At 41.9% G+C, this 138,739-nt stretch overlaps 1 protein-coding gene across 6 annotated transcripts; it reads left to right on the top strand.

The window, feature by feature from the left end:
- Positions 1-25,233: 25,233 nt before the first annotated feature.
- Positions 25,234-71,728, top strand: SLC18A1 (solute carrier family 18 member A1). 6 transcript variants are annotated; one of them, XM_027549784.1, is made up of 16 exons: positions 25,239-25,520; positions 27,595-27,809; positions 30,498-30,645; positions 31,244-31,302; positions 36,647-36,730; positions 37,593-37,685; positions 39,967-40,056; positions 40,292-40,335; positions 46,526-46,586; positions 46,668-46,763; positions 64,906-64,984; positions 65,938-65,989; positions 68,773-68,836; positions 69,121-69,240; positions 69,464-69,597; positions 70,868-71,728. In XM_027549784.1, the coding sequence occupies exons 2-16, from the start codon at positions 27,686-27,688 to the stop codon at positions 70,979-70,981; spliced, it is 1,362 nt and encodes a 453-aa protein (XP_027405585.1). In that variant the 5' UTR covers positions 25,239-25,520; positions 27,595-27,685; the 3' UTR covers positions 70,982-71,728. The 6 variants fall into 6 exon arrangements, with proteins under 6 accessions (XP_027405584.1, XP_027405585.1, XP_027405586.1 ...); XM_027549780.1 differs by having other exon boundaries at positions 25,242-25,520; positions 30,285-30,645; XM_027549781.1 differs by having other exon boundaries at positions 25,243-25,520; positions 27,619-27,809; positions 30,285-30,645.
- Positions 71,729-138,739: the final 67,011 nt, after the last annotated feature.

Here is a 138,739-nt window from a genome sequence, read left to right as displayed (position 1 = left end):
TATAATCAATCTGATTTAGGTGTTGACCATCTGGTGATGTCCATGTGTAGAGTCTTCTATTGTGTTGTTGGAAGAGGGTGTTTGTTATGACCAGTGCATTTTCTTGGCAAAACTCTATTAGTCTTTGCCCTGCTTCATTCTGTATTCCAAGGCCAAATATGCCTGTTACTCCAGGTGTTTCTTGACTTCCTACTTTTGCATTCCAGTCCCCTATAATGAAAAGGACATCTTTTTTGGGTGTTAGTTCTAAAAGGTCTTGTAGGTCTTCATAGAACCGTTCAACTTCAGCTTCTTCAGCATTACTGGTTGGGGCATAGGCTTGCATCACTGTGATATTGAATGGTTTGCCTTGGAAATGAACAGAGATCATTCTGTCGTTTTTGAGATTGCATCCAAGTACTGCATTTCGGACTCTTTTGTTGACCATGATGGCTACTCCATTTCTTCTGAGGGATTCCTGCCTGTAGTAGTAGATATAATGGTCATCTGAGTTAAATTCACCCATTCCAGTCCATTTCAGTTCGCTGATTCCTAGAATGTCAACATTCACTCTTGCCATCTCTTGTTTGACCACTTCCAATTTGCCTTGATTCATGGACCTGACATTCCATGTTCCTATGCAATATTGCTCTTTACAGCATCAGACCTTGCTTCTATCACTAGTCACATCCATAGCTGGGAATTTTTTTTGCTTTGGCTCCATCCCTTCATTCTTTCCGGAGTTATTTCTCCACTGATCTCCAGTAGCATATTGGGCACCTACTGACCTGGGGAGTTTCTCTTTCAGTAGCCTATCATTTTGCCTTTTCATACCGTTCATGGGGTCCTCAAGGCAAGAATACTGAAGTGGTTTGCCATTCCCTTCTCCAGTGGACCACATTCTGTCAGATCTCTCCACCATGACCCCCCCATCTTGGGTTGCCCCATGGGCATGGCTTAGTTTCATTGAGTTAGACAAGGCTGTGGTCCTAGTGTGATTAGATTGACTAGTTTTCTGTGAGTATGGTTTCAGTGTGTTTGCCCTCTGATGCCCTCTTGCAACACCTACCATCTTACGTGGGTTTCTCTTACCTTGGGCGTGGGGCAATGGGCGCACTAAAGCGCAGGCGGCTGCAATTAGATGGTTATTTTGAGGTGCTAGCCTGCTATCTTCTTGGTCTGCCACCTTCCCAGTTAAAGCCTCTTCCTTTCTCAACATTTCGTCTGTTGGATTCATTGGCCTATCAGATGGGCGAGCAGAGCAAGCTTGGGTTTGGTAGTTCAGTTCAGTCGCTCAGTCATGTCTGACTCTTTGCAACCCCATGAATCGCAGCACGCCAGGCCTCCCTGTCCATCACCAACTCCCAGAGTTCACTCAGACTCACGTCCATCGAGTCAGTGATGCCATCCAGCCATCTCATCCTCTGTCGTCCCCTTCTCCTCCTGCCCCCAATCCCTCCCAGCATCAGGGTCTTTTCCAATGAGTCAACTCTTCGCATGAGGTGGCCAAAGTACTGGAGTTTCAGCTTTAGCATCACTCCTTCCAAAGAACACCCAGGGCTGATCTCCTTTAGAATGGACTGGTTGGATCTCTTTGCAGTCCAAGGGACTCTCAAGAGTCTTCTCCAACACCACAGTTCAAAAGCATCAATTCTTTGGCTCTCAGCTTTCTTCACAGTCCAACTCTCACATCCATACATGACCACAGGAAAAACCATAGCCTTGACTAGATGGGCCTTTGTTGGAAAAGTAATGTCTCTGCTTTTGAATATGCTATCTAGGTTGGTCATAACTTTTCTTCCAAGGAGTAAGTGTCTTAATTTCATGGCTGCAGTGATTTAATTTCACCATCTGCAGTGATTTTGGAGCCCCCCAAAATAAAGTCTGTCACTGTTTCCACTGTTTCCCCATCTATTTCCCATGAAGTGATGGGACTGGATGCCATGATCTTCGTTTTCTGAATGTTGAGCTTTAAGCCAACTTTTTCACTCTCTTTCACTTTCATCAAGAGGCTTTTTAGTTCCTCTTCACTTTCTGCCATAAGGGTGGTGTCATCTGAGCTCTTAGAGACAAGCAGACTCTTAGCTGTAGCATGGGAAACCTAGTCCCCTGACCAGGGATTGAACCCAGGACCCCTGCCTTGGGAACATGGAATCTTAGACACTGAACCATCAGGGAAGTGCTTAGTGTAGCCTTAAGTGTTGAAACCTTAAAAATCCTCCAAGATAAATTTAGCATTTTTTAAAGAAATTGAAAAATGGTATATAGATTAATTTGTATACATTTAAAAATATATATATATGTGAGTCTGTGTGTGTGTGTGTGTGTGTGTGTGTGTGTGTGTGTGTATGAAGGCTTCCCGGGTGGCACTAGTGGTAAAGAACCCACTTGCCAGTGCAGGAGATGTAAGAGATGTGGGTTGCATCACTGGGTCAGGAAGATCACCTGGAAGAGATTATGGCAACTCATTCCAGTATTCTTGCCTAGAGAATCCCTTGGACACAGGAGACTGGCGGGCAACAGTCCATAGGGTCACAAAGAGTTGGACAGGACTAAAGCAACTTGGTGCACACATGGATATTTGAATATGAATAGGAGAGAATTCTACTTTTAATTAAATAAACTTTCTATGTAGTTTCAACCCTTTAATATGTGTTTACACTGAATTTTTTCAAATACAGTGTATGACAGCTTTATTATTTATTAGTTTTTAATTAGAGTATAATTACTTCGCAATATTGTGATGGCTTTTGCCATACATCAACATGAATCAGCCATAGGCATACATGTGTCTCCTCCCTCTTGAACCCCCGTCCCGTATCCCTCCCTACCACATCCCTTTTGGTGGTGACAGTGCACCGGCTTTGGGTTTCCTGTGTCATACATCAAACTCCCACTGGCTATCTGTTTTACATTTGGTAATGTATATGTTTTAATGCTATTCTCTCAAATCATCCCACCCTCTCCTTCCCCACTGTGTCCAAAGTCTATTCTTTATATCTGTGTCTCCTTTGCTGCCCTGCATATAGAATAGTCAGTACCATCTTTCTAGATTCCATATATATGCATTAATATACGATATTTGTCTTTCTTTTTCTGACTGACTTCACTATGTATAATAGGCTTTAGGTTCATCCATCTCATTAGAACTGAAATGCATTCCTTTTTATAGACAGATTTATTTTTTATAAAAATTACAAATCTGATCTTCTCATGATAATTTTTCACAATAGTAGGTACATTTAAGATAGGAATACTAGACTGCTATCATTACACCTTTTATCCTTTTATAGTAGTTGAAGATTTTTAACTTTTAAAAAGTTTTAACTTTTTACTCTGTAAACAGAAAATAGTTATGATCTGTAGTGCATAAGCAAAGTATGAGTCCCAACATTTATTTAATAAATATTGGAACAATTTATTATGGGTACTGGGCAGACACTGTTAGGTACAGTTACACCAGTACCTAAACAAAGTCCCTGTACTCATGGCATTTATGAATGGAAAAATCAGAAACCAAACCACATATTAATAAAGTGCCCAGTGATGACAAGCATGATGAAAAATTATGAAACAGAGTAAACAGTAAAAGAATGATCAGATTGGAGAGGAGATTTTATTTTAGTTTTTAAAAATATTTCTTTCTTTCTTTATTTGGCTGTTCCAGGTCTTAGTTGCTGCATGTGGGATCTAGTTCCTTGATCAGGAGTCCAACCTGCAGCCCCTGCATTGGAAATGTGCATTCTTGACCACTGGACCACCAGGGAAGTCCTGACAGAAGATTTTAGACAGTGTGTTCAGGGAATGCACCTCTCAGCCACCTGAGATCTAAATGAAGAGAGAAAGAAAGTCATGGAAGCTCCAGGAGATGTGTGATTCAGGTAGGGAAAGAAGTGCAAAAGTCCTTAGGTGAAAGCGAAGTGGTGCTAGGATGGATTCAACTTAGCAGAGAGTAGTAAGAGAGAGGACTGGGTCAGATGAAGTAGAGCCTTGGAAGCTATGGATAAGGGTTTGAATTTTGTTCTTAGTGTGATTAGAGAGTTTTACAAAGGGATAATGTGATCTGGTTAGGCTTTAAGAAGACATTTTGTTCTAGTAAGCAAAAAGTGAATTGGGGCAAAAGGCAAAGGAGAAATCAAGACCAGTTAGGAAGCTATTGAAATTGTCTGGGGTGAGCAGTGGTGAGTCAAACTAGACTGATGGCTGTCTTTCAGCACACCTCCACTGCACGCTGGCCTTACCTCCATTACAGAACTCATGGCTGTCATGACAGCATTAAGGCTGGTGTCCACTGCTGTTCCTTTCTGTAACCCCAGATACAAACCAGGGGGATCGGCAATGGGATATAGTGAAGAGGGTAGTTAGGAGAAACATTTTGAAGGAAAAAAATTACACAAATAATACTGCTGAAACAGGAATCATTAACTGGGGACCCATGGAAATCTATGAGACCTTGGGCAAAATGTATGCATATGGGTATCTTTCATGGAGATGACCCATAGGTTTTTGTCAGAATCTCAAAGAATCCTGAAACTCTTAAAGAAAACAAAATAGCTAAGTGTCATTAATTGAAAAAGTGGTAATTCCATTTATAGAATCATATTTCTGAATGGTAGTATCAGATATCTGGTATTACTTGGCACCATCTCCAAATTTTAAATTTTATTTTAAAATAAAATAAATGATTTTAAATAAAATAAAAAACAATAAGTATTTATTTATTTATTTGGCTGCACTGGGTCTTTAGTTGTGGCATGTGGGATCTAGTTCCCTGACCAGGGATCAAAGTTGCACTGGGAGCATGGAGTCTTCCCTACTGGGCCACCAGGGAAGTCCCATCTCCAACTTTTAAACAATTACAATTATTTTTATTTTGCAATTTCTTAGAGTCTTATGATGATATCTGTGTAGTACAAGTAATTAAAAAATCTTAGTTAAGTGAATTGAATATGAGAATTTCCCAGTTATTAGAGCATTAATATTTGAACACTGTTCCTCATTTTTTAAAAGTATTTCCTTAACATATAAGAAAGAGAAAGTGAAACAAATATTGTACACATAGAAAAATATAGATAGGAAATCATGAGGGAAATCCTAGCTTTCTTAATAATGAAGAAACTCAAGCTGGAATATCATGAGGTTCTATCGTATTTGTTAAATTAGCAAAACTAACCCAGTGATTCTTTTTTAAGCACTGGCAGGATTAGGGAATAAGAAGGGCACTAACACATCATTCCTGGCTTTATAAATTGGCCAGTCCTTCTGGAGAGCAACCTGATATGGGTTGGGGATCATAAAACTGTTCATAGTGTTTGATCCAATCATTTGTTTTAGCAATCTCTATAATGGGATTATTAACCAAAAGAATATGTTTATAGCTTGTTATGCCAAAATGAGTACTCATAGAGAAAATGAAGTAGTAACCTAAATAGCAATAGTGATCTAGACAAGGATTCTATATTTAGTGGCATGCATATAATGTATAAGCTGGTAGAATTTAAGTATATGGAACTATTTATATAAAATAATAGTGAGCTAAACACAGATATTGACCAATTGCAATAGTATAAACACTTTTGTACACTGCTAAAAGTCAGAAGACATAGTGCAGTGATATAAATAATTGAAAATTACAGAGGTCTATTTTTCTGTTCTAAAATGAATGTTAAATGTTCAAAGTCACATACACTCACACACAGAGCATCACCTGGGGAAGGGGTGGAATCCAGTGTTATGTTTAACAGGTTCTGGACCCAGACAGCTTAGCTGAAGTCCAAGTTTCCTTAGTTCTGTGATCTTGAACAAAATTTCATTTGCTTATTTATTGTCTCTAGGTCTCATTTGCAAACTGATGATCACTATGCTACCATCTTCATAAACTTGTTGTAAGCCTTAAAAGAGATTGCTGCAAAGTGTTTGGCAAGTAGCAAGTGCTAAATATGTTTTAAGTAGCATTATTATTGTATACTTTGATCAATCACGTGCATATTAATTACTTTGCCTCAGACTCTTTTCTCACAACTTGATAAATGGCCCATCTCCCTGACTAGTTTGTATTAAGCAGGGACTATGTCTTTTTTTTTTTTTTTTTTTTTATTTTTAGACTCCACATAATCGTATCAGTTCTGCCAAACATCAAAACGAATCCACCACAGGTATACATGCGTTCCCCATCCTGAACCCTCCTCCCTCCTCCCTCCCCATACCATCCCTCTGGGTCGTCCCAGTGCATTAGCCCCAAGCATCCAGTATCGTGCATCGAACCTGGACTGGCAACTCGTTTCTTACATGATATTTTACATGTTACAATGTCATTCTCCCAAATCTTCCCACCCTCTCCCTCTCCCACAGAGTCCATAAGACTGTTCTATACATCAGTGTCTCTTTTGCTGTCTCGTACACAGGGTTATTGTTACCATCTTTCTAAATTCCATATATATGCGTTAGAATACTGTATTTATGTTTTTCCTTCTGGCTTACTTCACTCTGTATAATAGGCTCCAGTTTCATCCACCTCATTAGAACTGATTCAAATGTATTCTTTTTAATGGCTGAGTAATACTCCATTGTGTATATGTACCACAGCTTTCTTATCCATTCATCTGCTGATGGACATCTAGGTTGCTTCCATGTCTTGGCTATTATAAACAGTGCTGCGATGAACATTGGGGTACACGTGTCTCTTTCCCTTCTGGTTTCCTCAGTGTGTATGCCCAGCAGTGGGGTTGCTGGATCATAAGGCAGTTCTATTTCCAGTTTTTTAAGGAATCTCCACACTGTTCTCCATAGTGGCTGTATTAGTTTGCATTCCCACCAACAGTGTAAGAGGGTTCCCTTTTCTCCACACCCTCTCCAGCATTTATTATTTGTAGACTTTTGGATCGCAGCCATTCTGACTGGTGTGAAATGGTACCTCATAGTGGTTTTGATTTGCATTTCTCTGATAATGAGTGATGTTGAGAGTCCACCAGAAAATTACTAGAAATAATCAATGACTACAGTAAAGTTGCAGGATATAAAATCAACACACAGAAATCCCTTGCATTCCTATACACTAATAATGAGAAAACAGAAAGAGAAATTAAGGAAACAATTCCATTCACCATTGCAACAGAAAGAATAAAATACTTAGGAATATATCTACCTAAAGAAACTAAAGACCTATATATAGAAAACTATAAAACACTGGTGAAAGAAATCAAAGAGGACACTAATAGATGGAGAAATATACCATGTTCATGGATTGGAAGAATCAATATAGTGAAAATGAGTATACTACCCAAAGCAATTTATAGATTCAACGCAATCCCTATCAAGCTACCAACAGTATTCTTCACAGAGCTAGAACAAATAATTTCACAATTTGTATGGAAATACAAAAAACCTCGAATAGCCAAAGCGATCTTGAGAAAGAAGAATGGAACTGGAGGAATCAACCTACCTGACTTCAGGCTCTACTACAAAGCCACAGTTATCAAGACAGTATGGTACTGGCACAAAGACAGAAATATTGATCAATGGAATAAAATAGAAAGCCCAGAGATAAATCCACGCACATATGGACACCTTATCTTCGACAAAGGAGGCAAGAATATACAATGGATTAAAGACAATCTCTTTAACAAGTGGTGCTGGGAAATCTGGTCAACCACTTGTAAAAGAATGAAACTGGACCACTTTCTAACACCATACACAAAAATAAACTCAAAATGGATTAAAGATCTAAACGTAAGACCAGAAACTATAAAACTCCTAGAGGAGAACATAGGCAAAACACTCTCTGACATACATCACAGCAGGATCCTCTATGACCCACCTCCCAGAATATTGGAAATAAAAACAAAAATAAACAAATGGGACCTAATTAACCTTAAAAGCTTCTGCACATCAAAGGAAACTATTAGCAAGGTGAAAAGACAGCCTTCAGAATGGGAGAAAATAATAGCAAATGAAGAAACCGACAAACAACTAATCTCAAAAATATACAAGCAACTCCTACAGCTCAACTCCAGAAAAATAAACGACCCAATCAAAAAATGGGCCAAAGAACTAAATAGACATTTCTCCAAAAAAGACATACAGATGGGACTATGTCTTATAATTGGGCTTCCCAGGTGGCACTAGTGATAAAGAACCTGTTTGCCAATGCAGGAGACTTAAGAGATGTGGGTTCAGTCCCTAGGTTGGGAAGATCCCTTGGAGGAGGGCATGCCTACTAACTCCAGTATTCTTGCCTGCAGAATCCCATTGACAGAGGAGCCTGGTGGATTACAATCCATAGGGCTGCAAAGGGTCAGACACAACTGAAGTGGTTTAGCACGCACGCACGCAGTCGCACACACACACACATCTTATAAATAGCTCGTGTATTCTATCTGTAGTACCTAGATATCTGTAGGCATTATCTGTAGTAGTTATCTGTGGTACCTAGTGCAAGGCAACTTGCACATAAACATAATAATTATCTAGTGCGTGCATGCTACATTGTTTCAGTCATGTCTGACTCTTTGCAACTCTTTGGACCATAGCCCACCAGGCTTCTCTGTCCATGGGATTACCCTTGGAGAGAATAATGGAGTGGGTTGCCATTTCCTTCTCCAAAATATCTAGTAGATGAATGCAAGTGAGTTTCTCCTTTCCTAAGGATGAACAGTTCTCCACTAACATTATACTGCTAAATGAAGGGTTTTTCCTAAGGAACACTCACCCTGTCAGACTGTACGCTGGTTACTATCCTCTTGTTTGTTGAAATCTATCCTTATTTTACCCCAAGGAAGGCAAGACCAGTGGATCTAAGCAGCAGGGAATGTGGTTGGAACATGGGACTCAGAGTCACCAGCTCCCGTCTCAGTGTTGACTGTCCCCTTGTGAACAGTGTGACCCTGGATCAGTCCTCAATTCCTTTTGTCTCTGAGTCTCCTTATATCAGTTGGGAAGATTTCATGTCATTGTCTTCAAGGATTTAAAAGAAGACTTCCAGAAATCAACATTGCAAGCAGAAATGTAAATTTACTGTAAATGTAAATGTAACTTACTCTTTTCCACAAACAATTAAAAGGAAGAAAATTATATTAATAGAAGGGCAGGGGAAGAAAAGCTCATGCCAGTGACCTAATTTTCCCCATATAACGTGTGTCTCCCTTTGCTGGAAAATCCGGGTCAAGGAAAACGTTATGAAGACAAATCACAGCAAATCAAATCACTAGGTCTATACATTTCCATGTAACAAGGCATAAACAAGAGTAAGATCATCAATATGAAATTTTCAGCCTGAGATGGGCAAAGAAGCTAATTAATATATATTTACATATATCTATGTATTTTTATATATATTCATGGCAAATGGATGAGGAAACAGTGGAAACAGTGACAGACTTTATTTTTGGGGGCTCCAAAATCACTGCAGATGGTGACTGCAGCCATGAAATTAAAAGACACTTGCTCCTTGGAAGAAAAGTTATGACCAACCTAGATAGCATGTTAAAAAGCAGAGGCATTACTTTGCCAACAAAAGTCCATCTAGTCAAAGCTTCTGGTTTTCCAGTAGTCATGTATGGATGTGAGAGTTGGACTATAAAGAAAGCTGAGCACCGAAGAACTGATGCTTTTGAACTGTGGTGTTGGAGAAGACACTTGAGAGTTCCTTGGACTGCAAGGAGATCCAACCAGTCCATCCTAAAGGAAATCAGTCCTGAATATTCATTGGAAGGACTGATGCTGAAGCTGAAGCTCCAATGCTTTGCCCACCTGATGGGAAGAACCGACTTATATGAAATGACCCTGATGTTGGGAAATATTGAAGGTGGGAAGAGAAGGGGACGACAGAGGATGAGATGGTTGGGTGGCATCACTGACGTGATGGACATGAGCTTGAGCTGGCTCCAGGAGTTGTTGATGGACAGGGAGGCCTGGCGTGCTGCAGTCTATGGGGTCACAAAGAGTTGGACATGACTGAGTGGCTGAACTGAACTGATAGATATTTATATATATGTGTGTGTGTTTTCTTTCTGTGTTGGGTATTTTCTAATTCTGACTATCAGATGCAGAGTGAGCTTTATAGGCTTGAAACTGTACTTTGGCCTTCTGAAAACTGAGATCTCTGGTTCTGCTTCATGTTACTTTCATTGTCACTAGGGTCACTGTTGTGTTGTGGAAAGGATGGAGACAGCAGAGGGCCCCCTACGATAAGAACATGACTACTTAAGAGTGAGCAGTGTTTAAACATATTGCACCAATGTTTATGCAATAAGATGTTGGCCTTATCATAATATGGTCATGGGAAAAAGTGTCCTTGACACTCTAGGTGCCCTGTGTCAAAGACTTCCTTTTATTGCTAGATCAAAGACAACTGTTTCTCACCCCAAATGTTTCAAACAAAATGAATCATTTCTGTAAATGCTGATGCATCTATTTGATGAAATATTATCCAGACTCTTGGACAGACAGAAAAATATCTTAAATATGGGAAAATTCTTCACAATACAGTGTTAAGTAGAAAGTCTATAGGAAATGTCACACAGTAAAATCTCTATTATCTATAGATGTACATGCACCCTTTGAGAAAATATTGGAAATATATATATATATATGTATATATGTTAACAGTGACTATCCCAGAGTTATGGGATATTTGCATTCTTTATAATTGTCATTTTATTGATATAATCGTACATTATACTCTTTAATCAGAAATAAAATTAGGAATATTAAGATACACCTGTTTAGAATATTATGGTTTTCATTTTAATAGGCAGCAGTTTCAACTCATGGTAAAATAAGCATGTAATCAGGCAAATTAAAAGTTCTGTATTGCAGAGATCTGGAAGGAATTTGGGACAGAGAAAGTGGTGAAGGAAAACATAGACTCAGCATTTGATGGGAACTTGTTGTTTTACCTCTGAGACTAGTTTGATTGTTAAAACTGTAGACCTTGTGTGTGTGTGTGTGTTTAGTTGTTCAATCATGTCTGATTCTTTGTGGCCCCATGGACTGTAGCCCACCAGTCTCCTCTGCTCATGGAATTTTCCAGGCAAGAATATTGGAGTGGGTACAATTTCCTGCTGCAGGGGATCTTCCTGACCCAGGGATCAAACCCATGTCTCTTGCATCTCCTGCTTGGGGATCAACTAGACCTAACCTCTCCAATTTACAAATGAGGAAACTGAAGTTCAGGGAAGTAAGGTGATTTCCCAAGTTCCAAAAGGAAGGTAGTGGCCAGGCTAGGAAGACAATCTAACTTTCCTAGATTTTATTTTTAATTTTTTATTATTTTATTTACTTATGGTTGCGCTGGGTCTTTGTTGATGTGTGCGGGCTTCCTCTAGTTTCAAAGAGCGGGGGCTACTCTTCATTGTGGTACTCAGGCTTTTCATTGCAGTGGCTTCTCTTGTTTTGGAGCACAGGCTCTAGGGTGCATGGACTTAAATAGTTGCAGCACAAGGGCTCAATAATTGAAGCACATAGGCTTAGACACTCTACAGTATGTGGGATCTTCCGGGACCAGGATTGAACCCATGTACCCTGCATTGGCAGGCAGACTGTTAACCACTGGACCACCAGGGAAGTCCTAACCTTCCTAGACTTTAGACCATGCTTTTTTTTGCTCTATAGCACCCATAGCTGCCCAGTTCTGGCTCTGTCCCCTAGTATGCTTTTGGATAAATCTGGAAGATTCCCTCTGATGCAGGCTAATTCTAGATGAGCTGCTCTTATCTCCATGTAGGGGAACTTTGGAAGACCGTATTATTTCTAAGACAGGTGGGTGCTCCTGATGATCTGAAATGAGGATTCCAGACCAAGCTCTGACCTTGTGTCTGTCTGAAGCCCCTTCTTTGCTTGCAAAGATGACCTGGGGACAAGCTAGACTTGGAACATCTGGGATTCTCAGGAAAAATTCTAGGGGTTTATTCTAATTTGGATCATTTCCACTTTTCCATCAGTTGTCATGGCAATGTGCACGTACGTCTCAACATCAGAGTCTGACCATTGCCAGAAAAAGGCCTTATTTCCTGGCTTACTTATGATATGATGGGAGGTACAGTGAAAGCTTGAGTGACATTTTTTTTTTCTTTAGCTAAGACAGCACAAGAGATGATTTATTGTACACAGTTTACACTCAGCCACAACTGAGAAGAGAACTAGTCGATAATATCACAGGTCCAGGGCAAAGGACCAAAAGGGACCGCTTTGATATGAGCAAGGTGGGTCTCTCAAAGGTGGTTGAGGTGATCAGAATGGCCATAGATATTCCAGTTCCACTGAGACAAGTTCTAGATTGTAGGCATGCAGTCCAACAATTAGTACCAGTGTCCCTGGCCTCTGGCTTCCCTTGTTTCTGTTGCTTCCTTGGGTGTACAAGTTCACTTGGACCTCTGCTCATGTTTCTTCTTTTGTGCTTCAGCCTGCACATTCGATTCTTCCTCCACTTTACTCTCATATCACTGAGGTTTCTCAAAAGATGGCGTTAAGGCTGAGAGCTTGAGTGACATTTTTTAGCAAGCAATGCATATCGAATGAGGCTTCCCAAGTGTCTCAGTGTGTAAAGAACCTGCCGGCAATGCTGGAGATGTAGGAGATGCAGGTTCAATCCCTGGGTTGAGAAGATCCCCTGGAGGAGGGCGTGGCAACCCACCCCAGTATTCTTGCCTGGAAAATTCCATGCACAGAGGAGCCTGGTGGGCTACAGTCCATAGGGTTGCATAGAGTTTGACACACTGAAGTGACTGAGCATGCGTGCGTGCATATTGAGTGAGCACTGATAATGCACTCAGTGTTATGCTAGGCACTGGAAAGCCTCTGAGGAACTAGAGAACACTGGGCTAAGCTCTGTAACCTCAGGCAGACAGATTCTCTGACCCTGTGTCACGTCTTTTTTTTAAATTGAGGTGTAATTGCTTCACAATGTTACATTAGTTTCTGCTGCACACTGTGCACATCTTTAAAGTGAAGGTAACCTTACTATGGGGCTTTCCTGATGGCTCAGTGGTAAAGAATCTGCTTGCCAGTACAGGAGACCTGGGTTCAATCTCTGGGTTGGGAAGATCCCTTGGAGGAAGAAATGGCAACTCACTCCAGTATTCTTGCTTGGGAAATCTCATGGACAGAGGAGCCTGGCAGGCTACCGTCCACGGGATCACAAAGAGTCAGACACGACTTAGCGATTAAACAATAACAAACCTTACTATAAAGAATGTTTCTAAGGAAGTCAAGTGAAAGTTGCTCAGTCGTGTCCGACTCTTTGTGAACCCAAGGACTATACAGTCCATGGAATTCTCCAGACCAGAATACTGGAGTGGGTAGCCTTTCCCTTCTCCAGGGGATCTTCCCAACCCAGGGATTGAACCCAGGTCTTCTGCATTGCAAGCGGATTCTTAACCAGCTGAGCCACAAGGGAAGCCTTGTTTCTAAGGAGCTAAAGGCTAAATTGTAGAGACAAGATTAACATGTACGATTTGACAGTGAGAACATGTAAAAGAACATGGGATGACTTGCTGGAATGCTTAAGTGGCAACAGAAAGGTCATCTAGGACTTAGTGAGGTCAAGTTAGTCTCCACAGAAAGGCAGATCTTTTTGATTAGACAGAATTTGGAGCTAACTTGAATTAGGGAGCAATATTGCGTGTCCCATGTGATTGTTGAGTAAGGTTGCATAGATTCTCATGGTTAGCAAGACGTAATAGCTCTGAAGCAGTTCATGGTGGGTAGTATGGCACCCCACTCCAGTACTTTTGCCTGGAAAATTCCATGGACGGAGGAGCCTGGTAGCTGCAGTCCATGGGGTCGCTAAGAGTCGGACACGACTGAGCAACTTCACTTTCACTTTTCACTTTCATGCATTGTAGAAGGAAATGGCAACCCACTCCAGTGTTCTTTCCTGGAGAAGCCCAGGGATGGGGGAGCCTGGTGGGCTGTCATCTCTGGGGTCACACAGAGTCGGATGTGACCGAAGTGACTTAGCAGCAGCAGTGCATTTTGAAGAGGAATTGATTTTAGGGAACTTAAGAGTTTGGAAATTCCCCCAACAAATAGAGGAATTCAGTCAGAGCAGAGTCAATGTGTTATTATTTTTCTGATAAGTGCATAGGATCTAATATGTACCTTCCATGTGCCGGCTGTATTTCTAAGTGCTTGCTGTTAATTTACTCACTGAATCTTCACAGGAACTCAATAAATTAACAAAGCACTATAAATCAGCAAAGTTACCAAAAACTCTCTGAGGCACAGAAAAATTAGATAGTTTCTCCAAAGTCTCACAGCAAATAAATGGCAGAAGTAAGACCCAAACTCTGCTAATCTAGGTGCTTTGTCTCTGTTTCCTGGTATTTGTGGAAAGATATTTATAGAAAGCATGGCTTTTGTTCCTATGAGAAATTACATTTGGCCTTTCATACACACGCTGAAGTTTGGACATTTCCACAGGCCCTCTGATCGATGGTTTGTAGGATGGTAGCTCTTCCAACTCTGGTCTATGAATTAAAGTTAATAAGAAGGGACTTCCCTGGTGGTCCAGTGGTTAAGACTCTGTGCTTCCAAAGCAGGGGGTATGGGTTCGATTTCTGGTTGGGGAACTAAGATTCCACGTACCTTGCAGTGAGGTTGAAAAAAAAAATTTTTTTTTTTAAATAAAGTTAATAAGGGGCCATGACTGAGGCTCTAATTCTAAGGGTTAGCAGTGGATTTTAAAACCCTCAGTCCTGGTTGTGGAATTCTGCTCACATTCTCAAGGATGGGTACATTTGGTAGCTGAATTCTGAATGGAAGGTTGAATTTCCTTATTTTCATTCTTAAGCAATAGGTTCTGGGAAACAACAAAACTCCTTCGGGGCTTCCAATATCCCAGCCAGTATTATGCTCAGAGAGGCAAGAATGTTTATAGATATTGTGGACAATAGTAATAAATAGTTACAGAGCATCTCTACCGGGCAAGATTTCAGGTGCTGTGTGGAATACAAAGTTGACTAAGATTAAAAAGAAAAGAAACTGTGCTTAAGTAGTTTATAGTCTAGAAACAGATAACTTATTTCAAGGAAAAATGTCACAAATGTTATATTATATCTCTGCATCTGGCTTTTGGTCAGCCTTATTCTTTTTTGTTTGTTTGTTTTGTTTGGAGGGTTTTTTTACATTTTATTTTTATTTATTGGAAGAAATATTAAAAAAAAATTTTTTTTAAATTTTGGTTCTGCTGAGTCTTTACTGTGGCCTTTGGGTTCTTCACTGCATGCTTTCAGTTCAGTTCAGTTGCTCCGTCGTGTCTGACTCTTTGTGACCCCATGAATCGCAGCACGCCAAGCCTCCCTGTCCATCACCAACTCCGGAGTTCACCCAAACTCATGTCCATCGAGTCGGTAATGCCATCCAGGCACCTCATCCTCTGTCGTCCCCTTCTCCTCTTGCCTCCAATCTCTCCCAGCATCAGAGTCTTTTCCAATGAGTCAACTCTGCATGAGGTGGCTAAAGTATTGGAGTTTCAGCTTTAGCATCAGCCCTTCCATTGAACACCCAGGACTGATGTCCTTTAGAATGAACTGGTTGGATCTTCTTGCAGTCCAAGGGACTCTCAAGAGTCTTCTCCAACACCACAGTTCAAAAGCATCAATTCTTGGGCTCTCAGCTTTCCTCACAGTCCAACTTTCACATCCATACATGACCACTGGAAAAACCATAGCCTTGACTAGATGGACCTTTGTTGGCAAAGTAATGTCTCTACTTTTGAATATGCTATTTAAGTTGGTCATAACTTTCCTTCCAAGGAGTAAGCATCTTTTAATTTCATGGCTGCAGTCACTATCTGCAGTGATTTTGGAGCCCAGAAAAATAAAGTCTGACACTGTTTCCGTGGTTTCCCCATCTATTTCCCATGAAGTGATGGGACCAGATGCCATGATCTTCGTTTTCTGAATGTTGAGCTTTAAGCCAACTTTTTCACTCTCCTCTTTCACTTTCATCAAGAGGCTTTTTAGTTCCTCTTCACTTTCTGCCATAAGGGTGGTGTTATCTGCATATCTGAGGTTACTGATATTTCTCCAAGCAATTTTGATTCCAGCTTGTGCTTCTTCCAGCCCAGCGTTTCTCATGATGCACTCTGCATATAAGTTAAATAAGCAGGGTGACAATATACAGCCTTGACGAACTCCTTTTCCTATTTGGAACCAGTCTGTTGTTCCATGGCCACTTCTAACTGTTGCTTCCTGATCTGCATACAAGTTTCTCAGGAGGCAGGTCAGGAGGTCTGGTATTCCCATCTCTTTCAGAATTTTCCACAGTTTATTGTGATCCACACAGTCAAAGGCTTTGGCATAGTCAATAAAGCAGAAATAGATGTTTTTCTGGAACTCTTGCTTTTTCAATGACCCAGCAGATGTTGGCAATTTGATCTCTGGTTCCTCTGCCTTTTCTAAAACTAGCTTGAACATCTGGAAGTTCACGGTTCACGTATTGCTGAAGTCTGGCTTGGAGAATTTTGAGCATTACTTTACTAGCGTGTGAGATGAGTGCAGTTGTGCGGTAGTTTAAGCATTCTTTGGCATTGCCTTTCTTTGGGATTGGAATGAAAACTGACCTTTTCCAGTCCTGTGGCCACTGCTGAGTTTTCCAAATTTGCTGGCATATTGAGTGCTCCATGGGCTTCTCTTGTTGTGGGGCACAGTTTCTAGAGCACACGAGATCCGTAGTTGTGGTGCACAGGCTCTCTAGCTGTGGCGTGCAAGCTTAGGGCATGTGGGTTCTTAGTTTCCTCATCAGAGATCGAACCTACTTCCTCTATATTGTAAAGTGGACTCTTTACCACTGGGCCACCAGTGAAGTCTCAGGTTATTTAAATTCTATTGTTGTTGTTCAGTAGCTAAGTCATGTCCAACTCTTTACAATCCTGTGGAATGCAGCATGCCAGGATTTCCTGTCCTTCACAATCTTCCAGAGTTTGCTCAAACTCATGTCCATCAAGTCAGTGATATCATCCAACCATCTCATCCTCTGTCATCCCCTTCTCCTTTTGCCTTCAATCTTTCCCAGCAACAGGGTCTTTTCTAATGAGTTAGCTCTTTACATCAGGTGGCCAAAGTATTGGAGCTTCAATTTCAGCATTAGTCCTACCAAAAAATATTCAGGGTTGATTTCCTTTAGGATTCACTGGCTTAATCTCCTTGCTGTCCAAGGGACTCCCAAGAGTCTTCTCCAGCACTGCAGTTCAAAAGCATCAATTCTATGGCTCTCAGCTTTCTTTAGGGTTCAACTTTCACATCTGTACATGACTACTGGAAAAACCATAGCTTTGACTATCCCAACCTTTGTCATCAAAGTGATTTCTGGTTTTTAATATGCTGTCTAGTTTTGTCATAGCTTTTCTTCCAAGGAGCAAGTGTCTTTTAATCTCACAGCTGCAGTCACTGTCCGTGGTGATTTTGGAGCCCAAGAAAATAAAATAATTAAAATTCTATAGTGCTTTACAATTTTGGGGATAGCTTCCCTGATGGCTCAGAGGGTAAAGTGTCTACCTGCAATATGGGAGACCCAGGTTCGATCTCTGGGTCAGGAAGATCCCCTGGAGGAGGAAATGGCAACCCACTCCAGTATTCTTGCCTAGAAAATCCCATGGACGGAGAAGCCTGGTGCAGGCTACAGTCCATAGGGTTGCAAAGAGTTGTACACAACTGAGAACTTCACTTTCTTTCTTTCTTACAATTTTTAAAAGTTGCACACAGATAATTTCATGTGATCTCATAATAATCCTTCCCCCTCCCTATATTGGCCAGTTTTGTTCTTAACCAACTCCTGCATAGATACAATGGATACTAAAGGAAAGGAGGTGGGAACACTGACTGGTAAGATGTAGCTGGGGCTGTGTGTCCTGAGCAGAGCAGACTTGAGTCAAATTAGGCAGAGCTGGTACCCCCTGGTCATCAGGGGGAAATGCCAGGTTAAGGGAGGACTTTGAAATGACATAACGAGAGGCAGTAAAAAATTAGAAAGGAGGGCCCTGACCAGAGAGGAGAAGATGAAGTGGTGTTGATAGTAGGTAGAGAGTTCCAGATAGCCAAGCGTACAGACATGAGGCTTAGGACTGTATTGAAGAATCAAAGGAAAAAGAGTGAGATAGCCAACTCATTGGAAAAGACCCCAGTGCTGGGAAAGATTGAGGGCAGGAGAAGAAGGGGGTGACAGAGGATGAGATGGTCGGATGGCATCATCGACTCAAGGGACATGAGTCTGAGTAACCTCTGGGAGATGGTGATGGACAAGGAAGCATGGAGTCGCATAGAGTCGGACACGACTTAGTGACTGGGCAACAGCAACAAGAAGATGAGAAGCAACAGGCAGAAGCACCCATCACGGACAAGTCACACCAGGGCACTCTCCTACCATGTTCTGCACTGTAAAAGGACAGCTGCAGGCTCCCCTGGGTGGCACTGGCCAAAGGAAATTCAGACTGAGTCTGGAGGGACCTGGCTGCAGGGATAAGGGAGCTAATTTCTGAGTCTGCTGCCTTCATAGGCAAGGCTTTCTCCTTAAGAGGACTGAGGGAGAAAGGAAGCTAGTGGGCATGTGGGGAGGTGGTTGAATGTCCCCATCCTCAGTCTACTTATTTATTGCTGTTTATTACTTATTTATTGGTGTTTTAAACGTATCTTTTCCATTTATCTGAAACAGGCTCTTTCCCCGGTTTACAAGACAAAGACATTCCTATGGGGACACAGATCCCATTTGCAGGGCCCAGAGATGGCTCAGTGGTAAAGAATCTGCCTGTCAATGCAGGAGAAGCAGGAGACACAGGTTTGATCCCTGAATCAGGAAGATCCCCAGGAGGAAGAAATAGCAACCCATTCCAGTATGCTTGCCTGGAAAATTGCATGGACAGAGGAGCCTGATGGCCAGCTGGTTCGGTCAAAAAGAGTTGGACATGACTGAGCGACTGAGCATGCACACACAATGCCATGTAGATCACAGCCATTAATGCAACAATCCCCTGGCTGCCTTTTTAGAAGCCTCTGACAAGAACCAAACCTCTCCAGTCTGAGGCTGGAATGCTGACCTATACTTGATATAAGAGGAAGTTGGGACTGATTGTTAAATATCTGAAAGCAAGAGAAAGAGGAAGCAATGAGAAACAAAAGCACCCTCTGTGTCCCAGTCACAGGACCATTTACTCTGGCAGGCCACGTGGACCACAGCCAAATATAAGTGTAATTGGGTTATATATGTTCTTTGGTCTGGAGAAAAAGGCTGTCTGTCTGATGATGCTGTGTTCCAGCCACTTTAACTGGAGTGATAACAGAACCACTGTCAAAGAGCCTCTAAGTTCTATTTCAGTTCCAGATTATTCTCAACAGGCTGATCTGGCTAGAAATGGATTACTCCTGGGGACTCAGCATCTACAAGTCTAATGACACACAGACTGAGCTCTTACTTTTACTGGTGACTTTTTATTTTTAAATCTTTTCAAAATAATTTGCATAATAAAGAAATCTATAGTTTTTGCCATTTAGCATCAGTCAGTTCAGTTCAGTCGCTCGGTCGTGTCCAACTCTTTGTGACCCCATGGACTGTAGCATGCCAGGCTTCCCTGTCCATCACCAACTCCTGGAGCTTACTCAAACTCATGTCCCTTGAGTCAGTGATGCCATCCAACCATCTCATCCTCTGTTGACCCCTTCTCCTCCTGCCTTCAATCTTTCTCAGCATCAGGGTCTTTTCCAATGAGTCAGTTCTTCCCATTCAGCTTCAGCATCAGTCCTTCCAATGAATATTCAAGACTGATTTCCTTTAGGATGGACTGATTGGATCTCCTTGAGTCCAAGGGACTCTCAAGAGTTTTCTCCAACACCACAGTTCAAAAGCATCAATTCTTCGGTGCTCAGCTTTCTTTATAGTCCGACTCTCACATCCATACTTGCCTACTGGAAAAACAATAGCTTTGACTAAGTGGACCTTTGTAGGTAAAGTAATGTCTCTGCTTTGTAATATGCTGTTTACTTTTCTTCCAAGGAGCAAGCGTCTTTTAATTTCATGGCTGCAGTCAGCATCTGCAGTGATTTTGGAGCCCCCCAAAATAAAGTCTGTCACTGTTTCCACTGTTTCCCCATCTATTTGCCATGAAGTGATGGGACCGGATTCCATTTAGCAATTAGATGATGGGACTGTTATGCCATTTAGCATAACCACTAATATAACTTAGGTATATTTGTCTTATGTTGGAGAAGGGCGTGGCAACCAACTCCAGTATTCTTGCCTGGAGAATCCCATGAACAGAGGATCCTGGTGGGCTACAGGCTATGGGGTTGCACACGACTGAAGCAACTGAGCACGCACGCACGCATTTGTCTTATGCATATGAAATTTTTATAGATTAAAAAATTGCAACGCACATAATATTTAAAATTAATTATAATAAAATTCACATAATAAAAAAATTATCATCTTAGCCATTTTAAAGTGAAAGTTCAGTAGCATTAAGTATATTCATATTGTTGTGCAACCAGCCAAACTCTGGAAGTTTCTTAGCTTGCAAAGCAAAAACTTACTTCCTCCTCCCTCCAGATCCCTGAAACCTTTTTACTTTCTGATTCTATGAATTCCACTACTCTAGTTAGCTCAAATAAGTGAAATCAAACAGCATTTGTCTTCTTGTGACTGGCTTATTAAACTTAGCCTAATGTCCTGAAGGTTTATCCATGTGGCATGTGTCAGAATGTCCTTCATATTTAAGGCTGAAAAATATTCCACTGTGTACAAATATCACATTTGTTTATCTGTTCATTCATCAGTGAACACTTGGCTTACTTTCCCCTTTCGACAATTGTGCACAATACTACTGTGAATTTACATGAAGTTTTATACTCTACTTTCTTACTTCCCAATGTAATATTTCAGTTCAGTCACTCAGTCGTGTCCAATTCTTTGCGACCCCATGAAGCACAGCACGCCAGGCCTCACTGTCCATCACCAGCTCCCGGAGTTCACTCAGACTCATATCCATCGAGTCAGTGATGCCATCCAGCCATCTCATCCTCTGTTGTCCCCTTCTCCTTCTGCCTCTAATCCCTCCCAGCATCAGAGTCTTTTCCAATGAGTCAACTCTTCGCATGAGGTGGCCAAAGTACTGGAGTTTCAGCTTTAGCATCATTCCTTCCAAAGAAATCCCAGGGCTGATCTCCTTCAGAATGGACTGGTTGGATCTCCTTGCAGTCCAAGGGACTCTCAAGAGTCTTCTCCAGCACTACAGTTCAAAAGCATCAATTCTTCGGCACTCAGCTTTCTTCACAGTCCAAGTCTCACATCCATACATGACCACAGGAAAAACCATAGCCTTGACTAGACGGACCTTTGTTGGCAAAGTAATGTCTCTGCTTTTGAATATGCTATCTAGGTTGGTCATAACTTTCCTTCCAAGGAGTAAGCGTCTCTTAATTTCATGGCTGCAATCACCAAACGCAGTGATTTTGGAGCCCCAAAAAATAAAGTCTGACACTGTTTCTACTGTTTCCCCATCTATTTCTCATGAAGTGATGGGACCGGATGCCATGATCTTTGTTTTCTGAATGTTGAGCTTTAAGCCAACTTTGTCACTCTCCACTTTCACTTTCATCAAGAGGCTTTTTAGTTCCTCTTCACTTTCTGCCATAAGGGTGGTGTCATCTGCATATCTGAGGTTATTGATATTTCTCCCGGCAATCTTGATTCCAGCTTGTGCTTCTTCCAGCGCAGCGTTTCTTGTGATGTACTCTGCATAGAAGTTAAATAAGCAGGGTGACAATATACAGCCTTGACGAACTCCTTTTCCTATTTGGAACCAGTCTGTTGTTCCATGTCCACTTCTAACTGTTGCTTCCTGACCTGCATACAGGTTTCTCAAGAGGCAGGTCAGGTGGTCTGGTATTCCCATCTCTTTCAGAATTTCCTACAGTTTCTTGTGATCCACACAGTCAAAGGCTTTGGCATAGCCAATAAAGCAGAAATAGATATTTTTCTGGAATTCTCTTACTTTTTCAATGATCCAGCAGATGTTGGCAATTTGATCTCTGGTTCCTCTGCCTTTTCTAAAACCAGCTTGAAGATCTGGAAGTTCACGGTTCATGTATTGCTGAAGCCTGGCTTGGAGAATTTTGAGCATTACTTTACTAGCGTGTGAGATGAGTGCAATTGTGCAGTAGTTTGAGCATTATTTGGCATTGCCTTTCTTGGGGTTGGAATGAAAACGGACCTTTTCCAGTCCTGTGGCCACTGCTGAGTTTTCCAAATTTGCTGGCATATTGAGTGAAGCACTTTCACAGCATCATCTTTCAGGATTTGAAATAGCTCAACTGGAATTCCATCACCTCCACTAGCTTTGTTCATAGTGATGCTTTCTAAGGCCCACTTGACTTCACATTCCAGGATGTCTCGCTCTGGGTGAGTGATCACACCAACGTGATTATCTTGTCATGAAGATCTTTTTTGTACAGTTCTTCTGTGTATTCTTGCCACCTCTTCTTAATATCTTCTGCTTCTGTTAGGTCCATACCATTTCTGTCATTTATGGAGCCCATCTTTGCATGAAATGTTCCTTTGGTATCTCTAATTTTCATGAAGAGATCTCTAGTCTTTCCCATTCTGTTGCTTTCCTCTATTTCTTTGCATTGGTCGCTGAGGAAGGCTTTCTTATCTCTTCTTGCTATTCTTTGGAACTCTGCATTCAGATGCTTATATCTTTCCTTTTCTCCTTTGCTTTTTGCTTCTCTCCTTTTCACAATAGGTCCTTACTGTTTACCTAGTTTTTTATATATATACCTGACTTTTATATACAGTAGTATATTTTTTATATGCTTTATATAAGTAGTATATATTTTATATACAGTAGTATGCATATGGAGAAGGCAATGGCACCCCACTCCAGTACTCTTGCCTGGAAAATCCCCTGGATGGAGGAGCCTGGTAGGCTGCAGTCCATGGGGTCGCTAAGAGTCAGGCACGACTGAGTGACTTCACTTTCACTTTTCACTCTCATGCATTGGAGAAGGAAATGGCAACCCACTCCAGTGTTCTTGCCTAGAGAATCCCAGGGATGGGGGAGCCTGGTGGGCTGCCATCTATGGGGTTGCACAGAGTCGGACACGACTGAAGCGACTTAGCATTATGTATATATTAATCCCAAAGTCCTAATTTATCTCCCCCATCTCTTGTCTTTCAAATTATAAAATATCCATATCTTTTAAGGCAGTAATTGCACTTTTAAAGAATCTATTCTAAGAAAATAAGCTAAAATATAGGGGAAATATCACAGGTAATATAAATGTAATATTTAGGTATAAACATGTATATTTTTTCCAGTTTGACACATAGCCTTCATAATAAACCTTTTTTCCTTGTTTTAGCATCAACATGTCAGTCCTTAAAATCCATACACTTAAATCTTTTTCTACAGTTGGACATTGAGATGTTTCTAACTTTTCCCTCGCTGCTGATAAAAATTTTGTACCTGTGATATTTCCCGTATATTTTAGCTTATTTTCTTAGAATAGATTCTTAAAAAGTGCAATTACTACCTTAAAAGATATGGATATTTTATGATTTGAAAGACAAGAGATGGGGGAGATAGGAGTTTGGGATTAATATATACATACTACTGTATATAAAATAGGTAAATAGTAAGGACCTATTGTATGACACAGGGAACTGTACTCAAAAATAACCTATAATGGAAAAGAGTCTGAAAAAATTTATACATACATATTAATATATAACTGAGTCATTCAAAACTTGGAACTAACACAACATTGTAAATTAACTGTTCGTCAATTTAAAAAATTATCCCAAAGCAGAAAATGAAAAAAGATGAGATAGAAAGCCAAATTGCTCATTAAAGAATTGTATCTATTTGCACACTAATAGTGTATTTGAATTTATATTTCCCTTTATTCATAGTGAGCTTCCCACGTGGCTCAGTGGTAAAGAATCCTCCTGCAATGCAGGAGTCAAGGGTTTGATCCCTGGATTAGGAAGATCCCCTGGAGTAGGAAATGGCAACCCACTCCAGCATTCTTGCCTGGGAAATTCCATGGACAGAGGAATCTGGCAGGCTACAGTCCATGGGGTCTCAAAGAGTTGGACACAACTGAGCATATACTCACACCAGCTTTTCCCCCGCTAACTTTAGAAATTTAAACAGGAGGAAGATAAGAACTCACCTCTGTTTGATAGACAACACTCTGATTATTAACAATGATGAGCATTTATGAGAACACTCCAAACTTGGCTAGTCTGTAAGTAGTAGTATGGCTACAGTTAACTGAAAATATATAATTGTAGCCTTGCCAACTTCTTGAGTTTTAGCCCAGTAAGACCTGTATTGGAATTCTGACCTCAAGAACTCTAAGATAATATGTTTGTGTTGTTATAAGCCATTAAGTGTGTGGTAATTTGTTATATCAGCAATAGCAAGCTCATATACTCACCTCCTCCTGTTTCTGTTGTTTCCTTCCTATTTCTTTTTCCAGTTTTCTTTAAATCTCTCTATTTTTTTTAAGCCCTAAGTTGAAAATTCCCTAGTTAATTTAGACAATTAGGAGGGGCTACAACTTGCACAGTTAGGGAAAGTCTGCTGCTACTCTGCTCAAAAGTTGTATTTGCTCTTTTATAAATTATTTATGTTCTTTGCATGAGCTTCCCAGGTGGTGCTAATGGTAAAGAACCTGCCTGTTAAAGCAAGAGTCACAAAAGTTAGATCCCTGGGTCAGGAAGATCCCCTGGAGTAAGAAATGGCAATCCACTCTAGTATTCTTGCCTAGAGAATCCCATGGACAGAGGAATCTGGCGGGCTACAATCTGTGGGGTTGAATAGAGTTGGACATGACTGAAGTGACTTAGCATTCATGTTCTTTGCCCTAATGATGACTCTTCAATGTCATAAAAGTATAGGGCCACTCCAAGCTTCCATAATGAGCCATACTCTCTCATGTAACCCATCCATCCAGTCATCAACACAAGAAATATTTACTGGAGGCTGCTATGTGCTAGGCATTGAGCTAGCATTGGGACATAAAAATGGAAGTGCACAATCGATGCCTCCAAAGAGGCCACGGGAGTTGGATTTTTATACTTGAGAATTGCAGTGTTTTTTTTTTGTCTTTTTTTAATTGGTCCTGTGGGTGTTCTAATATTTGTTTATTTCCAGAAAGCAACTGGATATGTGGAGCTCTTTGACTAAGTAACAAGGGACAAGATCTGTACCCTGGTTCCGTTGTATCTTCCAATTTGTATTCAGACCCAGACAAAAGTTAACGTGTTTGATGATAGATAAGCGTGGATGGAAAACAGTGTAGCCTAGTGCATCTTTGTTTAGGATGATTTCTCCCCGCTCTTTGTGCTCTTCAGTGCTGCTTTCCTCCCTGTGACGCAGGGAGCTAAGGTTCCAATTAAATCTTTGTGGACAAAGGGCACACATGGCCTCCTCAGATAACCTGTGGCAATAAATCCACCAGAAGGCACACTTTATGAGAAAAGTCCGTGCTGAACTGTTAACAGCTGGCAATACCTCACTGAGTACCTGATACCAGGTGAACTCTAAGGTAAGATGTTTCTCTCTCTGGCCACATTTAATCCTTCTTTGTAATTTGTGTCTCTGAATAGAGAGTTATGACTTTAAAATTTACTACTGATTTGTTGACAAATTCCTGGTTTTGTTTGGTTTGTTGTTCCCTTTGGTTTTGATCACTTATATATTTTTGGTCTGTTCTCAGAGTACTTATTTTATTCCATTTTACATCTTTTAGTTTTCCATTGTTTTTCTTTTAGTCTTTTCTTATTTTCTTATGTATGCATTTCTTATATATCCTAAGTCAGTTTGTATTTAGAAATAGCTTTTCCTTATATTCAGAGAAATGAAGGTTCTTAAATGATTTGCAGGCATTTTCTGCTTATTTCTTAATTTCTGATCTGAAAATTTGGTTCCATGGGCACTCCTCAGTCACTTGGATCTGTAGTGTGGATGGTATTTTTCCTCTAGCCCTTGCCTTAGAACAGAGTAGCTCACTGCTTGGATATTTCCAACATGTGAAGTTGGCTATTGAACCCCGATGATAATCATTTAAAATTATTTATTTCTTATATTATGGAATTAGTTAATTCTAGAAGTTAAGTTATAGAATAACTCAAAAAAGATAATTTGTCATTGATTATAACTCTTGTGTGGCTCTTGTGTGTGTATCTTTCTATTCTTTTAAAATGGTGCATCTATATTTTTTATATAATTGAGATCAGGCTATAAATACAGTCTAATATCATTTTTTCTTAACATATTAATGATATTTTCTAAATCATCAAAATTATTTGAAAACATTATTTTGAGAACTATTTATATTCTACCATCGAAATGTATCATTTCTTCACTAACATAAATAGGATTATTTATTTTAAACATTTAATTATTTACTTGAAAATATTTGTATTTCTGATTATTTTCTTAAGATAGGTTTCAAATGAAGGGGAACACAATTTTTTGAGCCTGATATGTTTCTTGACAGTAATCTATTTCAAACATTATAAAATTGGAATTGTTGATGCTACAACAGAAACAACATAAAAGAAAGTGGAATTCTTCCCAGCAACTGTTCTCACCTGAAGTTTAACAAAGTGCTGTGACTTCTTGCTGACTAAAGAGGTGAAGTCCTAAGTAGAAAATGAATCATCAAAACTAGGATTTTACTTACACAGAGTAGCACAAATTTCTGAGCAAGCTTAAACAAAAAAATAGATGTGTTTCTAGTACCACAGAACAAGGAAAGGGTGTGGGGTACTTTCCTGCAAGTTAAAAAAAATAATTGGGGATTTTGTTCTAGTTTGTCACTAATTGTGTGACCTGAGACAAACCTCTTAGCTTCTTGAATCTCAGATTTCTCATCTTGAGATGAAAAGGCTGGTCGAGGTCAGTGTTTCTCGCTGGCAGCAAAAGTTTTAATAACACTGTGGCACATGGGCTACTTTGGGGTGGTACATAGATGTAGAATATTATTTTTTTGACATAGCACATAAAGTTATGTTTTTAAACAATAGTGTTTCAGCTTTTAAACGAGTGGCTTTAGAGGAAAAGATTAAGTAAATAACAATACAAGTAGTCCTCAGATATGCCATAAACTACCAAGGTGGTGTGCAAATGTCTGATGTTTGAGAAACACAGGACTCCATGATACTCTATAAAGCCTGCTTAATGTGCAGGGTAAAGTTCCAGATATAAAAAGCTGATAAGCAGTGCTTTCTTGGAAGGCATTCCAGGAATGGGTTATGGAGATGTGTAAGAAGAGAACAGAGATGCGAGCACGGAAAAGTTCAAATACCATCTGATCTTTGGGAGTTTGGGATTAGCCGATGCAGACTATTATATACAGGATGGACAAACAAGGCTAGGGAACTATATTCAGTATCCTGTGGTAAACCATAATGGAAACGAAGATGAAAAATAATATATACATAGATATAACTGAATCACCTTGCTGTACAGCAGAAATTAACCCAACATTGTAAGTCAACTATACTTCAAGAAAATATTTTTAAAAAGTGAAAAAAACAAACCAAAACAAATACCATCCTATCTCTTGAACTCTTTGTGCTTCTCATTTTAATCATGAGTTTCACTTTTCTGGACAGAATTTCTCCCTTCTTTCTGCAAAGATCTGTAACTATAACAGGATCCTCCCTGAGAACCTGGTGGAGAAGTTGCCCTGGCCCAGCCCTCAGCATGCTCAGGACAGTCTTGGATGCTCCCCAGCGGTTACTGAAGAAGGGGAGAGAATCCCGGAAGCTGGTGCTGCTGGTGGTGTTTGTTGCTCTGCTCCTGGACAACATGCTGCTCACTGTGGTGGGTACGTTTGGAGGTCTCGGTGCTGGGGGTTAATTTGCTCTGTGCCCCAGGGGGCAGCATGTGCTCTGTTAGAGCTCTGCAGTGAATGGACTTGAGACTTTTTCCTTTTGTGCTTGAAGACACCAAGATTGCTAAGGATTGGAGGAAACAGCAGGAAATGGAGTCTGAAACTTACCAACCTTTGCTGAAAGACCCCAGAGGTTCAAAGAGAAGGGGGTTCAGAGAGTATCTGATCGAATCAAAGAGCCTGACCTGGAGCCAGAACTGGAAATCCTTTTCTTCCTCCCCCTACTCCTTTCCAGGGTGCTAATTATTCCAAAGGCCTCTGGGATAGTGAGTAGCTTCTCACTGTGTTGCTTTTGTCTGTTCTGTCAAAATAACACACTCTATGCTGTGCTTAGTTGCTCAGTCATGTCTGATTCTTTGCTACCCCTTGGACTGTAGTCTGCCAGGCTCCTCTGTCCATGGGGATTCTCTAGGCAAGAATACTGGAGTGGGTTGCCATGCCTTCCTCCAGGGAATCTTCCTGATCCAGGAATCGAATCCGGGTCTCCTGCATTGCAGAATTGCAGGTGGATTCTTTACCAGCTGAGCTACCAGGGAAGTCCAACATATTCTATGTAGATTTCCATCTCCTTATCCAAATCTTACTTTCCTGTGGCTCATCCCCTCCCAGTTCTTCTTTTTAAGTTGGTAGTATACTAATCTTTACATTTAGTTATGCAGGTATATAAATGGTTGACAACATATTTCCCCTCGGATAAAATGCATGCATGCATGCTGTGTCGCTTCAGTTGTGTCCGACTCTTTGAGACCTTCTGGACTGTAACCCACTGGGCTCCTCTGTCCTTGATATTTTCCAGGCAAGAATACTGGAGTGGATTGCCATGCCCTTCTCCAGGGGATCTTCCCCACCCAGGGATTGAAGCCATGTCTCATTATGTCTCCTGCATTTGCAGGCAGTTCTTTACCACTAGCACCACCTGGGAAGTCCCTTGGGTAAAATATATGCTTCTAAACAAGAATCTTCTCAAGGCAAATTGTAGATCCAGTACAGTCAGTTCTTATTTGTGGTAATTATGCTCTACAAAGTTTCTGTGAACATTGGGTTTATTTATCTATATTCACATTTATTTATGGCTTCACTTGGGGCATGCTGGGTCTTAGTTTCCTGACCAGGGGTCGAACCCATGACCCTGCAGTGAAAGCATAGAGTCTTAGCCACTGGACTACCAGGAAAGTCCCTGAGCACTGGACTTAGTCAGTTAATATTTAGTCAGTTGCCTGCAATGCAGAAGCCATAGGAGACTCAGGTTCGATCCCTGGGTCGAGAAGAACCCCTGAAGGAGGGCATGGCAACCCACTCCCATATTCTTGCCTGGAGAATCCTATGGATGGAGGAGTCTGGTGGGCTATAGTCCATAGAGTTGGGCACAACAGAACTGACTTGGTGTACACACATGCATGCATGCATTTAGTCAATTAATATTTTAATAACAAATAATTGCTCCTTGGGAAAATACACACATATACATGCATACCCCATATAGATTATAATCTTAAATTTTAAAAAAATGTTGTCTGTCCTGGTAGATTGTATTTTTTTTTTTTTACAAAAGAGATAGTGAGGTTCAGAAGTGTTAAGTGACTTGCCTGAGGCAGCTCCACTAACAGGTGCCGAGTGGATTCAAGCTCTGAGCAACTGGCCCCAGAGCAGCACGTTCTTGCCCTGCACTGCTCCTCCCCACCTCATGCTCCGCATATCTGTGTGAGAGTGAAACAAGAAGGCAGAGTCGGCCTTGTTCAGCCTCAGGTGCAAAACTGAACATCTGATGACTCAGTGTTTTCTGCATGTATGTCTGAGAAAAACCATACTAGCTCTGTGAGCATTGATTTTGGTGATTACAAATAAATGTTAGCCAGTGAGTGAATGAGCCAATATGGAATCCATGAATAACAAGGACCAGCTGTATGATGGTTAGAATTCAGAACTTGGGCTAATAGGATAATTTGGGCAGGCACAGTCTTTTTTTTTTTTTTTTGGCTGTGCTGGGTTCTTTTTGTGGCTCACAGGTTCTTTGTTGATGCACCCAGGTTTTCTCTAGTTGTGGTGACTAGAGGCTACCCTATAGTTGCAGTACATGAACTTCTTATTGCAGTGGGTTCTCTTGTTGCAGAGCACAGGCTATAGGGCACAGGGACCTCAGTAGTTGTGGCACACATGTTTAGTTGCCCCACAACATGTGGGATCTAAGTTCCCAGACCAGGGATCGAACCTGTGTCCTCAGTTGAAAGGTGGGTCCTTAACCACTGGACCACCAGGGAAGTCCTGGCACAGCCTTTGAGTAGACTTCAGATCATGTCACTTAGACATCTCCATGAGCATCAATCTGGATTGTGTGGTAATGTCCCTGAATTGACTAACAGTCAAAAGACAATCTGGCCTTAGTGCTCATGACTTGTACTTCACTTTCAGTGCCCATTGTGCCCACCTACCTCTATGCCATAGAGTTCAAAGACATCAACGGTTCTCTGTACCTCGGCTCTGCCACAACTACCCAGCCTTCCCTCACTCCCGCCTTTTCCACCATCCTCTCCTTCTTTGAAAACAACACTGTGGCTGTTGAAGAAAGTGTGCCCAGTGGCATAGCAAGGACAAGCAGCATTTCTGGCACCATCTCCCCTCCAGTCACTGAAGCCATCCCAGCACATGGAAACAACTGCTTTCAAGCCACAGAATTCCTGAAGGAAGAGAACTTATGGGTTGGGGTTCTATTTGCTTCCAAGGCTCTGATGCAACTTCTGGTCAACCCCTTCGTGGGACCTCTTACCAACAGGTATCTTGATGGGTGCAGTGCCATATAGGGGACTCAGGGACTCAGAAATAGGAAGATGGGCTAAGATATCATAAAGATGGTTAGAAGGGATAAAGGTGATTACTTGTCTGCATCCCAGGCAGTCAGCTCTTTGGGAAAGACAACGCAATATTGGCGTAATGCCACGAGTTTCAGGTTTTCTTTGTAACATCATGACTGTTTAGTACCAAGAAGAGAACCAGTGAACAGAAGTATTCTATTGGTATTATTTCAGTGCCCTGGAACATGGTTTAAATGGGGAAAGGGTGGAAATAGGACAAGCCTATTGCAGTCTAGAGTGCTGGCCTCTTAATACTTCATGGTTGGGATTATTCTGATGTTTCAAAAAGATATGCACTCTGCTTAGGTTATCCTTTCTGGAAAAGAGGATTTGGGTCCTGGCTGACAGGTAAATTTGCCTGTTGATTTATATGTATTCATGTACCATATTCCATCTCTATAACCTGCATTCAGAGACACTCAAATAACCACATTTCTGTTCCCAATTACATGAAACAATATAGTGCAAATATATGGATGGCTATTGGACTTATATCTCTTTTTTTTAATTCCCTTTTAGGATCGGATATCACATCCCCATGTTTGCTGGCTTTGTTATCATGTTTATCTCCACAGTTAGTAAGTAATTTGTTCCCGCTATTCTTCACTTTATTGATTAACTTTGATTTTATCGCGTGCATTACAGGGAAGATAGCAGAGTCAAGTTAGCTAGACATCTAAGTGGCCTATGACGCTGATTTAAATGCTTTACAGTTTTGTTATGAGGACCAGAGCAGTAGAGACAACTTAGTCTGTGTGGCATTTGTATCTGTGCTCAGTTGCTCAGTTGTATCTGACTCTTTGTGACCCCTTGGGATTATCCCAGCAAGAATACTGGAGTGGGTTGCCATTTCCTCCTCTAGGGGATCTCCCTGACCCAGGGATTGAACCTGAATCTTCTGCATCTCCTTCCACTGGCAGGTGGATTCTTTACCACTGAGCCAACTGGCAGGCCCGGCATTTGTATATTACACTGTAAAAGAACAGATAGTTCACTTCATTCAGCTGGGGAAAATTGTGAAGGCCGTTTTAATATGTATAATATAGTGTGTGTGTGTGTGTGTGTGTGTGTGTGTGTGTGTGTGTTTGAGTAATCCCTTGAATGAGTTTAGTACAAACCTCCCATCTTTGAGAATAGGTCATAGTATTTTGATTTACAAGGGTAAAGGGCAACCAACAAAAAATCTAAATTGGTCAATAGCAACTGGCAAATTCGAAAAAGTTTACTGCCTTCAAAGCCTTCAAGGAAGGCCATGAAAGGTTATAGATTTAGAAAATAAATTTGCTAAGGAAACAAGAAAGAGAAAGACAAATAGTCTACCTAGCATCAGATAAATGTTCCAAATAAAATGGAGATAAAATAAGAATATTAAGTGAAATAAAATATACCTGGAAATTGACCCTGAAAAAATAAGAAAGAATGAATATGGGGTGAGGGTGAGGGGGTGGGGAGAGGTTAATAAAGGGGAAGGCAGCTTGGTGCCTCTGCTGCCTCTCCTCCAAGTAACACACCCATACTCCCTCTTGTTTCTCTTTTCCACATTATTTGTTTATTTATTTATTTGTGGCTGTGCTGGGTCTTTGGTGATGTGTGTGGGGTTTCTCTAGTTACGGTGAGTGGGGGCTGCTCTCTAGTTGCAATGTGAGGGCTTCTCATTGTGGTGGCTTCTCTCGTTTCAGAGCACAGGCTCTAGAGTTCATGGGCTCAGTAATTTTGGTTCAGGGGCTTAGCTGCCCTGAGGCATGTAGGATCCTCTTGGCCCAGAGATGGAATTCATGTCTCCTGCATTGATAGGCGGATTCTTAACCACTGGACCACCAGGGAAGTCCCTCCCTCTTATGTTTCTTATTACCTTTCTATTACTTTTCTATTTTTCCTATTGATCCTCCTGAAGTTTCCATCCCTTCCAGCATAGAACTTGACTCTTTTCTACCAGTGCCTAACAGGAAGTTGTTTCATTCAGGGCTAGAAGGTACAAAGTGCAGGAGCTCCATGAGTGAAGTTCTATCTGAGACCATCAGCCTACTTGCGACATTCTAGTTGAATCACAGAAAACGAAGAGCTTGAAGTTGGAAATCTTTATTGAACTTCTAGGAGCTCAACCTAGGCTGAAAGTGATGAAAGTGAAAGTTGCTCAGTCATATCCGACTCTTTGCAACCCCATGGACTATACAGTCCATGGAATTCTCCAGGCCAGAATACTGGAGTGGGTAGCCTTTCCCTTCTCCAGGGGATCTCCCCAACCCAGGGATTGAACCCAGGTTTCCCACATTGCAGGCAGATTCTTTACCAGCTGAGTCACAAGGGAAGCCCAAGAATACTGGAGTGGGTAGCCTGTTCCTTCTCCAGTAGATCTTCCTGACCCCAGAATTGAACTGGAGTTTCCTGCATTGCAAGTGGCTATCAAGGAAGCCACCGAGCTATCAGGGAAGCCCCAACCTATGCTAAGCAGTAAATTAACAAGTAATAAGGTGCTCTGTTTCATCAAATGAGATAGATATAATTCATTTCTATGGTGCATATGTATGCCTTGATGGTGAAAAGTCACTGAGGGAATGTAAAGAATAAAAAGATGTGGTATACACGTCTTGGAGTTCTAGTAACTCCAAGATTTCTTATTTATTTTTGGCTACTTTGAGTCTTCATTGTGGCAAGCAGAATCCTTCGTTGTGTTGTGTGGGCTTCTCTCTAGCTGTGGTGCCTGAGCTCCAGAGTGCGTGGGCTCTCTAGTTTGCAGCACACGGGCTCTCTAGTTGAGGACTGAATGGGTTCAGTCATTGCCACACATGAGTTTAATTGCCCCAAGGCATGTGGGATCTTAGTTCTCTGACCAAGGATTGAATCCCTGTCCCCTTCATTGGAAGGCAGATTCTTTTTTTTTTTTTTAATAAACTCCATTAATAAAAAACTTATTTATTTATTTATTTGCTTTATTTTTGGCTGTGCTGGGTCTTCGTTGCTGTGCACGGCCTTTTTCTGGTTGTGGTGGATGGGGGATATTCTCTCAATCTCATCGTTGCGGTGGCTTCTCTTGTTGCAGAGCATAGGCTCTAGGCATACGGGCTTCAGTAGTTGTGGTGCATAGGCTTAGTTGCCCTACAGCATGTGGGATCTTTCTGGACCAGGTATCCTATCCACGCCCCCTGCATTGGCAAGTGATTCTTGACCACTGGATCCCAGGGGCTTCTCTCGGTACTTGATGCCTGCCTGAAAGACACGACAAACACGCTGCAAAATAAGATAATGCAGTGTGCTGGTGGATCCCATACTTTTTAGCATAAGGTCCTTGCCTGATTCTCTGACAAGAACTCATGTTTTGAAAGCTTTCTTATCTACCAAACTGTGTGTATTAAGTAATAATTATTATTTCTAGGCCATAACCAGTATTGCTATACTGAGTTGGCCTAACTCTAGCAAACATTTGGTGTTTAGGGGATCCTATGTAGCATTCTGGAAAAGGCAATGGCACCCCACTCCAGTACTCTTGCCTGGAAAATCCCATGGACGGAGGAGCCTGGTGGGCTGCAGTCCATGGGGTCGCAAAGAGTCGGATACGACTGAGCGACTTCACTTCACTTTTCATTTTCATGCATAGGAGAAGGAAATGGCAACCCACTCCAGTGTTCTTGCCTGGAGAATCCCAGGGACAGGGGAGCCTGGTGGGCTGCCGTCTATGGGGTCGCACAGAGTTGGACACGACTGAAGCGACTTAGCAGCAGCAGCATGTAGCATTCCTTCAGGGTTTTGTCGTTTTTTTTTTTTTTTTTTCAAGTATTTATTTATTTTCTTTTTGACTGGACTGGGTCTTCATTGCTGCACTGGCTTTTCTCCAGCCGCAGTGAGGGGGCTATTCTTCATTGCAGTGCTCAGGCTTCTTATGCCTGTGGCTTCTGCTGTGGAGCACAGTCTCTAGGCGCGCAGGCTCAGTAGTTTCGGCTCCAGGGCTCTAAAGCACAGGCTCAATAGTTGTGGCTTTCCGGCTTAGTTGCCCTGCAGCAAGTGGAATTTTCCTGGACTAGGGACTGAACTCATGTTCCCTGCATTGGCAGGCAGATTCTTATCCACTGTGTCACCAGGGAAGTCCCCTTCAGGGTTTTTAAATACTAAATGAGGTTGCTGATGCCCATCACTCTCCCTAAGGGTCCCTAGCTGGAAAACAAACAATGTAATTAGGAGTTAAATGGTGGCCTGTGTTAGGGGTACAAAATTACTTTGGTCTTCTAAACAGGGGGGACCAACCACCCAGTTTGCCTGGGATTGAGGGGCTTCCCAGGATGTGAGACTTGATTTTAAAACCTAAAAAAAAGGTCCTAGAGGCTTCCCTGGTGGTCCAGTGGTTAGGACTCCATGCTGCCACTGCAAGGGGCACAGGTTCAATTCCCTGGTTGGGGAACTAAGGTCCCACATATTGTGAGATGTGGCCAAAAAAATAAGATAAAGTAGTTTTATTTTCAGTTTTTTAAAGAATCTCCATACTGATCTTCATGGTGGCTGTAACAATTTACATTCCCACCTACAACGCAAGAGGATTCCCTTTTCTTCACTCCATCTCCAGCCTTTATTGTTTGTAGATTTTTTGATGATGGCCATTCTAACCAGTGTGAGGTGATACCTCATTGAAGTTTTGATCTTCATTTCTTTAATAATGAGTGATGTTGATCATCTTTTCACATGCCTCTTGACCTAGATGGGTGGAATGGGTGGATGCAAAGGAGGTCCAAGAAGGAGGAAATACATGTGTGTGTGTGTGTATATATATATATATATATATATATATCTGATTGACTTCATAGTACAGCAGAAACTAGCGCAACATTGTAAAGCAGCAACTATACACCAATAAAATAAATAAATAAAAATAAAATAAAATCATGAAGGTCCTGGGCAAACAGGGATGAGTTGGTCTAACTATTTTCAGAGGACACAGGGGTAACAGACCTTGAACAGATTGAAATCAGAAAGCCTGGGAGAGATCATTGGAAGTGTGGCCGGGAAGAGGCCAATCATTTGCATGTTTGGGAGACGGTGTGATCATGTGGGGAAGTAATGGGGGAAGATTATAAGCACAGCCATTGTAATGAATGGGCAAAGGGGTTCAACATTGCTGATGCAAACATTTTGGAAGCAAGTCTTCTCCCTTTCTGCGGTGTTGTCTTAGAATCTGGGATGAGACATGTCTGGACTCATCAACCTTACCTCTAACACTCTGTAATTTAGTCTCTGATAACATACTCCTGTTTGGCTCTCAGTTTCACACGTACTTGTTAGTCTCTAGTAGACTGCATCTCTTCAAGGGCATGAACTGGGCGGTCTCTGTTTCACATTGCTGCAGAGTCCAGCACAGCTGCATGGTCAGTATTACTTAATAAATACTCACTGATCTGACTTGGCTAAAAGATTTTCCAATATGAGGGGAAGGATCCGATTGAATCACAAGATATTCTTGTCTACCCAATACCCATGGACCTTCAAGTACACATAGCTTTTGTTTCCCACTCCAGATGACCCAATAGGACCCAGCTATGGCAAAGATCAAATCAGGTCGTTGCATATGGAGAATCCAAAAGTAGGGTCTAGGGACTAGTTCTCAGTCCAGGGCATTGGGTTACATGTTCAGCCCTGACTCCAGTGGGCAGGATGTTGGGCTTTCAGCAGGAAATGTGGGCACCCAGCCATCTGTCCACCATGTGGTGCATCAGTTTATGCTTCTTTGGTTTCTCAGTCTTTATGTCAATTATAATGCAATCCTAATTAAGGGAGAGGATTAGAAGAGCAGCTCTGAAAACAAGGAGCAGTAATCCCTCTGTATTAAAACATGAGCATAATGGCTCATGTCTGTAATATCATGAGCCCATCTACTGGTGGCCAGACCATCAAAGGCCATTTGCTAACTGGGGAATTCTTGCTATTCTCTTTGCCCAGTGTTTGCCTTTTCTGGTACCTATACTCTGCTTTTTGTGGCCCGAACTCTTCAAGGCATTGGATCTTCATTTTCATCTGTTGCAGGTAATGCTGACATCTTAAACACACACACATTTCTTACCATCTCTTACTATTAATACCTTCAGACCCTATACAATTTATATGAAGAAATTAAGGAAACTATCATCAGAAAATGCAGAAAGTTGTGATTTAAAAACAAGATAATTATAGAGTTGCTGTCAGGGCCTGTAAATCCCTAAGCCTGATGTAACTTTCTCTGGTAATATTTAGGTTGAGTTAACTCAGGTCAGACCAAGCCCAAGGCAAAAGGTGCAGTCGGCAAGGTTTTAATTTAATGCCACTTTGTGGTCTTTTCTCTGTTCCCCTCTTAATGGGAACAGTATTATAGAAACAGTAATATTGATACTATTGGTAACAACATCCCAGTTTGCAAAGTATTATCAAATACATGACTTCATGTAATCCTATGAAGCAGAGATTTTATGCCATTGTACATGTAAATAAATGGAAGTAAGAGCCCAGCCCACACTCCTAGGTGCTTTCATACTCTTCCATGGGCACCTTCATTGAATAGAGCAGTGTTCTGTATCCATGGGTTTTCCTTCCTTGACCTACTCCCTATCCATGGATTCAGGGAAATGTACCAGGAAATGATAAAGTGATATGAAATACAGGATCATTGGATAATGGTATTCTGCATTCAGAGACGTTTGCACTTCCAATAATATTCTGAGCAGAGGGGTGAGTCATGTGGGCATTTGGGGGACCCTTGGGGACAGTATGTGTAAAGTACTATGAGTTAGGTTCTGTAAAACCCTTCCAACTCTAGTTAAGATGACTCCTGGAGATATAATAGGGCCGAAACCAAGGACTCCGTGAGACTGGCAGAGACAGTATGCTAATTCTGCTGCCTTTCTCCTTTCAGGTCTTGGGATGCTGGCCTGTGTCTACACTGATGACCACGAGAGAGGGCGGGCCATGGGAATTGCCTTGGGGGGCCTGGCCTTGGGAGTGCTGGGTGAGTGGCACCTGGGAGATATCTCCAGGAGGCAGATATTTCTAAGGTCTTTAAGGAAACAGTATTTTCCTGCCTTCTCTGTCCAACCATGTTTTGATTCCTTCTGAAATTCTGCCCAGGGAAAGCAGAATCTCTTTCCCTTTAAGAAGCTGAATAGCCCATAAGGGGCTGGGAATGGTCCAGACACCTAGTCTACTCAAGGAAGTGAATCTTCACATGTTAGCAGCTGCTGCCTCATCTCTGCTTCCATATATGGCCAGTGCTTTCAACTGGGGACCATGCTATTTGCCAGATTTTGTGCTAAATATATACATAATCTTTTTTAAATCCTCACCACCACAGTGTGAAGGAGGAATGATTGTCCCCATTACACAGATGAGGATTAAAAAGGTTCACAGCCATCCGAGGTCACACGGCCAAGAAATGCCAGAGCCAGAATACGGACTCAGATTTTCTAGGCTCGAATCCAAAGCTCCAAATCCTAAGGTTATACTTTCTTTGAGGTTCATTCGGAATCTAGTTTACTCGATTAGTCCAACAAGACACAAACTTTTACTGAGTACATATTATATACCCTGTGTTGTTGCTTAGTCTCCAAGTTGTATCCAACTCTGTGACCCCATGGACTGCAGCACTCCAGGCTTCCCTGTCCTTTGCTATCTCCCTGAGTTTACTCAAACTCATGTCCATTGAGTCAGTGATACCATCCAACCATCGCATCCTCTGTCACCTCTTTTCTTGCCCTCAGTCTTTCCTAGGGCATTATGTACATGCCAAGTACAGTGCTAGCACAAAGGGCATATAGCTCAGAGGTCTCAGATGTGGTTCCTGCCCTCTAAGAGTTTGCAAGCTAATTGAGAAGAAGACACCAAGCATCTCTCCCCTGGCCCTACTCTTTACCCCCATGGTGAGGACAGGGAACCAAAGTTCTACTCTGTGTTAGTATCCGCTTCCCCAAACATCCAAGCTAAAACTTGGGCGCCTCCTTGTCTCCTTTATCACCTTTCACTCCCAAATGAATAAGCCCCCTATATCCTTCTTGCTCAAGGCCAGTTCCTCTTCACGTCTCACTTAGAACATGGCATCAGCTGCCTGCCTAATCTGTATGTTGCCTCCTTCCTCCAAGGTGCCTCCGGAAGAAGCTTCCTATGCCCAGAGCTTGTGGTCCTCCCCCACCAGAAAAGCACTGGTGCTTTCCTCTTGCCCACAAGACCAAATACATGCTTTATTTGCACACATGGAGCCCTTGGCTCTTCAGTCTCAACCTTCTCCACTCTCCTGTCTCCCAAACACTCCTATTTTAGTAACAGGGTTGTTGTTTAGTTGCTAAGTTGTGTCTGATGCTTTGTGACCCCATGGACTGTAGCCCACAAGGCTCCTCTGTCCATGGGATTCTCCAGGCAAGTATACTGGAGTGGGTTGCATTTCCTTCTCCAGGGGATCTTCCTGACCCAAGTATTGAACCCACATCTCTTGCATTGGCAGGTGGATTCTTTACCGCTGAGCCACCAGAAGTTCCCACTCTCCTGGTCTCCCAAAAAGTCCTATTCTAATGACAGGGAGTTTCTTATATTGCTTCTTGATCCACACTTCTTTTTTCTGACACCTCTGTGTTCTTCATACATGCTTTATGCTCACCTGTATTAACTACTTAACAAAGCCCCTATGACCACTTGAACTCACTCTACTGTGATTACATGGGCTTCCCAGGTGGTGCTAGTGGTAAACACCCACATGCCAATGCAGGAGATGTGGATTTGATCCCTGGTTTGGGAAGATCCCCTGGAGAAGGAAATACAACACATTATATTGTTCTTGCCTGGAGAATCCCATGGACAGAGGAGCCTGTTGGGCTACAGTCCATAGGGTCACAAAAAGTCAGACATGACCGAAGCAACTGAGCACATATGCACTATGATTACTTGGCATTTTGCAGATGGAAACTTTACTTTTCTTTCCCCAGTTTTTAAAATTTTTAATTATTATTTTTATTATTAGAGTTTAATTTCTTTACATGGAACCTTTACTTTTCATCATGTTCTAATTATTTGGGTCACCCCCCCCCACCCCGCCTATGCCTACTCACACATTTCTTCCACTAGAAACTGAACCCCTTGAAAGTAGATCTTCTTCATCTCTGAATCTGCAGAGTCTCATGTTCTCCTGCAAGGCTCAGCCCCTTGCAGGCCCTCATGAAGTGCTCACTGGATTAACATGAATGGGTCATGCTCCCTGGGAACTGGTCCTCACCTCTGGAATCCATGGCTGTTTTCCTTTTCAGTAGGGGCTCCCTTTGGAAGTGTGACATATGTGTTTTTGGGGAAGACTGTACCCTTCCTCATCTTGGCCTTCCTGGCTCTTCTGGATGGAGGTGAGTCACCATAAGAGGCACCAGACAGGTGAGAGTCAGGTTGGAAATGGATTATGTTGTGGTGTCCGGGTAGACATGTCTGGGTGGATCGGGGGCTGCCCCATTGTAAGAAAGAGGGAAGCAGCTCAGGGAATTAGCTCTGTAAGGAGCAGAGTACTGACAACGTGGCCATCACTGGATCTTCCAACTAGTAAGTGGACACACTGAACTAGTTCTCTCTCTCTTCCTTTCTTAGCACTCCAACTCTGCATCCTACAGCCTTCTAAAGTCTCTCCTGAGGTGAGTGAATACCAAGCTCCATTGCTGATAGAGAGAGAATGGCTGAGTGCAGTGACCCAGGCTTGCCTGGACCATCCCTATTAAGCCACAAGAAGAAAGGGGAGTGGAGCTGGAGAAAGCTAGAACTGTCCTGGATTCCCAAGAGGGTCATATTTAGGATCGTGTGGGGGCCGGGGAGGAAGTCTGGCTTGATATTGGACCAAGATGGGGGAAGGGCCTTATAAAGAGTCAGAGAAACCTTTGACGACGACGGCCACTACTACTGAGTCATATATAGTAATTCAGAACCAGGATGACAATGACACTGGGACCTGAGTATTCATAGTTATAACATCTTAACATCTCAAAGGTAAAGAGGACCTTGGAGGCCATCCAAATAACATTTCCCCCCAGAGCAGCCTTACAGACTGTCATTCTGTAGCAGTTAAAATCAGAGTTGGTCTTTATCTGACTCCAAGACAGAGATGGCTCTGAGACATTCATATCAGACCATGAAGAGAGATAAGAAAGTACAGACAATATGGGAAAGTTTGATCCAAAGATCTTGATTTTGTAGCCAAGTCAGACAATACTGTTGGTATCCTTTTGTATCCATTCAGCCAGTCTTTGTCTTTTGGTTGGGGCATTCAACCCATTTACGTTTAAGGTAATTATTGATAAGTATGATCCCATTGCCATTTACTTTATTGTTTTGGGTTCGAGTTTATACACCGTTTTTGTGTCTCCTGTCTGCTGCTGCTGCTAAGTCACTTCAGTCGTGTCCGACTCTCTGTGACCCCATAGACGGCATCCCATCAGGCTCCCCCGTCCCTGGGATTCTCCAGGCAAGAATAGTGGAGTGGGTTGCCATTTCCTTCTCCAATGCATGAAAGTGAAAAGTGAAAGTGAAGTCGCTCAGTTGTGTCTGACTCTTAGCGACCCCATGGACTGCAGCCTACCAGGCTCCTCCGTCCATGGGATTTTCCAGGCAAGAGTACTGGAGTGGGGTGCCATTGCCTTCTCTGGTCTAGAGAATACCCTTTAGCATTTGTTGGAGAGCTGGTTTGGTGGTGCTGAATTCTCTCAGCTTTTGCTTGTCTGTAAAGCTTTTGATTTCTCCACGCTACTTGTGATTGGTGTCTGAAGTGGGGTTCAGTCTGTGGGGTCCACACTGTGAAAGTGAAAGTGTTAGTTGCTCAGTCATGTCCGAGTCTTTGCAACACCCAAGACTGTAGACTGCTAGAGTCCTCTATCCGTGGAATTCCACAGGCAAGAATACTGGAATGGGTTTCCATTCCTTTCTCCAGGGATTTTCTTGACCCACGGTTCGAACCTGGGTTTCCTGCATTGCAGGCAAGTAATTAGTATTGGAATTGAATTGAATTGTCAGGACACTCAGTTGGTCCAGAGAACTGGAGAATTCCTTGGTATGAAAGCCCCACCCCTGTGGTATCAAAAGTATGACTAGAGAAATGATTGCCTTTTAGTACTTTTTTGAATAATTTTGATTTTTGGATGGTAATGTTCTACATATTTTAAAAAAGTGGTTCCTTTTCTGGCTGGCATACCATTGTATACATTCCATGTTTTATGCTGTCTTCTATGTTTGAGCATTTCAGTAATTTCCAATATTTTGTAGATATGAATAGTGGTGCAATTAATAATCTTGTGAAAGTGAAAGTCGTTCAGTTGTGTCCAACTCTTTGTGACCCCATGGACTATACAGTCCATGGAATTCTCCAGGCTAGAATACTGGAGTGGGTAGCCTTTTCCTCCTCCAAGAGATCTTCCCAACCCAGGGGTCAAACCCACGTCTCCCGCATTGCAGGCAGATTCTTTACCAGCTGAGCCACAAGGGAAGCCAAGAATACTGGAGTGGATAGCCTATCCTTTCTCTAGCGGATTTCCCAACCCAGGAATCAAACTGGGATCTCCTGCAGGCAGATTCTTTACCAACTGAGCTATCAGGGAAGCCCAATAATCTTGTCAGTTCAGTTCAGTCGCTCCGTTGTGTCCGACTCTTTGCCACCCCATGAATCGCAGCACCCAGGCCTCCCTGTCCATCACCAACTCCCGAAGTTCACCCAGACTCATGTGCATCGAGTTGGTGATGCCATCCAGCCATCTCATCCTCTGTCATCTCCTTCTCCCCCTGCCCCCAAATCTCTCCCAGCATCAGGGTCTTTTCCAATGAGTCAACTCTTTGCATGAGGTGGCCAAAGTATTGGAGTTTCAATCTCAGCATCAGTCCTTCCAATGAACACCCAGGACTGGTCTCCTTTAGGATGGACTGGTTGGATCTCCTTGCACTCCAAGGGACTCGCAAAAGTCTTCTCCAACACCACAGTTCAAAAGCGTCAATTCTTCGGCGCTCAGCTTTCTTCACAGTCCATCTCTCACATCCATACATGACCACTGGAAAAACCATAGCCTTGACTAGACAGACCTTTGTTGGCAAAGTAATATCGCTGCTTTTTAATATGCTATCTAAGTTGGTCATAACTTTCCTTCCAAGGAGTAAACGTCTTTTAATTTCATGGCTGCAATCACCATCTGCAATGATTTTGGAGCCCCAAAAATAAAGTCTGACACTGTTTCCACTGTTTCCCCATCTATTTCCCATGAAGTGATGGGACCAGATGCCATGATCTTCGTTTTCTGAATGTTGAGCTTTAAGCCAACTTTTTCACTCTCCTCTTTCACTTTCATCTAGAGGCTTTTTAGTTCCTCTTCACTTTCTGCCATAAGGGTGGTGTTATCTGCATATCTGAGGTTATTGATATTTCTCCCGGCAATCTTGATTCCAGCTTGTGCTTCTTCCAGCGCAGCGTTTCTCATGATGTACTCTGCATATAAGTTAAATAAGCAGGGTGACAATATGCAGCCTTGATGTACTCCTTTTCCTATTTGGAACCAGTCTGTTGTTCCATGTCCAGTCGAACGGTTGCTTCCTGACCTGCATACAGGTTTCTCAAGAGGCAGGTCAGGTGGTCTGGTATTCCCATCTCTTTCAGAATTTTCCACAGTTTATTGTGATCCACAGTCAAAGGCTTTGGCATAGTCAATAAAGCAGAAATAGATGTTTTTCTGGAATTCTCTTGCTTTTTCAATGATCCAGCAGATGTTGGCAATTTGATCTCTGGTTCCTCTGCCTTTTCTAAAACCAGCTTGAACATCTGGAATTTCAGTGTTCACATATTGCTGATAATCTTGTATATATGTATTTTTCTAAAATTGGAGATAATCTTTTTTTTTTTTTGGAGATAATCTTTAGAGTAAATTTCAAAAAGTAAGATTGTTGAGTCAACAGGTTTATTGAACTTCTTTAGGTACATTTTATGATTTAGATCTGCCTCTTTACTTTGAATTATATATGGGAGAGGGAATGATCTTTTTAGTTGTAGTATCTCTGAATAGTACAATCCATCCCTGTGTGTATGCAGAAAGGGTTATCATATCAAAACTATTAAACCTATTTATCAAGTCAACGATTAAGCTACGTTAATTGATTTACAATGTTGTGTTAGTTTCAGGTGTACAGTAAAGTGAATCAGTTATACATATACATATATCCACTCTTTTTTAGATTCTTTTCCCATGTAGGTCACTACAGAGTATTGAGTAGACTTTCCTGTGGTATACAGTAGGTCCTTATTAGTTATCTATTTTATATATAGTAGTGTATATGTGTTGCTCTCAATCTCCCAGTTGATTTCTCCCCCACCCCTTATACCCTGGTAACCATAAGTTTGTTTTCTACATTTGTAACTGCATTTCTGTTTTGTAGATAGCGTCATGTGTATCCTTTTTTAGATTCTACATGTGAGTGGTATCGTGTGGTATTTGTCTTTCTCTTTTTAACTTCACTTAGTCTGACAATCTCTAGGTCTATCCATATTGCCACAAATGGCATCTTTTCATTCCCTTTTATGGCTGAGTAACATTCTATTGTGTATATATGTACCACATATTCTTTATCCATTCCTCTGCTGATGGGCATGTAGGTTGATTCCATGTACTGGCCATCGTAAATAGTGCTGAGATGAACACTGGAGTAAATAAACTACTAAATCAAGATCAGATCAGATCAGATCAGTCGCTCAGTCATGTCTGAATCTTTGTGACCCCATGAATCGCAGCATGCCAGGCCTCCCTGTCCATCACCAACTCCCAGAGTTCACTCAGACGCACGTCCATTGACTCAGTGATGCCACCCAGCCACCTCATCCTCTGTCGTCCCCTTCTCCTCCTGCCCCCAATCCCTCCCAGCATCAGGGTCTTTTCCGATGAATCAACTCTTCGCATGAGGTGGCCAAAGTACTGGAGTTTCAGCTTTAGCATCATTCCTTTCAAAGAAATCCCAGGACTGATCTCCTTCAGAATGGACTGGTTGGATCTCCTTGCAGTCCAAGGGACTCTCAAGAGTCTTCTCCAACACCACAGTTCAAAAGCATCAATTCTTCAGCGCTCAGCCTTCTTCACAGTCCAACTCTCACATCCATACATGACCACAGGAAAAACCATAGCCTTGACTAGACAGACCTTTGTTGGCAAAGTAATGTCTCTGCTTTTGAATATGCTATCTAGGTTGGTCATAACTTTCCTTCCAAGGAGGAAGCGTCTTTTAATTTCATGGCTGCAGTCACCATCTGTAGTGATTTGGGAGCCCAGAAAAATAAAGTCTGACACTGTTTCCACTGTTTCCCCATCTATTTCCCATGAAGTGATGGGACCGCATGCCATGATCTTCGTTTTCTGAATGTTGAGCTTTAAGCCAACTTTGTCACTCTCCACTTTCACTTTCATCAAGAGGCTTTTTAGTTCCTCTTCACTTTCTGCCATAAGGGTGGTGTTATCTGCATATCTGAGGTTATTGATATTTCTCCCGGCAATCTTGATTCCAGCTTGTGTTTCTTCCAGTCCAGCATTTCTCATGATGTACTCTGCATATAAGTTAAATAAACAGGGTGACAATATACAGCCTTGATGAACTCCTTTTCCTATTTGGAACCAGTCTGTTGTTCCATGTCCAGTTCTTACTGTTCATAGGGTTCTCAAGGCAAGAATACTGAAGTGGTTTGCCATTCCCTTCTCCAGTGGACCACATTCTGTCAGATCTCTCCACCATGACCTGCCCGTCTTGGGTAGCCCCACGGGCATGGCTTAGTTTCATTGAGTTAGACAAGGCTGTGGTCCTAGTGTGATTAGATTGACTAGTTTTCTGTGAGTATGGTTTCAGTGTGTTTGCCCTCTGATGCCCTCTTGCAACACCTACCGTCTTACTTGGGTTTCTCTTACCTTGGGCATGGGGTATCTCTTCACGGCTGCTCCAGCAAAGCACAGCCATTGCTCCTTACCTTGGACGAGGGGTATCTCCTCACCATTAAATCAAGATAGAAAGTGGTAAATACCATGGATTAGGACATAGTGCTTAGGAAGTTTAAGAGAGAAAAGTTCCAGCTACTGAGTTAGGGAACACTGTGGATAAGAAGGGGCCATTTAAGCTTGACATTGATGAATGCCTGAGGTTTGGACCTATTGGAAAAAGGAGGAAGGGAGTTTAGGGAAAGGTAACCATGATGACCAAAGGGCTTGCTGGTGTGCTTGGAAGGAAGGTAGATGACTAAATTTAGCTGGAATGGAGTTTTTTGAAGGACAGGCATGTTATCATTGGACATTCAGGCTGACATTTTAATCTATATGTTCAGGCTTCTTTGGTAATGCCAGTCCAGTATGGTTCCGCATTGTCAGAACAAAGCATTCAGAAGGCCCGAGCAGCTCTGTGAGTTGTCACCTCTGGGCTCACTTCTGGAACTCAGTGATTTGCCTGTGGTTCTCCCTGGATAAATGTCAGTGCTGGGGAGATCAGTGGAGGGGCTAGGCATCCAGACACCTGTTGCCCAGTGGCAGCCTTGCTGACAACCCATTCTGATCTGCTTGGTGGTCATTTGAAGGCAGGACTTATGTCTGGAATATGTTGTCCCACCCTTTGTGACTGCCTTTCACACAGGGGCCATGTGGTTGCCACCAGCTCACTCTGTGACACTGGGTACATCACTTCTCCTTCTGTGACCTGTGGGTGGCTGACCTCTGCAGTAAGGGAGCTGATGTAGGTGGTCTCTACGGTCCTGCCTGCATGCTCTCGGGTTCTGTGAAACAGGAGAGGCATATACACTGTAGAGATGAAGTTTTTTGTTTTCCGTGTTTTCAGAGTGCCAAGGGGACTCCACTCCTCACGCTTCTCAGAGACCCTTATATCCTGGTGGCTGCAGGTAAGCTGACATTGCCTTCCTTTAGGAGGGAGGGTCTGAGCTTCAGGACTGCCTCGGGGGCTCACTGGACTGTCTCCCCAGGCTCCATCTGCCTTGCCAACATGGGCGTGGCCATGCTGGAGCCCACACTGCCTATTTGGATGCTGCAGACCATGTGTACTCCTGAGTGGCAGCTAGGTAAGTGACCTTGGTCCTCAACATGAATTTTGGCAGAGGTATGGGCCAGGGACCCTTTCTGAGGCTATCAGTAAGCATCATCAGGGCCAGATCTTGAGAGTCATAGAGGGACAGCATTCTTCCCTCATCAAATTATCTCTCCTGTTTGCATCTGTGAGTCTAGCCTGATTGGGTATGCAGTTCCTTCAAGAAGCAGTCCCCAGTACACAGAATGGGAGGGCTTGACAGGGGTGATAGAGGGGCAACTCACCTAGCTGTACGGATGAATGACTGCCCGTCAGACGACCTTGGCTTTTCCTTTCTGCTCCATTAATTTGCTATGCAAACTTGTGCAAATCACGTCAGCTTTCTGAGCTTCACTTTCCTATCACTAAAATGGCTATCAGAGTACTAAGAGTTCAGAGGGTAAATTTGACCCTGATGCTGGGAAAGATTGAAGGCAAAAGAAGAAGAGGGCGGCAGAGGATGTGAAGGCTGGTTGGCATCACTGACTCAATGGACATGAACTTGGGCAAAGTCCAGGAGATAGTAAGGGACAAGGAGGCTTGGCGTGCTGCAGTCCATGGGGTCACAAAGAATTGGACACGACTTAGCAACTGAACAACTGAGGAATAAGTGATATAATCTGTGAAAATGCTTTTTACCTGTAGAATATTAGCAACTACCACCATCACCATCATTGATATTGAGCTTGCCACAAAGTTCGTTTGGGTTTTTCTGTGTTATGGAAAAACCCAAATGGACTTTTTGACCAATCTTACAGTTTCATCTTTCCCACTCACTGTCCCCCAGATTACCCTTTTGCTTTATTTTTTTTTTTTAAACCTCTAGAAAGCTGCTAATGGAGTACACTGTACTGTGAGGGGGGCCTCCAGCCCCCTCTGCTCCACGGACAGATGTCCTCATGAGTCATCTGAGGGAGGAGGCCCTGGATCTTTCCAGGAAGCCTAAGGAAAGTCAACAGAGAAGGTTATGTGCAAATTGCTCAGTCACTGCTGGGAGGAGCGCTTATGTGGCCAGAGGGGGAACTGATAAGGACCTGATATAGCTTAATGTGCAATGACAAGCACTAAATCTAATTTTTTAGGGGACCATGCTAAGCAAGGCTCCCAGCTGCACTCTTAGCGCCAAATTGGATTTTTCCAAGCTGCAGCTGCCTCTGACCATGACAGTTAATTGAGTTGGTGTTCAATGCAAATAAACATCCCCTGCCCCAAGATGCTTGGGCTCTTGGGCAGACGGGCCACCAACCATAGCTCAGAATGGGCCCTCCCCAGCCCTTCTTCACCCCACAGGATATTAAAAGCAAACTAGCCATCAGTCAGTAACTGGTGAATTGCTGACTTTGGGTTTATTTTTAATCACCCTGACAGTTTCTGTTAGGGTGCACTGTTTCTGCTCAGGATACAAAGAAACAGAGAGAGAGGCTGGTGAGATCTGATGAAGTGCACAGGCTTGATGTCAGACAGTGCCTTGAGCAGGCAAGGCTGCAGTAGAAAGTGCTTAGGAGAGTGAGTGAGAGACTGAGGAGTTCTTGTCCTCCACCATCCCTTACAACTTTCTTCAGTGCCCTCTGCATCTGTAAGTCTAAATACAGAGATTCTCTCCTGGAGAGTGTATTAAAATTCAGATTGCAGTTCCCTTCCAACGATTCAGTAGAAACAAGTTGCATTCCTGGTAAGTTTCCCGATGATGCTGATATGGCGTCAGTGACCACACAGAAAAAGACTGCTCTCCATGCAGACCCCTCTCCAAGTTGTTGGGAGGAACAATTTGTAGTCTGTGGCTGAACACTCTCCAAGTAGCCCGCTCTGTGTCCACTACTCTCACCCAGTGGAGGAAAAAGCTCAGGCTTTGGAAATATGCCCACACTTACTGGGTGTGTCCTTGGATAAGTTACTTAATGTCTTCAAACTCCACTTTTTTTTTTTTTTCATTTGTAAAAATGGAGGCACTTTTCTGGTTGTTTTCAGGGTTAAATAGACTTATGTATTCTAAGGGCTTCCCAGGTGGCGCTAGTGGTAAAGAATCTGCCTGCCAATGCAGGAGACACAAGAGATTCGTCCCTGGGTTGGGAAGACACCCTGGAGTAGGAAACAGCAACCCGCTCCAGTATTCTAGCCTTGAAAATCCCATAGACAGAGGAGCCTGGAAGGCTACAGTTCATGGGGCCACAAAGAATTGGACACGACTTAGCGCGCACACACACATATTCTAAAGGCATTAACATGGCACTTGGGATACAGTATATACTCAGGAAATAAAACCCATTTCTGTTTTTATAATTGTTTTTGTTGAAATCACTTTAGCAGTCACAGCTATGTGTAATCCCCAACCCTTGAAGATATGCTGTGAAATATAATATATCTGTAGAGATACAGTATGGAACACCTCATTTGCACAAAATGCTAATGAATTGCCAGTTACACTCAGATCCTAAAGAACAAGCCACCTTGGTTGAGGAAAATATCATTCAGGAAATCCCATGTCACTTGAAACGATGTCAAGGAGATGGATCTAGCAGGCCTGTGCTCTTCCTGCTGGTGCCCATTTCCAGATATGAGGTAAACAATTGAGTGGTTGTTGTTGTTTAACTGCTAAATCATGTCTCTTTTGTGACCCCTGACTGTAACCCGCTAGGCTTCTCTGTCTATGGGATTTCCCAGGCAAGAATACTGGAGTGGGTTGCTGTTTCCTTCTCCAGGGGATCTCCCTGATCCAGGGATCAAGCCCAAATTTCCTGGATTGGCAGGCAGGTTCTTTACCACTGAGCTACCTGGGAAGCTTCAAACAATTGAGTAGCTAGACCATTAATTTTTTTTTAAACAATGAAACATAAATACATGGTTACATGGTTACAGTTTGAAACAGATTGCCACCTGCACAGATAGACTAGACAAATATATTAAGGTGCGTTTCGCCTCCAGTCCATAGAAGAGGATATTAAAAGCAAACAAGACATCAGCCAGTAACTGGTGAATTATTGACTTTCGGTTTATTTGTAATCATCATGACAGTTTATATTAGACAGCACTGTTTCCTCTCCATACAGAGAGAGAGAGGGAAGCTAGTAAGACTGAAGGAAACTCATCCTGCTGATTCCATGCAGCTCTTTATGCCAGAGCCATCTGTGCTGCCACACTGCTGCTGTGGGTGGAGGAAGCACCTGCCATCAGAGGGAGAAGGTCTGGGTTCAAGTCTTGAGCGTGCTACCCTCTGGTTATGGTGGTGCTGGTTAAGGATGATACTCAGGGGGGCACTTACTCTGTTCCAGGAGCCTTGCCAAATGGTTGTTTTACGTTAATGGTCACTTATGCCCGATTACTAGCCCGTCTGGTAGGAATTATTATTCTCATATTTCAGAGATATCTTAATCTGAACCAATTTCCCACTGCCCTCCCAAATCCTGAGCCCTCTGGAAGTCTCTACCATAGGCAAGTGTCCCTATTTGTTGGGGTCCTTTAATGGACCAGAACCTGGTGGTCCGGAGTTGATGATAAGAAAGTGAAAGAGAGAGCCGGACGGAGGGAGAGAAAGAAAGAAAGACACGGGGACTGAAGCTCTGATGGAGCAAAGGTGCTTTAATGATCTTTCTGTGAGTATGTATAGGCTCTTGTACAAGAAATTTCTTTTGACAATGATAAAGATCAGAAAACCAAATGTACAGCAACCGTTACCAAGGGAACAAGGGATTAATAATGGTCACCAGGTCAGGAGACAATCCATATCTCAAGAAAGGGGATTGAGACTAAGCAGTTTTGTCATAAAGAGAATGTTTACTGAAGGAGATTCAAGCCCCTCTCACATAATGACCTCAGTTCTGGAAGCAGCTTGCTGTTCCACTGATAAGGAACAGAGGACTTATGAGAAACAGCACGTAGGAATCCTCCTGTTAAACACTCCCTGATAATTCCCCCTTATTTATTTATAATATTTGTAAAAAGTGTTCTGACCATTAGAGTTTGTTTAGTTTTAACAATTTTTGCATGAAGGTAATGGTAGATGACAAATATAATTGTCGAGACAATCACCAAAATTACAGTTCCAGACCCGATGCTGTGAGTAATGCTTTGAAACCATCCGCGTGGGTCTAGCCCAGATAATTGATCAGCTAGTTGTTCAGCTAAAGTTTCCAAATTAGTGGAAGAGGGCAGATTATTAGAAAAGGTTTCAAAATTTTCTTTTTGTAATAATTGTACATTCAGAAAGGCATTATCATGTACATTTTGTAAATGAAATTTGATTTGTTCTCAGTTGTAGGCACTATTATTGAATTGAACAGGAGTAACACAAAATTGAGTAGAATTCCAATCACATTTTAGCATCACCTGTTTTTGTACATCTGTTAATTGATCTCCAATCCATTTGACGGTTGTTTTTAGTTCCTGTATTTCATCTTGAATATCCTCATCTATCTGAGCCTAAGTGGCCCACATAGTATGAGCATCTTTAGTCCAATTTTAGATAAAACTATGTGTTTGAATTGAGGTTTGTAAAACAACACCAGTGACGGCAGCAGTGGTGCAAATAGCTATTAACCCCAAAATGCCAAAAATCAGCCATCCAGTGAATCGTTTAGATCGCTGGAGCAATTTAGTAAGTAACCAGGAAGCAAGTCCAGCCATGGGACCTTCTTCCCAGGGCTGCTGGAGATTTATTGGTAACCACAGACTATGTCAAGATCGAAGAATCAAAAGGGATTCATTTCTTAAGGAAACAGAAGGGTTAAGGCAAGTATATAATTTGCAATTTATACAAGTTACAGAACATAAAGTTTTATTGAATTGTAAATTTCCTATAGCTACAACAAAAGGAAGTGGAACACAGGCTTGTATGAAATATGATTGATTATAGTGAAAGAAATAATTACTATGACTATGATTGGTCCCTGTGAAATGTCCAGTCTAAGTCCCAAGTTCTTCGGTGCTCACAGCAAGTTTCCAGATGTCCCATTGTTTAGGCCCAATCTGTTTATCGAGGACGATTTGAGGGCAAGAAGGTGTCATTTCGCCGTCAAGCCAGCCAAGGAGTCCTTTTCATGGAAGTGTTTCATTGAACTGTTGGTAGTCTTCTATGCTACTTGAGTCGCATAGTCACACACAGTGCTGCCAATATCATCTGAGCAGTTTGATACCCACATACCATGGGGTCCCCAGTCAACAATGATGTAATTGGCCATAAACATTAATTTCCCTGATTTAGCTCGACATTTATCTCAATAAACAGGAGTATATTTAAAGTCTTTATAAGTAAACCCCTTACATTTTAACTTTTCCTAGAGTTTTGGTAGTATTGACATGGTTTTTATAAAAGGACAGGACAGTAAACAGTCCAAGCAATGTGTAGAAGTTCCTTTTTGGGGGGCAGGACGAAAACCCATGTTTGTCGACTAACATTAATACATAATTTTGTTGGGCCCATGCATAAAGGAAGGATTTTATAGCCTAGAGAAATGTTAATTAGTCTTCCTTCTTTCTCAGCATGAGAGGGCCCCTCCAAGCTGCATGGAGGGGGCATATGTGTTGAGTGATTAGTGGATGTGATTGGTCCTATATCTGTCCATTCTATAACCTACAATAAAAAGGGGGTGTTAGGCCCCCCTATAAGCCTAATAAGTGTGATCAATCAAGTCAGCCTGAGCGGGGGAACAAAAGCAAGCAAAGCAAGCATCGTGACAAAAATATTTTCAGGATTCCGAGGCATTCCCTATTAAGAAATCAGGTTTTCAGCTTGATTAGTAAGGGTTTTTATCTGTCCCCAAGTAGGGAGATCATAAGGTCGATGACGTCAAGTGCGGCGTTTTTTGGAAATTTTTGAAGCCGCCATGGCATATACTGGAATTTCTTCCTCCTGGGGTTTTTGTTGTTTCGTCTCTAGTTTGAATGTTGGGGGCCCCCTTAGGTCGAATCTTCTGAAGAGGAAGCCATGTGAGTTCGTTGGATCCATCTGGAGAAACAGAAGCATTTCCCTTTCCCTGTAAGATTAGTTTCCTAGATTTCCATTGATTAGTTAACCCGTCTTGATACCAAATGGTCAGAGGAAGGGAGGTGTCCTTCAATGTCTTCAAATGTTTTTCTGCCTTGTCAAAATATCTCCTTGAGGTAAGTTTAAAAAATTTAAAACAAAGCTATATTAACAATAGTTATGGGCTTAAAGAATATATTGCTTTGGAATCTAGTAAAGTCTGCTCTGGAATCTAGTAAAGTCTGCTCTGGATAAGGAAGATAAAAGTGTTCACGTTCCTGTGTATTCCCCCTTATTTAATTTTTTATTTGTAGTCTCAGTGTGTAATGTGTTTATTTAATTATGCCTTGTGTTTGTGTGTTATAAGGAGTGTCTGTAGTCTGTTTAATAGAGAATGAATGTAAAAATTATTTGAACTGCTTAGAAATATAGGCAGGGTCATTGTCTGTTTTTATAGAATTAGGTGTTCTCATTATTGCAAAGTAAGGTAACAGGTGGGTTATAACATGTTGTGTAGTTTCACCTCGGAGAGGTGTGGCCCATGTAAAAGAATTTGTATAGATAGAGACAGGTAAGAAGGAAGAGGAAGAGAGTTCAGGGCAATGAGTTACATCCGTTTGACATAAGATTCTCTTTCATTTGTCATAAACCTTTTTTATATTTTTGTATTCATCATTTTATCTGCCATTTCTTGTATCTTTATTAAAAGCATATATCTTACTTTTCTTTAGCAACTATGAAGTGTCTTGTATATTAGCATTTTATAGATTGGTGAATATATTTATTATATTATATATTATAATATATACATATTTGTTTTCTATATATATTTATATATATATTTATTAATAGTCTAAAATCTCTTTAGTTTTTCTGTAAGAAAAACTTTTTGTAAGAGGAAGTTAGTGTTCAGTAATTAATGTTTTAAAATCTTACTTTATTTGCAAATGACCTAGCAATTTAATAAACTTTTATCATTTAGTTTAGTACAATTCTAGAAATTTAAGTTACCCCAATCCTAAGAGATTATTTTTAGATAGATTTTTTTAAAAATATAATTATTTTTAATAGGGTTTATCTAAAAGTTTTCATCTCATTTATATATTTATATATATATAAAGAGTTACTTTTTTGTTGACAAATTTAATTTTACCTTAAACCTAGGCATAATAAAAGTATTATACAATGTTGATGACTTATGACATGTCTTAATTATATTAGCAAATAATTATATTTATATTTAAATAAACATTATATTTAATATTGAATATTTTTTCAGTTCATGTGAACTTGAATTTAAATAGAGCTCATTAACTTCATATTATCCCAAAACAAAGACATACATTGAGACATAGATAATTTTAGATAGACAGACAGACATAGTTTTCCTCTTGAAATTTAAAATATCTTTTTGATATATATATATATTTTTTTTTTTCCTGAGTTCCACCCATTTGTTTATGGCTGGAGTTACAGATAGAGTGGGCTGTGTATCCCAAGGACATGATAAGAGTTAATTTTAGGTTTTTTCTTAGGCCTGTTTTTGTTTCCCAGGCAGAATTGGAGCACCAAAAAAGTATTTTAACAAGTTAACCTTTTCTTAACTGCACGTATAAGAAGAACCGGTTTTGCAATTTCAAAAAATATTTTATTTTAAACAGTTTTTTTCTGGAGTCTAAAGAATATCATGGCTACTCAGTGTCAAAAATATCATTTCTCCTTTTTGTAGTTACAGTATATTATTAATGATATATGCATGAGGGAATTGCTGTCACATTGGATGTAAAGTCTTGGCTACAAAATTTTGACAAATAGTAGGACTGTTAAGCATACCTTGAGATAACACAGTCTATTGAAATCTTTTATGAGGCCCGATGTGATTAGGAAAAAGGAGAGAGAAAGTGAATCTCTCAGTCTAAAGGGTGTAAAGGTATATTAAAAAAGCAATCTTGTAAATCAGTAATAATAATGTGCCAATTTTGAGGAATAGTAGTAGGTGATGGGATCCTTGGCTGTAATGCACCCATAGGTTTCATAGATGCATTAACTTTTCTAAGGTCTGTTAAGAGATGCCGTTTGTTAGATTTCTTTTTTATAACAAAAATAGGAGCGTTCCAAGGAGAGCAAGATTCCTCAATATGTTTTAATTCTAATTGTGTGTCTATAAGTTCTTTAGCAGCCTGTAATTTTTCTTTCATAAGGGGCCATTGCTCTGTCCAAATAGGCTCGTCATTTTTCCAAGTTATTTTAATAATTGCTTTGTTTGTTAGATGAGCAGTGGTCATTAGGAAAAATGTGGAATGTATATCTGAGTTTGCCATTGTATAAGTCCCTTCCTATTAGATTAAGGGGTGCATCTATCACATAAGGTCTTAATGTTGCAGGCTGGCCTTTTGGTCCTTCATATGGGTAAATTTGAACATTTTGATAAATTTCTTGTACTTTGGTTTGAGAAATTCCTGCAATTTGGCAAGAGATTTTTTTGTATAGGCCAGGATTGGGGCCATAAGTGTTTGGAAATAATAGTAATATTAATATTAGATCCAGTGTCGAGGAGACCAGAAAATCTTTTATCATTAATTTTTATATTTAAATTTGGTTGGGCATATTCAGGTACCAATGATATCCATAAGGATTGTTTTTGATCTGTACTGCCAAATCTGCCTGTCCATACATTATTAAAGAGTTAATAGAAATGTAAGGTAAAAGAAGTAATTGAGCAATTTTGTCCCCCTTTTTGAATTGTCATAGAACCTGAGATGACATCATAATTTGAATCTCTCCTTTATAATCTGAATCAATTATTCCAGGGTGAACAGTAATTCCTTTAGAAGTCAAACTAGATTGGCCAAGTAAAAGACCGAAGGTTTGTGGGGATAGGGGTCCAAAAAGTCCGGTAGGTTTTTTAGAAGGGACTGTTTGAGGGTAAAGGAAAAAATCATTTAAGGCTGGTATATCGACGGCAGTACTGCCAGATGTTGAGGGTTTGAGGGATTGAGGGAAAAGATAAAATTTGCCCCTGGTTTTTGTTGAAGGGGACCTGGGGGGTCCCCTGCTTGGAGTTTCCTGGAATAGGTTTTCTTTCAATATCAGATTTAGATTTACAATATTTGGCCAAATGCATTCCTCTATGGCAGCGAGGGCAGATTCTTGGAAGTTTTTTATTAGCCTTCTTAGGGCAGTCCCTTTTCAAATGCTTTTTATCTCCACATGTAAAGCATCCTTCATTTCCCTTTCTAAAGGCAGCAGCCATTGTCTCAGCTAGCATTTGCATCTCTTGAGTTTCTGATCCTAGATTGCAACAAGCCTTCAAATAATCAATAATAGTCCCAGTCTCACAAATTGGAGGGATAGCTTTTTGACATTCCAGATTTGCATTCTCATAAGCAAGTAATTTCTCTAGCTCTTTTTTTGGTTTCTTCTCCAATTACAGTACGGGAAATAGCAGTTTCTAATCTAGTTAATTGCACAATTGCACTCATCTCACACGCTAGTAAAGTAATGCTCAAAATTCTCCAAGCCAGGCTTCAGCAATATGTGAACTGTGAACTTCCTGATGTTCAAGCTGGTTTTAGAAAAGGCAGAGGAACCAGAGATCAAATTGCCAGCATCTGCTGGATCATGGAAAAAGCAAAAGAGTTCCAGAAAAACATCTATTTCTGCTTTATTGACTATGCCAAAGCCTTTCACTGTGTGGATCACAATAAACTGTGGGAAATTCTGAAAGAGGTGGGAATACCAGACCACCTGATCTGCCTCTTGAGAAATTTGTATGCAGGTCAGGAAGCAACAGTTAGAACTGGACATGGAACAACAGACTGGTTCCAAATAAGAAAAGGAGTTCATCGAGGCTGTATATTGTCACCCTGTTTATTTAATTTATATGCAGAGTACATCATGAGAAACGCTGGACTGGAAGAAACACAAGCTGGAATCAAGATTGCCGGGAGAAATATCAATAACCTCAGATATGCAGATGACACCACCCTTATGGCAGAAAGTGAAGAGGAACTCAAAAGCCTCTTGATGAAAGTGAAAGTGGAGACTGAAAAAGTTGGCTTAAAGCTCAACATTCAGAAAACGAAGATCATGGCATCCGGTCCCATCACTTCATGGGAAATAGATGGGGAAACAGTGGAAACAGTGTCAGACTTTATTTTTCTGGGCTCCAAAATCACTGCAGATGGTGACTGCAGCCATGAAATTAAAAGACGCTTATTCCTTGGAAGGAAAGTTATGACCAACCTAGATAGCATATTCAAAAGCAGAGACATTACTTTGCCAACAAAGGTTCATCTAGTCAAGGCTATGGTTTTTCCTGTGGTCATGTTTGGATGTGAGAGTTGGACTGTGAAGAAGGCTGAGCGCCGAAGAATTGATGCTTTTGAACTGTGGTGTTGGAGAAGACTCTTGAGAGTCCCTTGGACTGCAAGGAGATCCAACCAGTCCATTCTGAAGGAGATCAGTCCTGGGTGTTCTTTGGAAGGAATGATGCTAAAGCTGAAACTCCAGTACTTTGGCCACCTCATGCAAAGAGTTGACTCATTGGAAAAGACTCTGATGCTGGGAGGGATTGGGGGCAAGAGGAGAAGGGGACGACAGAGGATGAGATGGCTGGATGGCATCACTGACTCGATGGACGTGAGTCTGAGTGAACTCCGGGAGTTGGTGATGGACAGGGAGGCCTGGCGTGCTGCGGTTCATGGGGTTGCAAAGAGTCGGACACGACTGAGCGACTGATCTGATCTGATCTGAATATTTTAGTGTAGCTACCTGTAGGCTCTTCTTGAGGAGTAATTCGATCCCAAGCTTCAAAGACCACTGTTTTTAATTGTTCATGCAACAAGGGAGGGCATTGTATTTGAGCTTCTATGGTATCAAATTGTCTGGCGTCGGTTAACATTTCAAAAGTAATTTGGTTTTGGGGAGTGCCAGCTCGAGCATTCTTGTTAGCATGATCTCTGGCTATATCATGAAACCACATTGTCCATTGAAGATATTCTCCTGGTTTAAGGTGAGCTTTTATTAAAGTTCACCAATCATAGGGAATAAAGTTTCCAATAGAAGATGCCACAACATTTAGAAGCTCTTTAGTAAAAGGCAAATGTAAGTCATACATAGTTACAGCCTTTTTCATTTGTTGCATGTAAAAAAGATTAATACCATCATATTGAGGTATTTTGTGCCCTTGAGCATCAGGATTTCTTCAAACTGGAAAGACGGAGAAACCATCAGTGTCAGAAACTTGTGATTGCAAAGCCAGTAATTCAGAGAGCCTCTGTTGTGGAGGAGAGCAAGTAAGTGCTAATTTTTTGCAAATATGAATCTGTGTTAATGACTTATCATTATTATCTAAAAAAGTATTGCCGGTTTTGGTGTCAAAAGGTGTCTCAAGAAAGTCGTTGTTAGAATCATTAGGTTCTAGCAAAGGAGAGACTTTTGGATTTGTGCCTGCTGTCAGAGGAGGAGCATTTGGAGCATCTGAGGCAGGGCTTGTAGGAAAATTTTGAAATATTTTATGTTGTTTTAATTGGGCTTTTTGTAAAGTTTTATCATTTAATTTATATTCATGTAATAAGTGTTCTGTCTGTTGTCGAATATTGGGAGGGCTAGAATTTACCTTGAAATGGCAGAATTACAGCTTTAATGAGAGCCCATAGGGGCCAGAAATCAATGGGAATATTTTTTCCTTGCCTGGCAGCTCATTCAACATTTTCTTTGACCCAGTGCCAAATTTCTAAATCAAAACTGCCTTTATCAGGGAACCAAGGAGTACACTCAACCATTGTTTGAAAGCAAGCCTCTATTCATTGGCACGAAACCAAAAGTCCCTGAGCTTTAAACAAATAGTGAAGTAAAGTAGAGAAATGATGGGGCTTTCCAGCCATTTGACCTGTGTCTTAGTACTTACTGACTTCAATAGGTCCCGACCTCAATAAGTCTCTTGAGTCACTCTGTCAGAAATGCCACGTATGCCAGAGTCCCTGTTCTAGGCGCCACTTGTTGGGGTCCTTTAATGAACCGGAACCTGGTGGTCTGGAGTCAATGATAAGAAAGTGAAAGAGAGAGCCGGAGGGAGGGAGAGAGAGAGAGAGAGAGAGAGAAAGAAAGAAAGACATGGGGAACCAAGCTCTGATGGAGCAAAGGTGCTTCAATGATCTTTCTGTGAGTATATATAGGCTGTTGTACAAGAAATTTCTTTTGACAATGATAAAGATCGGAAAACCAAACGTACAACAACCGTTACCAAGGGAACAAGAGATTAATAATGGTCCCAGGTCAGGAGACAATCCATATCTCAAGAAAGAGGATCGAGACTAAGCAGTTTTGTCATAAAGAGAATGTTTACTGAAGGAGATTCAAGCCCATCTCACATAATGACCTCAGTCCTGGAAGCAGCTTGCTGTTCCACTGATAAGGAACAGAGGACTTATGAGAAACAGCACGTAGGAATCCTCCTGTCAAACACTCCCTGATACCTATGCCCTCAGCCTCTTCTCTGAACACTTCTTTCATCTCCTTGCCCTAAGACCTAAATGTTTTCTGAGAACACCATTTTCCCACACTCCCATTGATGGAAGTTCTGGGGCTTCCCTGGTACTTTAGATGGTAAAGAATCCACCTGAAAGGCAGGAAACCCAGAAAGATCCCCTGGAGAAGGAAATGGCAAACCTACTCCAGTATTCTTGCCTGGAGAATCCCATGGACAGAGGAGACTGGTGGGTTACAGTGCATGGGGTCACAAATCATCAGACACAACTGAGCGACTAAGCACACACACACACACACACACATTCCTTCAGACTTGGCTTTCTTTTGCTGCTTCTAAGTCATTTCTTCCTCATTTTCCTTCAACTCTGATTCCCAGGGATTTCCCTGGTGGTCCAATGGTTAAGACTTTGTGCTTCTAAAGCCGTGGGGCAGAGGTTAGATAGATTCCTGGTCAGGGAACCAAGATCCCACTGGTTCATGCTGCCTGGTACAGCCTTGAAGAAAAAAAGACCCTGATTCCATTGAAGATCATGTCATCAGATTATACCACCCCACCCCTCTTCATTGCAATTATCTACTGATCCCTGAGGTATCCCTTCTCTTTCATTAAATCCACCAACACCTGGTTCATATTCTTTTCACCTTTACTCCTGTCACCACTTTTGACTTTAGTATCCAGGTGGCTAACTCGACCAACATCTCAGCCTATTCCTTAATCTACTTTCTTGCAATGATCTTCTCCTCTCCACCATAACCAATCAAAGTTTCTGTAATATGGACCTTGAAATCAACATTAATTGAAACACCTCTGAAATGTCAACTCCAGGTTATCACCTTCCGTATTCCCTGCTCGGGTCTTCTGATCAGTATCAGTTCAGTTGCTCAGTTGTGTCCGACTCTTTGTGACCCCATGGACTACAGCACGCCAGGCCTCCCTGTCCATCACCAACTCCAGCAGTTTACTCAAACTCATGTCCATTGAGTCGGTGATGCCATCCAACCATCTCATCCTCTGTCGTCTCCTTCTCCCGCCTTCAATCTTTCCCAGCATCAGGGTCTTTTCAAATGAGTCAGCTCTTTGCATCAGGTGGCCAAAGTATTGGAGTTTCAGCTTCAACACCAGTCCTTCCAATGAATATTCAGGACTGATTTCCTTTAGGATGGACTGGTTGGATCTCCTTGCAGTCTAAGGGACTCTCAAGAGTATTCTCCAATACCACCAGGGTATTATGTCTTCTAATATCCTTATATTAACACATTTTGGCTACACTGAGATCAGCAGTCCATTCAGTTCTTTCTCTGTTTACATCACTACTCATGTGTTCACTTCTTTCTTATTTATGTATTGGCTGTGAGGTATGTGGGATCTTAGTTCTCCAGCTAGGGATTGAACTCATATCCTTGGCATCAGAAACACAGAGTCTTAATCTCCAGACCACCAGAGAAGTCCCTGCACTTCTTTCTTTACTAAGTTTGTAGTTCATATGATGAATCTGCATCCATCATTAATGTCACTCCTTTGAAAGCATTGTTAATGCCTTTGCCCCATCTGCTCTTCCTCTGGGATTGTCACATGAGAAGCCTTAAGTCTCGTTAAGTCTGTCTGGTTGCCCACTCCTTGCCTGCACCTGAGCAGTGAAATGAGGATATAGGAAAACACATACTTGGCTATTGGTCTCACCTTGTATCAATGGCCATAAATCTAAAATTAAAAAAAAAAAAGAAAAGAAATGAAAAGTTTTTAAAGAGGACAAGAAAAAAAAAAAAAAAAAAAAGCCATGAATCTAAAGTGGACTTTCACACTATCACATTTAAAATAATCTTTCTTTTAAGTCCCTAGTTTCATTCTTCCTACTTTCTGAAAGGACTGGCTTACACTATTCCATTCAAACCTCCTCCACATTCTCATCCCTTCACCTTCATCATTCTCAATTCCTAGTCACTCATTGAGGAAATAGAAGCAACAAAAAGGGACCTTGCATGTTCTCATCACTAGATATACTTACTTCCCTGGACCTGTGTGCACATCTAGGGCCTTCTCTGTATGGTTGAAATGTTCCAACTCCTTTAGAGGCCAAACTTCTTTTTTCTTTCCTTTTCTTTTCCTTTCCCTTCTGGATTCCATCTCCTCTCATCTATTTAACTAGCTACTATCACCTTTGCAATCACCTCCTCTTTTGTTAACTTTTAAAGGAAGGAGTCCCTGAAGGCTCAGACCATAGATGCATGTTCTCTCTCTGATCTTTCATGGGTCATCCCAGCCATTCCCCTGGCTTTAAGAATTGAATTGGTAGGGACTTCCTTGGTGATCTGGTGGCTGAGGCTCCACCCCACCAATGCAGGCAGCCCAGGTTTGATCCCTGGTCAGGTGGCTTCCCAGTTGGTGCTAGTGGTAAAGAATTTGCCTGTCAGTGCAGGAGATGTAAGAGACTCAGGTTAGATTCCTGGGTTGGGTAGATCCCCTGTAGAAGGAAATAGCAACCCACTCTAGTATCTTAGGGCTTCCCTGGTAGCTCAGAGGTTAAAGCGTCTGCCTGCAATGCGGGAGACCAGGGTTCAATCTCTGGGTTGGGAAGATCCCCTGGAGAAAGAAATGGCAACCCACTCCAGTACTCCAGCCTGGAAAATCCCATGGACGGAGGAGCCTCAGTCCAGTTCAGTCGCTCAGTTGTGTCCGACTCTTTGCGACCCCATGAATCGCAGCACGCCAGGCCTCCCTGTCCATCACCAACACCCGGAATTCACCCAGACTCACGTCCATCGAGTCAGTGATGCCATCCAGCCATCTCATCCTCTGTCGTCCCCTTCTCCTCCTGCCCCCAATCCCTCCCAGCATCAGAGTCTTTTCCAATGAGTCAACTCTTTGCATGAGGTGGCCAAAGTCCTGGAGTTTCAGCTTTAGCATCATTCCTTCCAAAGAAATCCCAGGGCTGATCTCCTTCAGAATGGACTGGTTGGATCTCCTTGCAGTCCAAGGGACTCTCAAGAGTCTTCTCCAACACCACAGTTCAAAAGCATCAATTCTTCGGCGCTCAGCCTTCTTCACAGTCCAACTCTCACATCCATACATGACCACAGGAAAAACCACAGCCTTGACTAGACGAACCTTTGTTGGTAAAGTAATGTCTCTGCTTTTGAATATGCTATCTAGGTTGGTCATAATTTTCCTTTCAAGGAGTAACCGTCTTTTAATTTCATGGCTGCAGTCACCATCTGCAGTGATTTTGGAGCCCCCAAAAATAAAGTCTGACACTGTTTCCACTGTTTCTCCATCTATTTCCCATGAAGTGATGGGACCGGATGCCATGATCTTCGTTTTCTGAATGTTGAGCTTTAAGCCAACTTTTTCAGTCTCCACTTTCACTTTCATCAAGAGGCTTTTGAGTTCCTCTTCACTTTCTGCCATAAGGGTGGTGTCATCTGCATATCTGAGGTTATTGACATTTCTCCCGGCAATCTTGATTCCAGCTTGTGCTTCTTCCAGCCCAGCGTTTCTCATGATGTACTCTGCATAGAAGTTAAATAAGCAGGGTGACAATATATAGCCTTGACGTACTCATTTTCCTATGGTAGGCTGCAATCCATGGGGTCGCAAAGAGTTGGACACGACTGAGCAACTTCACTTTCACATGGATGGAGGACCCTGAAGGGCTACAGTCCATGGGGTTGCAAAGAGTCTGACACAACTGAGTACACGAACACAAGCACAGGGAACTCGATCCCACAGCTGCAACTAAAGATAGTGTGTACCGCAGCGAAGATGTCCCATCGCAAAACCAAGACCCAACGCAGACAAATAAATAAATATTAAAAAAAGAAAACTAATTTATAATCCAATTAGTTGAACCCTTTTATTTTTCTTTAGTATCTCTCTTCAGAACTGGAGACTTGTCCATTCAATAAGCCTCCTCCTATTTGCATTAGGTGTTTTTGTTTGTTTTTCCTGCTAAAAAAAACCTGTTTTGGTTATTCAGTTCTCAGTTTAAATACTACCTCCTCAAAGGAGTCTTCCCTAACCCCCTGAATCTATGTTATCCCTTATTCCTGGTCACTCTTGCATATCACCACTTTAAACTTTCTTCACAGAACTTATCACTGTCTAAGTCATCTTTTTTCATTTATTTATTTACTTGTTTGTTGTCTATCTCCCTCCCTTGGAATGTAAGCTCCCTGGAGGCTAGGATTTTGTCTATTTTATTCACTCTTCTAATCCTGGTTCCTGGAATACCTGCTACATAGTAAAAGCTCATTTAAAATACTGAAAAAATGAAATAAAAAATAAGACTCATCAGAGAGGGTAAATTTCCCATGGTCACAGAGTGGTTAAGCCACAGTTTGAACCCAGCAGCAAAGCCCATGCTCCAGGGTGCTTGACTCTATTTTCACAAAAAACAATGGGACAAGGGCTTCAGTTTACAATATTCTTTAACATTTATTAATATCTAATTTGCTTCTTCATGTAATCTAGTGTGATAGAACCACAGCTTTGTGTTTACTGGATGTGGATACCAAAGACCAGAAAGGTTTAGTAACTTATTCAAAGTCACCATCAGAGGGAATTCCCTGGCTGTCCAGTGCTGGACCAGGACTCCATGTTTCCACTGCAGAGGGCATGGGTTCAGTCCCTGATTGGGGAACTAAGTTTCCACAAGCTGTGTGGTGTGGCCAAAAATAAAAGGCACTGTTAGAGCAAGAGAAGAGCAGGTAAATAATAAGGCAGAAATTTTACTTCCCAGGAAGTAAGTACTGTATGTCTTTCTCTAAAGCTCATGCTCTTATGCTGATAATCACGGGTATTTTATACATGAGAATGGCTCAGCAAAGTCATTCATCAGGAAGTCTAAGAGGGGAGCTAGAGGGGGAAGTGACGTTAAATGTGTTTGTTCAGTCGCTAAGTTGGTTTAACTCTGCGACTAAACCAGAGTTGGTTAAACTCTGGTTTAACCTTATGGACTGCAGCATGCCAGTCTTCCCTGTCCTTCATTGTTTCTCAAAGTTTACTCAAACTCATCTCCATTGAGTTGGTAGTGCCATCCAACCGTCTCATCCTCTGTCATCCCCTTCTCCTCCTGCCCTCATTCTTTCCCAGCATCAGGGTTTTTTCCAATGAGTCAGTTCTTCACATCAGGTGGTCAAAGTATTGGAGCTTCAGCATCAGTACTTCCAATGAGTATTCAGGGGGTTGATATCCTTTAGGATTGATTGATTTGATCTCCCTACAGTCCAAGGGACTCTAAAGAGTCTTCTCCAGTACCACAATTTGATAGTATCAATTCTTCAGTGCTCAGCCTTCTTTATGGTCCAGCTCTCACATCTGTACATGACTACTGAAAAAACCATAGCTTTGACTATATGGACCTTAGTCAGCAAAGTGATGTCTCTGCTTTTTAATACACTGTCTAGGTTTGTCATAGCTTTTCTTCCAAGGAGCAAGTGTCTTTTAATTTCCTAGCTGAAGTCACTGTCTGCAGTGATTTTGGAGCCCAAGAAAATCTAAACAAAGCCCTGCTCTTGAGGACAGCAGAGGCCTGGGAGCCCTATGTCATCTGCTCTGGGTTTGCACAGGGATCTCTAACCCACAAAACAATGGTTTGGGATCCTTGAAGGTAATGGGGAGACTTCACTGTCTTGTAAGACCCAAGATGTTTCAGAGCAGCCTAAGGTGAGGACCTGTGTCTTTCTGCAGGTCTAGCCTTCTTGCCCGCCAGTGTGTCCTACCTCATTGGCACCAGCCTCTTTGGTGTGCTGGCCAACAAGATGGGTCGGTATGTAGCCTGGGGATCTGGGAAAAGTCAGATGGGAGAGTCTTCTGAGGTGTTTCCTGCACCTGGGATGATGGATGATAGCTTGTCTGAGGTTGAAAATTTAGAACAAGTACCGGCAGATGCTTGTTCTAAGGGTGGGAATGGATAGCTGGTGAGGGCAGTATAGAAAAAGGATTGGTCCTGAGCTTGTTGCTATGGAAGATGCAGTGAATATATGAGGGGCAACCTTTACTTTCCAGATGTTTGTTGTCCAGTTGAAGAGATAAAATAAACTCCACAGAGAACAGGTATGGAGAAAACAGTACCCAGAGACAGGTGGTTATCAAACTGCCTTCCATGGAGCCCCAGGGAACTCTCCAAAGGCCACCAAGTATAAAAAGGGTTGGGGGCTAAGAGGTATAAGTCTGAATTTATTTCCTCCAACTACAATGAGAACAGCTTTAATTTTACCTTTGGAGTGTGATATAAAAATTTGAAAAGTAATTTTAAAAGCATTTCCATAGGAAATCAGAGAAGGAAGGACGTTTGGTGTGTTTTTGTGGTTTTTGAGATGGACCCTGAAGACCAGATAGAATATGTATCGATGAGAGATATAGGCTGAGTTAAGCAACAGCAACATTAAGTTAGAGCATTGTTCCCAAGGGTAAAGGACCTTCTGAGTCAACTGATTCCTCTTCTAAGGGAAGGAAGACCATGTCTCATTGCTCCTTGTCTGCTTCTACTCTGGGAAGAGGTGTGGAGCCAGGGAAGAGATGAGGGGTGAATAAGGGACTGGGGAAGGGCTCACCTGAGTACAAACTGGTCCTGTAGAGATGTGTTTATCTTCTCACATCCCAACGGGTTCCTGGAATTAGGGATAGCAGGACTGGCCGTGAGTTGGTGATGGGTAGCAAGTGGAAGGAATCTCAACCCTTAGGCGCTATTTGAAAAATGCTCTTTTTTTTTTTTTTTAGGTGGCTGTGCTCCCTGATTGGGATGTTGGTAGTAGGTACCAGCTTACTTTGTGTAAGTATAATAAGGTCTTTTGGGGAGAGTCAAAGGGTGGGGAGAGTGTCAGACACTTAAAGACAACTTTCCTTTGAAATGAGCAGAGGATTGACTTGGCAAGGACTGTCAGAAAGACTGTTTCTGTGTAGGTAGGAATTTACCCCTGGGGGAGATGCTATGCCATCCCACTGAAAGGAGGTGGGGAAGGAGAGGGAGAGGGCAATAGGGGCAGCTGAAGACAGAAATCTGAGGCTTTATGGATGGCCACATGAAGCAATGGGCTTCTCAGGTGGCACTAGTGGTAAGAGAACCTGCCTGCCAATGCAGGAGATGAGAGAGATGGGAGTTCGATCCCTGGGTCAGGAAGATCTCCTGGAGGAGGAAGTGGAAACCCATTCCAGTATTCTTGCCTGTAGAATCTCATGGATGGAAGAGCCTGGTGGGCTACAGTCCACAGGGTCACACAGAGTTGGACATGACTGAAGTGACTTAGCATGCATGCACGTGAAGCAATACACGTTGGCATCTATTTCTGGGGTCTGTGCTGCTGCTGCTGCTAAGTCGCTTCAGTCGTGTCCGACTCTGTGCGACCCCATAGACGGCAGCCCCCCAGGCTCCCCCGTCCCTGGGATTCTCCAGGCAAGAACACTGGAGTGGGTTGCCATTTCCTTCTCCAATGCATGAAAGTGAAAAGTGAAAGTGAAGTCGCGCAGTCGTGTCTGACTCTTAGCGACCCCATGGACTGCAGCCCACCAGGCTCCTCTATCCATGGGACTCTCCAGGTAAGAGTACTGGAGTGGGGTCTGTAGAATGGTGCATTTTATGCCTTCACTTACATACCTCACAGTGACAGGATCCTAGGAGCCACTAGAGGAACCATTATCTGTGCTTCCGTCTGTAGCACCAGAGTGTTTGGTAGAGGAAGAAAGAAAGAAGGGCTTTTCTATTTCCAGAAGTCCCCTCCAAGCCCTCTAAACCTACATTTTCTCCTCTCCAGCATGGAGATCAGAAGCACCCTTGCCTCCTAGGCTTGAGGGGGAATGAGATGGCCGCAAAGCCCTGAGTACAGTGCTCAAGAAAGGCAGGAAGTCCTGATCTGGGGCTGGGTCCAGTCCCAGCTTGGCCATTTGTTGCTCATGTGACTCTGAGTTCATTACATCACCTCCCTTGGCTCAGCATCCACATCTGTGTACAGGGGATCCTGATGCCATTTCGAAGGATTACCCAGACCAAAACTGCAGTGGTGTCTGGCTCATAGGGAGCCCACTGTGAATCTTAACCAGTACTAGTAATAAAATAGAAATATCCCCCATGGGCTTCCCTTGTGGCTCAGTGATAAAGAATCCTCCTGCCAATCCAGGAGACGTGGCTCGATCCCTGGTCTGGGAAGATCCCATATGCTGTGGAGCAACTAAGCCCATGTGCCACAACTATTGAAGCCTGCATGCTTAGAGCCTGTGCTCCACAAGAGAAGCCACCACAGTGAGAAGCCCACACACTGCAATGAAGAATAGCCACTGCTCACTGTAACTAGAGAAAAAAAAGCCCACTTGGCAACAAAGACCTAGCACATCAGTCAATAAATAAAATTTAAAAAGAAATAATTTAAAAAATTAATTCATTCCTAAGACCCTGTTTTTAGCTGGTGACATCTAAATGGTATGTAAAACCTCTCAGGGGTGAGTATGCTAGTGTAGCAGGTGCGGGAGACAAATGCCCAGGGAGGGAGGTAAGGACCCAGCAAAAGAGGAAAACAAGGCTTCCGTTGGGGATCGGGAGGGTAAGAGAATGATGTCATAAGCCGCTGAAGCAGCGACACAAACCACGCCACCCGCCCCTCTAGCTGTGGGTAATCGGTTGTTGGCGACTCTTTTATCTTCTTGGTCCACTGGCTTCAAGTCAGGGTTTTACTAAAACCTCTGTATGCTTCTCTACTTCTGCCTTGCAAATAGATTCATCTGTACCATTTTTCTAGATTCCACATATATGCGTTAATATATAGTATTTGTTTTTCTCTTTCTGACCTACTTCACTCTGTATGACAGACTCTAGGTCCAGAAACACAGACACAGACAGGGGTGGGGATGGGGGGAAGGGAAGGTGGGATGAATTAAGAGATTGGAGTCGACATATATACACTACTGTGTGTAAAATAGCTAGCTAGTGAGAAGCTCCTGTATAGCACAGGGAGCTCAGCTCAGTGCTCTATGATGATCTAGAGGGGTGGGGTGGGGAGGTGAGGGGAGGGAGGTGCAAGAGAGAGAGGATGTATGTATGCATATGGCTGATTCAGTTCATTGTACAGAAGAAACTAACATAACACTGTAAAGCAAGTATACACCAATTAAAAAAAAGATATAAAATATAAAAAAATAATACCACCACCACCTGTGGATGATATTGCAGATAGAAGAGAGAGGAAACTCCACTCTTGGTATAATGAGGACAGAAGTGTGTGTCTGGGTGGAGTGGGTAGAGCAAGGGGAGGGAGAGTCCATGGGCCACTCATTGCTGTGACTCCAGGGTCAAACCTGAGGTTCACACTTAATCTCACTGCTTATGTTCTGAAACTCTTGATGGGACATTGAACCCAAATGGCACCAGTTTAGATTTCATCTCTGTAAATGGAAGTAAAGATTCTTTTTCATCAGAGGTGTAAGAATCAAGAGATAACACACGTGGCACATTGTACCTGGTTGATAAATGCGTTTCATAGGAAAACCTTTGTTTTTGTGTTGTCCCACCTGACCCCCCCTTCCCCCACCGGATTCCTGATAATTCTTCCTCCTTTCCTCCTGCAGGTTCCTCTGGCTCATGATATTTTTGGTCTCATTGGCCCCAATGCAGGGCTTGGCATTTCCATAGGTAAGAAGTACCCTTAAAGGAGACCGGAAGCCCCTGAATGTTGGCTCGAGATCAGATCAGATCAGAGGGGGTACATGGAAAGGCAGGGGGGATAGGATAGCAGCCTGCAGGGGTGTTGAGAGACAGGCTCATGACTCCTGGTGGGTATGGGTGTCAGTGAAGAGGGAGGACAGACAGCAGGCAGAGAGAGTGGAGTAAAGCACAAGGGGTGGAAGGGGATGTTACAGACAGGGAGGGGGCTGTGTGTAGGACTCATGGCCGTGCCCTACTTGCTCTGACCACAGGCATGGTGGATTCCTCTATGATGCCCATCATGGGACACTTGGTGGACCTGCGCCATGCCCCAGTCTATGGCAGTGTCTATGCCATCGCTGATGTGGCTTTTTGCTTGGGCTTTGCAGTAGGTATGTTGGCAGAGAAACAGGAGAACACCAGGACGTGGTAACCCAAATCTCCCTTTATGGGCTGTTTACCTGCTCATAAAGTGGAGCCAAGAGGCTAGTCCTCCTAGGGTTCTGAGATATTTGGCCCTGGGGCATCCTCTGGGTCACCTTCGGCCCCTAGCATGGTGTCCTCCAAGCGATCAAGAATCAATAGATGCTTGCAGATTTGCTTTATTCCTCACAGGTCCATCCACCGGGGGTGCCATTGTGCGGGCCATTGGCTTCCCCTGGCTCATGGTCATCACTGGGGTCACTGACATCATCTACGCTCCTCTCTGCTACTACTTGAGGAGCCCCCCTGCCAAGGAGGAGAAGCTTGTAAGGGGCTCTCACTACTGCTGAAAAAATAATTTGTTTCTTTCATGCCTCTCTCGTTCCTTTTAATCCTGTGCTTCTTTTTTTATATATCTGTTTTTATTTATTTATTTGACTGTGCTAGGTCTTAGCTGTGGCATACGGGACCTTAGTTGTGGCATATGGAATCTAGTTCCATGACCAGGGATTAAACCCAGGCCCCCTGCTTTGGGAGTGCTGAGTCTTAACCACTGGACCACCTGGGAAATCCCTATCTTGTGCTCCTATTTCCTCCATCTTTGACAGGCTCTCTGCTTTGCCATGTTTTCTGATTCCCCTTTCATCTCTATCTTTCCTTTGTCCCCTTCCTTACTTTTTCCTTCTCTACACAACCACTTTCTCTCTTACACTGGTCAGTTAGAAAGGGTCCTAAGTACAGAAGGAAAATGGGAGGCTTGTGATGCGTTGGGGTCAAGGACCATCAAAGGCATCATGTGCTTGCAGTACTTACTAGCAAAGTGTGAATTGCCAACTCATGCCCACAACATGGACAGAATTCCACTGGGCACATTCATGCATTCATTCATTCACTCACATCTGTCATTATCCTTATCAGGTCTTTTCCTAGAGTACCAACAGCCCAGGGGAGAGAACCACAACAGATTATTTTAGTTAATAGATACTTTCTTCTTACTGCAGCAGGAGCACCTTGAGGGTCTGGGTGGGTTGGGGGCAGAAGTGTGTGCTGCATGCTAAGTCACTTCAGTTATGTCTGACTCTTTGCAACCCATGGACTGTAGCCTGCCAGGCTCCTCTGTCCATGGGATTCTCCAGGCAAGAATACTGGAGTGTGTTGCCATCCCCTCCTCCAGGGGATCTTCCTGACCCAGGGATTGAACCCGTGTCTCTTACATCTCCTGCATTGGCAGGCGGGTTCTTTATCACTAGTGCCACCTGGTAAGCCCAAGGGTGTGGATATGGAGGCTGCTTAAAGGAACAGAAAGACAGGAAAGTCCGATGAGGGGTGATGCCCATTTCAGCTGGCTCCCAGCTATAGCCTGTGCTACTGCTATTAGGATTCAATGAAAAGCTTATCAGATGATTGTCTTGACCAGCATGGTTCCACCTGGTGCTTTGGGTGGACTGTGCACATATAGGAAACAGAACGAGGGTCCTTTTCTGGTTCCTTGAGTCTTTTCTGAGCAGCCCTAGACTTGGATGAGCTAGTTTGAGAGGGGGAAGGGGAAGCTGGTGAGAGATGGGCAGTGATTTCTCTTCCTGCTTCTTGCTGCAGGCAGTTCTGAGCCAGGACTGCCCCATGGAGACCCGGATGTATGCAGCCGAGAAGCACACAAGGCAGTTTCCTCTGGGGGAGGACAGCGATGAGGAGCCTGGCTGTGAGGAGTAGCTGCAGAAACCAGCCCCTGGACCTTGTCGCATGAGGCTCAGACTTCAGTGACCACTTTGTTCCTGGACCTAGATCACCACGGACTGTTCAATAAGCTTCACTTCTATTTCCCCTGATGTCTCCTTTCCTCCCCTCCCATGGGTGCTGTCCCCAGGTTCTCTCTTCTCCTGTGTCACTCACAGCTCTCCCTCTAAGCTTTGATGCCTCAGCTGGCCCACCTTTGATGGGAAGACAGAATGCTGTTTCTTCCTTGGCTTCTGTAAGGCTGTGATGGGTTCTGCAAGGAGTGACTCATTTCATGGAGGCGGCAGTGAGCATTGTGTTCCCTGAAACCAGCGGGGTGGCTGACAAACCTCATTTCATCTGTTATCTGATTTTCTCTGGCAACTTCCCAACAGTCTATAAGAGTTTTGTTCTCTGTTCCTCGAAGTGGTCTTCCCTGAGTTTCCCTAGATGAGTTAAAGCATCCTTAACCCTGTACTGCTGCTACACGGCCAACTTAGGACATCCTTTGGCTGTTTTTTTCCAAGCTGAGGGTTTTCTCTGTGGCCAGACCTGCAACTGCTGAAATCAGTCTGTCTTCAGTGACAGGAGGGCTCCTATATTCTTCATTACCAAGGGGAACTGGAAAAAATCTGCTTCTCTTATGCTTGAGTTACTGACATTCTCATGATGTCCCCTGTGGGCTTTGTCTGCCTTACCTTAAATTTCTTAGATTCTGAGAAATAAATATAAGAGGATAGAAAATGCGATTTCATGGGAAGAAGTAAAGCAGCTGTGCTAAAATCCCTTCCAACGGTGGGTTTCCTAACACAAGGATTATAATAAGGCATTGTTCACATTTGCTAATGACTAAATTATTCCCTAATGCAGACATGGCAAACTTTTATAGCATAGGAGAGTGTGGATGGAAATATAGTAGGTCCTATAAATATTTTGACATTTAGCAAAAATTTTTTTGAAATAGTTGCTAAAACATAAGATTTCAAAGAGATGGGAGACACAGCAGTTACCTTCAAGTAGCTTCCTATCCCTTTAGGCAAACTGGATATATGTGTATGTGCTCAGTCACTCAATTGTGCTCAACTCTTTGCAACCCCATGGGCTGAAGCCCGCCAGGCTCCTCGGTCCTTGGGATTTCCTAAGCAAGAATACCGGAGCGGGTTGCCTTTTCTCCACTACAGGATCATCCTGACCCAGGGATCAAACCCACATCTCTTGTGTCTGTCTCCTGCATTGGCAGGCAGATTCTTTGCCACTAGTGCCACTTGGGAAGCTCCAAAGTGGGTATACACCAAATAAAAATGATCAGCGCTGCAAGTTTGTATATACTCTATATTCCAGAATAAAGAGGCAGGGATGCTCATGGTCTGGGTGGGGAATAATGGTGGAGATGGAGGCAGAGGCAGGAATGGAAAGACCCACAGGCACAGACTTGGGGTTCCTGGATGTTAGATTGGGGATGATCAGACTTTACTCTGGAATGGTGCCTGGCTTTGATGATGGAACTCCTCTGCAAGAGTTTGGTGGGTTTAGTGCAAGCCCTGAATCATCAGAGCACATTCCAGCTGAACCTCAATGAATTCGTACCACTTGGACAATGGGTATGCGATTTATGGATGTGTTTTTAGGGAGTTGGCATTAACTAGACTTACTTGACTTGCAAAACCCCACTTATATCATCATACTTAATATCAACATTTAGTCAGGATGATATTATCTCAGATTTTGAAGGAGCTCAAAGATAAGATTAGAAAAAAAAATATGGAATCTGAGACTGCAAATTTAGACTGAGTGTGTGGCCACTGTGACTCTTATACAAGGTGGGAGTGGAATAGGGTAGGGTGTGGAGGCATCAGGGGCACTGACAGTGGTGTGTGCGTGCATGTGTGCTAAGTTGCTTCAGTTGCGTCCGACTCTGTGACCTCATGGACTGTAGACCACTAGGCTCCTCTGTCCATGGGATTCTCCAGGCAAGAATACTGAAGTGGGTTGCCATGCCCTCCTCCAGGGGATCTTCCAGACCCAGGGGTCGAACCCAGGTCTCCTGCATTGCAAGCAGATTCTTTATCATTTGAGCCACCAGGGAAGCATGACAACAATACACTGCTGATTCTCACATCCACAAGGAGGACAATTTATAATGAAGGACAGGCTTGTTACAGAAATTGTTCACACATTAAAGAAATAAGAAAAAAAAAGAAATAGGAAGAGTTTTAAAAGGAGTAATCCATCTTTAACTTGCCAGTTAACATTTAGCAATTTAAAACACATTTAAGGAAAAACAATGGATGCAGTTTAGTCAGTCTTTCAAAATAATGTTGATAAGAGTCAACACCAAACACTACAAAGTAAGTCAGGACACGTTTTTTTTTTTTTAATTATAGGTCAGAAATAGGTAAAAATAATATAGCCTATATATGGAAGATTATTTAAAAAAAGAGAATCCCATAAAAATAGAAAATGAATTAGTCTTTATTAATGCTTTTACAAGTGATATTAGGAAAAGAATTCATGGTAGATGTTCACATTCACATGTGACACTAAATTCTTTTAAAAATGAAAATACCAACCCAGCAAAAATGAGCAATAAGAAGTTTTTTTGGTTTGGCTTTTAGTTTGGGGTGGTGGTTGTGTGTGTGTGTGTGTGTGTGTGTGTGTGTGTAAGTAGCATAAAGTTTAGATGGCCTCTATCATGGCAAGGTTGAAGAGTCTTATGAAAGGGAGGAGCTGCAGAGGCAGAGACTATAAACATATTTATAGGGTGAGAAGCTCAAACTACCAATTAGATGCAACAAAGGAGACAGTGGAACTCAAACTATTGTGCTCAATTTGTTGTTTAGTCACTAAGTCATGTCTGACTCTCTGTGATCCCATGGACTGTAGCAAGCCAGGCTTCCCTGTCCTTCACTATCTCCTGGAATTTGCTTAAATTCATGTCCATTGAATCAGTGATGCTATCCAATCACCAACAGGGCAGGAAAATACTGGGTTTCTCAGAGTGTTGCAAACAAATCAGGCGATATTTTATTTCCAAAGTACAAAAACTGAGTGGAAGCCAGAGCTCCACAAATTAAGGCAGGAACTGTGAAGTGGGAGAAAATACAGAAGGGGCACATGAGAGGATAGACGAGTGGCAGGGAGAGTGGTGTGAAGAGAGACAGGAACTTTCTTCTAGGGAGGAACCAAACCCAAAGGGTAGTCAGTGAAAGAGCTAAAACTTTTAAGAGAGACCCCGTCTGGGTGGCCATTGAGTCTCAGAACACTTCTATAAAGGGCTATTTCAAATACACTATAGAGGGCTTCTCTGGTGGTCCAGTGGTTAAGAGTTCGGCTTGCAGTGCAGAGGACACCCGTTCAGTTCCTGGTCCAGGAAGATCCCACATACTGAGAAGCAACTAGGTCCAAGTGCCACAATGACTGAGCCCCCAGGCCTAGAGCCCGTGCTCAGAAACAAGAGAAAACATTGCAATGAGAAGCCTGTGCACCACAACTGGAGAGTAATCCCTTCACAGCAACAAAGACCCAGAGCAGCCAAAAATAATAAATAAATAAAAATTATTAAAAAAAAAAAAAAAAGCACTACAGAGCTTAAGGCAAGAGTTAATATTGGAGAATATTATCCCCACTCAGTTGTTTTACTTTATGGAGTATCATAACTCCAAGATATAGTCCAAACCGAAAAAAATAAATTTTCTAGGAAAATTTAAGTGTTTCTGGAGGCAACCCTATAATGCTCATGTAAGTCAATTCTCTGAGGCTGACCTGAAGAAAGGGTAACATAGTCCTTCCATACAGCATTCCTGGGTGGCCTGAATCTGTCTCTGTCATCTCCAATATCTGTTGGTCCTTCACCTGTAGACTGAGCTTTGTGGGTGATGCACCAGGGTCGCTGTATCACACCAACTAGTCATGCTGAGTTCACTTGTACCGTGTTGCTGAGAGGAGCACAACTGTCTCTGGAAGAAGGGAGGATTGAAACAAGTGGCTTTGGCACACAGCACCCTGCTCCCTTGCTGTGAGGGTCTTGGGAGGAATGCTGAGGTCACAAGGTGATAGAAGGAAGACCAGATCAAGAGTAAACAGACCTGATCCTAGTCCTGCTTGGCCACTAGCCAGCTACGTGTCCTGGGACAGGTCATTTCACACCTCTGGGCCCTGGCATGCCCTCACCCTGCAAATCTGGCTTTCTGTGGTTCCATCTCGCTACTGGCTTATTTTGGGTGCCATCTGCAGTTAGTGCCAGGAGCAGCTCCCGTGTAAAGGGCCTGAGTCAGAGACTCAGTCCATCCATTGCTCCAGCAGCACCTCAGAAATACAAATGTGACTTGAGGCTTGAGTTCTGTATTCAGAAGATTATTGGAAATAGAATATGTTTGTCCTCCTTCTCCTCATCTTTTTGTTCCTCACCATCCTCTTCACCCCCCTGTTCTTCCTCCCCTTTCCCCCTTTCTTCTTTGTTCTTCTTTGAAGGGTGAAGAGCATAGGGTAAGCAGAGGCAGGAGTCCTGATCAAGGTCTGTTTGCATTCATCCTCCAAACTGAGTCAATATACAGTCTCCCAAAGTTACAAGGGAGAAGACTGAGGTTGTTGGGTCGAATCTTGCTTGTTTTGGCTACTCAGACTCTTGGTCCAGATCAGTAACTGACAACTATTTTTTTAAAAAAAATTATTATTTTAAGTTTTATTTTATTTTATCTATTTTGGGCTGTGCCAAGTGAAATACTGGATCTTTAGCTCCTAACCAGGGATTGAATTGTGCCGCCTGCACTGGAAGTGGAGTCTTAACCACCAGACCTCCAGGGAAGTCCCCGACAATTATTCTTAAAGGGAGAACTGCATGGTCCTGGGTGTTGAAGGGCCAGCCAGACAGGGTGGATGTCACAACTGATTGCTGAGCAAATCCTCGCAGGAAAGCAAGAAGCTCTGTGTGTACAGGTGCAGTGTAATAGAGTGACATGACAGTGTGCAGGTGGTCTGGCGCTCACCCGAGATCAACCATGGAAGAGTGGAGTATCAGGGATCTGGAGACAGGGCAGCAAACCTGGTGGCAGAACTCCACCGCACAGAAGCAATGTGACAAGAAAAATGTCCTCATTTGTAAAGTGAAAAGTAATAGCAATACTATTATTGTGTGTGATGAAGATTAAATTAGATAATAATAAGTGAAATAGGAATATACTTTATCAATCATGAAGTCCTTGAACTGTAGCCTGCCAGGCTCCTCTGTCCATGGGATTCTCCAGGCAGAAATACTGGAGTGGGTTACCATGCCCTCCTCTAGGGGATCTTCCCAACCCAGAGATTGAACCTGTGTCTCTTATGATGTTTCCCACATTGGCAGGTGAGTCCTTTGTCACTAGTATCATATCCTTTAATCTGTGTTTTTCTGATGTCTTTCTTATGATTAGACTGAGGTTTTGCATTTTTGAGACATGCACTACAGAGATGGTCAATTCTTCCCAATGCATCGCATCAAGGAATACATAATATCTCTTATTATTGGCAATTTTAACCTTGATCTCTTGGGTAAGGTGGTCTCTGTCAACATTAATTGAGATTTTAAAAACTGAGGTATAGTTGATATCCAATATTACATTAGTTTCAAATGTACAACATACTGATACAATATTTTTATAGATTATACTCCAGTTGCAGTTATTATATTGGCTAAATTCCCTGTGCTATATGATATATTCTTGTTGCCTGTTTATTTTATACATAGTAGTTTGTACTGCTTAATCACTTACCCCTATATTGCCCCTTCCTCCTTCCCTCTCCCCACTTGTTACCACCAGTTTGTTCTCTATATCTGTGAGTCTGTCTCTTTTTTTGTTATATTCACTACCTTGTTTTATTTTTTAGAGTTCCCATATAAGTGATACCACACAGTATTTATTTATCCTGTATAACTTACTTTATTAAGTGTAATACCTTCCAGGTCTATCCATGTCATTACAAATGGTAAAATTTCATTTTTGATGGCTGAATAGTATTCCATCATGCATTTATGCTATGTCTTCTTTATCCATTCATCTGTTGATGGACACTTAAATTACTTTCATATCTTCACTATGGTAAATAATGCTGCTATGAACATTGAGGTGCATTTATCTTTTCCAATTAGGGTTTTCATTTGCTTTAGATATATGACCAGGAGTGAAATTACTGTATCAATAGTAGTTTTATTTTTAGGTTTTTTGAAGAACTTCTATACTGTTTTCCATGGTGGCTGCATCAATTTACAGTCTCACCAACAGTGTAAAAGGAATCCCTTTTCTCCACATCTTTGCCAACATTGTGGTCTTTTTAATATTAGCCATTATGACAGGTGTGAGATGATATCTCATTATTTGATTTGCATTTCTCTGATGATCAGTGATGCTGAGCATCTTTTCATGTGCCTGTTTGCCACCTGTATTTATTTATCCAACATTTTCATCCCAATGATTTCCCAAAATTTCTTACTATTTCATGTAGTTTCATCTACTTTTCCCAAATCTTTCTTCTGAATCCTTTCATAGGGTAGCTATAGAAACTTATGTGAGTTAAAATCTTTCTAGCTCATTTAAAGAAAGATGGAGGAAAAAATTGCTCATAGTTTCAGTTTTCTTATAAAGACGTTGAAAAGAGCCAGAGTTGAGACAAGTTTGGAAGAGAGTTTGGTCTGTGCCTGCACTTATTTTTCACATTTGCTGGAGTAGTCTGAAGTTAAGCCCTTTATTTTTGTAATTGGCCTGATTGTTCTTGTTAGCAATTAGCTGGGGCAGGACCACGGTAGAACTTGTTTTTGGCATGCAAGTGTCGACTGAAAAAAGATGTACAACTTGAGAGTTTTGAGTGAAGTTTTATTTGGGGCAAAATGAGGACTGCAGCCTGGGAGGCAGTATCTCAGATAGCTCTGAGAGACTGCTCCAAAGCGGCAGTGGGGGAAGGCCAATATATAAGGTTTTGGTGAAGGGGGAGTTCAATACCATGAAGTACTCATTTTACAAAAAGGTTTTTTTTTTGTTGTTGTTGTTAGTCATGAGGATCTGATATCACCATGAAGGGATTTAGTGCTTCTCTAGTATGAGGAGATGCAAGGATGGAGATCATAAAATCTGTTCCTAGAAATATCCAACTATCTAAAGACCTGTCGCACCAGATTCCTTGGAGCACAGGGTGCCTCATTCCACCCTGAACTCCCTCAGGGGTTGTTGAAGGTGAACATCTATAGTAGCATGGGGTTCGATCTCCATAGGGGCAGATGGCAAATGCCTTTGTTGTTCAGTCATTGACAATGCTCTTGCTAAGTGCCAATTTGTAGTTGACACAAAGCTGTGGGTGAATGACTGTGTTGACCCCTGCATCCTGAGCACTTTCCAGAAGTTATGCATGTGTGCTCAGTTGCTTCAGTGGTGTCCAACTCTTTGTGACCCCATGGACTGTAGCCTGAAAGCTTCCTCTGTCCATGGGAATCTCCAGGCAAGAATACTGGAGTGGGTTTCCATGCCCTTCTCCATGGGACCCTCCTGACCCAAGGATAGAACCTGCATCTCATGTCTCTTGCATTGGCTAGTGTGTTCTTTACCACTAGTGCTGGGAAGCCCCCAGAACTTGTGGTAGCAGCCAATTTTATATACCCAACTCTACTCTGGCCTCTTGGTCTATCTTGGCATCCAGTCCTGGCCATCATGAGCCAAGGAGTTTCTTACAGAAATCACTTTCCTGCACTCTGCACAGGCTTTCCCTTCACCTGGGTAATTCATAGGTCAGTCTACTTTTGCTCTATCTCCTTACACCATTATCAGCAGAAATTCCTCATAGTATCTTCCCATTGGTTCCAGGACTGACACAGCCATTTAATGAGCCCTTAGGAAGAGTGGGATGTTGTTTTTCAGTTGCCCAGTCATGTTTGGAGGGCCATGGATGAGGGGTGGGGTGGGGTAGAGTTAAAAGTGCTTAGATCACTATCTCTTACATTGGACGTGGGGTATCTATTCATGGCAAGAGTGAACCTCGACATTCTAGGAATCAGCGAACTAAAATGGACTGGAGTGGGTGAATTTAACTCAGATGACCATTATATCTACTACTGTGGACAGGAATCCCTTAGAAGAAATGGAGTAGCCATCATGGTCAACAAACGAGTCCGAAATGCAGTACTTGGATGCAGTCTCAAAAATGACAGAATGATCTCTGTTCATTTCCAAGGCAAACCATTCAATATCACAGTGATGCAAGCCTATGCCCCAACCAGTAATGCTGAAGAAGCTGAAGTTGAACGGTTCTATGAAGACCTACAAAACCTTTTAGAACTAACACCCAAAAAAGATGTCCTTTTCATCATAGGGGACTGGAATGCAAAAGTAGGAAGTCAAGAAACACCTGGAGTAACAGGCAAATTTGGCCTTGGAATACAGAATGAAGCAGGGCAAAGACTAATAGAGTTTTGCCAAGAAAATGCACTGGTCATAACAAACACCCTCTTCCAACAACACAAGAGAAGACTCTATACATGGACATCACCAGATGGTCAACACCTAAATCAGATTGATTATATTCTTTGCAGCCAAAGATGGAGAAGCTCTATACAGTCAACAAAAACAAGACCAGAAGCTGACTGTGGCTCAGATCATGAACTCCTTATTGCCAAATTCAGACTTAAATTGAAGAAAGTAGGGAAAACCACTAGACCATTCAGGTATGACCTAAATCAAATCCCTTATGATTATACAGTGGAAGTGAGAAATAGATTTAAGGGCCTAGATCTGACAGAAAGAGTGCTTGATGAACTATGGAATGAGGTTCATGACATTGTACAGGAGACAGGGATCAAGACCATCCCCATGGAAAAGAAATGCAAAAAAGCAAAATGGCTGTCTGGGGAGGCCTTACAAACAGCTGTGAAAAGAAGTGAAGCGAAAAGCAAAGGAGAAAATGAAAGATATAAACATCTGAATGCAGAGTTCCAAAGAATAGCAAGAAGAGATAAGAAAGCCTTCCTCAGTGATCAATGCAAAGAAATAGAGGAAAACAACAAAATGGGAAAGACTAGAGATTTCTTCAAGAAAATTAGAGATACCAGGGGAACATTTCATGCAAAGATGGGCTCGATAAAGGACAGAAATGGTAGGGACCTAACAGAAGCAGAAGATATTAAGAAGAGATGGCAAGAATACACAGAAGAACTGTACAAAAAAGATCTTCACGACCCAGATAATCACGATGGTGTGATCACTGACCTAGAGCCAGACATCCTGGAATGTGAAGTCAAGTGGCCTTAGAAAGCATCACTATGAACAAAGCTAGTGGAGGTGATAGAATTCCAGTGGAGCTCTTTCAAATCCTGAAAGATGATGCTGTGCAAGTGCTGCACTCAATATGCCAGCAAATTTGGAAAACTCAGCAGTGGCCATAGGACTGGAAAAGGTCAGTTTTCATTCCAATCCCAAAGAAAGGCAACGCCAAAGAATGCTCAAACTACCGCACAATTGCACTCATCTCACACGCTAGTAAAGTAATGCTCAAAATTCTCCAAACCAGGCTTCAGCAATATGTGAACCGTGAACTTCCAGATGTTCAAGCTGGTTTTAGAAAAGGCAGAGGAACCAGAGATCAAATTGCCAACATCTTCTGGATCATGGAAAAAGCAAGAGAATTCCAGAAAAACATCTATTTCTGCTTTATTGACTATGCCAAAGCCTTTGACTGTGTGGATCACAATAAACTGTGGAAAATTCTGAAAGAGATGGGAATACGAGACCACCTGATCTGCCTCTTGAGAAATTTGTATGCAGGTCAGGAAGCAACAGTTAGAACTGGACATGGAACAACAGACTGGTTCCAAATAGGAAAAGGAGTTCGTCAAGGCTGTATATTGTCACCCTGCTTATTTAACTTATATGCAGAGTACATCATGAGAAATGCTGGACTGGAAGAAGCACAAGCTGGAATCAAGATTGCCAGGAGAAATATCAATAACCTCAGATATGCAGATGACACCACCCTTATAGCAGAAAGTGAAGAGGAACTAAAAAGCCTCTTGATGAGAGTGAGAGGAGAGTGAAAAAGTTGGCTTAAAGCTCAACATTTAGAAAACGAAGATCATGGCATCTGGTCCCACCACTTCATGGGAAATAGATGGGGAAACAGTGGAAACAGTGTCAGACTTTATTTTGGGGGGCTCCAAAATCACTGCAGATGGTGACTGCAGCCATGAAATTAAAAGACGCTTACTCCTTGGAAGGAAAGTTATGACCAACCTAGATAGCATGTTCAAAAGCAGAGACATTACTTTGCCAACAAAGGTCCGTCTAGTCAAGGCTATGGTTTTTCCTGTGGTCATGTATGGATGTGAGAGTTGGACTGTGAAGAAGGCTGAGCGCCGAAGAATTGATGCTTTTGAACTGTGGTGTTGGAGAAGACTCTTGAGAGTCCCTTGGACTGCAAGGAGATCCAACCAGTCCATTCTGAAGGAGATCAGCCCTGGGATTTCTTTGAAAGGAATGATGCTAAAGCTGAAACTCCAGTACTTTGGCCACCTCATGCGAAGAGTTGACTCACTGGAAAAGACTCTGATGCTGGGAGGGATTGGAGACAGGAGGAGAAGGGGACGACAGAGGATGAGATGGCTGGATGGCATCACTGACTCGATGGATATGAGTCTGGGTGAACTCTGGGAGTTGGTGATGGACAGGGAGGCCTGGCGTGCTGCGATTCATGGAGTCGCAAAGAGTTGGACACGACTGAGTGACTGAACTGAACTGAACTAGTATGATAGTCTCTAGGTTCACCCATGTTGCTGCAAATTTTATTGTTTCATTTTTTAGTTATAGCTAAGTAATCCATCTTCTTTATTCTTTCATCTCTTGAGGTTGCTTCCAGGTCTTGGTTATTGTAAACAGTGCTGCTATTAATATTGGAGTGCATGTATCTTTTTGAATTATAGTCCAGATATATGCCCAAGATTATGATTGCAGAATCATATTGTTACTCTGTTTTCAGTTTTTTGAGGAACTTCAATGCTATTCTCCATAGTGGCTGTACCAATTTACATTCCCACCAACAGTGTAGGAGGGTTCTCTTTTGTCTACACCCTCTCCTATGCTGGATAAATGTATGTATGACTGTGTAACTAACACTCAGATAAAAATATAGAACACGTCCATCACCCCAGAAGGCTTTCCTTCTTCAAACAATACCCACCGTTGCAGCCAAGTATAAATACTATTCTGACTTCTATCCCCTTCAGTTGTTTTTGTCTGTTTTTGAACTTCATATATAGTTCTCCACTTCCTCTTTATTTTTCTCAAGATGATTTTATAATTTTCCTCAAGTAAATTTCCTTTTGTTCCTTTTCTTGATGAATGTATAATGATTTACAATATTAAATTAGTTTTAGGTATGCAACATGATGATTCAATATTTTTATAGATTATATTCCATTTAAGGTTATTACAAAATAGTAACTGTATTTCCCCATGAAAGTGGTATTTGCTCAGTTGTGTCTGACTCTTTGTGACTCCATGGACTGTATCCCACCAGGCTCCTCTGCCCATGGGATTCTCCAGGCAAGAATACTGGGGTAGGTAGCCATTCCCTTCTCCAGGGGATCTTCCTGACCCAGGGATTGAACCTGGATCTCCAGCATTACAGGCAGATTCTTTACCATCTGACCCAGGAGGGAAGCCTGTGCTGTACAATATTTCCTTATTGCTTATCTATTTTATACATAGTAGTTTGTACCTTCTAATCCTTTACACCACCATCTTGCCCCTTACATTTCTTAAAGGAAAATCTATGACATATTGGACCTTTTAAACATGGCAGCTCACTTCATCTTCCTGGGTTCGGTGTTACTGTCCCCATTTTACAGAGGAAAGACTGAGGTTGGGAGGTTAAATAATCAGCTTGGCCTCACCTTCTCACAGAACAAGCAGCAGAGTCCAGATTTAAATTCATGTTGGCTTGCCTCCAAAGTTTGAGCTCTTTCCTTTACAAACTAGCATCTCAACAAACACCTTCTACTTATGAACAAAATTTAGTGCAGGGCCCTTTTTCACAACAGTGAATTATTACTAAGGTTTGGAGGGACTGTAGAATCTTTTTTGTATATTTTGAGAAATATGCTACATTACCATTTTTGCTCCCACCCTGCTTCTCCTTCCTCTCAAAACACCTACCAAATTCTGTCTCTATTTCCATGGTGCAACAACAGGTTTCAGGTTTATAGTCTTTTTGACCAACTTATACCATCAAGCTGCTGCCGCTGCTAAGTTGCTTCAGTCATGTCCGACTCTGTGGGATGCCATAGATGACAGCTCACCAGGCTCCCCCATCCCTGGGATTCTTCAGGCAAGAACACTGGAGTGGGTTCCCATTTCCTTCTCCAATGCATGAAAGTGAAAAAGTGAAAGTGAAGTTGCTCAGTCGTGTCCGACCCTTAACGAACCCATGGACTGCAGCCCACCAGGCTCCTCCGTCTATGGGATTTTCCAGGCAAGAGTACTGGAGTGGGGTGCTATTGCCTTCTCCGTATACCATCAAGAATAATGGTCAATTCTCCATTCTTTCCAGAAGAGGGCAGCAGCATCCACACTAAATTGGTTAGAACTCATCCACAACCTTACCTTCTCTCTTTTTTTAATTGCGGTGAAAAGTGAAAGTGTTTGTTGCTCAGTCTGTCTCTATGGGACCCCATGGACTGTAGCCCACCAGGCTCCTCTGTTCATTCTCCAGGCAAGAATACTGGACTGAGTTGCCATTTCCTCCTCCAGGGGATCTTCCCGACCCAGGGATCGAATCCAGGTCTCCTTTTAAAATCTTCTTTACAGACTCTTGGAAGTACAGAATATATTAAACTTCCTTTTGTAAAAATTAAACTGTAAGAGAAAGCCTGTGGAAAAAAAAATAAAATAAAATCTTCTTTACAGACAGATTCTTTACCATCTGAACCATCTGGGAAACCAAAGTCACATACTACAAAGCATACTATTTAACCATATTCACCTGTACAGTTCAGTGGCACTAAGGACATTTACATTGTTGGGCAACTCTCACCATCATCTATCTCGCGACTTTTTCACCTTCCTGAACTGAAACTCTGTCCCCATTAAACATTAACTTGCACTCCATTCCCCTACCTCCATCCCCACCCCACTCCAGCCCCTGGCACCTACCAATGTATTTTCTGACTCTGTGAATTTGACTATTCTAGGCACCTTGCCTGGAGAAGGGCATGGCAAACCCCTCCAGTATTCTTGCCTGGAGAATCCCATGGACAGAGGAGCCTGGCGGGCATGGAGCCTTCAGTCCATGGGGTCATAGAGTCAGACAGGACTGAATCGACGTAGCATACATGCGGGTGACCTTGCATAAGTGGAATCAAACAGTATTTGTCTGCACCTAATGTATATTACTGCTGCTAAGTCACGTCAGTCGTGTCCGACTCTGTGAGACCCCATAGACGGCAGCCTACCAGGCTCTGCCGTCCCTGGGATTCTCCAGGCAAGAACACTGGAGTGGATTGCCATTTCCTTCTCCAGTGCATGAAAGTGAAAAGTGAAAGTGAAGTCGCTCAGTCATGTCCGATTCAGCGACCCCATGGACTGCAGCCTACCAGGCTCCTCCACTGACAACACTTCAAATCACACCAGAAAAAAGTCTGCCTCTCTTCACTTTCCCCAAAGGGCATGAGCTAACACACCTCAAAGTGGTCACCATAGCTTTCCAATTGAAGGCCAGAAACAATTATGCAAGGTAGGCTGGAGACTGAGCCATGTCCATCTCTGCCTTCCCCAATCTTGTAGGATGCATCAGTGAGCTCAACAGTAAAATTACAGTTAGCTAGAAACATGTGAATGTGAAGCAGAACAGCAGAACTGTTACACTTGAAGGAGAGGGACTATCCATAGCAACAGGCTCTTTCAAAGGCAATCCCTGGTCATTTTTGGTCCTGGAGACAGGTGCTCACCTACTAGTAGGCACAGTTATAGCCACTATTAGATTCACAACCGTGTGAAGGTTTCTTAGGACCTCACCTACTTGAATGTTTAAAATTGCTCAGTTGCTCTTGGTCTCCTTTTCTCAAGCCTAAATAGAAAGAATATATGATGTATCTTCCACGTCACCCAATATTTAGGAGACTAGCTCTGTCATCAGTACCATAAAGATGCACAACTAACCAAAAGTTCATTTCTATCTATGAAAAAAGTAACTAGCAATCTATTTTAGTAGCTGCATCTTATAAGACTTCCTTTACATTAAACCTACAATCAACCTTTTGTAATAAGGCATACACAATGTACTATTAAGAAATAACAAGGCCAATTCTTTTGCCTTAAGAATTTTTTTTATTCCCTCAAATTTGATCCTAATTTAACTGTGCTTTTAGGATTCTTAAATTTGGTATTTTTCTCTTAGGCTGACAAAATCTAATTCTGATTATTCCAAAATATTTTTGAAAAGGCTTTATGTCACTTTTTAAAACCAGACTTTTATCTCATTGGCTATAACTCCACATTAACTGAAATAACAAACTTTATAATCCAAGAGTTCAAAACCTAACAGACCCACTTTTAGAAACTTCCTTCACAGATCACCATTTCACCACAGCCATAAAAATAACTAAGACATAATTTCACAAGAGCACAGATAATGAATACTTCCATTATGGGGTGGGGGGTTAATTGAGCCCTGGACCTCTTTTAATACCAATTCCCACGACTTTCCCTGACCAGGTCAATTTCAACAGTTTCCTGTATGGTTAACGTCTGTTGCTTGTGAAATAAGGTTTAGCTGCTGCTGCTGCTGCTAAGTCACTTCAGTCGTGTCTGACTCTCTGCAACACCACAGACGGCAGCCCACGAGGCTCCCCCATTCCTGGGATTCTCCAGGCAAGAACACTGGAGTGGGTTGCCATTGCCTTCTCCAATGCAGAAAAGTGAAAAGTGAAAGTGAAGTCGCTCAGTCGTGTCTGACTCTTAGCGACCCCATGGACTGCAGCCTACCAGGCTCCTCTGTCCATGGTATTTTCAAGGCAAGAGTACTGGAGTGGGGTGCCATTGCCTTCTCCAAGGTCTAGCTACGCTGGTATAAAATGTACTCATTAGTAATACACTTGGCGTTCTGCTGTGATATAACTCGTAGAGAGTGTAAAATTGGTATAGCAGTTGCACCTTGGATTCAATCAAGCAAATGTAGTTCCCCAAAGTAACAGACAATCCTCATCACAAAAATCTACAACATGGTCTTGGGAGTATACCCGCAAGAATGGTATCAGAGCAAAGAGTCCCACTTAAGCCTTCGCTTAAGGCTTGACTGACCTTAATCTGCCATTATATCTTAACATTCACCTGTCTAGTTGGGGAAAAGGAATCCTCGCCTGTAAGAATTTTACAAGTTTAATGTGAAATTAAAAAACAAAACAACAACAAAAAAACAAATAGAAAGAAGTCCACTTTCTTTAATGTTGTACAAAAAATATTTGTGTAGAACCAAAAGTAAACTAAACAATATCACATTTGTTTACAGCACAATCTAGCTTTTCATATTAACTTTACTATTCAGACAATAGAAAGTAGGTGGTAATTTCAGGACTGGGAAAGAGATAACATCAAAAAAACTTCAGGGACATTTATTCTACACTGTGTATAGCTGTGCTCACAGAGACGGCTTCTCTTAGTTCTCTGCTGTGCAGCAACTCAGTTGTATATAAAATTGAACCTGCTCAAAAGCTGGGGAAGACTAGAAATGATGGGTCCATATCCAGGTGCATTGTCATACAGTTCAAATAGCGGTGCAGCTGCCAGCTTGTAATTTTTAGGGACTGCAAACAAGGCTTTCTCTTGAAGCTGAACCAGAAACAACTTCCTATGTTCCTTAGGTTTTGTAATATGTGCAGGAATATATGGATAGTGAGGAGGCTCAAAATTTGGTCTCCACCAGTTTCCAGTGCAGTCATCGATGACCCAGTCTTGCAGGACTCCATCTTGACGACCCAATATCTCTGTCATTAAGTGTTTTAGTCCTTCAACTTCATCTTCTCCTGGATTAAGCTCACCACCAGGTAATTTGAAGAACGAATGTATATTAGAATGCATTTTAAGGTTAACTTAATATATGTCCTACAAACAGATTGTACCTTCTTCTTTTTTTCTTTTTCCGTACTGAAGCCTCTCACTTTCCCTGCTCCTGACCTCCTCCCAGCTGCAAAGTGAATTAGAGAAGATTCTGCTTCCTCTGGGCTCTGTTTTCTTCCAGAGTCAGTCCTAGAAAGATGTTTGGTGGTTTGTGTTTATGGCTTACCTCAAAGTAGTCACTTTGAGGTAACCGCCAAACATCCAATGGCTGACTCCAGTACAACATGAATGGCCTAACATCTAGTTAGTATTGGCCAAATCTATAAGAGAGTTAAAAAAACCTGGAAACTACAAGTAGCAATTTTATTGTTGCTTAGTTGCTAAGTCGTGTCTGACTCTCTTGGGACTCCATGGACTACAGCCCACCAGGCTTCTTTGTCCTTTGGATTTTTCCAGGCAAGAATACTGGAGTGGGTTGCCATTTTCTTCTCCAGGGGCTCTTTCAGACCCAGGAATCAAACTCAAGTCTTCTGCATTGGCAGGGTGATTCTTTACCACTGAGCCATCAGGGAAGACCAGAAATAAAAATAACTGACACTTATTATGCCTTTACTAAGTGCCTGACACTTTTTAAACCCAGGTGCCCACACAAGTCTTTGAAGGCCCCTATGCAGCCATGCACATGTGGGTGAGTCCAGGTGCAGAGACTGCAGGAGTCAGACACCTTGGAGGACCACTGAAAGTCTAATTCCTATAACTTAAGAGCTTACTTTCTGGAGAAGAAAATGCAACCAACTCCAATATTCTTGCCTGGAGAATCCCACGGACAGAGGAGCCTGGTGGGCTATAGTCCATGGGGTCACAAAGAGTCTGACATGACTGAGCAACTAAACAGCAACAAAGAGCTTACTTTGGTGCCGAACTTGCCATTCATCTGGGGTCGGTGGAGAAAAGCCTCTGCCCCACCACTCAGACCTCAGCGAATGCGATCGACCCCTTCTGCCTTGGATGTCCCATAGGCCTCACGGCTGTATCCCTTGCCTGGATTGTTGTCTGCATTGCCTTGTGTATCTTCACTATTTTGACTATGGGCTTCCCAGGTGGCAGTAGTGATAAAGGACCCGCCTGCCAATGCAGGAGACACAAGACACACTGGTTCCATCCCTGGGCTGGGAGAATCTCCTGGAGGAGGGCGTGGCAACCCACTCCAGTATTCTTGCCTAGAGAATCCTATGGACAGAGGAGCCTGGCAGGCTATAGTCCACAGAGTCGTAGAGTCAGACACGACTGAAGTGACTTAGCACATACGCACACATTCTGATTGTATGAATGGCACCTCCCTGAGCCAGATTATGGGTTCCTCAAGGATCCTTCCATGCTGCACAATTTTTGACCCTCTTGTAACTTTCCATGTACATTAGCTTAGAAAGTCTTGATTGATTGAAACTTAGGGTGGAGAGTCCTGTTGCTCACGTGAAATAAAAGTTCTATTTTCATGGCAAGATGAGCAAAATTTAAACAGAAAATCTCTGCCCTTTGGCTGCCTCTCCCTGCACTGTGCATTTTGTATCTGCATTACGCATCACCAGACCTCCCCCACAGACAGGAATGAATACCTGCTTAACCGTAAACAGCGACTTTGCCCAGCACCAAGACAACTCCTTAAAAGATAATGTTCCTTCTTGATCTTGTATGAGTCACATGATGAACCACCATGGGGATTAGATCTGGATTATGTAAACTGTCAACAATATTGAATACATTGTTTAACGTTTCTTTAACAGCCTTCTGTCTTTAAAAAAAAAAAAAAAAACTTATATAAACATAAACTGTGTCTTGAAACAGTTCTCAGGGTTTTCTGAGATGCTCTTCCCAGGTTATAATCCTCAAATTTGGCCTGAATAAAATATTCCATTTCTTTCACAGATTGCCAGATCAATCTTTCACTGGCACTGGCATTTACTCGGAGAAGGCAATGGCACCCCACTCTAGTACTCTTGCCTGGAGTATCTCATGGGCGGAGGAGCCTGGTAGGCTGCAGTCCATGGGGTCTCGAAGAGTCGGACACGACTGAGCAACTTCACTTTCACTTTTCACTGTCATGCATTGGAGAAGGAAATGGCAACCCACTCCAGTGTTCTTGCCTGGAGAACCCCAGGGACGGGGGAGCCTGGTGGGCTGCTGTCTATGCCGTCTACAGAGTCAGACACGACTGAAGCGACTTAGCAGCAGCAGCAGCACTTACTAGCTCTTATTTCCCCAGTCTGGGAATGGTGTCCTCATGTGTTAAACAGAGAGGTTGATCCTTACCCATTCTGCCATTCTGCAATTCTGTGTATCCTACTTTGTCTTTTTTAGGGTCTGCACAGAGAAATGGTGAGTGGCTGAAAGCAGCCAGTTACTTGGTGGGGGAAGCTGGTGGTGCCGGCGGGCGGGGGCGGGGGTGCGCGGGGGTGCACGTCAATATCAGGTCAGTTCTCAGAAGTCGAAGGGGGACAAGGGAGTTTGGTGGAATACATTCCTGGGAGGTTAAACCACATTAGATGGAAGTTCTGCGTTTGCTCTGGGGTCAGCTTCGCTCTTCAGAAACAATAGAAGCATTACATTTAGATCACTAAAAGGCTGCAGAGAAACGAACAAAGCTCCCTCAAAGGGCCAGGAGAGCTGGTCATCAGCAGAGCTTTCCTTGGCATAAGACTAAATTGAAGAAAATCTGCATTCAAATAAATGTCTCGCTAAGTAGATATTTTGGCCACCTGATGTAAAAAGCCGACTCATTGGAAAAGACCCTGATGCTGGGAAAGATTGAAGGCAACAGGAAAAGAGGGCGGCAGAGGATGAGCTGGTTAGACAGCATCACTGACTCAATGGACATGAATTTGAGCAAACTCCAGGAGACAATGGAGGACAGGAGCCTGAGGTGCTGCAGTCCATGGGGTCACAGAATCGGACACGACTCAGTGACTGAACAAAAATAACAACAAAAAGTAGATTTGTTTATGAAACACAATGATGTCATGTGAATCTGATATGTAATGTTATCTTACAGTTGATGACATTGCTTCACATCATTTGTGTTCCATTAAAAGATTTAATTCATTGTTGATCAGACTTGAAATGGTATTCAATGCTAAGGACAAAGGAGATCATGAAAAATGTGAGGGTCATAGAGAATGTCATCTGAGTGAGATAAGTCAGATAGAGAAGCAGAAACATCATATGACATCCCTTATATGTGGACTCTAAAAGGAAATGATACAAATGAACTTATTTACAAAATAGAAACAGGCTCACAGACTTAGAACACGAACTTATGGTTGCTGGCAGGGGAAGGATGGGGGAAGGGATAGTTAGGGAGTCTGAGATGGACAGGTACGCACGCAATATTGCACTTTTAGTCCAGTGCGAGGTGCTGTCTGTCTGGGTGGCTTTTATCAGCTCTGCTCCAGTTTTGATTCTGGTCTCCTCGTGCTCTCACCCGGGGGCACTCAGGAGTTGTGATGCACAGGCTTAGCTGCTCCACAGCATGTGGGATCTTCCCAGACCAGGGATCGAACTTGTGTCTCTGGCATTGGCAAGCAGATTCTTTACCACAGAGCCACCAGGGAAGCCCAAGGCTGGATTTGAACCCACAGAAGGGATGACTGTGGGAAGGAGGAGGAGAAGGCCCAGCACATCAGTTTTCAGCACTGACTGGGGTTAACAGAAGTGCCAGCGTCTCAGCATCTGAATCTTGTTTTAGGAGGCAAGGACCAGGAAGGAGGAAAGCTGGCATATTCAAATGCTGAACCTATCCCTGTAAACTCCTTGACTAGTCATAAGTCCAGCTGGGAAGAGAGGAAGCCGGCTCAGCCTGAACCATCTGATCAGCATGTGTTGGTACAAAGCCAGGAACACAGTGAACACACACACGTGACATGTTTCCAGCAGGGACCTTCTGTCTGCGGTTTTGAAGTCAGGGCCCAGTCGAGGTGCCCTGATCTGTGTCTGCACAAACACTTCATGCCTGTGTTGATGTAGGGTCTAGACTGGCAGGGCTGGAGGATAGCCTGTGAGTCACACACAGGTATCATATAGTTAGTGTTTAGTGTTAGTGTCTTTACCAAAGATGGCAAGGGGGGAATTTCCTGGAAGTCCAGTAGTTAAGACTTGACGCTTCCACTGTAGGGAGTGAGGGTTCGATCCCTGTTTGGGAAGCTAAAATCCGGCATGCTGCATATTGCAGCCAAATTAAAAAACCAGCAAACAAATATGGCAAGGAGAGTGCCCAGAGAAGAGCCAGCCTCAGATATCTTAAAGTCCAGTTGAGGAGACCAGACCTGTGTGACCTGGGACAAATCACACGACCTCTCTGGGCCTGTTTTTCCAACTCCCACAGTAGAGCTTCCCAGGTGGTGCTAGTGGTAAAGAATCCACCTGCCAATGCCAGAGATAGCATGTTCATCAAGAAGGAAACAGGACAGGGAGATGCTACATGGAGGAGGTTTGGGGGCGAATGGATACATGTATGGCTGAGTCCCTTCACTGATCATCTGAAACTGTCACAACGTTGTTAATTGGCTATACCCCAATGCAAAATGTTTTTGGTGTTTAAAAAAATAAATAAATAAAATTTAAAAAGAGAAAAAGAAGAAAGCACAATTAACAGCTTTAGAAACAGACACGGATACGTTGAAGACAAATTATCCAGTGAGTGTGTGTTCAATAGCCCAAACACTAAAGGAACGTGTATCTGTGGAGAAAACTTTTCTATTTGACTCCTCAGGACCACTCAGGCTGTAGGCTCCAGGGCTAATTGAAGAAGTCGTGTGACTGTCCCCTACTTAAGGTGGGTAACGCATGGCTGCCTCACAGGGGGAAAAAAAAAGTGATCATTTGAAAAATGAAGCCAGTATGCTAGAGTCCAGAAGAACTGATTTTTGTGTTCTTTATAGGGAACAGAAAATGAGACTCCATTGCTCTCTTTGGGTCGTGTTTTTCTGATCTGTAAAGAAAAAAATTTCACCCTGCAATGAAATTCCCCTTTGTGCATCTTTTCTGTTAGAACTAGTTTTATGGAAGTTGCCTTCCTGGGAGGATTTCAGGAAAGGTATCCTTTTATTTATTTTTTAAACGCACCATTTATCTATTTCCTTTTTTTTTTAATTTAAGGTTTGACTCTTGCTTGCTTGCTTGCTAAGTCGCTTCAGCTGTGTCTGACTCTGTGCGACCCCATAGACGGCAGCCCACCAGGCTCCCCCGTCCCTGGGATTCTCCAGGCAAGAACACTAGTCATATATTTTTTAATAGTGCTATCAATTTCTTTATTTTATTTTTGACTATGCTGCACAGCATGTGGGATCTTAGTTCCCTGACCAGGGATCAAACCTGCACCCCCTGCAGTGGAAGCACTGAAAGTGTGGGATCAACCACTGGGCCAATATGGAAAGTCCCAGGAAATGTATTCTTAATAAGTGCGAATTGGTATATCTTTTGAAAGGCTTGAATGTACATCTCCCAACAAGATTGATGCCTTTTAAAATTCAGAAACAGGAAGTATTTGACTGCTGGTGTGATGTGTGGTGCATTTCCACTCAAACCTGGTACAGTGTTTCTACATTTCTATCCAAAATTTCACTGCCAGATGCCTCATTTGCTTTCCATGTAGCATCTCCAGCCATTAGATCAAAGTATTGGACATAGATTTCCTTGAACTGCAGTGCAGAATAATTCTGAGTGATAGGATCAAAAGGTAAACACTTTACCCACGTGTTTTTATTTTTATTTTTTTCAAAACAAATTCACTGGTTAAAAAATATATGTACTTACTTATTATTGGCTGTTCTGGGTCTTCATTGCTGCGTGCAGGCTTTCTCTAGCTGTGGCAAGCTGGGGCTATTTTCTAGTTGCGGTGCCCTGGCTTCTCATTGCAATGGCTGCTCTTGTTGCAGAGCACGGGCTAGGGCTCACGAGCTTCCGTAGTTGCACCACGTGGGCTCCAGGTCATGGCCTCAATAGTTGTGGCCATGAAAACAAACAAGAAATTTTTTGTTTTATAGCTCTTCGTGAATTTGCATTATGAATAGGTGATGGGTGCACCAAACCATACTGCACCCAGAAGTGTCTTCTGAGGTTGATTCATGGGGGGCATCAGAGAAGGCCTGCGTGGAAACACTTCACCCATGGCCCCTCTTTTGTCCCATGGCTGTGTGTGGCCCACTCTGCAAGAAATATTTTTGTAATCCATGCACTTTGCAATAAACCAAGAGTGAAAAAAACACTTCCTGCCAATTTGTTAGAAATTAATTTCCAGACTTAGCTTGAAGCTTTGGGGCTATAAAGAGCTCATCCCTTCCGTTCCTTTGTCGTTTGTAGGAAATCCAGAGTGCTCTGTGGTAGTCTGGCCAGCAGGTGGCACCCCGACCTCCCCACAGCTCAGAAGAGGCTCTGGGTCCAAGGAAGCTCTTGGCACCCTCAGAATCAGAGAGGAGCAATCTTCTTGTGAGTGGAAGGTCTTGAATTTCTCTGTAGCTCCAATTAGAAGAATTTCACTAATCTTCACTGGAGGGAATCTGATGGGCAAGCCTGTTAACAGCGTCCTCTGGAATTAAGTTCTGTGCATCTTTTCCTTTCAGGATTGTTACACAAGGCATAACATTCCTCTGGTCCAGCCCTCGAATGTGCCCCAAGCTTTAACATGAGGAAGAATTATGGTACCATCCACAGGAGTAGCAGTCACTCTGTATGTGCATATGTATGTGTTAGTCGCTCAGTTGTGTCCAACTCTTTGCAAACTAATGGACTGTAGCCCATCAGGATCTTCTGTTCATGGAGTTCTCCAGGCAAGAATACTAGAGTGGATAGCCATTCCCTTCTCCAGAGGATGTTTCTGACCCAGGGATCAAACCTGGGTCTTCTGCATTGCAGGCAGATTCTTTACCATCTGAGCCACCAGCAAAGTCCACTGGTCACTCTCTAGACTTTGGTTAACTTCTTTGTTTGGTCAAAGAAAGTAGAGATTTTTACCTGCCCTCCCAGAGCTCTAGGGCAATCTATAAAGATGGGTAGGTACAGTCAGTGTTTCCCCAAAATGTTCACCTAAAATCTTGTTTCAACAAAAGATTATGTTGCTTAAAGACCAAAGACACAAAGTTGGGACTCACTCCCCTACACAGTCTCTGGGCTCCATGTGAGCCTCTTAAATGCTCCCCTCGGGGATGGTGGAGGAAGCAATAGAGATGGACACTGCCCAGATCAGGTTGCCTGTCCAGGCAGAGACATGGCTCATTTTTACAGTGAGGGGATGTCCTACAGCAGAGTGGCTGCCATGCGGCAGAGTGAGGTCTGGATTACAGCGAGGGCTGTAGACAAGAGCCTCTCAGAAGGGTCTCAGGGAGTTGTCTGTAGGGAGGAGGGCTCTCTGATAAATACGCTGAGTCTATTTATCATAGCCAAGAAATGGAAACAGTCTAAATGTCCATCCACAGGTGTTTGGGATTTTAGCAGAGGCAAACTATTACATACAGGATGGGTAAACAGTTTCCCCATGGCTCAGATGGTAAAGCAGCTGCCTGCAATGTGGGAGACCCAGGTTTGATCCCTGGGTTGGGAAGATCCCCTGGAGAAGAAAATGGCAACCCACTCCAGTATTTTTGCCTGGAAAATTCCGTGGACGGAGGAGCCTGGTAGGTTAGTCCATGGGGTTGCAAAGAGTCGGACATGACTGAGCAACTTCATTTGCACTTGGGTAAACAACAAAATCCCATTGTATAGCACAGGGAGCTATATTCAATATCCTGTGATAGATCATGAGGGAAAAGAATACAAAAAAGAATGTATGTATGTATAAATGAATCACTTTGCCATAGAGCAGAAATTAACACAACATTGTAAATCAACCATCACACTGAGATGCAAGGGATTGTAGACAGCTTCAGGGCCTCCTTCTGAGGCTCTGCCATTATAATAACAGAAATTTATCTTCCTTTTTTTTTTTTTTTGGCAAATTGGCAGAAGAAAGTTGGAAGGCAAAGGGATCAATCCTAAGCCTGCCATGGGAAGTAGTGGGGAACAGGCCTTCATTAGACAGACACCCGTGAACGTCAACAGGTGCTCAGCACTGTGCTGGGAGCTGGTGTGACAGAGAGAGAAATTGACCTGGTCCTCCAGGGGCTCTTAGGCTGGCTGGGGAGGTCTGGGTACTTACATGCGCAGGTGGATACATTACGTCAGTAAGTTGTGTCTGATGCTGTGGCTATCATATGGCCTGAGGGTGCTGTGGAAGCCTGATGCTGGACTCAGCTTCCAGTCCTACCTGCTCCATGTTTTAAATTGAAGTGTAGTTGATTTACAGCGTCGTGTTAGGTTCAGGAGTACGGCACAGTGACTCAGTTACATATACATGCTTCTACTACCTGATGCTCTCAAGAGCATCACTTTCTGTAGGTTTCAGGGGGGATAGAAAAGTTGAAAACAATCCAGATATAAATAATTAGCAAAAATAAATAAATAAACAGCACCATTCTTACACAAGAAATACTACGCAGCATTAGGAATAAATGAACTACTGTTATCTTCAACAATATAGATCAATCCCAAAGCATGATATTGAGAGAAAAGAAAAACCAGATGGAAATGAATATATTCTGTAAGAGTCTATTTATATAAAGTTCAAAACCAGGCAAAGCTGATTTATGGGGTTAGAAGTCAGTGATTATTCTAGAAGGAAGGCGTGGCTGAACAGTGGGTGGGGCATGGTGTGTGTGTGTGTGTGTGATGCTCTATTTCTTGATTTTGATAGCAGATTCATGGCTGCATTCATTTAGGTTTTATTCACTATTCTGTGTGTATATGGTATTTTATTTAGATGTTTACTTAAGAGGGAATGAAGAGATTGGGCTGTGTTCTCCCTTCTAGACCTAATCACATCAAAGAGCTTGGATCTGCAATTAATGTGGACCCACTCTGTATCTTGCATAGGGTGCCTTCTCCAAAGTTTATGTTCAAAACAAGCTGGTGGACTTCAAACCACGTTCCAAGACAAAGGCTTCTGCAGTATTGTCCTGGGGCCCCAAAGCAGGGTTTTTATGCAACCATTTTACATATGCACCCCTGATAGCTCAGTTGGTAAAGAATTCACCTGCAATGCAGGAGACCCCAGTTCGATTCCTAGGTCGGGAAGATCCACTCCAGTATTCTTGGGCTTCCCTTGTGGCTCAGCTGGTAAAGAATCCACCTCCAATGTGGGAGACCTGGGTTCAATCCCTGGGTTGGGAAGATCCTTTGGAGAAGGGAAAGGCTACCCACTCCAGTATTCTGGCCTGGAGAATGCCATGGACTGTATAGTCCGTAGGCTCACAAAGAGTTGGACACAACTGAGCAACTTTCACTAGCACATGGGGAGCCACCCCTAGATCAAGACATAAAGAAATTGCAGCACCCCAAAAGGCTCCCTCTTGCCCTACTCAGTCAGTTGAGCCCAAGGGTGACCATTATTTTGTTGTTGTTTAGTCACTAAGTCGTGTCTGACTCTTTTTTTGACCCCATGGGCCATAGCCCGCTAGGCTCCTCTGTCCATGGGATTCTCCAGGCAAGAATATTGGAGAGGGCTGCCATTTCCTCCTCCAGGGGTTCTTCCCATCCCAGGAGTTGAACCTGGGTCTCCCTCATTGCCAACAGATTCTTTACTGTCTGAGCCACCAGTCTAGTGGTACTATTATTTAAGGAAGCTCTGTTTTCATTTGTTTTGCTTATTGAATATCCAGGTAAAATTTTTGAGGATAAACATCACTTAAAAAATTAAAACCTATGTTTCCAATGGCTGCCGTACCTTCTAGAAATGACAGTTTTCTGTGAACATTTAAGCATCCCCTGCTTTTTAAATAGCATTCCTTCTTCTCTGGAAAGGAGATGGCAAAATGGTCTATAAAGAGTGGTAGGCCAGGCTCTAGTCCTGGATAAAGCATTCAGGAAATGCTACCCCTAATCCATTTCAACTGAGAAAAATTTCCCGGCCTCCAGAAAAAAGGCAGCTCTTTCAACTCCTTGATATTAGCCTAACGAGCCTCATTTTGACTTTCTAACCTATAGAACCACAACATAACGTTTATGTTGTTTTAAGTCCTTAAGTTTGTCATAACTTGTAACTCATCAATAGAAAACAAATACAGATACAAAAACTGATGAAGAGAAAGTTGAATAAATGAATGAGAGAATTAGGCTTCTTTGTTCGGAAGATATTAAGAAGAGGTGCCAAGAATACACAGAACTATACAAAAAAGATCTTCATGACCCAGACAACCACGATGGTGGGATCACTCACTGAGAGCCAGACATCCTGGAATGTGAAGTCAAGTGGGCCTTAGGAAGTATCACTATGAACAAAGCTAATGGAGGTGATGGAATTCCAGTTGAGCTATTTCAACTTCTAAAAGATGATGCTGTGAAAGTGCTTCACTCAATATGCCAGCAAATTTGGAAAACTCAGCAGTGCCCACAGGACTGGAAAAGGTGAGTTTTCATTCCAATCCCAAAGAAAGGCAATGCCAAAAATGTTCAAACTACCGCACAATTGCACTCATCTCACATGCTAGCAAAATAATGCTCAAAGTTTTCCAAGCCAGGCTTCAACAGATGAGAACCATGAACTTCCAGATGTTCAGGCTAAATTTAGAAAAGGCAAAGGAACCAGAGATCAAATTGCCAATATCTGTTGGATCATTGAGAAAGCAAGAGAGTTCCAGAAAAACATCTACTTCTGCTTTATTGGCTATGCCAAAGCCTTTAATTGTGTGGATCATAACAAACTGTGGAAAATTCTTCAAGAGATGGGAATACCAGATGACCTTACCTGCCTCCTGAGAAATCAGTATGCAAGTCAAGAAGTACCAGTTAGAACTGGACATGGAACAGCAGACTGGTTCCAAATCGGGAAAGGAGTACGTCGAGGCTGTATATGTCACCTTGCTTATTTAACTTAAATGCAGAGTACATCATGCGATATCCCAGGCTGGAAGAACCACAAGCTAGCATCAAGATTGCTTGGAGAAATATCAATAACCTCAGATATGCAGATGACACCACCCTTATGGCAGAAAGTGAAGAAGAACTGAAAAGCCTTTTGATGAAAGTGAAAGAGGAGAGTGAAAAAGTTGGCTTAAAACTCAACATTCAGAAAACTAAGATCATGGCATCCGGTCCCACCATTTCATGGCAAATAGATGGGGAAACAATGGAAACAGTGGGAGACTTTATTGTCTTGGGCTCCAAAATCACTGCAGATGGTGACGGCAGCCATGAAATTAAAAGATGCTTGCTCCTTGGAAGTAAAGTTATGACCAATCTAGTCAGCATATTAAAAAGCAGAGACATTACTTTGCCAACAAAGGTCTGTCTAGTCAAAACTATGTTTTTTCCAGTAGTCATGTGTGGATGTGAGAGTTGGACTATAAAGAAAGCTGAGAGCCGAAGGATTGATGCTTCTGAACTGTGGTATTGGAGAAGACTCTTGAGAGTCCCTTGGACTGCAAGGAGATCAAACCAGTCCATCCTAAAAGAAATCAGTCCTGAATGTTGATTGGAAGGACTGATGCTGAAGCTGAAACTCCAATACTTTGGCCACCCGATAACGAAACACTGACTCATTGGAAAAGACCCTGATGCTGGGAAAGATTGAAGGCAAGAGGACAAGGGGACGGCAGATGATGAGATGGTTGATAGCATCACCGATTCGATGGACATGAGTTTGAGCAGGCTCGGGGAGTTGGTGATGGACAGGGAAGCCTGCTGTGCTGCAGTCCATGGGGTCCCAGAGTCCGACGCGACTGAGACTGAACTGACTGAACGGTTCGTTTGTATATAGTTCCACTAGGTGGCGCTCTAACGACACTATTGAAACAGCTCCTCTCTTCGGAAGCGCCTCGTTTTTTTCCATCGCAGGGAGTTTTCTTCAGGCACAAAAAGCTGTTACCCCACAAAAAGGTTCAAGGGAAAATTATGAACTGGAAATTTTGATCATTCTTTTATCCCTTTCAGGTCAGAATGCAAAGGCCTTGTGGAGGGCAGGAATAGCCCCTCCCCACGTCCAGGGTGGGGTCTGCTCACTGCTGATTTTTACCTGACCTGGGGATCCAAAGACAGCGCCCAAAGCGGCTGCACTGCCAGCCAGCAATCCACCAAATAAAACCTTACTAGTCCTTTCATCTGGAGAAGGCAATGGCACCCCACTCCAGTACTCTTGCCCGGAAAAACCCATGGACGGAGGAGCCTGATGGGCTGCCGTCTATGGTGTCGCACAGAGTCGGACACGACTGAAGTAACAGCAGCAGCAGCAGCAACAGCCCTTTCATCTAAATAAGACTAGTGTACAAATGAAATCATGTACAAAAGAGAAATAGACCCACAGACATAGAGCACAAATTTATGGTTACCAAAGAGAAAAGGTGGGGAGGATAAATTAAGAGTTTGAGATTAACATATACACACTGCTGCTGCTGCTGCTATGTCTCTTGAGTTATGTCCAACTCTGTGCGACACCATAGATGGCAGCCCACCAGGCTCCTCTGTCCCTGGGATTCTCCAGGCAGGAATACTGGAGTGGGTTGCCATTTCCTTCTCCAATGCATGAAAGTGAAAAGTGAAAGTGAAGTCGCTCAGTCGTGCCCGACTCATAGCGACCCCATGGACTGGAGCCTACTAGGCTCCTCCGTCCATGGGACTCTCCAGGCAAGAGTACTGGAGTGGGGTGCCATTGCCTTCTCCAGATATACACACTACTATACATAAAATAGATAAACCACAAGATCTTACTGTATAGCACAGGGGACTCTACTCAGTACTCCGTAATGCCCTATAAGGAAAAGAATCTGAAAAAGCATAGATAAACACATGTATAACTGAATCACTTTGCTACACATCTGAAACTAACACATCATTGTAAATCAGTTATAGTTCAATACAAAATAAATATAGCTGGAGATCCAGCTGTATTTATACAACCATATTTATAAGCTATAATAAGCTAATTTATGACTTCCCAGGTGGCACAGGAGATGTTGGTTTGGATACCTGGGTTGGGAATATCCCCTGGATATATTTTCATGGTCATCATTATTATTTATTAAACTCCTATGAGGTATTGGTTACTGTTCTAGAAAAACAAAAACAGTCTTCCTTGGTGGCTCAGACGATAAAGAATCCTCCTGTAATGCAGGAGACCCAGGTTTGATCCCTGGGCTGGGAGGGTCATCTAGAGAAGGGAATGGAAACCCACTCTAGTATTCTTGTCTGGAGAATTCCCTGGACAGAGGAGCCTGATGGGCTATGGGGTTGCAGAGTTGGACATGACTGAGTGACTAACACTTTCGCTTTCAAGTTGGTATTGGTTACTGTTCTAGAAAAACAATGTTAGGTAAAACTTGGCTGTTACCTGTCCATCGACTCAATACTATTATTATTTTAAATTATGTATTTGGCTCTGATGGGTCTTAATTGTGGCACAAGGGATCATCAGTCTTCTTTGCGGCATGTGGGATTTAGTTCCCTGATCAGGGACTGAACCCAGGCCCCCTGCATTGGGAGCTTGGAGTCTTAGCCTCTGGACCATTAGGGAAGTCCCGCCACTGACTCAATATTAAAGAGGAGTTTGGAGTGGGGCTCTATCAGCAGAAGGAGGAAAGTGCTATGGGATCACGAAAGGCACCTAAGTTCCACCATCCTTGGAGAAGGAGAGAGACTTGGCCAGGGGAGGTGATATTTGAGTTGGCCCTGGGAGAGGGTTAAGAGTGTGTTTCTCATAAAGGGAAGGTGAGAAGCAGAGAAAGAGGATATGGCTTTTGAGGAGGGTCAGGTCCTTCTGATGGTCTGGAGGGCCAGGTGAGTGGTGGGAGAGGCTAGAGGCAGCCGGCAAAGCACAGGGGGATTCCTTTGTCAAGAGGCTGAAAGGCCAGACCAGGGAGTTTGGACATAATCCATGGTCTGCTGCTGCTGCTGCTAAGTCGCTTCAGTCGTGTCCGACTCTCTGAGACCCCATAGACGGCAGCCCATCAGGCTTCCCCGTCCCTGGGATTCTCCAGGCAAGAACACTGGAGTGGGCTGCCATTTCCTTCTCCAATGCATGAAAGTGAAAACACTCAGTCGTGTCTGACTCTAGCAACCCCATGGACTGCAGCCCACCAGGCTTCCCCGTCCCTGGGATTCTCCAGGCAAGAACACTGGAGTGGGTTGCCATTTCCTTCTCCAGTGCATGAAAGTGAAAAGTGAAAGTGAAGTTGCTCAGGTCAGTTGGGATTATTTAGGGGTTTTATACATATCCTGACATGGCCATGTTTACATTTTTAAAAGATCTCTCTGACAAACATGTGGAGGTTCTATGAGGTGGGGAGACCCTCTGAGCAGGAATACCTGCTTGGAATCTCTTCATTACATTTGAGAAAGGGGAAGGACCTGAAAGGGGGAAGAAGCAAAGATAACAGAGGAGATGGGATGAGTGAAAGGAGAATTATGGGACTTTGTTAAGATGAACACCGTTAGTGAGGAATAGAAGGAGGTGTCCCAAAATGTGGCCGTGTGTCTTCAATTTGGGAGATGGTTTCTATGGTGAAGCCTTTGACCAAGAGTGAAAATAAAGGAGAGGCAGGATGAGGGCATGGTGTGAATTTTACCTTAGCGGCCAGTCAGTCGTACAGGCAAAGAAGAGGGAGAAATAGAACAGCATAAGTGAGCCCTGAAAAAACGGAGTTTGCCTGAAGCTGAGAAAGAAGACAGTTTAAGGAAGTGGTAGTCGGGACATCGGATGTCATGGAAAGGCCAGGCAGGAAGAAGAGCCAAAGGATATCATTATAGGGACATGTTGGGGTCACCAGGACCATATGATGGCTTGGTTTAGTGGACATGGGGACAGGCTACAGGATGATGAAGAAACTCATCAGCATCTTGATGCTTCTCTTTCAGGGCTGGACTGTTGAAGAGAAGGCTATAAGTATGGAGACAGAAATGTGCAAACTTTTTTTTAATTTAAATTTATTTTTAATTGGAGGATAATTGCTTTACAATATTATGTTGGTTTCTGACAAACATCAACTTGAATCAGCCATAGGTATATGTGTGTCTGCTCTCTCTTGAGTTTCCCTCCTACCTCCCACCCTTTCCCACCCTTTTAGGCTGTCACAGAGCACCGGATTTAAGCTTGCCTTGTCAATTTAGCACATTTCCACTGGCCATCTAATTTTACATATGGTAATGTATATGTTTCAGTGCTACTCTCTCCATTTGTCGCACCCTCTCCTTCCCCGTCTGTGTCAAAGGTTTTGAGAAATTTTAGAGTTGAATGTTTTGTGGTGGCTGAGGGGAAGTCAGCAAAAAGGGAGAGAGCAAATATAGATAAATGTACTTAACAATTCAAACCAGGGAAACAATTTTGGTCTGAATTTCAGGCACTGCTGGGTAGATTTTGAGGGGAACTTTTCAGTTGGCAGCATCGCAAAGCTCTACTCAGTTGGCCTCGGTCTCCCCCTTGCCCGAATGGGCAGCCCTGCCTCTTGTATGTCTCAGAGGAGAGAATTGTGGGGCGTTGATTTCTGGGAAAGGCCTGAGAGGGGCAATTAGACAGAACTAGGCCCCCACCCGTGTCCCGCCAGTTATCACACTAGGCAAGTGAGATCACCTCTAATCCTCAGTTTGTAGGTTTTTCTGTTTTTAATTTATTTGACTGTGTCGAATCTTATTTTCAACACACAGGCTCTGCAGTTGCGGTGTGTGTGATTAGTTGCCCTGCGGCATGTGGGATCCTAGCTTCCCGACCAGGGATCGAACCCACATGCCCAGCATTGCAAGGTGGATTCTTAACCACTGGACCACCAGGGAAGTCCCCTGCACCTCAGTTTTCTCCTGAGGAAAAGGGGTAACATCTTCCTTCAGGCCATGTGCTGGGGTTTAATGGTATCATACATGCAAAAACACCCAAGGTGTTGCCTCAGCGGTCCCAAGTGAATTCTAAGTTTTTTATTTGCAGTTATTCTTAATAAAGGGTTCCTGACAATGAGATTTCCTTCTTCTTGGGGTTGCTGGCAGGCCCCTGTGTTTGATTGTAAATTTATATGTACCTGTGGATCTTCTCTGCACACATCACTGTCTGGGCTCTTCCCAGCCTGGAAGTGGGACTTCTAATTGCTGACGTTTTCTTGGTATTTAGCTTAGAGCTAGATAACCTGAGCACTCAAAAATCCAGCAATGGAGAGGGTGTGGAGGAAAGGGAACTCTCTTGCACTGTTGATGGGAATGCAAACTGGTACAGCCACTATGGAGAACAGTATGGGGATTCCTTAAAAAGCTAAGAATAAAACCACCATATGACCCAGCAATCCCACTACTGGGCATAAACTCTGGGAAAACCATATTTGAAAAAGACACATGTAGCCGAATGTTCATTGAAGCACTATTTACAATAGCTAGGGCATGGAAGCAGCCTCTATGTCCACCGACAGATAAATGGATAAACAAGTTGTAGTACATATGCACAATGGAATATTGCTCAGCCATAAAAAATAATATAAAAGGGAACATTCGACTCAGTTCTGATGAGGTAGATGAACCTAGAGCCTATTATGAAGAGTGAAGTAAGAAAGAGAAAGACAAGTATCATATCTTAATGCATATATACGGAATCTAGAGAGACGATACTGATGAACCTGTTTGCAGGGTGGCAGTGGAGACACAGACACATGGACACAGTGGGGGAAGGATAGACTGGGGTGAATTGAAAGAGCGGCACTGAAACACACACATTACCATGTGTAAAATTAGATAGCCAATAGAACTTTGCTGTATGATGCAGGGAACTCAAACTGGTGCTCTGTGACCACCTTTAGGGGTGGGATGGGGTGGGAGGTGGCAGGGAGGTTCAAGAGAAAGGGGGCATATGTATGCTTCTGGCTGATTCATGTTGATGTGTGGCAGAAACCAACACAATTTTATAAAGCAAATATCCTCCAATTAAAAGAAAAAAAAAAAAAACAAACCCCAAACAGTCAAATAGCTCTGTCATCCAGTGGGCTCAGGAGAAGGAGCTGGGGAAGTCAGGTCTGGAACAAACAGCATGTGTCCGATTTGAAAATTCCTGGCCCCACCATCTTTCTTAGGAAGCCCATTCTAAGGAGGTCCCTGGTGGTCCAGTGGCTAGAACTCTGTGCTGCCAATGTAGAGGCCATGGGTTCAATCCCCAGTCAGGGAACTAGATCCCACATGCTGCAACCTGGCATGCGTGCGTGCTAAGACACTTCAATTGTGTCCAACTCTTTGTGACCCCATGGACTATAGCCTGCCAAGCTTCTCTGTCTATGGGATTCTTCAGGCAAGAATACTGCAGTGGGTTTCCATGCCCTTCTCCAGGGGATCTTCCGATTCAGGGATCGAACCCGAGTCTCTTACATCTCCTGCATTGGTAGGTGAGTTCTTTATCACTAGTGCAACCTGGGAAGCCTAAGACCCAGCACAGCCAATTAAATAAATATTTTTTTAAAAAAAAGGGAAAGCCCACCTGGTAAGTCAGCATATGGGCCTCTATTGACCTCCTGTGAACAGCGGAGGAGCATATTCCCCTCCAGGTAATTTCTCTACCTGCACAGTTCCTGATACCCAGCAGCATTTAGCTAACTTGGACTTTTATTTTCCTAGAACAGCACTCTGCTGATTTTAGGAATCCCCCTTTTACCCTTCTGGAAAGGATAAAGTCTCTAAAACTCCTATCAAAGATAAACTTAATCCAGGCAGGGAATTGTGGACTGTAGCAGTGGGTATGGTGCTGGCTGTGTTGCAGCCCAATAGGGAGGAGATGGTGAAGCTGGCAGGACTCTCTGGTGCTTGGGGGGTCACCCCTGAGTTCCTCACTGCGCCTGGCCAGTACTTTGGACTTAGGAAGTGCTCAAAAAGCATCTGATGAGTAAATGACACACAGGAGAGTATGAATGAATGGATTTGGCTCATTTACTCAAGAGGCTGAAATGAACGTGGCGTAGCAGTGCAAATGGTCCTGGGAAGAGGTAAACCAGTAGATCACACAGTGTTGGGGGCAGGGCGAGCACGTGGACCAGCTTGTATGTTTCATTGTGTCCTCAAAGCACCTTCCAGCCTTGGAAGCTGGCAGCCACAACTTCATAGCATTCCAAATGCCTGTGTCACTTTCTTTCTTTTTCTGTTTTTAAAACAAGGTCTCTGTTGCATAATTTTTGTTCTTCAGTTCAGTTCAGTTGCTCAGTTGTGTCTGACTCTTTGCAACCCCACGGACTACAGCACGCCAGGCTTCCCTGTCCATCACCAACTCCCAGAACTTGCTCAAACTCATGTCCATTATTTATTTATTTTTATTTATTTATTTATATGGCTGCATCGGGTCTTATTTGTGACACGTCAGATCTTCCACTGTGGCACATGGACTCCCTAGCGGTGCCTAACCTAGAGTGGGCATTCTTTTTTTAAATTGTATTTACTTATGTCCCCGGTGGCTCAGATGGTAAAGCGTCTGCCTACAATGTGGGAAACCTGGGTCCAGTCCCTGGGTTGGGGAGATCCTCTGGAGAAGGAAATGGCAATCCACTCCAGTACTCCTCTTGCCTGGAAAATCCCATGGATGGAGGAGTGTGATAGGCTACAGTCCATGGGGATGCAAAGAGTCGGACACGACTGAGTGACTTCACTTCACTTTCTTCTGTATTTACTTTTGGCTGCACTGGGTCTTTATCGTTTTGCTCGGGCTTGCTTTTTAGCTGCAGCGAGCAGAGGCTACTCTCTGTTGCAGTGCACAGGCTTCTCATTGTGGCGGCTTCCCTAGTTTTGGAGCACAGGCTCTAGGCGTATGGGCTTCAGCAGTTGAGACCCTCGGCTTTGTTTCTCTGCGGCATGTGGTGTCTTCCCAGACCAGGAACTGAACCTGTGTCCCCTGCGTTGCAAGGTGGGTTCTTAGCTGCTGGATCACCAGGGAAGTCCCCCTGTGTCGCTTTCATTCCACACCCATTAATGCAATGCAGGAAAAGTGGATTTTATAATGCTGGGAAAATCATTTCCTAGAGAGAATTTTTGCAGCGCCTGTCTCTGGCTTGGAGAGGCCAATAGGGAATTATTCTACCAAAACCACCCCTGGGGCTTGCTCAACTGGGACACTTAAACCCAGAATGAGAATGAGAGCATCCTTGTGACATTCTCTGGGAGTCTGCAGAACTGACTGTTGCAAAGTTTGAATAGAACAAGCATGGTGTTAACTCAAGTTAAAAGCTACCATAATCCGTTTATGGGGCTGTGGTTTGTTTCCCCTGAGACATTTCCAGGCTCTGCTCAGTGGACTGGGCTGTGTGTCTGGTGGCTGAAGGCGGCCAGGAAGCTGTGTCACACAGCCAAGAGAGTTGGTAATGGGTGTCTGGCCCAAACAGGTCACAGAGTTTAGAAGGAGCCTCAAACAGCTAGTGGGCTTCTTGGGCTCCCAGGAGAATCAGGCCAATCGGCATTACTGATTTTGGGGAATTCTTCCTCAATTTTATTCTTCTGTAGCTTTGACCAATGAGGTTTTTCAGAAGTAGCCTGCAAAACCTCATACCCTGGAAAGAACTGGGCCCACATTCCCTTTCTTTCCCCTCCAAGAGTCTAGGATATTTTACCTTCAAGGAGGTAAAGAAATCACTGAGGTTTCTTAGCTTTGGCTTTCTCAGCTGCTAATTCATTTTCTTAGTTTAGAAATATGCTTTCACTGTTATGAGTTGCTTTAATTCTTATACATAGCAACTTCATTTGAGCATGTAAAAGTATGCCATTAAATGCATGAGGACATGTCTTCAAATTACCAAAGGAAAAATGCCAGTAGACCCAAGGAATAGTTGGGTCTTGGGGGCCTTATGTTCTCCATTCCAGAGTCTGTTCTGTAGCAGAGTGAATTCCAAGAAGAAGCTCAATAAGCCTCAGCAAGAAAGATGAAAACTTCTTTCTTCCCCAGTGGTTTGTGAAGACAGTGGGCCAGCCCACATGAGAGGTAGAGCCCAGAAAGAGAGAGATTTATTGGGAGAGTCAGGCATAAATGTCAATATGAGAAATATTTGAAGCATTGAATCCCATACCTGGTCCTATATCAAGGAGAGTAAGGATTATTTTTTTTATTTAGTTTTTTAATGCTGGGTCTTTGTTACTGTGCATGGACTACTTAGAGAGTAGTAGTTGCAGTGTGCAGGCTTGTCATTGCAGTGGTTTCTTTTGCTGCAGAGCACGGGCTCTAGGACACGTGGGCCCAGCAGTTGTGGCTCACGAGCTTAGCTGCTCTGCAACATGGGATCTTCCTGGATGAGGGATCAAACTGATGTCTCCTGCATTGGCAGGTGGATGCTCTACCACTGAGTCACCAGCATAGCCCCCTCGGTCTTTTTTAAAAATTATTATTGGAGTATAATTGCTTTATATTATTGTATTAGTTCTGGGTCTTGCTTGCAGCATGTGAACTCCCAGTTGTAGCATGTGGGATCTAATTCCTTGGTGGTGGTGGTGGTGGTTTAGTCACTAAGTCGTGTCCAACTCTTGCGACCCCATGGACTGTAGTTTGCCAGGTTCCTCTGTCCATGGGATTCTCCAGGCAAGAATACTGAAGTGGGTTGCCATTTCCTTCTCCTTGACCAGGAATCAAATCTGGGCCCCCCTGCATTGGGAGCATAGAGTCTTAGCCACTGAACCACCAGAGAAGTCCCCAGAGTAAGGAATTTTGTCAGCCCACATTGTAGGGGAAGTGCTTGCTGATTTAGTAGGGAGATACAAAGAGGTTCATTTGAAAGAGACACTGAAGAAGAAGATCAGGAGGCCACCGTGAGGCATTTCAGTGCTATCCATTTCCACTCCAGCTTCTGTATAGTGGGGTTACTTTATATCTAGTGTCCTCAGGTCTTCAGGAACCAAATCTTCCTGATCTGCAAGAGAAAGACTTACATTAAATTCTATTTTACAACAAATAACAACTGAGATTCCAAGGCAGGGGCTTGGAATTGTTATCCAGTCAAGCCAAGACCCACTGAATCAATACTTATGGCACATTTGTGGATGCAGAGCATGGTGCTGGGCACAGTAAGGGGCATGGAGAGAAAAGAGGTGTGAGCCTTCCTTGCTCCCCAAGAGCCCTTCACTGGGGAAGAAAGACGCACTCATCACTAACCTGGTAAAGAACAGAGCAGTGAGACCAATATCTGGGCCCAAACAGCATGCCATGGATGGTGGAGACATGGAGGGATATACCTGCTTAGGCTCAGTGGTGGTTGGGTGGTTTAGGCGCTAAGTTGTGTCCAACTCTTGCGACCCCATGGACTGTAGCCCACCAGGCTCCTCTGTCCAGGAGTTCTCCAGGCAAGAATACTGGAGTGGGGTGCCATTTTCTTCCCTAGGGTATCTTCCCAACATAGGGATTGAACCCAGGTCTCTTGCATTGCAGGCAGATTCTTTGCTGACTGAGCTACCAGAGAAACCCTGAGGCTTAGAGGAAATAGCATCTCAACAGGATTCTCAACTCCCTGTTTTGCCAGATTTAAGGTGGAGGTGAGGGTGAGGCAAGTGAGGCTTTTGACTAAGGTGCAAAATGTAAAGAAGTGCTAAAAAAACACCCCATAATCAAGACATGAATATTAATACAATAAATAATGTTTATATTAATATGATTAATATGGATACATTTAGGTTCATACACTAATATTAATCACATTGATATAAATATTAATATTTAAACAAAATAGCTATAAAAATTGACTCACAAAAACATACAATGAGCAGAACATAGAATTTTAATAGAGACACAGTGTTTGTTTTGTGACCCTGCATTCTTAAAGAATGGGAACAGTTTTCTTTTTTTTTTAAGCTTATTTATTTATTTTTGGCTGTGCTGGGTCTTTGTGGCTGTGTAGTCATTTCTCTAGTCACAGCAAGTGGGGGTACACTCCAGTTGAGGTATGCAGCTTCTCATCGCCAAGGCTTCTCTAGTTGAGCACGGGCTCTCGGGCACCCGGGCTTCAGTAGTTGCAGCACGAGGACTCAGTAGTTGTGGCTCCCGAGATCTAGAGCACGCGGTCAGTAGTTGTAGTGCTCTGCAGCGTGTGGGATCTTCCTGGATCAAGGATCCAACGTTGTCTCCTGAATTTGCAGAAGCACTCTTTAGCACTGAACCACCAGGGAAGCCCTGAACAGTTGTTTTTAATCACTTCTCTGTTCCTAGTCTCCTATCAGGAAAGCTTCTGAGGGTTGACAGCGAGCTGAGAATACACTGAGCAGCACACAGTTTAAAAAGAATTATTATTATGATTTTTTAATCTTTTGGCAGGGCTGTGAGGCATGTGGAATCTTAGTTCCTCAACTAGGGATCAAACCTGTGTCTCCTGAATTGAAAGCATGGAGTGTTAACCACTAGACCACCAGGGAAGTCCCTATCAACCTTTATAGACAGTCATTTTTTTTTTTTTTTAACTGGGAGATTTTTGTTAACTTTATATGTGATTCCAAATATGACAGCATATTTTGATAAGTATACATGGGGGCATGTAGTTTTCCTTTTGCTTCAGCTCCAATATGGCTTGCCACAGCACAGCCCTGGCCAGGTTGGGAAGGAAGGGAAGACTTACGGACAAGGAAGAGCTTGAGCAAAGGCTCAGTTCCGCTCAGTTCCTCAGTCGTGTCTGACTCTTTGCGACCCCATGAACCGCAACACTCCAGGCCTCCCTGTCCATCACCAACTCCTGGAGTTTACCCAAACTTATGTCTATTGAGTCGGTGATGCCATCCAACCATCTCATCCTCTGTTGTCCCTTTCTCCTCCTGCCCTCAATCTTTCCCAGCATCAGGGTCTTTTCAAATGAGTCAGCTCTTCACATCAGGAGGCCAAAGTATTGGAGTTTCAGCTTCAACATCAGTCCTTACAATGAATATTCAGGACTGATCTCCTCTAGGATGGACTGGTTTGATCTCCTTGCAGTCCAAGGGACTCTCAAGAGTCTTCTCCAATACCACAGTTCAAAAGCATCAATTCTTCAGTGCTCAGCTTTCTTAAAGTCCAACTCTCACATACATACATGACTACTGGAAAAACCATAGCTTTGACTAGACGGAACTTTGTTGGCAAAGTAATGTCTCTGCTTTTTAATATGCTGTCTAGGTTGGTCATAACTTTTCTTTCAAGTAGCAAGAGTCTTTTACCTTCATGGCTGCAGTCACCATCTGCAGTGATTTTGGAGTCCCCCCAGAAATAAAGTCAGCCACTGTTTCCACTGTTTCCCCATCTATTTGCCATGAAGTGATGGGATGCCATCATCTTAGTTTTCTAAATGTTGAGCTTTAAGCCAACTTTTTCACTTTCCCCTTTCACTTTCATCAAGAGGCTCTTTAGTTCTTCTTCACATTCTGCCATAAGGGTGGTGCCATCTGCATATCTGAGCAAAGGCAGGAGGCACCAAAGTATGTTCAAATCCAAGGCAGGTGGGGTGGGTGGTGGGAGTAGGGGGAGAAATTATAAATATCATGTATGAGAAATGGTAATAAGATAGAGAGAACTGAAAAGTTTAGAAAGCGGAGAGATTGTGAAGGGCTTTCTATACTATCCTGAAATACAATAGTATTTATTGTTGGTACTTAAAGGACCATCAAATGTTTCTGAGCACAGTCTTTGGGGCCAGTTACTTGAGGGGAAGGAGGGAGCACTAGTCGGAGAGAATGAAGCAAGAGACAGAATCACCAGAAGGCACCCACTGCAAGGGACCTGGAAGAATAAGCAAGCACTCCAACCCAGCTGAGGTCCTCTGGGATAATAAACTGCATGTTAGTAATACACTTTCTGTGAATACTATCTGACAAACTAACGTCCACCTGAGGGCAGGAAATGAACTGTGATCCTGTTTCCTAATGAGGATACAGCAGCCTCACTGAACACATCACTTATCTAACACGTCCACACACTTCCCTTCATCAGCTGCTGAATTTCTAGGCGGAGGTGGAGTGAGGTCCCGGAAGCTGGTCCCTCCTTCTTGTTCTTCTTAGAGCTAATCAGATAAAGAGCCAGAAGCCCATCTCAGATGTACGGGAGGACTGGGAAATCAGTTCTCAGAAACATTTTCTGGCTTTTTTTCCTTTCCCATATAATACTGAATGTACTAAGAAAAGATAAAGCCTTCGCAAAATGTGGACTGATTGGGGGATAGACCTTATTTTATTAAATGTATATTTTTTATTTTATGAAATGCATATTTTGTTTTGCCATTGTTCACTCGCTCAATCATGTCTGACTATTTGTGACCCCATGAATGGCAGCATGCCAGGCTTCCCTGTCCTTAAGTGTCTCCCAGAGTTTGCTCAAACTCATGTCCATTGAGTCATTGATGTCATCCAACCACCTCATCCTCTGTTGCCCCCTTCTCCTCCTGCCCTCAATCTTTCTGAGCATCAGGGTCTTTTCCAGTGAGTTGGTTCTTTGCATCAGGTGGCCAAAATATTGGAGTTTCAACTTCAGCATCAGTCCTTCCAATAAATATTCAGGGTTGATTTCCTTTAGGATTGACTGGTTTGATCTCTTTGAAGCCCAAGGGACTCTCAAGAGTCCTCCAGCACCAGTTTGAAAACATGAATTCTTTGGTGCTCAGCCTTCTTTATGGTCCAACTCTCATATCCATACATGACTACTGGAAAAACCATAGGTTTGACTAGATGGACCTTTGTTGGCAAAGTGACATCTCCACTTTTTAATATGCTTTCTAGGTTTGTAATCCCATCACCCATGAGCCTGTGCTCTGCAACAGGAGAAGCCACCACAGTGAGAAGCCCTAGTAACACAACTAGAAAGGAGACCCCACTCCCTAAAACTGTAGAAAAGCCCATGCAGCAGTGAAGACCCAGCACAGCCAAAAATAAATACATAAAATTATTTAAAAATGGGAAATTTTCAACTATTTTCAAAAGGTATACTTCTGTAAATGCAGATAAATCTTTCTTCAAGTGGCCTGAAAAGTGAAGTTGAATTTAAATGAGACTCATTCATATTTTGAATGTTAAACCCCTTGGGGATGCTGAGTTGTTTAAGATGTTAATCTCCAGGACAGTGAGCTATCCTGTTGGAAAGGTAGAAAGTAACATAAGAGAAAAAAATTATTTAGCAAAAGACTTGAAATGTTATCTGTCTTAGTCAACTCAAGTTGCCATAACAGAATACTCTAAACAAGGTGTCTTAAATAGCAGATGTTTATTTTCTCATGGTTCTAGAGGCTGGAAGTATGAGATCAGGGTGCCAGCATGGTTGGGTTCTGATGGTTGGCTTGCTATCTCTCCTTGTTCTCACATGGCCTTTCCTTGGTGCCTGTCTGTCTGCAGGGAGAGAGAGAGAGAGAAAGAGAGAATGCTCTGGTGTCTTCTATCTTATCAGACCAGGGCACCTGCCTTCATGAACCCATCAAACCTTGATTATTTCCCCAAGGCTCCATCTGCACATACCATCACATAGGGTTAAATCTCCAACATCTGAATTTTGGAAGGACACAAAACATTCAATCCATAACATTATTGAAGGTCGCAATTGTGGGAGATTAACTGATTAAAATGAAAAATACAGAAAATTCCTGAAGCACTCCCAAGAAAGAACTAATGTCTAACTGCAGAGAAGCTCATAAACCAGCACTTTGAGCAAAGCAACAGGTGGCAGGGGGACTGGAGGTTCATTTCATGCTGAGCAGAAGTGGGACCTAAGAAAGAGACCCACTTGGCCTGTGTTATGAGAAATCTCAAAGACTGTGTCAGGGGAGCTGCCTTTCATACTTCCTGGTAGTAGGGAGAGAGGCCCAATGCAAATGCAGATCCAGGAAGAATATTTTGTCCCAGCTCTGTAGGACTGATGGCAGGGGCAGCAGGTGGGAGGCAGGGAGGTGAGGAGGCTGCAGAACTGCCCTGAACTTGAGAGATCCGGAGCCTGAACCAGGCATTTCTCTTGCCATGTTGCCACTGGCGATTCCTGGCTCAGAGTTAGAAGCTTGCACAATGCAGTGGAGTGTGCAGATGCTCAAGGGACTCTTTAAAAATCTTTGTCTTATTTGGACTAAGGAAATACTAGAGCCTCAGGAGCAGTGCCAAGAAGAATCTTCCATCTCAGAGACACCACGAGTGAACACCTCAAGGTGTTAGAGACACGCCATCCTCTGGATGCGAGGGACTGAATAAGACTGAATAAGAGGGATTACTACGGGATCACAAAATCAAAGCACTCACTGGTAAAAATCTATTTTCTCCTGTCTATTAGGAAGCACAAAGACACAATGGTATTCCTATGCCTTCTCCCGTATCCACATTGGCAGTGAACTAGAGACAGAATAGGGAATAGGTCTGGTTTTGTAAGACTCACTTTTCCACTATAAAAAAAAAAAACAAACAATGGAAAAAACCCAACAATAATAACAGATATTCATTTTCTACCCAAACCAGATATTACTGGATAGTTCTCTGGAAATCATTTCACAATTCACATTGCTGGGACAAATGCTCCTCGAGTATATGACCATTCCTCCCCTGAGAGCCCTGGTAAAGGAATTTCATGAAGCTACAGATAAATCCTTTTAGGTGAAAGAGGACATGATAAAAATTGTATCAGCCAGACTCTGTACACCGTTCCGTAAGCCCGAATCTAGAAAAAGTCCAAGCCAACAGCAAGCAGTACCTGCTTTGACGGATCCAACAAGGCTGTTACTTCAGAGCTTAGGTATGGTCCAGATGCCGTCATTCCTGCCTCTGAGTCCAGCGGTTCCTGGAGAGTGAGGTCTATGGTTGAACTGCAAGGCCACAGGACCAGAAATTGGCTGGCAAGCCACCTGGCTGGAAACTGTGTCTGTCAGACCAATAACGTTATAATATGTGTCAAGTTGTGTGCAGACAATCAGAGGGTTCCGTTTCTGGCCATCTCTGCTGAAGCATCTTGATCCACACAGCACGTCTTGGGGAGAGAGAAGGGCACATTCTGGCCACCACTTACCTCCTTGTGGGTCTGAGACAACATTATACCACAGAATGTTCTCCTCTGGTCTTGGGAGAGATGAAAATTTAGTGTAGGATATATAAGTGAAAGCCTTTAGTGGTCACTAATAATAATAGTATCATCTTAAATTTATGTGGCACCTTGCAGCGTATACAACTCTCATTTGATCCTCTATGAACAAGATGGGTATTATTCACTCTACTTTGTAGGTGGAGACACAAACCTGTGATGTTCAATGTAATGCCCATGTCATTTAACGAGTGGATGGCAGAGTCAGAACAGAAACACGGGTCTCCTGACTTCTGCCCACAGGACTTTCTTTGTTTTTATTTTGGCTGTGCTGGGTCTTCACTGTGGGCTTTTTGTTGGGGCACAGGGCTTTCTCTAGTTGTGGCAGGCATAGGCTTCTCTTTCTCTAGGGTAAGCGTGCTCAGTAGTTGTGACTGGTGGGCTTAGTTGCCCTGAGGCGTGTGGGATCTTAGTCCCCCGACCAGGGATCGGACAGATGTCCCTTGCATTAGAACTCAGATTCTTAACCACTGCAACACCAGGGAAGTCCTTGTCACAGGACTTCTTGAACAGTAAAAAAAAAGGCTCTGAAAAATGAACCTGGTTCATTTTCTGAGCAGGTGATCTGAAACAATAGTGGTAATAATAATCACTCATAATAAATGTTTTACCTGATTTTTATCTTGTTGACAATCATCATTTATGTCTAAAGCCAATAAACACCATATTTTCTGCTCTTTCCAATGCAGGCTGGTAAAGGAGGAAAAAAGAGAAATACTGTGCTAAACAGTAGCTAAGCTTGTTCGTTCCTTCACTCTTCTACTTGCTATCAAAATTATCCACCAACTCCCGTATGTTTATCCTAGATATTCAAAACATATCTGGAACCATTCTGAAATCATTTGCCTGAATAAAGCTGACTTACATGCCCCCTCAAGACTGCACTGTCCAGAGGAAGAAGGGGTTGGTGGGCAGAATGTGAAGACATGTTTTCATTTCTCTTATTAGGCTTCTTGTGGGCTCAGTGGTAAAGAATCTGCCCACCAACGCAGGAGCCACAGGAGACGTGGGTTCAATCCCTGGGATGGAAATGACCCCTGGTGTAGGAAATGGCAACCCACTCCAGTATTCTTGCCTGGGAAATCCCATGCACAGAAGAGCCTGGCAGGCTCATCCATGGGGTCGAAAAGAGTAGGACATGACTAACCGACTAAGCATGCACACTGAGTTCATAGGATTTGTTTCTTTTACCAGTTCTCTGCAGAGAGGCTCTGTTCCATCTACAGCCTGGAAATACAATTCTAGCAACACATACTTTAGAATGAATTCTAGCAAACAAACCATGGATATTCTAGATCATCATGATAACACTTTATTTGGAGAGGGGGGAATGTCTATTTTGGGGGGGCTTCCCAGGTGGCACTTATTTAACTTACCTGCAGAATACATCATGAGAAATGCTGGGCTGGATGTCAAGCATTGACAAGACTGCCAAGATGGAATCAAGGTTGCTGGAAGAAATATCAATAACCTCAGACATGCAGATGACACCACCCTTATCACAGAAAGTGAAGAGGAACTAAAGAGTCTCTTCATGAAGGTGAAAGAGGAGAGTGAGAAAGCTGGCTTAAAACTCCATATTCAAAAAACTAAGATCATGGCATCTGATTCCATCACTTCATGGCAAATAGATAAACAATGGAAACAGTGCAGACTATTTTCTTGGGCTCCAAAATCACTGCAGACAGTAACTGCAGCCACGAAATTAAAAGACACTTGCTCCTTGGAAGAAAAGCTATGACAAACCTAGATGGCATATTAAAAAGCAGAAACATTACTTTACCTTCACAGGTCCCTATAGTCAAAGCTATGGTTTTTCCAGTAGTCATGTATGGATGTGAGAGCTGGACAATAAAGAAGGCTGAGTGCCAAAGAATTGATGCTTTTAAACTGTGATGTTGGAGAAGACTCTTGAGAGTTCCTTGGACTGCAAGGAGATCAAATGAGTCAATCCTAAAGGAAATCAACCATGAATATTCATTGGAAGGACTGATGCTGAAGCTGAAACTCCAATGCTTTGGCCACCTGATGTGAAGGGCTGACTCACTGGAAAAGACCCTGCTGCTGGGAAAGATTGAAGGCAGGAAGAGAAAGGGACCACAGAGGACAAGATGATTAGATGGCATCACCAGCTCAATGGACGTAAGTTTGAGCAAGCTCTGGGAGATGGTGAAGGATGGGGAAGCTTCGTGTGCTACAGTCTGCGGGGTCGCAAGAGTCTGATACAACTGGGTGACTGAACAACAACAAAGGTGGTGCTAGTGGTAAAGAACCTTCCAATGCAGGAGACGCGAGACATGAGACCCAGTTCAACTGAAAATATAAAAATAAAATAAAAAGAGAAAGAAAAAATTATTTCAAAAAATCTTTTGACTTGTTTTAAGAGCATAAAGAATGGGTTGCTGTTTTCTTCTCCAGGGGATCTTCCCTCCAGGGATTGAATTTGTGTCTCCTACATTGCAGGCAGTCTTTACCGACCCCATAGACTGTAGCCCACCAGGCTGCTCTGTCACGGAATTCTCCAGGCCAGAAAACTGGAATGGAGAAGCCACACCCTTCTCCAGGGTATTGAACCCAGGGAGTCGAAACTTTAACCCAGGGATATCCTGCATTGCAGATGAGTTCTTTACCACTGAGCCACTAGGGTGAGCCACTGGGGTGTGCCACGTCTCAAAACTCACTGCAAAGCTTTCTGAAGATCACAGTTGGTCACTGAGCCCTCCAGGAGCTGGAGGCAGCAGAGCACGCACGCTCACTGTGGGAGTCGGATGTTGGACAGACCACGCAGTAACTGTGCCTGGAAAAGGGAGTGCTCCGGAACCAAGGAGAGAAAAACTCCTTCCTCTGTCAGCATACCTCTAGCATCCTCTACTAACAAAGGTTAATGTTGTGCCAGCTGGTGGAGGAGAAATATTTATAGGATCTAGGTCCATTTACACAGAGAAATGAGGGTGGATTTTGAGCCAAGGGTATAAGTTGATAACTGACACAGACCTTGGCATGTTACAAGAAGCATGGGGCTCTAGACCCAGCTCTGTGACTGACTAGATATGGGGCGCCAGGCATGTTTCCATCTCCAAGCCTCAAATTCCATGACTACAGAATGGGATCCTATATACTCATACCCCAAGGTCAATGTGAGGATTAAATAAGATAGAGGGTAGGAATGTGTTATTAGTAAAAAAGAGTGAAAGCAACATTCACATGATGGGTTTAAATGATGGGTTCTGTGATGGACTGCCTCAATCCCTGCTGTCCACTCACCAGCTGGGTGACCATGGGTAATCCACTTACCTCTGAGCTCTGTTTCCTTATGTGTAATGATGACAGCTACCTCATCACCCCATTATCTTGAGGAGTCAATGAGATGATACACTCAGAGTGTTTGCACACATTAAGTGCAAAATAAATGTTGCTGCTATTTACTCGTATTTTTACAGTTACTTCAAATAAAATGTTTAATTGCTGAGCTGTGTCTGACTCTTTTGCGACCCCATGGATTGTAGCCTGCCAGGCTTCTCTGTCCATGGGATTTCCCATGCAAGAATACTAGAGTGGGTTGCCATTTTCTTCTCCATGGAATCTTCTTGACAAGGATCAAACCTGTGTCTCCTGCATTGGCAAACAAATTCTTTACCATCTGAGCCACTGGGGAAGCCCTCATATAAACACTTACATGTTTATTTCCCCCTTATTATGTATTCACTTACTTTTATTTATCAAGTGCCTACTATCTGCAGGCATTATGTTGAGTGTTGCTTTAGGGGCCAGGGATAGAGACCACTCAGAGAAGTGGGAGGTATAATGTTTTCAGGGATGTGGTTCCCTGGAAGGAAATGCTATTCATTTTTCTCAAGAGAAGAAAAGCCACCAGTATTTACTTGAATTATGGCCTTTCTAAAATCAACCCAATGTGGTTTCCCTAATTCTGAGCATTTAAAACTCAAAACAAACTTTAATTTTCAAAGAAATTTTTGCAGAAGTGTTTCTCAAAACACTTTCTGGATGACAGGATTGAGGTCTTTCTGTGTTTGTTTTAATTTGTTTGTAGTACGATGTAAGCTGTGCTGTATGTGTATGCTAGTCGCTCAGTTGTGTCGGACTCTTTGTGACCCCACGTACTGTAGCCTGACAGGCTCCTCTGTCTATGGGGATTCTCCAGGCAAGAATACTGGAGTGGGTTGCCATGCCCTCCTCCAGGGGATCTTTCTAATTCAGAGATTGAACGCAGCATTGTAGGCAGATTCATCCCCATCTGAGCCACCAGGGAAGCCCAGGAATACTGGAGTGGGAAGCCTCTCCTTTCTCAAGGGGATCTTCCTGCCCTAGGAATCGAACTGGAGTCTCCTGCATTGCAGGCAGGTTCTTTACCAGCTGAGTTATGATGGAAGCCCAGTATGATGTATGCAAACCACTAAATAATGATTCCTTTGCAAGGAAGTGGTATGAGAGCCAACCCAAGAGGCTGTAGGCTTCACTGACTCTGTTCTGCTTTTGTACAGCTGATGCTGAGAGGGGAGGCCAACTGGAGCTACATTAAGGGCACACTCAGAGCTCACTGTGCCCTCACTGGGCTCCTAAATTGTTTCCCTGTTTGTAGCCTTTTTGCCTTTCAAACCTTTTAATGAAAGGATTTTCAGCCTTGGCACTACTGATATTTGGGTTCAGATCATTCTTTATTGTGGGAGCTTCCTGTGTCTTGCAGGGCATGCCTTGTAGCACGCTTGGCCAGTACTCACTAGATGCCAGGAGCACCTTCCTCTCCCCTCGGACAGACAAAAATGTCTCCAGAAGTTGTCAATGTCCCCTGGGGGCAAAATCACCCCTGGCTGAGGACCACTGATAGCCCTAAAGAATCTTCCTGAAGCAAGCCTTTCGCCAGAGTGAAAAGAGTGCACATTCTTGGTTTTCAAGACTCTTCAACAACCTGATTCCTTCTGTAACCCCCAGTCTTACTTACTCTCCCTTGGACTCCAAACAATGGATCTGCCCAGGTTCCCAGAGTGCTTCACAGCTGTTCAGTCTCACCACTTTTCTGTCTTAAATTTCCATTTCTCTCCTCTCCAACCACTGAAAGAATATTTGAATAAGTGGAAAGATGTAACCTGGTTTGGGGTAGGAAGATTCAATATTGTAAAGAGATCAGGTCTCTTTTAAATAATTTATAATTAATATGATCCTGGTAAAGGAATTATTTTGAAAAGTTAGGCTAGTTTTTTTCCAAATGTTAGTATAGAAAATAAACATGTGAGAACAACTAGAAAATTTTTGAGAATATTGAGGTACAAATTCTACTAGTTATTAAAATATAAAATAAAATCATTAAAAGAATCATGATGGTGTTGTATAATTACAGATGAATTAATAAAATAATAAAGTAGATATTCCAAAAATATGACCAAATATAAGCATGAATTTAACATATGATAAAGAGGGCATTTCAAATCATTGAATGATGGATTATTCCATAAACAAGCTAGCCATCTGGAAAAAATAAATCCCTACATTAATTTTTACCTGAAATTATTTCCCAGGTAGTTCATAAATGTAAACATGGAAAAACCTATAGACATCTAAGAAAAAACGGGATCGTTTGTTAGGAATTTGTAAGTAAGAAGCAAAACCCAAGGACCATGAGAGAAAAATATTGATTGATAACTATACTTACTAAAAGTTGTGCATCACCAAAATCATCATTAAAGAAAAAGATAAAAATAACCAGCTGTGATATTTGTAAGACATGTGGTTGAACAGAGTTAATTTCTTTTCTAAAAAATTTATTTACTTTTAATTGAGGGATAATTGTTTTACAATATTGTGTTGGTTTCTGCCATACATCAACATGAATTAATTTCTTATAATGAAGAGTTTATGATTAAATAAGAATTGAATCAAATAGAAAAATGACAAATAGGCATGAATTGGAGAACACAAGGAAGTAAAAACCTCAGAATAGTTTCAAAATCAGCTTTATTACAAAAAAAATGAAGAAGAACAATGAGACTCCGTTTTTATCTATCAAAATGTCAAAGGTCAAAAATTGTTAATAAATGGAATTTCTGGAGTGTAGGGAACTAGCACACTTTAATACCGATACAACTTCAAGGAAGAACAATTTAGAAACATCTTTCAAAATTTCATGCACATATCCAGTCCTTCCATTTACAGAAACTTATCCTACAGATAATGCATATGACACATGCAAAGACATCTGTGCAAGGATAGTCTCTGAAGGACTGTGTGTGTGTGTGTGTGTGTGCACTCAGTCATGTCCCATTTTTGCCACCCCATGGACTATAGCCTGCCAGGCTACTCTGTCCATGATTCTCCAGGCAAGAATACTGGAGTGGGTTGCCATTTCCTCCTCCAGGAGATCTTCCTCTTCCTAACCCAGGAATTGAACCTGTGACTCCTGAGTCTCTTTAAAACAATAAAATTTTTCTCATCAGACAAAACTAAAAAAGAAGAAAAATAAAGCTTTGATAAAACTTTTTGTGACTGCTCTTGCCCACAGCACGCTCTTTTCATCTCTGAGATTTCTTTTTGCTGAATATTTTGTTCATGGCACATTCACTTCTATCTCTCAATTTTAATAATCAAGAGTCCTCTTGTGGTACCATCTCACGCCTATCAGAATGGCTGCTATCAAAAAGTCTACAAACAATAAATGCTGGAGAAGGTTTGGAGAAAAGGGAACCCTCTTACACTGTTGGTGGGAATGCAAACTAGTACAGCCACTATGGAGAACAGTATGGAGATCCCTTAAAAAACTGGAAATAGAACTGCCATATGACCCAGCAATCCCACTGCTGGGCATACACACTGAAGAAACCAGAATTGAAAGAGACATGTGTACCCCAGTGTTCATTGCAGCACTGTTTACAATAGCCAGGACATGGAAGCAACCTAGATTTCCATCAGCAGATGAATGGATAAGAATGTTGTGGTACATACACACAATGGAGTATTACTCAGCTATTAAAAAGAATGCATTTGAATCAGTTCTAATGAGGTGGATGAAACTGGAGCCTATTATACAGAGTGAAGTAAGTCATAAAGAAAAACACCAATACAGTATATTAATGCATATATATGGAATTTAGAAAGATGGTAATGATGGCCCTAATGATGAGAGACAGCAAGAGAGACACAGATGTAAAGAACAGACTGTTGGATTCTGTGGGAGAAGGCGAGGGTGGGATGATTTGAGAGACTAGCATTGAAACACGTATATTACCATTTGTGGAATAGATCACCAGTCCAGGTTTGATGCATGAGACAGGGCACTCAGGGCCGGTGCACTTGGATGACCTTGAGGGATGGGATGGGGAGGGAGGTGGAAGGGGAGTTCAGGATGGGGGACACATGTATACCCATGGCGCTTTCATGTCCAGTCCAGTTCAGTCACTCAGTCGTGTCCGACTCTTTGCGACCCCATGAATCACAGCACGCCAGGCCTCCCTGTCCATCACCAACTCCTGGAGTTCACTCAGACTCACGTCCATCGAGTCAGTGATGTCATCCAGCCATCTCATCCTCTGTCATCCCCTTTTCCTCCTGCCCCCAATCCCTCCCAGCAGAAGAGTCTTTTCCAATGAGTCAGCTCTTCGCATGAGGTGGCCAGAGTACTGGAGTTTGAGCTTTAGCATCAGTCCTTCCAAAGAAATCCCAGGGCTGATCTCCTTCAGAATGGACTGGTTGGATCTCCTTGCAGTCCAAGGGACTCTCAGGAGTCTTCTCCAACACCACAGTTCAAAAGCATCAATTCTTCAGCTCTCAGCTTTCTTCACTGTTCAACTCTCACATCCATACATGACCACTGGAAAAACCATAGCCTTGACTAGACGGACCTTTGTTGGCAAAATAATGTCTCTGCTTTTCAATATGCTATCTAGGTTGGTCATACTTTTCTTCGAAGGAGTAAACGTCTTTTAATTTCATGGCTGCAGTCACCATCTGCAGCGATTTTGGAGCCCCCAAAAATCAAGTCTGACACTGTTTCCACTGTTCCCCCATCTATTTCCCATGAAGCAATGAGACCAGATGCCATGATCTTAGTTCTCTGAATGTTGAGCTTTAAGCCAACTTTTTCACTCTCCTCTTTCACTTTCATCAAGAGGCTTTTGAGTTCCTCTTCACTTTCTGCCATAAGGGTGGTGTCATCTGCATATCTGAGGTTATTGATATTTCTCCCGGATTCATGTCAGTGTATGGCAAAACCACTACAATATTGTAAAGTAATTAGCCTCCAATTAAAATAAATAAATTAATTAAAAATAAATAAATAAAAATAGTCATGATAGTTAAAAAAAGAAAAAGAGTCCTTTGGTGACTTCACATATAATTACTTATACATCTCTATTGTCCCCTAGTAAACTGTTGGATGTCTTTAATTCCTTTCCGTTCTCTACAATACTGATGTAGAGTCTTAAAAATAATTCCTCACATGAGAGGTTTAGATAGTCAAATACTTTACAGTACTAGGTACTTGGAACTGAAAAGTAGATTATCAAAGAAAGATAGAATAACAGTCATGGAAAACATCTAGTCACTTTTTTTCAGACTTTAAACATTTTATTTTGTATTAAGGTATATATGATTGACAATGCTGTAGTAGTTCCAGGTGAACAGTGAAGGAACTCAGCCATGCACGTATCTCCCTCAAATACCCTCCCATCTAGGCTGGCACATCACATTGAGTAGAGATCCATGTGCTATACAATTCGTCCTTATTGGTTATCTGTATTGAATGTAGGAGAGTCATCACTTTTTTAAGAGTGATTTTTATTTCCACACAGTTTCCATCTCGTCACTTTGCAGATAAAAATATGAGACCCAGAAAAAGAAATGAGTCACCCCAATTTACTCAACTAATTAGTGGTAGGATTGAGACTAGGAACCAGGTCTCAAACCACAACATTAGCTATAGCAAACCAATCTCTACTCCAAGAAGATGAAGACAAATAATTTAAAAGTAATAAGTAACAAAATAATTTTAAAAGGATTTTTTTTTGGTACAGCTGTAAGGTACTAATAGAAAAGCAATCTTCTATTACTTTCATTTTCCTCAGCTCATAAGTACTTCTACTTCTGTTATCTCACTGTCTCCCAAACTTATCTCATGATAAGAATTACATAATTCTCTGAAAAGAACAGGAATCTGGATAATCACAAATTTTTTTTAATAAGCAACTCAAATAATTCTTGTAATTAAGAATTCTTACAAAATCCTGTTCACTTCACTCTCAAAGTAAGCTTGTAAAATATTTATGGGTGAGGAACCTGAGCCTCACTGAATTTAGGTGACTGTCCCTTAACCATAGAGTGATATTTCTGAGCTCCAACATTTCTTTTCATTGTTGAATATTGTTTATTGGGGACATTACATCTTTTAAAATTTTTTATTGAAATATAGTTGATTTACAATGTTGTGTTAATCTCAGGTGTACTGCAAAGTGATTCAGTTATACATCAGTTCAGTTCAGTTGCTCAGTCATGTCTGACTCTTTGTGACCCCATGGACTGCAGCATTCCAGGTTTCCCTATCCAACACCAACTCCAGAAGCTTGCTCAAACTCATGTGCATTGAGTCGGTGATGCCATCCAACCATCTCATCCTCCGTCATCCCCTTCTCCTCCCGCCTTCAATCTTTCCCAGCATCAGGGTCTTTTCCAATGAGTCAATTCTTCGCATCAGATGGCCAAAGTATTGAAGTTTCAGTGTCAGCATCAGTCCTTCCAATGAATATTCAGGACTGATTTCCTTTAGGATTGACAGGTTGGATCTCCTTGCAGTCCAAGGAACTCTTAAGAGTCTTCTCCAACACTACAGTTTAAAACCATCAATTCCTTGGTGCTCAGCTTTTTTTATAGTCCAAGTCTCACATCCATACATGACCACTGGAAAAACCATAGCTTTGACTAGATGGACCTTTGTTGGCAAAGTAATGTCTCTGCTTTTTAATATGCTGTCTATGTTAGTCATAGTTTTTCTTCCAAGGAATTATATATACAGGTATATATTCTTTAAAAAATTCTTTTCCATTATAGGATATGAAATACAGTGTCCTCTGCTATGTAGTAGGTCTTTGTTGGCTATCTATTTTATATATGGTAGTATGTATATTTTCAGCTTCCCAGGTAGTGCTAGTAGAGAACCTGCCTGTTAATGCAGGAAACATAAGAGATGTGGATTGGAATCTTGGATCAGGAAGATCCCCTGGAGGAGGGCATGGCAACCCACTCCAATATTCTTGCCTGGAGAACTTCATAGACAGAGGAGCCTGGTGGGCTACAGCCCATAGGGTGGCAAAGAGTCAGGCACAACTGAAGCGACTTAGCACATATGCACAATATGTATATTTTAATCCCAAACTCCTAGTTTATTGCTTCCCCCATCTTTCACTCTTGGCAGCCACAAGTCTGTTTTTTATATCTGTGAGTCAATTTTTGTTTTGTAAGTAAATTCATTTGTATCATTTTTTAAGATTCCACATACAAGTGATATCATATGGTATTTGTCTTTCTCTAGCTGACTTACTCCACTTAGTATGATAATCCCTTGGTCTATCCATGTTGCTGCAAATGGCATTATTTCATTCTTTTTATGGCTGAGTAATATTCCATTGGTATATATACCACATCTTCTTTATCCATTCACCTGTTGATGAACATCCACTCCTTTTTAAAAATTTTATTTATTTTGGCTGTTCTGGGTCTTACTTTGGGCACGCAGGATCTTTGATCTTTGTTGTGGCAAGTGAGATCTTTAATTGAGGCATGTGGGATCTGGTTCCCCAGCCATGGATTGATCCTAGGACCCCTGCATTGAGAGGGCGGAGTCTTAGCCACTGGACCACCAGGGAAGTTCCCAACATTTATTTTACTAATAATATATCTTTATCTCTTTCATAATCTAACTCATGATCATTATTCACTTCTGCAATTAGAAAGGAAACTATTTGAATCCTAATTAAAGTTGCCACTCATAACTGTACCACTGTGTACAAGCCCATTCTTTAAGTCATGAGGAAGGAAATCATCTGGGGGTGGATATGGAGCAGAATATAAATGCTTACATAAATTCCACCCAGCTCTTCCCATTTTAGAATAAAAATATGGAATGAAAAGGGAAGGGGAAAGTTTTGCAAGTCAATAAGCTAATTTTGGCTTGTCACTAAATTGCTGTAGGAAGCATTTTTTCTCATCTAGAAGACCTTTTCTAAGGCGTAGTAGGAGGGGGAAGTAATTGCATGAATCATGCTGCCAATGCTAATGGACAAAAACAAATAATATAAGGAGAAAAGAGGAAGTAGTGCCTCGAACCTACATGTGTCAGTCAGAAATTGGGAGAGAGAGGTTACAGGCTAAACTTGATTACTTGGACTGAAGGAAACTCCTCACTATTCATTTCTCCAAGGACCCTTTCCGGACCTTTCCTTCCCAATTGCAGTGAAGAAAAATGAAAGTGAAAGTGTTAATCACTCAGTTGTGTTGGACTCTTTGTGACCCCACGGACTGTAGCCCACCAGGTTCCCCTGTCCATGGAACGCTCCAGACAAGAATACTGTAGTGCGTTGCCATTCTCTTTTCCAGGGGATCTTTCCAACCCAGGGATCGAACACAGGTCTCCTACATTGCAGGCAGATTCTTTACTGTCTGAGCCATACTTAATACTTAAGTATTTAATATCTCCTAAGAATCTTAGGAAATTAGCCATTTCTTTTTTTTTAATTTAAGCATTTTTTAAAATTAAAGTATAGCTGATTTACAATGTTGTGTTAGTTTCAGGTGTACAGCAAAGTGATTCAGTTTTTGTATATACATATATATACACACACACACACACACACACACATATAGTGTGTGTAACTATATCAATTTATATATCTTTATATGCATGTATATATATAAATATATGTTTTATATGTACGTATTTTTTCAGAGTCTTTTTATTATAAGATACTGAGTCTTATTATAAGATTATTATAGTATATTATTATATATTAATATATGCATAATTATGTAATATATATTACATTATATAATATATATATATAATATATTATATTATATATTTATATTATTATATTATTATATATTTATATTATTATTTATTCTATAGTTGTATAATATAATAATATATAATATAAATATATAATTATATTATATATTTATATTATATATTTATTCATTATATATTTATATTATTATATATTATAATATATTATATTATATATTATATATCTATATATTATATATTATAATATATAATATATATATTATAAGATACTGAGTTATATATATATATAATATATAATATATGTATTATAAGATACTGAGTTATATATTATATATAATATATATATTATAAGATACTGAGTCTAGTTCCCTGTACTATATAGTAAGTCTTTGTTGGTTATCTTTTTTATATATGTAGTAGTATGTATCTTATATACATACTACATACAGTAGTATGTATCTCAGTATCTTATAATAATCTTATATAAGATATATATATTATAATATATATTAATATATTAAATAGTATATATTATATATTATAATATATTATATAGTATATATACTATATTATATATACTATAGTATAATATAGTATCTATATTATATATACTATATAGTATATATATACTATATACTATAATATAGTATAATATATAATATATACTATATAATATATTAATTATTAATATACTATATAATATACTATATAATATATTATAATATATAATATATACTATTTAATATATTAATATATATTATAATATATTATCTTATATAAGATTATTATAAGATACTGAGTCTAGTTCCCTGTACTATATAGTAAGTCTTTGTTGGTTATCTTTTTTATATATGTAGTAGTATGTATCTGTTAATCTCAATCTCCTAATTTATCTTTCCCCTCTGGAAATTAACCATTTTATTTTATTTTATTACCTAATTGTATTTTAATACCTGAGGATCTATGCCTTTAAACACCAAAATATGAACACATTCTACCTGTTTTGGATGTATGTATGTATGCATGCGTGTGTGCTCAGTCATGTCCACTCTTTGTCACCCTATGGACTGTAGCCTTCCAGGTTCCTTTGTCCATGGGATTCTCCAGGCAAGAATACCAGAGTGGGTTGCAATTCCTACTCCAGGGTGGTCTTCCTGACCCAGGGATCGAACCCATATCTCCTGCAACTCCTAGATTGGCAGGTGGATTCTTTTACCACTGAGCTGCCTGGTTTTGGATAGAAATCAGCTTAAAATATATCATATTTGCAGTCTTTTGTACAGACTACATGGAACACACTCAAGTTTTCCCCCATGACTAAGAGTCATCACCAGAAATATGAGTCCTTTTAGGTTGCTGTGTCAAGACTGATTCCAGTCAGGGCCTAAGGAAGTATGTTGAAATTACAGAGATGACCTTTCTTTTTTATTTTCCAATAAAATTATATTTACAAAAACAAACGGCAGGCCAGACTCAGTACATGAGTCGTGGTTTGCCTAATTCTGCTTCAGAAGATCAAAGAGATTCTTTTTATCCTTGACATTTTGAAATTTCCTAATGAACTGTCTATTGATTGTTCCTAATTTCATTGATTATGCTTGATACTCATATCCTTCAGATCTGATAAATTCCTTCTATTTTGATGTATGGCAAAAACCATCACAAATTATTATTCAATTAGAATGAATTTTAAAAAGTCAAATTCAATAGCTAACAAATCAAATCCAATAGCTTTTTTTGTTGTTTTTTTATACAACAAAAAAGAGAGAAAGAAAGTAAGAGGGATACTGAAGAAATCAGGGAGGTCCAATGGATACTGGATAATTAATGGAACTCCTAGAAAATGGAGATGATCTTTTTGTCCCTAGACTAAAATTAAATGACCTTAAGTTGACATAACTATTTTTTAAGTTTTTTGGGGGTTTTCTTCAGTTGATGATTTCAGTATCTAATGTCTCAAATCATTAGTAATCTTTTCACATGTTTCTTTTCTGTAGCTACATTGAAAATTCCTAGAAAACAAAGACTATGCACTGACTCTTGAGATACAGAAGCTGTGAGAGTAAATGTGCTTGGTTTAAGCTGCTAATTTGAGGTATTTTTTAGGCAACAGTAGAAAATGTATACATTTTATTATGTGTCTCTCCTTAATAAAAAACAAGTTCCATGAGGCCAGAGATCTCATCTGATTATGTTCTCTGATATATCCCAAACTCCTAGAACAGGTATTTATGGAGTGGATCCAGGAAGAAATAAGCCTGTTGGAAAGGCTTCAGTCTTGATTAAAGATACTTGAACAATTTAGCAAAAGAGAAAAAAAAAAACCTCAAACAAGAGAAAGGTGCAAATATTCAGGCAAATTTACTTTTATCTTCATTCTTCTAAAACGTAAATACTGTAGACACAACTGTAATTATATCTAGAATAAGTTTGCTGAGTGATGGTGTAAATGTGGAGTTCCAAGATGTGCTTAATTTATAAAATTTAACTCCATGTAGGAATATGTCAAAATGATAGCATCAGTTGAGTGATGGCATTGTTACTTACACACCATGCTTTTGCAGGCAGCTAACTTTTAGCTTGTTATGATATCATCTTAGACCTTTGAAAATTTTAAAAATCAAGGTAATTAAAATTGTATCAAGTTATACCCTAAAAGTGCAGATTTTTTATACAAATGCACAAATTTTGGGTCTTATTCTGTTTTACTTTCTGCTTAGTCATTTCTACATTGTGAATGAGCTAGTTTTAGAGACTGAGGCTGACAATTAGTTTTTGTAAGGAACTCTATGGAATTGAACTTTTTGGTTTTTATTTAAAACATTTTAAAAGCTAAAAGGCATGTTCCAGAGGATAAACAGAACATGTTTTCGACTTGGTGAGAAAATATACCAAAGCAGCCAGTTTGTTTGTGTGTGTGTGTGTGTGATTATGCATGCACTCAAGAAAGTATGTGTGAATATTTATATATAGATTGTGTATGTGAACCCTTGTCCCAGGGCACTCCATTTATGGTTAATTTCCACTCATATGACATTTCCAAATAGTGTGTGATACTATTATAAACTGATTTAGAGCAGGACATCACCAGAGGCCTTCAGAGTCTTAGAGTCATCGCTAGGAAATGTGGTTAGGAAAAAAAAACATGTACTAGGGCCCTCCAGGAGTTATTATCCAGAGGAAACCCAGCTCAAAAGATATTTAGGGAAGCTTTAGAAAGGAAAAATGTCACTAATGGTTGTGTAAGGGAAGATTCATTTACTTATTCATCCAACCCCTAGTGAACTGCTTCAGTGTGCTGTAGGCACTGTTGCAGACACATGAATACAGCAAGGAATTCAATAGAAAGATCCTGACACATGAAGCTCATGTTCCAGGGGGACGTGGAGGGGGACCTACGATAAATAAATGAGTTAATTCTAGGTGATCTTGTGATACGTGCCTTGAAGAAAAATTAAGCAGAGTAAGAATGACAAGGGAGAAATCCTGTTTTAGACAGTGGGCAAGACAGCCTCCAGCAGAGACCTGAATAAAGGGAGGGAAGAATCAGGCAGATGTTCAGAGGAAGGGTATCTGGGCAGAGGGAAGAGCAAGGAGAAGGGCTCCAAAGTGGAAGCTTGCTCCAAATCACCAGTGATTACACTACTCTCTCATGTCCGTTCTCCCAAATCATACCACTGAGAACACAACTGCAGTTCTGTGTGTTGTAAGCCACCAGCCATAGTAAATACTTATGAGTGGAGAGGGGCTTCCTAGGTGGCACTAATGGTAAAGAGCCTGCCTGTCAGTACAGGAGATATAAGGGCATGGCGACCCACTCCAGTATTCTTGCCTGGAGAATCCCCTGGACAGAGGAGCCTGGAGGGCTATAGTCCATAGGGTGCAAAGAGTTAGACAGGACTGAAACAACTTAGCATACATGCTTGAAGCAGGATGAGCCCAAGGTGGATGAGGGGTAGAAATGAGGTCAGAAGGCAGATGAATGAATAAATATGATGTAGTATATATACAATGGAATATTACTCAGCCATAAAAAGAATGAAATAATGCCATTTGGAGCAACATGAATGGACCTAGATATTATCATACTAAAGTGAAGTTTGGTCAGAAAGACAAAGACACATACCATATGATATCACTTAGATGTGGAATCTAAAATATGACACACATGAGAATATCTACCAAACAGAAATACACTCATAGACAATAGAAAACAGACTTGTGGTTTCCAAAGCAAGGGGTGGGGGAGGGATGGCGTGGGAATCTGAGATTAGCAGATGCAAGTTATTATATGTAGGATGGAGAAACAACAAGGTCCCACTGTATAGCACAGGAACTATATTCAATAGCCTATGATAAACCATAATGGAAAAGAATATGGAAAACAATGTACAAATGTGGGTAACTGAGTCACTTTGCTGTACAGCAGAAATTCAATGCAACATTGTAAATCAACTATATTTCATTAAAATGAAAAGAAACAAGAAATGCGGTCAGCTAGGCAGCCAGGGAAAGATTCTGGAAATACCAGCATAGACTCTTTCAGTTTACTTTCACAGTGAGGTGGGAGAGGCACTGCAGCTGGTTAAATGGAGTGATATCTCTTGATTAATTTGGTTTGAACATTTTGAATGTTTACTCTTGAGCTGTATGCAGAATAAACTGATGGCGGAAGGTGGGAGCAGGGAGACATTTATAGGGTATTGCAATAATTCAGTGAGAGCTGATTGTAACTTGTACTAGGATGCAGCAGGAGGAATTGAAGGCATTATTTGCCTTCTGGATATGTTCAAAGAAATAGCCAAAAAGATTTGCTGGTTGAGTGGATGTAGCATCAGAGAGAAAGAGAAATCAAGCATAATTTCAAGGTTTTTAGCCTGAACAGCTGGAAGAATGGAATTGGTGTTTTCTGAGGTGAGGAAGATCAGATGGGTAATAGATAATCTGGAAATTATTTAGTTATGCACATGCAGTTTTCAATGCCTATCAGAATTGCAAATGCAAAGGCCAAGTGGAAAGTTTGCTATAGGACTCTGGATTTAGTGGGGAGGTCTAGACCAGAGATAGAAAGTTGAAAGTCACTTACTACGTAGATGGCATCTGGGGCTATGGGATAGAATAAGATCATCCAGGAAGTGAGTATAAAGAGAAGCTATCTGAAGACCACTTCAAGTTGCAGAATCAGAAAGATGAGGAGGAACCAGCCAGGAAGTTGAGACAAAGGAGCTACTGAGATGGGAGGATAACCTTGAGGCTAGGTCAAAGGAAAATTAAGAAAGCGAAGCACTGATCAAGTCTGTGGATTATAGTTGAATAAGTTAAGGACTGAGAGTGTCTAAACTTTGGATTTGACTTTTGAAGGCAATTGGTGAACTTGTAAGGACAGTTTTCATGGACTGATGGAGGTGAAAGTCTGATTGGAGTAAATATAAAAGAAGATGGGAGGGCAAAAGCTAGAGTTGGGGAAGGATGTGGAGATACTAAACTAGACAGCTTTTTTTAATAATTGAAGGAAGAGCAGAGAAATGGTGATTGCCAGAGAAGGATGTAGGCTAAAGAATTTTTTTTTAACTACAATATGGTGTTGACAATAATATCCAGGGGAAGGAAAAATGATGAAAGAGAATAAACAATTCCACAAACAGTTCCACTGGCCTGGGAAGAGGGGACAAAATTCAATGTGGAAACAGAACTCAGGTAGAACTGCTGGTGAGAACAAGGAGGCTCACCCCCTGTAACAGGTAGGAACACAGCATAAATATGAAGGTACTTTAGTAGATTTAGCGGTAGAGGCTCGGCCTCATTGGACAGTTTTTTCAATGGTTTGCAACTCTAGCTACCTATTAGCAACTCTAATAAGAGTCACGTGAAGACATTAAAAAAATACCAATGAGAAATGCATATAAAAAAAACCCACAGTAAGATGCAACTACAGCAAAGAAACTATACTCTAATAAAAATTAAAAAATGGAAGATACAGAGTCTTCCCTGTGGTCCAGTGGTTAAGACTTCATGATTCCAACATATGGGGTCTGGGTTCGATCCCTGGTCAGGGAAGATACCACAAGCAGCATGGGGTGGCCAAAACATTAAAAAAAAAAATCAAAAAACCAACCACACACCTGTGAAAATGGCTAAGATGAAATATAATGGCAATACCAAATTCTGGCAAGGATATGGAGCAACAGAAACTAGCATGCACTGACGGGGAGGCTGGATGGCCTCTTTGGAAAAACAGTTTGTTTCCTATCAGACCTGGCAATCCCTTTCCAAGGTATTGACCCAGGAAAAAGAAAACTTATGTTCACAGCGAAACCTAGACACAGCAGTTCTGTTACTGGTACCTGAAGACCAGAAACAATTTAAATATCTCTTCAACAGGTAAATAAATTGGTCCATCTGTACAACAGAACATGACTCAACAATGAAAAGGAACAAACTGTAAATACAGCAACTTGGATTGATTTCAAGGGTCTTATGCTGAGTGAAAGAATCCAGTCTGAAGAGGTTACGAACTGTATTATTTCCTTTATATCGCGTTGCCCCAAAGGCAAATTTACAGTGATGGAAAACTGATGACTGGTCATGGGAGGAGGGTTTAACCAGAGAGGGGTACCTGAGTTATTCAGGGCAATGGAGCTGTTCAGTTATGTGTGTTAAAACACAAAATCGTACATAATTAAAAAAAAAAGTAAATTTTGGGGCTTCCCTGGTGGCTCAGTGTTAAAGAATTTGACTGCCAATGCAGGAGACATGAGTTCAATCCCTGGTGTGGGACGATCCCACATACTGTGGAGCAACTAAGCCTGTATGCCACAACTGATGAACCTGTGCTTAAAAGTCCAGCAACTGCGACTATTGAAGCCTGAATGTCCTAGAGCCATTCTCTGCACCAAGAGGAACATAATGTGATGAAAAGCCCATGCACTGCAACTAGAAGAGTAGCCTCTGCTTGCTGCAACTAGAGAAAGCCTACCCAGCAATGAAGACCCAGCACAGCCAAGAATAAATAAATAAATAAAAAGTGAAAAAGTAAATTTTACTGTGTGTTAATTACCAGAAACAAAACCCAAACTTCCTTCTGGCAATGAGGACCACATGGGGGAATGTGTGGTGAGCAGACTCCAATGCCTGGTGAAAGTGGCAGTGGGGACCTCCCCCTACCCAGGGCAGCCCCCAGGAAGGAGGGTTGAGCTTTGTTCTGGCCTCTCCGCTGACCCAGCTGGAGTTCTGGCTGTTTTCAAGACCCTGTACATGGCCTAATATTTGTTAACAAACCCCTTCCTGTTTGATCTTTTTTTTTTTTTTTTAATTTTTTAATTGAAGGATAATTGCTTTACAGAATTTTGTTGTTTTCTGTCAAACCTGAACATAAATCAGCCATAGGTATACATATATCCTCTCCCTTTAGAACCTCACTCCCATTTCCCTCCGCATCCCACCCGTCTAGGTTGATATAGAGCCTGTTTGAGTTTCCTGAGCCATACAGCAAATTCCCATTGGCTATCTATTTTACATATGGTAATGTAAATTTCCATGTTACTCTTTTTTTTTTTTTTTTAAAACCCTCCTCCCTCCTCCCTCCCCACACCATCCCTCTGGGTCGTCCCAGTGCACCAGCCCCAAGCATCCAGCATCGTGCATTGAACCTGGACTGGCATCTCATTTCATACATGACGTTTCACATGTTTCAATGCCATTCTCCCAAATCTTCCCACCCTCTCCCTCTCCCACAGAGTCCATAAGACTGTTCTATACATCAGTGTCTCTTTTGCTGTCTTGTATACAGGGTTATCGTTACCATCTTTCTAAATTCCATATATATGCGTTAGTATACTGTATTGGTGTTTTTCCTTCTGGCTTACTTCACTCTGTATAATAGGCTCCAGTTTCATCCACCTCATTAGAACTGATTCAAATGTACTCTTTTTAATGGCTGAGTAATACTCCATTGTGTATATGTACCACAGCTTTCTTATCCATTCATCTGCTGATGGACATCTAGGTTGCTTCCATGTCCTGGCTATTATAAACAGTGCTGCGATGAACATTGGGGTACACGTGTCTCTTTCCCTTCTGGTTTCCTCAGTGTGTATGCCCAGCAGTGGGATTGCTGGATCATAAGGCAGTTCTATTTCCAGTTTTTTAAGGAATCTCCACACCGTTCTCCATAGTGGCTGTACTAGTTTGCATTCCCACCAACAGTGTAAGAGGGTTCCCTTTTCTCCACACCCTCTCCAGCATTTATTATTTGTAGACTTTTGGATCGCAGCTATTCTGACTGGTGTGAAATGGTACCTCATAGTGGTTTCGATTTGCATTTCTCTGATAATGAGTGATGTTGAGCATCTTTTCATGTGTTTGTTAGCCATCTGTATGTCTTCTTTGGAGAAATGTCTATTTAGATCTTTGGCCCATTTTTTGATTGGGTCATTTATTTTTCTGGAATTGAGCTGTAGGAGTTGCTTATATATTTTTGAGATTAGTTGTTTGTCGGTTGCTTCATTTGCTATTATTTTCTCCCATTCTGAAGGCTGTCTTTTCACCTTGCTAATAGTTTCCTTTGATGTGCAGAAGCTTTTAAGGTTAATTAGGTCCCATTTGTTTATTTTTACTTTTATTTCCAATATTCTGGGAGGTGGATCATAGAGGATCCTGCTGTGATGTATGTCAGAGAGTGTTTTGCCTATGTTCTCCTCTAGGAGTTTTATAGTTTCTGGTCTTACGTTGAGATCTTTAATCCATTTTGAGTTTATTTTTGTATATGGTGTTAGAAAGTGTTCTAGTTTCATTCTTTTACAAGTGGTTGACCAGATTTCCCAGCACCACTTGTTAAAGAGATTGTCTTTAATCCATTGTATATTCTTGCCTCCTTTGTCAAAGATAAGGTGTCCATATGTGCGTGGATTTATCTCTGGGCTTTCTATTTTGTTCCATTGATCTATATTTCTGTCTTTGTGCCAGTACCATACTGTCTTGATAACTGTGGCTTTGTAGTAGAGCCTGAAGTCAGGTAGGTTGATTCCTCCAGTTCCATTTTTCTTTCTCAAGATCGCTTTGGCTATTCGAGGTTTTTTGTATTTCCATACAAATTGTGAAATTATTTGTTCTAGCTCTGTGAAGAATACTGTTGGTAGCTTGATAGGGATTGCATTGAATCTATAAATTGCTTTGGGTAGTATACTCATTTTCACTATATTGATTCTTCCAATCCATGAACATGGTATATTTCTCCATCTATTAGTGTCCTCTTTGATTTCTTTCACCAGTGTTTTATAGTTTTCTATATATAGGTCTTTAGTTTCTTTAGGTAGATATATTCCTAAGTATTTTATTCTTTCCGTTGCAATGGTGAATGGAATTGTTTCCTTAATTTCTCTTTCTGTTTTCTCATTATTAGTGTATAGGAATGCAAGGGATTTCTGTGTGTTGATTTTATATCCTGCAACTTTACTATAATCATTGATTAGTTCTAGTAAGTTTCTGGTGGAGTCTTTAGGGTTTTCTATGTAGAGGATCATGTCATCTGCAAACAGTGAGAGTTTTACTTCTTCTTTTCCAATTTGGATTCCTTTTATTTCTTTTTCTGCTCTGATTGCTGTGGCCAAAACTTCCAAAACTATGTTGAATAGTAATGGTGAAAGTGGGCACCCTTGTCTTGCTCCTGACTTTAGAGGAAATGCTTTCAATTTTTCACCATTGAGGATAATGTTTGCTGTGGGTTTGTCATATATAGCTTTATTATGTTGAGGTATGTTCCTTCTATTCCTGCTTTCTGGAGAGTTTTTATCATAAATGGATGTTGAATTTTGTCAAAGGCTTTCTCTGCATCTATTGAGATAATCATATGGTTTTTGTTTTTCAATTTGTTAATGTGGTGTATTACATTGATTGATTTGCGGATATTGAAGAATCCTTGCATCCCTGGGATAAAGCCCACTTGGTCATGGTGTATGATCTTTTTAATGTGTTGTTGGATTCTGATTGCTAGAATTTTGTTTAGGATTTTTGCATCTATGTTCATCAGTGATATTGGCCTGTAGTTTTCTTTTTTTGTGGGATCTTTGTCAGGTTTTGGTATTAGGGTGATGGTGGCCTCATAGAATGAGTTTGGAAGTTTACCTTCCTCTGCAATTTTCTGGAAGAGTTTGAGCAGGATAGGTGTTAGCTCTTCTCTAAATTTTTGGTAGAATTCAGCTGTGAAGCCGTCTGGACCTGGGCTTTTGTTTGCTGGAAGATTTTTGATTACAGTTTCAATTTCCGTGCTTGTGATGGGTCTGTTAAGGTTTTCTATTTCTTCCTGGTCGAGTTTTGGAAAGTTGTACTTTTCTAAGAATTTGTCCATTTCTTCCTCGTTGTCCATTTTATTGGCATATAATTGTTGATAATAGTCTCTTATGATCCTTTGTATTTCTGTGTTGTCTGTTGTGATCTCTCCATTTTCGTTTCTAATTTTGTTGATTTGATTTTTCTCCCTTTGTTTCTTGATGAGTCTGGCTAATGGTTTGTCAATTTTATTTATCCTTTCAAAGAACCAGCTTTTGGCTTTGTTGATTTTTGCTATGGTCTCTTTTGTTTCTTTTGCATTTATTTCTGCTCTAATTTTTAAGATTTCTTTCCTTCTACTAACCTTGGGGTTCTTCATTTCTTCCTTTTCTAGTTGCTTTAGGTGTAGAGTTAGGTTATTTATTTGACTTTTTTCTTGTTTCTTGAGGTGTGCCTGTAGTGCTATTAACTTTCCCCTTAGGACTGCTTTTACCGTGTCCCACAGGTTTTGGGTTGTTGTGTTTTCATTTTCATTCGTTTCTATGCAAATTTTGATTTCTTTTTTGATTTCTTCTGTGATTTGTTGGTTATTCAGCAGCGTGTTGTTCAGCCTCCATATGTTGGAATTTTTAATAGTTTTTCTCCTGTAATTGAGATCTAGTCTTACTGCATTGTGGTCAGAAAAGATGCTTGGAATGATTTCTATTTTTTTGAATTTACCAAGGCTAGCTTTATGGCCCAGGATGTGATCTATCCTGGAGAAGGTTCCATGTGCGCTTGAGAAAAAGGTGAAATTCATTGTTTTGGGATGAAATGTCCTATAGATATCAATTAGGTCTAACTGGTCTATTGTATCGTTTAAAGTTTGTGTTTCCTTGTTAATTTTCTGTTTAGTTGATCTATCCATAGGTGTGAGTGGGGTATTACAGTCTCCCACTATTATTGTGTTATTGTTAATTTCTCCTTTCATACTTGTTAGCATTTGTCTTACATACTGCAGTGCTCCCGTGTTGGGTGCATATATATTTATAATTGTTATATCTTCTTCTTGGATTGATCCTTTGATCATTATGTAGTGACCTTCTTTGTCTCTTTTCACAGCCTTTGTTTTAAAGTCTATTTTATCTGATATGAGTATTGCTACTCCTGCTTTCTTTTGGTCCCTATTTGCATGGAAAATCTTTTTCCAGCCCTTCATTTTCAGTCTGTATGTGACCCCTGTTTTGAGGTGGGTCTCCTGTAGACAACATATGTAGGGGTCTTGTTTTTGTATCCATTCAGCCAGTCTTTGTCTTTCGGTTGGGGCATTCAACCCATTTACGTTTAAGGTAATTACTGATAAGTATGATCCCGTTGCCATTTACTTTATTGTTTGGGGTTTGAATTTATACACCATTTTTGTGTTTCCTGTCTAGAGAATATCCTTTAGTATTTGTTGGAGAGCTGGTTTGGTGGTGCAGAATTCTCTCAGCTTTTGCTTGTCTGAGAAGCTTTTGATTTCTCCTTCATACTTGAATGAAATCCTTGCTGGGTACAATAATCTGGGCTGTAGGTTATTTTCTTTCATCATTTTAAGTATGTCTTGCCATTCCCTCCTGGCTTGAAGAGTTTCTATTGAAAGATCAGCTGTTATCCTTATGGGAATTCCCTTGTGTGTTATTTGTTGTTTTTCCCTTGCTGCTTTTAATATTTGTTCTTTGTGTTTGATCTTTGTTAATTTGATTAATATGTGTCTTGGGGTGTTTCACCTTGGGTTTATCCTGTTTGGGATTCTCTGGGTTTCTTGGACTTGGGTGATTATTTCCTTCCCCAGTTTAGGGAAGTTTTCAACTATTATCTCCTCAAGTATTTTCTCATGGTCTTTCTTTTTGTCTTCTTCTTCTGGAACCCCTATGATTCGAATGTTGTAGCGTTTAATATTGTCCTGGAGGTCTCTGAGATTGTCCTCATTTCTTTTAATTCGTTTTTCTTTTATTTTCTCTGATTCATTTATTTCTACCATTCTATCTTCTAATTCACTAATCCTATCTTCTGCCTCTGTTATTCTACTATTTGTTGCCTCCAGAGTGTTTTTAATTTCATTTATTGCATTATTCATTATATATTGACTCTTTTTTATTTCTTCTAGGTCCTTGTTAAACCTTTCTTGCATCTTCTCAATCCTTGTCTCCAAGCTATTTATCTGTGATTCCATTTTAATTTCAAGATTTTGGATCAATTTCACTATCATTATTCGGAATTCTTTATCAGGTAGATTCCCTATCTCTTCCTCTTTTGTTTGGTTTGGTGGGCATTTATCCTGTTCCTTTATCTGCTGGCTATTCCTCTGTCTCTTCATCTTGTTTAAATTGCTGAGT

The sequence above is a fragment of the Bos indicus x Bos taurus genome, chromosome 8 (genome assembly GCF_003369695.1).
Source record: "Bos indicus x Bos taurus breed Angus x Brahman F1 hybrid chromosome 8, Bos_hybrid_MaternalHap_v2.0, whole genome shotgun sequence".
Classification (NCBI taxonomy): domain Eukaryota; kingdom Metazoa; phylum Chordata; class Mammalia; order Artiodactyla; family Bovidae; genus Bos; species Bos indicus x Bos taurus.
The sequence above is the reverse complement of the archived record's forward strand: the minus strand, read 5'-3'. Positions and strand labels throughout refer to the sequence as shown.

Excerpts from the sequence above, each read along its gene's own strand:
- SLC18A1 (XM_027549780.1), top strand. The coding sequence starts at position 27,686 with ATGCTCAGGACAGTCTTGGATGCTCCCCAGCGGTTACTGAAGAAGGGG. Across the intron at positions 40,057-40,291 it reads CCTGGCTCTTCTGGATGGAG|CACTCCAACTCTGCATCCTA; the intron begins GTGAGTCACCAT and ends TTCCTTTCTTAG. Across the intron at positions 68,837-69,120 it reads AGGGCTTGGCATTTCCATAG|GCATGGTGGATTCCTCTATG; the intron begins GTAAGAAGTACC and ends CTCTGACCACAG.